The following is a 144,179-nucleotide window of genomic DNA, read 5'->3' as shown; positions in this document are numbered from 1 at the left end:
GCCCAGAGTGCTAACTAGTGGTAAACAATGGTGCCTTCCAACTCTGTGCAAGGATGCATTCCTTGTCAGCAGGTATTATGTTTTGGTGATGCCCTGAAAAACACACGGTTCTGCACATGTAGATATTTATAAGGCATATTAATCTGTGTACATGCATAGCATAATGCATGAAACATGAAATATTAAACATAAATGGAGTTTGGACTTAGATCTTCTGCTTAGTCTTCAAAAGTTGTGCTCTGGCAATTTGGACACATCCCTCGGTCATTCACGTATGTTACATAAGGGACTGCTCATAATTCCATGCACCTTCATTGAAAACTACAACGCGCTAACCACTGAAAAGCTCCTTGTGCAAGGGTACGGCAGTGAAGCGATTGACACTGTGCTTGCTTAATGCTTGTTTAATGTAACCACTCTGAGGCACACAAACCTCCCTTAGTTACCTTCATTTCATTATATTAATTTATTTTCATATACACCTTGCATGTTGTAATGTGGAAAGACAACTAAACAAATGATGTACAGTCCATGTTTATGTTTAGCATTACTGATTTAGCTACATTACTAAATGCAGATGGAATATACATACATAGCTACTGGCTGGCCAATCTCCAGTCCAATGTGGTCAACAAGAACAGCCTCCCATGCTACTACATCAGCCCATCGATGTTTAATTTGGACGCTGGCCTGATCCACCCCAAGCGTCTTCTGGTGATGCCAGCGCACTCACTCGGGCCGATCTTACTTGTCCTTGGCTGGATAACTCTGGATGACCCTACCCCCAGAGGCCAGCATCCTGGGCAGGTGATGGACTATCAGCCAGGTTGGTCCACCCATCTCCCCCTCCGAAAAATTCTTCCCCCTTCCTGACTTGTCCCTATACCTCCAAGACATACTAAAGTCCAAAATATCACCCCTTACAACTATAACTATCCCTAATAGATGAAACACCAAAAAGACAAACTCCTAATAATACAGTGAGAGATATCTGGACAAAACAATGCAAATGGACAAAACGGTATTACAAAGACTCAAGACAGGGAGAGATCACACACTGACAGGACCAAAACGTCACCTCATGTTCAGAAACCCTCAAAAACACCTCCAACACCCAGCACAAACTATTAGAGAGGAAGAGAAAGTGAAAGTAACTACAAACTTCCTAGTATGCAGCCTGCCACAACTATTGCGTCTTTTCCTGGGTGTATGCTGAGTGTTCTCAACAATTGTGTTGTTTTTAAGATCCGTGGCTACTAAAATGGCCATTGTGTGATGAACTCCCAACACATTAGCACTCCTGCATTTACTTCCACGCATTGGTGTTGATATGCGGCTTACGACTGTGCAACTGGTGCAATTCGCCATGAAACAGTAGGGCAATGCATGGGTTCTGACCCACAAAACTGGCCTAATATGGGGATCTAGAGGACTGTGAAATGCAAGAAATCACACCCTTGACACACTTCCATTTGCCCCGGATTTCTATCAGACAAGTTTAAAGTTGGCTTATGTGTGACATTTTGGTGGTCATAGGGAGCTGATGTGTGACAATATAACTTTCTAGGTGTGAAATATTGAGTGACACTTTATTGTGAGGGGAAGCAAGTCATTATTGTAATGCAATGAGAAATTTTCAAATGGAACTTCCTTTTGTGGTTAGTAGTAGGCTTGGGTGGACTTAGGTAGCTGTGGTGATGCAGGAAATATATCATATATGTGTTACTATACTCAATGTTGCATGGTACTTGGCAGAGTTGTGAACTGGGTTGTTACCACTTGACAGGTATGTGTGACAAAGCACAGTGTCCAGGTGGTGAATATGGGTGTTTGTAATTAATTCATGCCTTTGTCGCTTCATGGCATGTGGGCTGGCACATGGGCCATGGAGTTAGTTTGGGTTTAAAGAGTGCATGTGCATTCCTCTTCACTGAGCCAGGAGGACAGCAGGGAATATGACAGCACAACAAGGCAGAAATCAGGAACACCTGAATGTCCAGCGCAGTCATATGTTCATGTGAATATTCCTATTGGGGCATATGGCCCACGCTATTGTATTCCCTGTTCTGCCCAATCTCTTTATTCACTCAGGGCCATATTGATACTTTTTGACGCAAAGCTGCGCCGCCGCACTTTTGCGTAAAAAATGTTACCGCCGGCTAACGCCATTTCGATGCGCCGTGCCGGCGTCAAATTTATATTTTGACGCACGGCGGCGCAATCAACAGGTGGGAGTCATTTTTTTTTACGCACATCGCGGCGTCAAGTCGTAAAGGAAAACAACGTTAACGCGAAGTAAATGACTGTGGGTCGATTTACGACAGCGCAACCCGGAAAGCGCTGTTTTTTTTGGACGCAATAGCGTCAAAAATACCCGCGAACACTGCCCTTTCAGCAGAGGAGAGCCAAAATGGATCCCAGATGCCACTACAGACCCCAGGAAGATGACAGCAGACCAGGAACCAGCCAGGATGATCCATACAAGAACCAGGACATATATAGAAAAAAAAGAAAGTGTCGCTTCAGTGCAGAGGAGCAGGAAATTCTGGTTAAAGAGGTGACGGAACACCAGCACCAACTGTTTATCACCTCTAAGTTGCCAATCAGTAGGAGAGAGGCCATATGGCAACAAATTGTTGACAAGATCAACAGTGTGGCTGAAGTACGCAGAACAGTCACCGAGTGTAAGAAACGCTGGCATGACTGCAAACGTAGGACAAAGGAAAAAATGGCCAGGAACAGGAAGGCAGCACTGCAGACTGGAGGGGGGAGTCCAGCACACCAGGAGGCCCTGGACCGCATGGAGGAGATGGTCGCAGCCGTCATCCCTGAGGAGATCGTCACAGGGATTCAAGGACAGGACAGTGCAGACTACCACGAGACAATGCACATGCAGGGTAAGTCGCATGGGGAATTATAATGCGATAATGTTGACTGTAAGCAGGGGGGGAAATACCTACTACACATTGCATGTAAGTCAGCATATACATGGAGTGGCATGGGTAAAGGGGCACCGCAGGGGGGCATGCCCTGTACATATAGAAGCTGGGGCACAACATAACACAACACCAACAACAGTCCCATGTGGCATCCTGTCATGCCAACAATGGAGCTAAGGGAAAGCCTCGACAGGAGGGAAGGCCACTACGTCAAACTTACATCCTGGCACTCGTCAGCCAAAATATCTCCTACATTAACTAGGGCCCTATCAGCAATCCACTAGCCAAAACAACAACTGCAATGTAACTGCAACAACAGTTGACACTACCACCTCTGATCTCTGTGCAGCTATAGTAGCCAATGGCAGTAACCTCCCCATGGAACATACATACCTAAATTAGGGGGTGAGGATGACATCTGCAACAATCTCCTGAAACAAGACAAAGGACCCAGTACACTCATATGTCAATGCCCATGGTTGTCACATACATCAGCCAAAGTAAACAGCAATAGGAGCGACACAGCACTAAGGACACACCCATGCTGCATATGTCAGGGTCCTTCACGTGCCTGGCTAACCAGGCAACATCACAAATGTCATACTGCTCAGACAACAGCATTGAGGAGGGGACACATGCAACTGGTCACTGAAATACACCTGCACAGTCAGAGGACCAAATAGGACATTGATACGATAAACAGGGCAATCCAATTAAACACACATTACCCAACACCAGCAGGACACATTAACAATGTCTACATCCATATCACATCATAACATTGCCATGCATAGGATATGCCACATGTCAATTACAATTAAGTCAATGTGAACAATCAGGGATTGGGGCAGGTCCTGAGAGGCAAGTGTGCTGTCAGGGCAATCAGAACAACCACAGCCAGTGAAAGGTCTCACCATAAGAATAGATATACACGGAGGGTTGAGTAGGACAAAAAGATGGCTATTCCCTATTTGGTTCAAAGCAACACCTAGAGGCGATTAGGCAGACAAGTCTGATAACTCAATATCATACATGTGACACACAGGTGGGCCATAGGCCTATAACAATGCCCATATGAAGGACAGCAGATACCAATACCAAACAAGATCACAAAGTAAATTCATCAAAAGGCTGGCATGTTACGTCAAAATTGTCACAACACAGACACACTAATTGTACCCTGTTTCATTGCAGAGGTTCATGGATCTCCTGCCGATATGCCTGTCCCTGATTTCCCTGATGACATGGATGACAAGCCCATAAACATTCCCCAGGAGACCATCCAAAAGGTCCTTGAAACCCTCCAGACCCCACCTTCAGTCACAAGGAGGAGCACAGAACAAGCAGCCATCACAGATGAACCACCCACCACCCCAATTGCAAGACCTGCCAGCTCCTACACAGCTGAGGACTGTGACGACACTGGCACCAGCTTTGAAAGAACTGTAGTTGGAGTACAGCGGGAGCTGGCCAAGGAGGTGAGGGTGGGGATGCAAAATATGGCAGCCAGCCTTGAGGGGGTGCGCTCGTGCATGATGTCATCTGCAGATCAGGCAGCAGCTATGCAAGCCCTAACATCCATACTGCAAGGACTACAAGAAACTATAAAGGAATTCACCACTGCAGTAAGGGAGTTGCCACAACACCTCACACCCCAAACTTTCCACTGCATGCACGAATGCAATCATGACTCCCTCAGGGCCGACCTGTCTGCCTACCATCGTGATGTAGCTGCTATTCTCAAAAACCATCAGGCCCTCCTTGCTGCAGTACTGCCCTTAAGACCTTCACAGGGAGCAGCCACCGGGATGTGTGACTCCACGTCTTCTAACACTGAGGTGTGTGTTGCCCCTTCACAACCAACAACAACAAGGACAAAGCAGGCAACACACACATTAGAAGAAGAAGACATGGAACAGATCACATTCACACGGAAGAGTACCCGGAAGCACTAGTCCCTGCACGATGGCCTACTTTGACCAAGGTCCTACGTTTTGTCAATTGCCAGTCTCACTACAACTATACTCAATGACTGTTCTGCTAACCACTGTATGACTTGTCAGCATTGCCAGTGAATGTCTCTCTCCTACTAATTGGCAAATCCTGTACCTCCGCACTGTCTGTAACATCACCCCAGCATGTCAGGAGCATCATTCACACCCCTTCTGTAGGATCACCATGTAAGAATGCACTAGAACGGACTCAGCAAACATGGACAATGTACATTTTGCACTACAGCACCTATCAATAAATAGCACTTGCACACCTAATATGTCTCTGTGTAATTTGACACATCAACTGTGCAGTAGATAACTCAAAAGTGCCTGTGTGACAACCATGTAGCTTGTCAATACAACTGTCCTGACATCATGTAGTCTGATACATCTGTGCAGTGGCCAGGATTGCATCATAGCCTGACCATCCTGAGGAGAATAACTGATGAAGGGAGAAACCACACACAATCATGCTGTGTCAGACAGAATAATGCTCCATCATTAGCAATCAAAGTCAACTAATGGTGGCTGATAAATGTGGGCACCATGCAATACTAAAACATTAAATTATGCAGTCTAATCTAAGCAAACACAACTAAACACAGCATCAATCACCCTTTCTGAGTATACTTCCAAGAAGGGAAGTCATGCAGAATTGTTGCACACATGATCTATGTCAGTAATGAAGACAAGAAGACAAGAGTGTTAACAACACCTCATCTACAAAGATGTCCCTGAACATCACACTGCAGTCCGTCCTAATAAATTCCCCACAATACCAAGTCTGCAAGCACACTTTGTGATGTAGAAAACATACTCATCAACACAAATCCTTTGTGAGCCATGTAAACTCCAAATGGTGGTTCTATCAAATGGTGGATACTTACCAAGTTAGCACAGGGGAAGCTGCCACTTTAAACCTCTTTCTTCTTCTGTGTGTAGCATAGGACACAAATGTAATAGAACAACAATCACCTACACTGATGGCAAGGCCATGATCAAGTAGCAGTTAACACATAATGCAAAGGGTTAACTATATATTTATTCATAAGTATTCACACCAGAGGCAACTAAGGGAAAAGTCATACCTACACTAATCTAATCGGACTACTCCTAACCCACAACTGTCCCTAACTAACCTAAGCTAAACTTTCTCTACACATATAACGAATCGATCTAAACATCAACCCCCCACCCACCATTATGAGACAGGACAACACATACTAACCTACACACATACTATACTATCCTAAACAATCATATATTTTTTTGTATTTATGTAATCATTTTTTTTTTTTTTAATTAAATATTTTTTTTTTCTAAACATACAGGAATCCCAACATTGACAACACACTCAAAAATGAAAAATAGAAAGAATAAGGACCCCCCACCCTCCTCCCTAACACTAACTAAGCTAACAACCTATACTAACCTAACACTAATCTCCAAAACCCACCTATCATGATAAAAAGGAACGAGGAGAGAGGGGAGGGATAAATTAAAATAGACCATATAAGTCCTAGAGGTTGGCCCTCCGTAGGGTCCGCCTGATGGACCTGACCCGCTTCTTTATGTACGCCACATCCTGGCTCAGCTTGTCCACCTTCCGAATGAACTTGTCCATTTTGCGGTCTAGAGCCTGGAATGCCGCAGGGTCAATTGGAGGTGCTGCTGCTGTCTGTGTGCTGGCAGAGGTGCTCTGTGTGGGAGTTGATTGTAGCCCACTGGACTGTCCTGCAGCTATGATATTGCTGGGTCCAGGTCATGCTGCAGAGGCAGGGACAACTGTCCCCGCCGTTGCTGGGGCCACTTGGGGAGAACTGGTGGTTGTGGTGGCTGTAGCGGGCAACGTTGGCCCACCCTGTGGTGAGGCCCACCATGCTCCGGAGGCCCGATCCACCTGGTATTTTCAGGCCATCCAACGGAACCCCGACTGCACCTGCAGGATGTGCCGGTATCTCATGGCCCGCCTCTCAAAATCATGCCTCTGTGCGGCACTCATGTTTGCAGCTGTGAAGAGAAAGGGCAACTATTTACCATAGGAAATGCATTGGGTGGAATAGCACAATGGGTCAATTTGAAATTACTTTTACTGTAGTTGTAACTGCTCATATCACCACATAGATCATTGAAAGTCTCAGAGGAAGTACATGGGAAGCCTGCATACAAAGGGCATCTCACACCTAGCATATACATGTCTATACATGATGGGTGACATCAGCCTAAACTTCTCATCAAAATAATTAGTAATGCAGCTGACATTATGGCTGCACCTCCTCCGCCTATTGCCTTGACTACATATGTCAGTGCATGTGATAACAATCACAACCCTCAATATCTGCGATTTGTAATTGGATTTGCTAGTATAGAACTCATGTGCCATAACCGAGTGTGTACACTAGGTTCAAGACAAAGTTTCAAATGGTCACAAGTTTGTGTAACATACTGGTTGCTACAGTCCTAGGTACCCTATTCCCAAACACATGGCAGTCTTTGAGGGGGGGGTGGGAAGAACTTCCAACAATCCCATAATCAATGCCCACCCAGGAGTGTATAGAAAGGTCAACAAGTTGTTGCCTCCACACACACAACACCAGTGAAGGGCTAGCAACAAATCGGAGTCAGCTAAACCTTGTCCTATCCAAGGTCCACACATGTCAAAATGTACTGACTTAGGCCAACATCACATACTACCAGTGAGACATATTTTTCTACAGACACAGAGGAGCAAGAACACCCATGATCATGAGTAGAATGTACACCTAGGCCATTGCACTCTAGTCCCACACACTTCTAGTACAACTTGTGGAAGTACATGCCCCCGGAAGATCCAACCTACAGTGTACTCAGTCCATCGTTAACTAGGGAAGCAGCAGATTTCAGACAAGCCATTTGCAGAAGCTATCTGGGAGAATGTCAGTCTGAAATGCAGACTCAGTCCGAGACAAGTCCCAGAGCAACTCTTACATTAACCAGTGTATTCCACATGACTCACCCCATTCCCCATAGCGGGCCCTACTGGAATGGCCAACAGACCCAAAATCTGAGAAATGGATAAGCATAGGTAAACTCAAAATGAAGTGATAACTGAAAACCCACTAATGGAACAATACTAATGAATGGGCAGCGCATCAAACCTTGAATTCTGTTGAACACACAGTAGTCCATCATGCATCACCAGCAAACATTAAAAATAGCACACATGCAACACTCACTGTAGGTGTCGGGGTCCTCAAAATGAGCCACCTCTCCCACTGTGTACGGTGCAGGTCCACCTGTAAAGCATGGAAGGAAGAATATACTCAGAATCCCTGCACTGACAAACAATTGCAATTACAAAGACAATGTGAGAATATGACATGAGTAATGAAACCCTTTCACTCATGCTCATACTGCATGGAATTATTCATGAGCAACATTTACATTGGATGAGTCTCCTGCTACAGTTACACACCCTACTACACACATGCAGTGGCCTGAACAGTCATGTGGTGGCAAAGATGCACCTCCATTAGTATGCAACAACAATATAGGGGTGCATTCATCTCATCATGTGCATCCAAGAGAGACATCCAAAAGCTGGTTACTTGAGGACTGCATGACCTCTCAAACTCAAACAGCCTATGTGGTCAGTTTCCATACACACCAACCAGACACACATGTGACATATGTGTGGACAACATTGCTAACTTCAATTGACGTAAAGGCAGCACTCATTTATAGCATCATGTAGGGTTTACAAATGTCAGTCTAGCTATGGCGTCTATATATGTAGGTATGATGTTTCAACATCCATTTTTCACTGGCTATTGTGACCTGTAGAGTCCTAATTGCGTCATTAATGTGTCGCTTATCTGACACAAAGGCAGCACTACATTACATACTGCTACAGGCAACCGGTATGTGTAGAAAACATGAGCTACCTGACTGCTAGCATTTGTCTTCCTTCACATTGTGCATCAATTACCCAGTAGGTTTCCCTAGCATTACTCAGCTACTTATCTGGCAGATTGGGTAACAATCATCACATGTCGCCACACAGCTTTAAAATGTGCACATGTAATTGATCTGTACTCACCAACATGTCCATCAATCCTGATTCCCAGGTGGTCCAGCAGATCTTGCTTCCTGGATATCAGATCAGCCCAGCGGTGCTTCAGTTGATGGTCATTCCTTAGGCTACCATATACACGGACCAAGTGATGGCGCACCTTCCCCCACCGGACTTTACGGGCCTCCGTGTGATACCCCTGTACCACCCTACCCCCAGCCTCCAGCGTGAGTGGGAGGAAATGGCAAACAAGCCATATAAATCCCCCCAATTCCTCCTCACCCATCCTGGAAAGCCGTGGCCTACCAGACATGTCAGCACTGACAAAGGGGAAAAAGTTGTAGAAAAAGGAAAAGGGGGAAATGGGGAAAGGTAGAGTGGTGAAATACAAAGAAAACTTAAGAAGAAGAGCCCAACTAACCCCTATATTACAGTACCCACAACAGACTCCCACAGACAATAAATAAAACACTGGACTTGACAAAATAATACAACACAGACTCAGACAGTATTCAACAACAAGACAATGATGACAAAAGCACAATTGAGATGGTACACTGGACACAAAGCACTAATACACAGGACAACACTTTGCACACAGCCACACAGACTAAAATAATCTGAGACTGCAAAGTGAAAGTGAAAGTACACCCACTGTACAGATTCTGTAAACAGGATATCCTATTCCATCACATCCTGCATAAAATGGCCGCCATTTTTTTTCCGCTATGTGTCATTTTTTCACGCATACAGCTTGTGCGTCATATTTTTTTAAGCATAGGAGTGCAAATAATGCAGAGTCAAAAAAAAATTCTTCATTGGTCTATTATATTTGTTTGAGGCTTATTTTACAGTTCTAGAGTTGAAAATTAAGCCGCAGGAAAATATGATATCTAAATATGAAAAATATTTTTGACTCTGCATTATCTGCAATCCTGTGCGTCAAAAATTATGACGCACAAGCTGTATGCGTGGAAATATGACGGATTATGGAAAAAAATGGAGGCCATGTTATGCAGGATATTATATCTATTTTTGAAAATATTTTCTGACTCTGCATTATCTGCACTCCTGTGCGTTAAAAATTATGACGCACAAGCTGTATGCGTGGAAATATGACACATTATGACTAATATGTCTTTCATTTGTCAATTTGAGAAATGAATTTTGTCATGACCAAACGGTGCTAAGTGATACACATTTGGGGTTAGCTATGGCAAATGTCCCTTTTTGGATGTATAGAAGGTATTCACAGTGCAATAGTAATGATTGGTCAGAATGGATATTACTCATAATTGTACACATATGTGGGTAATTGCTGATGGCTATTTTCAAAATATGAATGGGATACCAGGATGTATTCCTTAGCAAAAATGTGTCCACATTTATCACGGTAATCAAAATTATATAAAGGCCAAATAGGTAGTGCAATTGTCGCCTACACTTTTTAAGAGGGTAACCATGTCCTAATTACGAGTTAATGTATCTTAAATGTGTTTTACTTTTGACATGTAGGGCACACATGCGCCTTATGCATGTGTGTGCTTCACATGTGCATAAATAATGTATATTTGGGGGGCAGTAGAGGTGGACTTAGGCCCCCAGCACCCTAGGGTTTGCTCTTCCAGACTTGCAAATTTATCCAAGGGTTTCCCAAATTCAGTGATGCTAAACCTTCAGCAGCAGGCTCATGGAAGCAAATAGGGTATGATTCACTGTTTGCCATTCTGTAATCCCATTTGCCCATTTTACATTTGCCCTATTGATTCTTTGGAGAAATCTGACATACCATTTTGCATTGATATATTTTGCAAAATCCCAACGTTCCTCATCTCATGATAGCAAATAGGTTGTTGATGCATGTGGCCCTTTATGCATTACCTGGTTTAGTGGCATGTTTCATTCTTCCTGCTAGGTTACAACTGGGACACTACTGTGATCGGCTGCTTGCAAATATTTTGTTGATTGAATGGTACATGTACATGTGTGTGGTCCAATATTGATCCAGTATCAACTGTCAGGGTGTATGTTGTCACTGTAACTTCCAGGTCTCCTCATGAGTTAGTGGCAGCCAATCTTGTTTCTATTGGGTATTGTTTGTAGCAAAATTTGAGAGAAGTCATTGAGGACATGGTCACCTACACATGGATGGTCCCACCCTGTCACTGAAAACGTGTAATGAGACTTTCAACTGGGCAACCTTGGTGTGCTGAGTGAGAGAATGTCTCAGGTGTCTGGATCCGGCATGTGTCATTGCAACATTTGTACTCCAGTTGGCCTCTGTGGATGGTAATGTATCAGGAAACATCATAGCCTCTGTGCAGAAGTAAATGGCTGGTATTCAATACACACAACTCATCTTTATCATTTGAACAATGTTACTCAGCGTTTGAACAGTCAGGGTCCTCATATGTGTTGACTTTTCATGGACATTATCTGAGGTTGCTGGTTTTGATGGAGGCCATTTACACCATCAAACACTATGGTCCTGGTCCACTGTCACACTTTGTAGTTTAGGCATTAATGAGGGCCAGACAACGGAAGGGCCAAGATTTGGCTATTCAAGGGCACTGTCACAAATCGGATGCAAATAACAGTCAGATGATGAACAAGAGGTTTTGGAGAGCACGTGTGGTCCATAGGTGGACCCCAGGTATCTGTAGAGTGACCCACGGACAGGTGCCAGTCAGGCTGACAGGATGCTGGGTCAATCAGGAGCAAGTTCTTTCAGTAATTACATGATCAAGTGTTCTGACTAGGACTGGTCAGAGGGAGCAGTAGACAGTTGAAATGTCACACTGTGTATGCCCTGTGTTGTTTTGAAGGTGACACATGAACCCTGATTAAGTTTTCTACGGCAACATTAGTGTCAAAGCTTAATGATGTCATAGCTGAAATTCAAACATGTATGCAGTAGGAGGCATCAGCAGGGAAGGGGCATGTACATTTGGGTGGTGTGCATGGAGGGGATCACTGGTGTGGCCTCCATCAGTGGCTCACTAGTCCTGTCAGATGGGATTTGCTGATAAATAGCCTACAGTACCTTTCACAGAAGAATCAATCTACAAGTGATACCAGGCCTTATAAACTCTAAGCCAGTGTATTATATGAGCTGAGTTCCATGCAGTGAGATGGTACTATGACAATGGTAGGCATAGGAAAGGGTGTGGCACACTGGATGACTCTTGTGAGCGTGTGTGTGTAGATGAGGGAATCTCATTGTACACAAATCGGCATTCCAGGGACCTCTTCAGAAAGGTGGGGTGTGAGCAGCTGCAACTGGTTGTAATGTATTTAGAAAAGGGCTGACATGTAGATGGGATGTGATGTGCTGGATACTTGTCATAGGTGTAGCACTTGTGCTGTGTATGTTCTGCTTATGTATAACTCTAGTGACAGATAGTCATTGCAATGATAGTAAGTAGTTGGAATTACTGTTGGCAAGAATCTAGTACTACATTCCTGTTCCTGAAGCATTAGCATGTGAACTGCCTGATGTATGAGGCCTGTTTTCCCCTAGTTGAGTGATGGTGTTTTAGTTGTGTGCCATCTGCTGCGATGATCCATGTTTACTACATATATGTGAGTCATACGTGTGGTCCTCAGCTATTGCCCTTCAAAGGTGAACTGTACAGGATGTCTGTCATTTACATTGTGTGTGTATTTGACCATTGTATGGTGGCCATTACATTTGTGGTGTATTTTTTTGTGTCATGATTGTTATATCATTATTGCTCAATGAGACGACATTCTTCTTCAGATATTTCAAGCTAAAGGTGGGCAGAAATGAATAGGTCAAACCATGATGTGGTGTTTGTTATCAGTGTTTATTTACAATAGTGCATTAAGTGGTGATGGTGATAATTATGAAAAGAAATTATTTACAATGTGTTGGCACCTACGCACTCCAGCAGCCGTGTTTGGTTGTTCCCCCTCCTGTTGCAGGCCAGCATCCTCCTCTTCTTCGTCTTCAGGCATGTATGGGTCTGGTTTGAGGAGGGGAATGTTCCTTTTTACACAAATATTGTGCAATATTGCACATGTGAGTATGATCCTACAGATCATCTCGGGGGAATATAGTAGGCTACCGCCAGTGATGTCAAGGTAGCGGAACCTTGACTTGAGGATCCCAAAGGTCCGCTCAACAATGCTGCGTGTCCTCTTATGGGCGTAGTTGTATGCCCGCTCTGCAGCAGTACTCGGGTTCCCAAATGGTGTCATTAGCCATGGCTGGATGCCATACCCCTGATCAGCTGAAAGAAAAACACAGAATGGGATCATGTAGATGTAGCTGGCACTATTGAAAAGACCTTTAATGGCAGTAGTTGTCTTGTGTTGTGTGTGACTCTTTTGTGTACTAATGTGACATCCTATACTTGTAGGCTATACCATCTGCATTGTGTTGTTTCCTTGGCTGAGCAAGTGTTTGTCTGCTAACCGTTTGTCAGCAGTATGTTTTGGGATTTTCAGTACAGTGTGCCCTCCCTAGCATTGTGACTTGTGATACAGGTGTCCGTGTGTCTTCAGTGAGGGTGAGATGATAGTTCCATGCACATTTAAATTTGGAAGTGTTGTTAACACGTTCATATCAAAGTACCCTGTACATCCCATACCTTGAAACTTATGCAATGTATTAATGTAAAGGTCATTGTGACACTTAAAATTTGCAAGGTGACATTTTGGCAACCACACTCATTAATGTCTTCACATTAGGCTGTACAGTACATTTCAATGTGTGACAGGTTCAATGGTGAGTTAAGAAACATGGCTAGTGATGTCAGGACCTCAGTGTGTTCCTGTCTAGATGTTGCTGTTGTGGTGTACGTGTTGTGTGTCCTAGAGGGTTGCTGTGCAGTGTGTATATAAGTAGGTTTCTGTACTTACCAACAAGTAGTCCATTGTCATACTGTCCATCCTGGAAGTGTTGGTTGATGGTGCTGTGACGGAAGATGAATGAGTCATGGACACTCCCAGGATATTTTGCCACGATGTTGGTGATCAATCCCTGGTGATCGACTATGGCCTGCACGTTGATTGAATGTGTGTGCTTCCTGTTGCGGTAGAGGTGTTCTGTTGCAGCAGGTGGCACAAGGCGTACGTGTGTGCAGTCGATTGCACCAAGGACGTGTGGGAAGCCACTGATTGCGTAGAACCCCTGTTTAGTTTCCTGCTGCTTCTGCAGTGTGTTAGGGAAGCAGATGTGGAGGGGTGTCAGGCGAATGATGGCATCCAGTACTTTTGGCAGAAATGCGGAGAATGATGGTTGTGATATTCCGCCAACCAGGACACCAGTTGTTTGAAATGGGCCACTTGCCAGCAGGTGAAGTACGGCAAGCAGCTTTGTTTCTGTTGGGATGGTGCGGGGTGTCACTAAAGTGGGGGCCAACTGCGGTTCAATGTTGCACAGCAGCTGCTGAATGGCCTGCCAGTTCAACCGGTACCCCTGAGGCCATGCAGGGTTGTTCTTGGGCGGAATATCCTCTCCTGCCTTCTGCGCTGCCTTTGGGGTCCCTGCTGGTGTTGTTGTAGCTGCTGTTGTTGCTGCTGGGCTCTGCATCTACGTGCACGCTGGATAAAAATCACCTCCATGTCTCCGTGTTGCTGCTCTGCTGCTCTGCTGTTTGTTCTGTGTGTTCTGATTAAATACAGGTGTGTTTGCCCATTTTAACGCCTGCCCTGACCCAGGCGTTACATTTTGACGCACATCTGGAACGCCTACCCTGCATATCATTAACGCAGGGCGGGTTGCCGCATCCAAGAAATAATGCACACGGCGGAATTTTGTCATCCGCGGGCTCGGGCGTCAGAGTTTAAATATGGGGCAACGTTTGCACTGATTGTGCGTCAAATATTTTGACGCACAATCGGCGCAAACGGAGTACAAATATGCCCCTCATTCTATCAGGAATCCTTCCATATGATGTGTTACAGATGCAACACTCACTTAGGAAAGCACAGAGACAGGCTGGTTGACTCATACTACTAGTGTATATGCCACCCAGCTGTCAGATTTACTGGATTTCTAACAACCATATAGTGTAATTCCAAAATTGTACATGTGATGGTCACTTAGCCATGTATTTGCGCACAAAGGTAGGCAAGGTCCACCATGTAATCTGGTGGTGAAAACACGTCTGCATTCAGGGCTATATGTAGGAATCAATATATGTGGCGCTTGCGTAATGCTTCATGGTAAATGTGCTAAGCAAATCTATTTGTACATTGTTTGAGACAACGAAGGCCAGCTTTTGTTGCCCTTATAAGTGTCATTAATCACAAGTGACACAATGTATTGCAAAACACTGCATTGCCTTACTCTGCACCAGAGAGAGGCTCCTTTGACCATTGAATGGGGGTACACATTTACATCCCTTGGTGTTAGATGCATTCCCAAACTTACCAAACCAGCTAAATCTGGAAATACACCAGTAAGAACTACCTTCACAGCAGTCAATTACTCAATTTTTAAATGTGTGTTGTATTGTGCAGCACAAATAGATGGTGGACTATAGCTCATATGACATTTTGTTTTGCAGGAAGACACACCTCCATGCACAAATACATTCCTGAGTGCCATAGAAGCATCCTTGGTACAAGTGTGCCTACTTTGGCCCTAGGCAGCCAAAACAGCACCGGCACAGGAAAGAAGTCATGAATGATTTGTATTCTATTAGATACACTACATTATTTGCCTTTTTATTCCACACATAGACAGGCAGTAAGTTGACTATCTGTACTGCACTGTGTGGCCATGCTCATTATATACCCCTCTATTTACAGTCACAGGAAATTAGGGTAATTATATTGTGATCCACATGTGTCAGATGAACACAAACAACATGACGTGCAGCATGCACACTCAGTCATCGCACACTATTTCGTTCTACACTCTTTTGGACTGCACTAGAGTGCCTGAAGGTGAACACACTCTACCAGCACACACACTTTCAGCATGTGCACACTGTTCCACACTGCAAACTTTGTGTTGTGTCTTGCACAGGCATTTGTTCTGCACATGGTGTTACCACACACATATTTTGTTCAACAAGATGTTGGGCAGGGATGAGTGTAACATACAGCAATAGACCTTTGGAATAGGCGAGTGAGCCAGTAGGCCTCACTGCAGTGAACGAAAGGCACATGGTCATGTTCACTATTAATGTTCAATGAACATCATGCTGCAAAACCCACATGATCTCTGTCTTATTCCTGTTAAAGGCAGTAGCAGTACATCTACTCTGAGAGCAGGTATTTGTGTGGCCCTCTGTATTCTTCAGGTGTTGTGATGTTTGCAAAAACATCTCCATTGCTAACTTCTCTGGGTAATTCCTTGCATTGCAACACCATTTGTTCATATGTTTGTGTTACAGGACTTTGAGTCTCATCATACTGCTGTAAAAAAGCCTGCGAGATGTGTATTTTGACAACTGTGTCCTGAAGTTGTACATATGACAATCTGAATAGAAATTGACTCACATGTTTAGTGTTAAGTATCCCCACATGTGCATGTACGTATTCTATGAAAACAAAATTTTAACTTTTACACATCATACTTGGCCTTTGTCTATGACATCTTTCACTTATGATCTGTGATGGTATGTGCTACAAAGTTTGTTCCTGCAAAGGGCGGCCATTCTGCATGCTACCACATTGGTGAGACAGACTTCACTAAGTGGTTTGTCTCACGTATGGAATCAGTCCTGATTTGTATTGCAACACTCACTGACTACCATATGAAACACATTTTGCTGCAGCATGACAAAGCAAGACTGGTAGCACTATGTTCAAAAGCGTGAGGACAGAAATATCCTATTTAGATGTGGATATGTGGAAAGCCTGGCCTGTCCCTTACATGCAGTTTACTACATCACATTGCATTGCTGTGTTGGTTGACTGGACATTTTAAGCCGTGGCCCATTGTTCCTCAGCAGATCTAAAAACATGACTGATACATATTTAGGCCTACTTTTAGTTGAGAAGATATTCTTGTTGACTGTGTCATGTTGACTGTGTCATGAGGACATCACAATGAATAAGTTCAAACATTTATTCTCATGCTGAACTTTTATGAACATTTCTAACATTTTGTTCATTAGAAAATTAATTCTGAAAAAAAAATTGACACATTGTTGATGTGTTGCCACTGACCAGCCATTGTGTGTTGGAGGTCTCCACCATTGTCATCCTCTTCCTCCTCTGGCTCCAAGTCCCATGGGACATTTGTTCTGATGCAAATGTTGTGCAGGATTGTACAAATCTGAATTATCTTGCACACCATGGTGGTGGGGGAGGGGAATATAGCAATCTTCCCCCGACATATCAAGGCACCTTAACCTGGACTTCAGAAAACTGAATGTCCTTTCCACCATGTTCCTTGTCCTGAGAAGCACCTGGTTGAACTGTTTTTTGGCCTCCATCTGGGGATGTGGGAAGGGGGTAATGACACATGGCTGCAGACCATATCCTTGGTCAGCTGAAAATAGAAAAAACTTTTATTGATTATGCTCATTGTTACCAAGACATACCTGTCCATGTAGAAGTGCCAAAGCGCCATTGGTGATTGTTTACGTGCTGGAAGGGACTCCTTCCCGCATATAAACAATCACACCCCTCAACACAGACATCCCCTCAACACAGACAGGCTTTATGGTGCAAGGATGCCTGCACTGGTGCTGGCAGCTAAATTTAGCACCAGTGCAAAGGGAAACGCAGAGGTGCGTGTATTTCCTTAAATATGGGGCATCCCTGTTTTTCTAAAGTGACGCAGTGCGGCGGTGCCAATTTTGGCGCAGTGTTCTTTAAATCTGGCCCTAAGTTGTCTATTTTGCCACATAATTATTATCTTGATTTGTTAACCAGTGCAGATGATGTGGTTCAGTCCATTCAGACAGAGTGAGATGAGACAATACTATGCACAGATTTTCGGTTGCCACTGCCATTAGAGGATTAGTGAGGGTACGGCATAATTGAAAATAATTGTCTACATGTTGCAGTAAGTTGTTCCCACTATGTACACTAGGGTCCAGATATTTGACAAAGCGGCACAGTGCAGCACAGCAAGTGACATTGCTGTGTTGCACTGCATCACTGGGAAAGGGCAGGAATGAACAGTATTTAAGCCATACGGCATATTCCTGTCCATTCACTCTGCAGTGGCACACAGTTGTCTAGCTAGCACCATGGTGCAAGTGTGCCTGCATTGCAGGCATGATTGTTTTAGCGTAGGAAAGTGCACCTTTCAGCACATAAACAATCCTTAGAAGCATATTCCTCTATCTATGTGTGCCATAGAATGCAGCACACATAGGAAGTGGAGGTGACTTGGAGAACTTACGTCATTTATCCATGTTACAGATCACCTGTGTGAAGGCATATTTATTTTATGGATTCCCAGATTTACTATGTCTGGTATACATGACATGCATCATCATGCACCTGCATGGATACACCCACACAATGCCCATAAAATACCTCCCTTACACACAGTAATGCAACACAGCATTTGGCGCTTTGTGCATTTCTTCAGATTTTGGATGCCATTCCATGCCACACAAAGTGGCTTGGCAGGTCCTCAAATATCTGACTTAGGAGTTTTGGCTCCACATGTATCACAATGCATGGTGCACATATGAGGCACACCACTCGTACATATGCACCTAGCTCCATCAACAAACACAGAGATGGCTATTCTGTCATACATTTCTACGTTTGTTCGTATGTTACATACTTCAGATTACTTACCAACTAGTAGGCCATTCCAATATCGGCCATTCTGGAGTCACTCTTTGATGAAACTGTACCGGAAGATGTAGGCATTATGCACACTTCCAGGATAATTGGCCAGCACATTGGTGAACATCCCTAGATGGTTGATGATAACCTGGACGTTGATAGAGTAGGTGTGCTTCTTGTTCCTATACATGTGTGATGTTTCTGCAGGGGGAACCAATTGCACATGTGTGCAATCCATGGCACCGAACACATGGGGAAATCCCGCAAGTGGCATGGAAGCCTTGCTTGCCCTCCAGCTGTTGTTGATGTGTTTTGGGGAAGAGGGGCTACTGGGGTGTGAGACAGATGATGGCATATAGGTCAGTGGGAAGGAAGGCAGAAAATTTTACCTGTGATATTCCTGCCACTCTTGCTGTTGTGACCAGGAAGGAACCAGAAGCAAGCATGTGGAACACAGCCATCAGTTTAACATGCAGAGGAATGTTATTAGGCCTGGCAGTTGGTGGCAGGAGACTTGACCCAATCTTGTGGAGCAATTCTAGGGTAGACTGTCTCCTGAGTCTATAGAATTGTATGACCTCATCCTCTCTGAAATCAATGATGAAGATGTGCTACCAGAACACACACTCCCTCATCCTTCTCTGCCTAAGTGGTGGTTTCCTTGCAACTCCGAGCAGCAGGATCACAACCTCCATGGTGTAGTTGAGCTTGCCAAAGTACTTTTATATGTTCAGTTTTTTATACTACAGCCACTGCATCATTTTTTATGCCTGGGTTACCGGTGCACAGTGTTTTTTTTAGCATTGTAGGCTTTGCACACCTCATCACAAGGATGTGTCATACATTGCCAAACCCATGACTATCACTGCCTTGGTTTTGCATGTGATTTTGTAGTGGAAAGCCTACCTTACATATTTTAATTTGTACATGGTGCAGCTGGTTTAAGCACAGTTTTTACCTGACGCAAGCCTTATAAAAAGATGCATTTGGGCTAGTACATCGTCTCATAGATATGAAGTAGTGCTTGCACTGGTGTTGCGTCAAAAGGTTTGGCGCAATGGTGGCGCAAGCCTCTAATAAATAAAACTTTACATTTCCTTCACTCACATAGTAAAGTCACAAACCCATTGAATTCCTTAAGTATATTTTCCTACATATGCTGTTTTTTACATTAAAACCTGCCTATAAAAATGGAAAGCTAAATATTATTTTCAAGCAAACTGAAGTGACATAGACCTTTGAATTGTTGTTGAATGTGTACATGCTATATTAGTCAATTAAAAATGTCCACTGCTATAAGATTTAAGGTGCGACTGGAACGCTTAATCACACTAGCTTTGCCATTCAAAACGCCTTGTGTGGGAGTGCATTTTGCACAACACGTTGCTGGTCCATAGTTATTCATTGAGATATTGCTTCCATTTATGAAATAATAATTGATGTAATGTGGCAATTAAATCACCGTTGACGCTTAGAATGAAATATTCTTCATTGGCAGTATTACATCATGGTAATTATTCTCACTGCACTCAATCATCCTTCAACAGTGCAATGCGCATTAGAGATGCTTAATAATGATTCATTCTGATTACATTTTCTGTTTTTCTCTGTTACGTTTTGCCCCCTCTATTCTTACTAGACTTGCCTGTTTCACCCGCCTCCATCAAAAAACTAAAAAAAAATGTTAGGCAGGTTTTAGCTCCTTCACAATGATTCACCACTAGTCCAGTCAATCAATAATTCTTTATTCGACTCAGAGGCCATAAAATACATGCACAGAGATAAAAACATATTACAATAAATTGCAATAAAAACAATTACATAGAATATAATCTATAAAAAAGCAATAACAATATTGTGTAATATAGTTAAGACACATTCAATATATAACATCAGATGAACAGGTAATAGTTCCTAAGAATGTATTATCCTCACAGCAGCCTGTGTAAATTTAATTATTTGTGACAGACAAGTTCTAAGCAGAAGAAATACAATTTTAATTCCGTAAAAAACGTATCTCATGGGCAAAACGAAAGATCTGCCACCCTCAATGCACCCTTCGGGTACCCAACTAAATAATGGATAACGTGAAACCTTAACTGTGTAAGATAAAACCAATGCTGCTCCCTCGGTACAGCTCCAGATAAGACTCCATCTCATCTGTCATAGAGCACAGTTGGCCGAAGTCTTTGAGATCTTAATTTGCTCTCTAGTGGCATTTCTTTGCTTAAAAAAGGCTTTTTATTATCTCTTCGTGGAAGATATGATACGACCAGGGTTGACAAAGAGTTCTGTTTTGCCTAGCTTGGCACTCTGATCCTTAATGTAGTGGAACAATGTATCTGTAAGACTATATCATTTTTAAAGAAGTCCGAGATTACATAGAGGTTAAAACTAGTTTCCAGTTTTGCTCCAAAAAGAAACACAAGGCAACAATGGTCATAACTGGATGTAGTCCTCTTAATAAGGAAGACCAAGCTCAGAGTGACATATAAATGTCGCACAACTAACAGGAGCCGCTAAGAGCCTTTTCAATAATCCTTTCTCAACGTTCTGTATGGAGAGCAAGTAAGACAATCCTTACCTACCCATACCGAAGCTTACCACAGAGCTGCATTTAGCTTTGTATACGGTAATCGTTTCTTCTAATGGCTTGGAACCAACCTACAGCCCACTTGAGTAGTGATTGATTAGTTCACTAAAATTGCAACGTTCATATCTATCAAGAGATGACACCAGTTACAATCAACATTAAAAGGGACTTTTGATAAGTAAAGATAGCCATGTATCCCATCTCTACTCTATGAATTTTGTGTGTTCTTTATTTTGTGCTCTTTGTTCACTACAATGATAAAAGACTTAAAACAATTTGGGCCATATTTATACTTTTTGACGCAAAACTGCGCTAACGCAGTTTTGCGTCAAAAAAATTAGCGCCGGCTAACGCCATTCTGAAGCACCATGCGGGCGCCGTATTTATTCAATGACGTTAGCCGCCGGCGCTGCCTGGTGTGTGTGAAAAAAACGACGTACACCAGGCAGCGCCGGCGTAGGGGGATATGGAGCTTGGGCGCCAAAAAATGGGGCAAGTCAGGCTGAGGCAAATTTTTCGCCTCAACCCGATTTGCGCCATTTTTTTCGACTCCCAACCCCCATAGAAATGACTCCTGTCTTAGCAAAGACAGGAGTCATGCCCCCTTGCCCAATGGCCATGCCCAGGGGACTTCTGTCCCCTGGGCATGGTCATTGGGCATAGTGGCATGTAGGGGGGCACAAATCAGGCCCCCCTATGCCACAAATTTTTTAAAAAAAAACACTTACCTGAACTTACCTTAATGTCCTTGGGATGGGTCCCTCCATCCTTAGGCGTCCTCCTGGGGTGGGCAAGGGTGACAGGGGGGGTACCTGGGGCATGGGAGGGCACCTCTGGGCTCCTTCCGAGCCCACAGGTCCCTTAACGCCTGCCCTGACCAGGCGCTAAAAAACGGCGCAAAAGCGGCCGTACGTCATTTTTTTTGACCCGCCCACTCCCGGGCGTGAATTTTGCCCGGGAGTGTAAATACGGCGCACATGCCTCAGAGTCAATTTTTTAGACGGGAACACCTACCTTGCATATCATTAACGCAAAGTAGGTGTCCACGCTGAAAAATGACGCACACTCCATGGACTTTGGCGCTAGACGCGTCTAACGCCAAAGTATAAATATGGAGTTAGTTTTGCGTCGGAATTGCGTAAAAAAAAACGACACAATTCCGGCGCAAACAGAGTATAAATATGCCCAGTTGTGGGTTACCAGCTCTGGACTCCACCAGTGAGTATGCTAAATAATTATTAATATATAAGTTGAACAGAAAAGCGGCTAGGATACACCCTTGCCTAAACCATCTTTTGATCTTAATCATGTCATGGCACTTTTTGTAGGGTCATACGTGATGCCTTTGTGTGTAACGATCTCAAAAAAGCACTAGCGACAGTCATCATGGCTCACAGCTTAGACTCGTTGACAAAGTCAAAGGCTGAGCTTTATAAAAGCCAGGTGTAGGGAGCCCTTCTTGACACTAGTGTATTTATAAATCAAAAAAATAATGTTTGACAAATAAAAATAAGTGCTAACACAAACAGAATTTAGTGGGGCTGAACTACCCTGCACTACTCAATACATTGATTCACAACGGGGCACATAAGTCAATATTTTGCCCATGAACATCCATTACGACCCCTGTTGGGTATACAGTATGGGCCAGATATATGGAAAGTGGTGCTGCACCGAGTGCAGCGCCACTTTCCTTGCGCCCCTTAGCACCACCCTACTGCCAAAATATTGGCGCTACGCCTGCAGAGTACATAGGGCCCCATTCTAAAGAATGGAAGCCCCTTTTAACGTCTGCACTTGAGCAGGCATTAAAAGTACTGTAAAATATGGTGCAAGGAAATCTCATAGATTTCCTTACGCCATTTTTACGACTCCCTTAACAGGGGACTGCTCCTTTTGCATACATTATGCCTGGCGCAGGCATAATGTAGCGCAAAGGGTTACAGAGTGGTGCAATGCATGCATTGTGCCACTCTGTAAATACGGCGTGGGGATTTCGGCCTCGTTGGGCCAATATAACGTCAAGTATAATTACATTAATAAGACAGGTGTCGCTAGGGCATTATAAATATGCCCCTAAGTGTCTTATTCCACGGGCTCTTTTCAATGGTTGTTACCACCTCAGCAGGTTCAAACATCAGAATAGGCTCTTTATCTTATTCCATTTCATTCTGACCTATAAATCATACTCAGTTCACTGGGGTTGATTCATAGATGCAAGTAAGATGAGCCACTCAAGCTTCAATGGATATTGATTTATCCACTACAGAGTTGCAGGCATTTTCAAAATAGGGTGAATTCACTTTTTTCCAGAATTAATAGCTGTCATTACAGTGACCTTTAATTACTCCCATGCTTCCTTTCTGAGACAGTCTTTCCTCTGGTGTTGTCCTCATGTATGTCTACAAAGTTAACTTTGCCAGCATACCTGGTTGTTCTCTTAAGCGCAGTCATCTGACTTTGGTGCAACTTGGACCAAGACCATCAAAGCATCTTTCTTACTACCAGTTTGTTGAGGGGGGACTCAAATAAATAAAATTATACGACTTATTGCAGCCGTGGTCTGTCAAATGACACTCAGTTGCATTGATAATATCCATATAATGCCAAATAAAATTATTATTTTAAAAATTGACCAGAAGGATTTTTTGCAGTCGTTTTGGTTCAATGCAAAACTTTTGAAAATGAGAAGAGTCACCTCAGAAGCACAAAATCTTTGCACAGAAAGAGACTGAAATCAAAATTAGCAGCTCTCCGCGGGTCCCCCTGCTCTAAAGGTAATAGCTGGGGTGGCATAGTAAATACACCCATCTATGAGGTGCATCTCAAGAGCCTTGATTCACCGCTATGCAGGGGTAGAGGAAGTAACTTTACAAAACACTTTGACCCTTATGACATCACGGGTTTAAATCCTCACACCTCCCTTATAACGTCTTAAATATCCTGTTTGTTTCTGAGGGGCCATGGGAAGGGTAAGAAGAGGAAACTGTATTGAGCCCCGTCGAGGTTAGTTCCGGCCACTGCCTCTGTGACTCATTAGGACAGAGGTGGAAATGGCAAATGCCAGTTATACCATGGGAAGGCACTGACTGCTAACCATGATTTGGGTTTTGTTATGTTTTTTAGTGATTGCTTTCTGTAAAACAAATCAAACTTAAGGATAACCAATGAAGAAATGTGCAGTTTTGAACAAGAGAATATAGAAATGTAGCAGCTTAAAAACGACACGTTGGGCTCAGCAATATTCATGGCGAGGTTGACGCCATACTTGAAACAACGACAAACGATTTGTAACCAGCACACATTACTGTACAAGTTGGCAACATAACTTTCAAACGCTTTGCCCTGAAAGTTTTGAGACTTTCTCAAGCTAAGGAAGATGGCCCTTATGTATGACGATTATCTGAAACAGTATTTTCTTGCCCAAGGCCTTCTTAAACCAGGGAATATGTTCAGTACAGTCACCCTTATGCCAAGAGCTATTTGTTAGGAATTAGGAATAAGAGGGCGGCATTCCACTATATTGGTGTGGGGTAGATTACGCTTTGCACATGCTAAAACACCTGTTACTGTTGCAGACTTTTGTTGTGGGCCTTATTTGTCAAATCATACTCAGGTTCTCGCCCAGTTTGCATTGCAGATGCAAACTCTTAGGGGAATATTTATAGTTTTTGGTGCAAAACTTCACTAACGCAGTTTTGCACCAAAAAGTTTTACACCGGCTTGCACCATTCCTGAGCGCCATCCGAACACCATGGTCCATATTTTGACTTTTATAGTGCCGCATTTGCGCATTTTTTGACGCAAAAGTGGCACAAACTTACAAAATACAATTATATTTTGTAAGTTTGCGCCGCTTTTGCAACAAAAAATTACGCAAACGCGGCACAAAAAAGTATAACTATGGGCCCATATTTATGGAATGGTACAAGCCCTTGCAAAGGGTGGGCTAGCGTAAAAAAATGACGTTAGCCAGGTGGGGTGGTGGTATGGGAGAAGGGGGTTTTGCACCAAAAAATGACGTAAGGCAGGTTAGGGTAAAAAAAATGACTCTAACCAGCCTAGCGTCATTTACTGATGCAAAAGCGAGCTTTGCACCATTATTTGACCCCTCCTCCCCCGTGCGTGATTTTAGAACAGGGGGATAAATATGGTGCTAAGACCATAGAGTCATTTTTTGCACGGGAAAGCCTACCTTGCATCTCATTGACGCAAGGTAGGTTTCCACTGTCCAAAAAATGATTTTAACTCCATAACTTTTGCGCTAGACAGGTCTGGCGCCAAAGTATAAATATGGAGTTAGTTTTGCACTGAATTTGCATAGAATAAATTACACAAATTCAGCACAAAACAAGTATAAATATGCCCCTTAGAGTGGAGCACTTGTGATCGGGCTGAGTGGGATTACCACTTCTCCTGCTTCGTAATCAGATTTTGAGAGTAAACTTTGCAAGCAAAAATAAGTATTTGGTTTTCAATATCTATTGTGGATAAGTAGTTGGTCAATGGCACCGATGCCCTGAGGTTCAATGCAATGCTCCATTTCTGTTGTCCAAGTTGAAGCGAGGGAAGCAGGTTTGAGTGCTTTATATCTGATTTCATGATCAGCCCGTTTACTTTATTACGTTAAAATTGTCTATAGAAGGGTTCTGCAAAGTAGTCCTGGAGAGCCAGGTCCACGGCAGATCTTTAGCATATCCACATTTAGAAAAAAGATGTTTCAGAAATCTACAGTTTTTTAAATGTGGATATGCTAAAAATCTGGCATGGACCTGGCTCTAGTAAAGAGGCTGTACTTTAGGTGTTGATAGTAACTTGCACTCCAGTTTCCTTTGAGGCCATTCCTGAATTGCTTCTTTTTGAGCACACATGTTTGTAAAGAAGATTGTTTTTCCAACCGGATTGAAGATCTGGGAGTTAATGTAGTTTCAGGGAATCCTAATGAGTACAACCTCAACAGTGCCTCGGTTCATTGCAGATAAGTTGGGAAAAGAGGCTGGGCCATGTCATGCTGCAGTTCACAGAATGAAGAAAAATGCAGAAACAACAGATGATGGTAGAAATGCAGAACAAATCAAACATTCACCCCCAGTCACAGATCTGGGTTTAACCCATCAGTTATTTTGCCTGCCATGCCATTCCAGTTTGGACCCAGCCTTCTGCAAATCACTCTTGACCCTGTTCCCCACGGGAACAGTCCAGCTCAAACTGCCAGGCCAGTTCCTCTCTGGACCAGACACAAGCATCCCGGGACCAGTTTCAGGGTATCACCCCTTCATCAGCCAGGCTAGCTTGAATCTGGTGGCATAGAAAGCACATGACCCACGTCTGGGCATACCCTTCCCACTTAGAGCGATAAATGCAAAAACAACAGATGATGGACGGAATGCAAAACAAATCAAACATTCACCCGAGTCACACAGATCTAGGATTAACCCATCAGTTTTTTTGCTTGCTATGCCATTCCAGTTTGGACCCAGTCATATGCAAATCAGTCTTGACCTTGTTCCTCATGGGAACAGTCCAGCCCAAACTTCCAGGCCAGGTCCTCTCTGGACCAGATTCAAGCATCCTCGGAGTGGTTTCTGGGTATCACCCTTCATCAGCCAGGCTAGCTTGAATCTGGTCCAAACTGGGGTGGCATGGTGAGCAAAAGAATTGAAGGATTAAACCCAGATCTGTGACTGGAGGTGAATGTTTGATTGGTTCCGCATTTTGTCCATCATTTGTGTTTGTTTACAGAATGCAGACAGATACAAAGTATAAAGCACACATGATGCGGAAAAAATACCAGATCTGCACCCTATATGCATACAAACATAGCAGGTGCCAACAGTTAAACCCCTGTAGAGTGAAAGCCATTTTATTGCCAGGTCCAGACAATAACTCTTCCTTGTTTGTTGTATTGCTAACAGTTACAGTGCTAGATTGAACCATAGCTGGCACACTAGTCTTTGACACTTTTGACATATTACACCCATCACTAAACATAGAGGCCCAGATTCACAAAGACTGCTGCAAAGTTATACTGAAAATGTTATGGCACCATCATGTCAAGCAAGGTTACATCTGTTGTTACGTTGTTTTCCTGTGTAGATATGTTTGTGAATAGTATAGTACTTGTCTTATGAACCACATATTGTACATACCTATTTTACCTTACATTGTTCACCAGCAATGTATAAGGAAAACATGGAATCCTTGTGCTGCATTGTACCATCATCATTTTTGCTCCCTTTCGGTACCTAAAATAGGTAGACCCCGCCCCTCCCGCTGCTCTCGTGCAGGTAGCAGACGTCATTGTTTCTCCTCTCACTAAAATTCTTAACAATTCGCTTTCCTTGGCTCTGTTCCCCTGTCATTTAAACATGCGATTGTTAAACCCCTCCTGAAAAAACCCAAACTTGACCCTACTTTATTAGAAAATTTTAGACCTATTGCTCTTCTCCCTATTTCCGCAAAAATCCTTGAGAAACATGTCAACACTGAACTCACCTGCTATCTTGAAAGCAATGAACTTTTTCATTCCACCCAAATGGGCTTCAGAGCCTTGCATAGCACGAGTCAGCCCTTCTTACAGTAACTGAGTCGGCTCGCCAGCTCTTAGATCGAGGGTCGCACGTAGCTATCATTCTGCTTGACCTAAGCGCAGCATTCGACACTGTTGACCATGATCTTCTCTGTTTGAGATTATCGGATATAGGAGTAGGAGGCTCTGCCCTTTCTTGGCTCTCCTCCTTCTTTAAAGATAGATCTTTTCAAGTTCTGGACCGTACCTTTTTTTCTGGTCTTTTCCCGCTGGCATGTGGAGTTCCCCAGGGCTCGTCCCTCAGCCCTACTCTTTTTAACGTTTATTTGTCACCTTTAGCTAGAGTAATTGCCCCTCACAATCTGTCTCTGGTAACCTATGCAGACGACACCCAGCTAGTGGTGTCTCTTTCCAGTTCCGGAGACTCTCCAGTGACTAATCTCTCTCCCCTGCATGAGTGATATTGCCAATTGGATGATTAAGTCCAAACTCAAGTTTAACGACGGGAAATCGGAAGTCCTGGTCCTTGGTAACGGTCCCCCCGCTCATCCTCTTCCCTCTCTCTCAGACGCCTTTAGGTCTCTTCCTCCCCCTAAATCCCAGGTTAAAACTCTAGGTGTGATACTTGACCCCCGGCTTACCATGGACTCCCAAGCCTGTTTTGGCCTCTTGCGTATGTTTAGAAAGATTCTTACCCTTCTCCCTCCTACAGCCAGAAGAATCCTCATCCAAAGCCCTAATTCTCTCCCGCTTGGATTACGGAAACTCTTTGTTCCTTAGTTCCCCTCTTTATGTTATAACGAAGCTGCAAAGAGTACAAAATGCAGCTGTCAGACTTCTTACCCACTCCTCAAAATACGCTTCCGCTAAACTGGCTATCTCCACCCTCCACTGGCTCCCCGTTAAAGAAAGGATTCAGTTTAAATCTCTCTGTATTGTTCATAGGGCCCTACATGGCAAAGGCCCCATCTCCCTGAGGAAACGTATTTTCCTGCACACTCCCTCCAGGAGCCTCCGCTCCTCCTCTCTTAGGTATGCACACGTCTCTCGCTTTAAGAGAGCCTGGGGTAACAACTCCTTCTCCAGTAAGGACTCTCACTTTTAGAACACCCTTCCTACGGAGCTCCGTTTTGAATCCTCTGAGCGCCTCATTAGGAAAAAGCTTAAAACATTTTTATTCTGTAACTAATATCGACTCGCTCTCCTACTTGTGTTTCGTTACTTTTAGCGCTGGGATGCCTCCGGGTCGCCATGCGCTCTATAAATTCTATAAACTAAACTAAACTAAACCAAAATATCATTCAAAACATTTCTGTTATGTATGTGTATATCACAATGCAGCACAAGTGCAGATATGAATTAACATGGGTTTTAAAAAATATATTGTCAGAATTAGCCCAGCCTCAGACAAGCTTTGGGGCAGATTTAAGAAGAGTGGCGGAGCACAGAGTGCAGCGCCACTTTCATTGCGCCCCTTAGCACCCCACTACTGCCATAATGCATGCGCTGTATTTAAAATATGGTGCACCATGGCGCAGGGTAAAAGGCAATAGCATCAGTATTTTTTACGCTATTGATGTACTGTTCAGGGTTAGTGCCAAAATGTTGGCACTAACCTTGAACAGTACATAAGGGCTCATTGTAACCAATGGTGTGCCCCCTTTTAACGGCTACTCTGAGCAGGCATTAAAAATGCCAAAAAAAATGGTGCAAATAAATCTTTTCGTTTTATTTGTGCCATTTTTTCAGCCCTTCTAATGGGGGAATGCCCCCCCTTGCATACATGATGCCTGGTGCATGCATTGCACCACTTTGTAAATCTGGTGCTGCAAATTTGGCCTCATTGGGCAGCATTAGACTAAAAAGAATGATGCTAATGTGGTGCAGGGAGGCGCTAGGCCCTCTTATATCACAGCCTTAGTTTTTTGCCTCTATTCCATGTCTAAAAGACTTTGTTGATATGGATGTCAATAAAGATGTGTGTCTACATGAATGTGTGTATTAACCCCCAGGGTGCCGAGGACGAGGTGGTCTCGAACTCGGCCCCCGTATTCCAAGGACAAGACCACCTCGCCCTGGTCCCGGCCCTCTGGGGAAACACTAGCGCTCCCCTCAATGGCCTCTTACCCCCCCTTCCATGGGCAGAGATGGAAAGGGAATTGCTTCCCCTTCTACCCCGCCCCCGTAACACCCCCAATGACATCTGATGACATCGGCGCGCAATCGCACACTGACCTCATCGGAGGTCGGGCAGATAGGAAGAGAAATGCAAAAGCGTTTCTCTTCCGATCATGTCCTGGGGGCTGGAGAGCCATCAAAGTAAAGGAAAGGCCTTTCCTTTCCATTGATGTCTCTATCAGCATTTCTGCAGACCAATCACAAAGCGATCGGACTGCAGAAATGTCCACTAGACACCAGGGATTTCATTTTTTTATGTAAACAATAAAGAGGAACGACCCCTTGGGCAAGGGTCACTCCCCTGTGGGGCATTTTTTAAGGGCTTTTCTGCCCCCTTCTGGAGGAAGATCGGCCTATTGTAATTAGGCCAATCTGCTCCCGGTGGGGGGGGGGGGGGGGGCAAAAACCTCTAGGCACCAGGGATCTTTTTTTTTGTTTGTTTAATTTCTTTAGATGTGGAGAGCGACCCCTTAGGCAAGGGTCGCTCCCCAGGGGGCACATTTATTTTAGGTCATTTCTACCCCCCTTTGGGGCAGATAGGCCTATTTTTATTAGGCCGATCTGCCCCCCAGGGCAGCAGAAACCACTAGGAACCAGAGGTTTTTATTTTTTTTAAATAATTACAGATGGGGAGTGACCCCTTAGGCAAGGGTTGCTCCCTTGGAGGGTACATTTATTTTAGGCCATTTCTTCCCCCCTTAGGGACAGATTGGCCAATTTCTATTAGGCCCATCTGTCCTGGGGGCAGAAACCTCTTACGCACCAGGAATTGGTGTGTGTGAGTGTTTTATTTGGGGGGCAGCCCCTTGAGCAAGGGTCGCTTCCCAAGGGGCCACATTACTGTTGGGCTTTCTGCCCCCTTGGGGACAGATCGGCCTATTTTTGGAAGGCCCATCTGCCCCCAAGGGAGGGGGGAGAAAGCCCAGGAGAGACCAGGGAAGAATTGTTTTTGAAAAAAAAGAGGGTGGGGGCATGGCCATAACCCCACCCCAAATAAATGGGGACAAAGTTGTTCTGCCCACTAGTGGCAGATGGGGCAATAACCACTGATGCACTCCCGGGGGGGGTGCTACCAACCAGTATGGGCATGGTTATGCCCCCAACCAACTGAAGGGGGTAACAGTCTTTTAGCTCTCCCCCCACGCACTAAAAATTCTTATCCCGTGGCAAGCAAGAGGACATTTTAATATTTTGGGTTTTGGTTTTACATTTGGGCCATGAGAGCTTGTCTAACTCTCAAAATCGTCCCACTTGGAATGGTGAAGACTGCACTTTTTGGACTTTGGGACGCTACCATGTAGAAAAATCTACACGACCTAGACACATCTGAAAACTAAACATCTGTGTGAGTCCAGGGTGGTGTGTTTCACATGCACTCTGCACCATTTTCTTATCCACAATGCCTTGCAAACCTCCAACTTTGCTGGAAATCACACATTTTCCCCACATTTTTGTGATGGAACCTTCCGGAATCTGCAGGAATCCACAAAATTCCTACCACCCAGCATTGTTGCATCTATACTGATAAAAATCCATCCCTACTTGTCAGCCTAAAAACGTTTTTTTTTCCCAAACTGCTCTTTTGTACCCGCTTTGGTTCCCCTCATTTTCAACATGTTTTTTGGCTCTTCACTGTCACAGGCACATGGCCCACCTACACAAGTGAGGTAGCATTTTTACCGGGAAACTGAGGGGAACGTTAAGTGGTAGGAAATTTGTGCTGATGCAATGATTCCCCACAGAAATGTGGGAAAATGTGATTTTTTTGCTAAATTTGAGGTTTGCTGAGGATTCTGGTTAAGAAAACACTGTGGGATCCGCGCAAGTCACACCTCCCTGGACTCCATCAGGTGTCTACTTTTCAGAAATGTTTGGGTTTGGAAGGTTTCCCTATATGGCTACTGAGCCCAGGACCAAAAACCCAGGTGCCCCCCCACAAAAACAGTTAGTTTTGTATTTGATCATTTCGATGTGTCCACATAGTGTTTTGGGGCATTTACTTTCATGGGCACTAGGCCTTCCCACACATGTGAGGTATCACTTTTATCTGGATACTTGGGGGAATGGTGGGGGGAATTAAATTTGTGGCTCCTCTCAGATTCCAGAACGTTCTATCACCGAAATGTGAGCAAAAAGTGTTTTTTGGCCAAATTTTGAGGTTTGCAAAGGATTCTGGATAACAGAACCTGTTGAGAGCCCCACAAGTCACCCCATCTTGGATTCCCCTAGGTGTCTAGTTTAAAAAAATCCACAGATTTGATAGGTTTCCCTATATGCTAGCTGAGCTAGACGCCAAAATCCACAGCTAGGCACTTTCCAAAAAACAGGTCTGTTTTTTTGGAAAAATGTGATGTGTTCATGTTGTGTTTTGGGACATTTTCTGTCACGGGCACTAGGCCTACCCACACAAGTGAGGTACCATTTTTATTGGGAGACTTTGGGAAATGCTTGGTAAAAGGGAATTTGTGGCTCCTCTTAGAGTCCAGAACTTTCTATCAACGACATGTGAGGAAAAAGTGTTTTTTGGCCAAATTTTGAGGTTCTGCAAAGGATTCTGGGTAACAGAACCTGGTGAGAGCCCCAAAAGTCACCCCATCTTGGATTCCCCTAGGTGTCTTGTTTTAAAAAATGCACAGGTTTGGTAGGTTTCCTTAGGTGCCAGTTTAGCTAGAGGCCAAGAACCACAGCTAGGCACTTTCCAAAAAACATGTCAGATTTCAATGTAAAAATGTGATGTGTTTTATCCTGGGCATTAGGACTACCCACGCAAGTGAGGTACCATTTTTATTGGGAGACTTGAGGGAACACAGAATAGAAGAATAAGGCCCTCATTACGACCCTGGCGGTTAATCCCGCTTACTACCGTGCTGATGGCTGCCAAGATACCGTTGCCGCTGCGGAAATCCGCTACAGGTATTACGACCCACATCTCGTAATTCGCCAAAATACAGACACCCACACAAGTCCGCCACACCGAAGGTCAGTGATAAACTGGTGATAGCAAAACCTACACTGTCACCCCAACAGGAATACGCCCACAGTATCACGACCCACGAATCAACACAGCGGTCTTTCAACCGCGGAAATCCATTGGCGGAACACACCGCCACGCTCAAAATACACACACATTTAGAAAACAACCCCACATTGGACAATTCAAACTACACATACCTGATGCACATACACACACCACACCCACACACTCACACCACTATAAAACACACACCCACATTACCCACAACCACTTCCAATGACATTTTTGGAAGAAGTAGAGAGAGAGAGAGTAGCAAACACAACAACAGCATCCACAGGCACACAACACCATCACCCATACAACATCCATGAACCTCAAAGAACACACTCCAACATAACACATCACACAGCACAACAAACATCACCTCACACATCACCCACACCACATTATGGCAACTCAAAGACACCCCAGGTTTTCTGAGGAGGAGCTCAGGGTCATGGTGGAGGAAATCATCCGGGTAGAGCCACAGCTATTCGGATCACAGGTGCAGCAGACGTCCATTGCAAGGAAGATGGAGCTACGGCGGAGAATTGTCGACAGAGTCAACACAGTGGGACAGCATCCAAGAACACGGGATGACATCAGGAAGAGGTGGAACGACCTACGGGGGAACCAAGTAGCCGTACTGAGGACTGGCTGTGGACCGTCCCCTCATCCCCCACAACTAACAACATGGGAGGAGCAAGTCTTGGCGATCATGCATCCTGAGGGCCTCGCAGGAGTAGCTGGAGGACTGGACTCTGGTAAGGTAAATCTTTACTACTATATCCCCCCACCCTACCTGCATGCCATCACAAACTCCTACCCATACCCTCACACCCATCACCCCAACACCTCACAGATACCCCACTCTCATCCCAATACCAAGCCCTGCATGTAACACTAATGCATGGACACCCATGACAGACCTGCATGGACACCCATCACCAAAGCATGTCCAGTAGAGAGACTCACCCAGGCCACAAAATCGCCACTCACACAAGGGCCAAGGCAATAATGCAAGCACAGGAGTAGAGGGAAAGTCACCCATTGCATAAGATGGCACACACAGATACAATAACTATGCATTTACCCCCCAACAGGACCCCTACTCAACATCACCGGACAGGAGGTGCCAGCCATATCCAGACCCCTCACAGAAGAGGCCCACAGTGACAACAGCAGCTCTTCACGCCTGGATCAAGATGACCAGCCTGGCCCATCAGGGACCTCTGGCCAGTTGGTTCCCCTGGCACAGTCACGAACCACCACTGCCCCTCCCCCTCAGGAAACAGGCCCATGCCACTGTCCCCAGGACACGTCAATCAGAGAGTGTTCTCCACTACAGGGACCCCAGGCAACCCCACAAACAAAGGATGAACAGGGACCTGGGGTCAGTGGCAGTGGGCACATGGTTCAGGGGTCAGAGGCACAGGACAACAGGGAAACTGGGAGGACTGCTGTGAGACAGGGTGAGGACAGGCCCAGGGAACCCACTCTCCATGAGGCACTATCCAACATCATGCGAGCATACCACCATTCCCAGGAGATCATGCGCACGGTACTGGCAAAGTTTCAGGAGACCCAGCGGCTGCAGAAGGAACAGTACCTGGGGATCAGGGAGGACTTGAAGTCCGTTAACATCACCCTGGTCACCATTGCAGGGGTGCTGGCAGACATGGCCAACACCATGAGGGAGACAGTGGCACACCAACGGGACCCTGACACTAGCCTAAACAATGAACAGCTCTCCACGTCTGCTGGTGCTAGTGGACAGGAGGTCCTGCCACAGGAACAACAGGCCAGCAGCACCCCACCCCCTGCAGAGGGAGAACCACCCCGCAAACAGTCCCTGCGATCCAGGCACAAGACAGAGAACATCGCCAAGACCCCCGCCAGGAAATAAGACTCTCCTGATTGTCACCCTTCTGTCCCACTATGTCACCTTGACCACCGTGAACTGCCATTACTCCACTTCCTATGTCCCCTTGGACAATGCACCTGTGATACAAAGAGACTGGACTCCTCTACCATGGACATTCCTCCACCATCACCCCAGCCCATTACACATACCCCACCACTGATTAGCACTTAAATAAACACCCTTGAATCACAAAGGAATCTGGAGTCAGTCTGTACTTTCACAAGTGTGTTATCACAACCTCTCTGACAAATATCAATGTCAATGTTCATTTGCACATACCAAAGTATGACCGTTGTTGGGCACCAGTAAACATAACAGGAGGCAGCATGTGATACCCAGATCTGTGAAAAGGAATGGCAAAGTAAACTGTCAGGGTCCATACACAGCGGTAAAAAGACAGAATCATGCAATGTCCTACAGTAGTCTGATATGAGAGGAGCAGTGCCAGTCTCTTACCTGTGTCTCACTGGAAGTATTGCATGATGATGTTGTTTCGGTTGTCAATATCTTTTTCTTCTGCCTCCTCTTCTTCACTGTCCACAGGCTCCACAGCTGCCACAAGACCAACATCAGGGCCATCCTCTTGCAGAAAAGGCACCTGGCGTCGCAAAGCCAGGTTGTGCAACATACAGCATGCCACGATGATCTGGCGCACCTTCTTCGGTGAGTAGTATAGGGAGCCACCTGTCAGATGGAGGCACCGGAACCTGGCCTTCAGGAGGCTGAAAGTCCGCTCTATTATCCTCTTAGTTCACCCATGTGCCTCTTTGTAGCGTTCCTCTGCCCTTGTCCTGGGATTCCTCACTGGGGTCAGTAGCCATGACTGGTTGAGGTAACCAGAGTCACCTGCAAATATCGAGGGGTATTTGTTAGACACACACCAACCCTTAGGGACTCTCCCATACCGAGACACCTATTCAAACTGTGTGGGGACCTTGGGCTCACCTATTAACCACACACAGTGCCTCTGGAGTTGGCCCATCACATGAGGGATGCTGCTGTTCCCCAAAATTTAAGCGTCAAGCACTGAGACAGGATACTTGGCATTCACATGGGAGATGTACTGGTCTGCCAAACACACCATCTGCACATTCATGGAATGGTAGCTTTTGCGGTTCCTGTACACCTGTTCATCCCTGCGGGGTGGGGCAAATGCCACATTTATACCATCAATGGCACCAAGGATGTTGGGGATATCTCCCAGGGCATGGAAGTCACCTTTCACTCTGGGCAAATCCTCCACCTGGGGGAAAATGATGTAGCTGCGCATGTGTTTCAGCAGGGCAGACAACACTCTGGACAACACGTTAGAGAACATTGGTTGTGACATCCCTGATGCCATGGCCACTGTTGTTTGAAAGGAACCACTTGTCAGGAAATGTAGCACTGACAGGACCTGCACTAGAGGGGGTATTCCTGTGGTATGGGGGATAGCTGACATCAGGTCTGGCTCCAACTGGGCACATAGATCATGGATTGTGGCACGATCAAGTCTGTAGGTGATAATGATGTGTCTGTCTTCCATTGTGAACAGGTTCACCAGGGGTCTGTACACCGGAGGATGATGCCATCTCATCATCTTCCCCAGCAGATGAGCCCTATGGAGGAGAAGGCTAAGCAGAGGGTCATATACCACATACGTTGCACAAGGGTGTTTTGCACTATTGTGATTTAATCAGTGTGTGGCGCTGTCTGTTCGTATTCCTGCCCAAAAGTGCTGTGACGCAGTTAGGTGCCCTGCTATGTGGCCCCCTGAAATGGCCGATGCCTGACCTGTAAGGAGGGACAAGGGGAAATGAGGTAACTGAGCTGGCGTTGTGCAGTGTCGCGGTAGGTGGACGAAGACCGCTGTGCAATTCGGCATTGGTTATCATTGGGCCCTATGGGTTCCAGCAGCCAATGACGATGTACGCCGGCGGTGACGGTACACACCACTGCGGACGTGACCTCCATTTTCTATCTGTTCACTCACTTGATACCTGACCTTTAACAGGAGAGGACCTACAGTGCAAGTGCTGCTGTGACCTGAGTCTGGAAGCGACAATGGCTACAGTGTCTGTGGAAAGGGCCCCTGCTTTCACCGCGGAGGAGTTGGACAACCTGGTGGATGGGGTCCTCCCCCAGTACACGCTACTCTACAGTCCTCCAGACAAACAGGTGAGTATACTGTGTGCATGGTGGATGGGACATCAATGTATGGAGTGGCGTCGATGGAAGATACATGGGGGGGCTGTGGCCAGCATATGAGGATGGTCAATGTATGTGTTTCAGGGCATGTTTGGGAAGTTGTGGCCAATGAGCAATAATAACCGGACGGGGGAGTAAAAGCCATTCTTACTCTACCTTTCTTCTATGTCAGCACCCACCAGAAGAAGGGTATTTGGCGTGCCATCGCCAAAGAAGTGCGGACCCTGGGGGTGTATCATAGACGGAGCACCCACTGCCGCAAGAGATGGAAAGACCTGTGCCGCCGGAGTAAGAAGACGGTGGAGGCCCAGCTGGGGATGGCCTCCCAACGTGGAAGGGGTGCCTGTCGCACCATGACCCCCCTGATGTACCGGATCCTGACTGTGGCATATCCAGAGTTGGATGGGCAATTGAGGGCATCACAGCAGCCACAAGGGGGTGAGTATAGTGTCATTCAGCTGACTCGGCACTCTTTACGAGGTGTCTGGGTGGGGGAAGTGGGGTGTGTGTTCCCCTAGGCCAGGGCGAACTTGGTAGGGTAGGTCCCTTGTTAGGCAGGCTCTGTGGCACTCCATCCCCAATAGTGGTAGTGGCCATCTACACCTAGTCAGGCTCCTGTGGGTTCCAGGTGTGCAGCAAATGGGCTTAGGCATAGTCCCCCATGTCCAGGTGATTTTCCTAAGAACTGTTAGTGCATGGCCTAGTGCATAGGGCTGCTCCCTGTGTGTTGTGTCCGCCAACAGTGGTGTTGTTGCTGGCATTGACCATGTGTCTCCTCTGTCTTTCCCCCCTTTTTGATTTGTCACCCTGTCCTTGTGTGCATTAGCATCATCTGGCGGAGGAGCAGTGGCACCGGAGCAGGAGGGAGCTGCAACCCACATGGCCCAGGAGGGTGAATGTACAGAGTCTGCAGGCGACAGTGGGACGGAGGGCGAGGGGAGCTCCACGATGGAGACAGGAGGGGACACCAGCGACAGCAACTCCTCCTCTGATGGGAGCTCCCTTGTGATGGCGGGCACCTCTGTGCCCACCGCAACAACAGGTACAACCGCCACCACCCCCCTACCATCACCACCCTCCCAGCAGCCCCTCTGCGTGTTTCCCATGCCTGCTCACCCAGGAGGGTGGGCATCTCCTTCGCCCCAGGCACCTCAGCCCCTGCCCCAGTCAGCCCTGCTGCCCCTCAGTGAGGAGGCTATTGACCTCTTGAGATCCCTCACTGTTGGGCAGTCAACCATTCTGAATGCCATCCAGAGTGTCGAGAGGCATTTGCAACAAACAAATGCATACCTGGAGGGCATTCATTCTGGTGTGGAGGCCCGAATAGAGAGCATTTCAGGCCCTGGCCTCAGCACTGATGGCAGCCATTGTCCCTGTGTCCAGCCTCCCCCCTCCAACCTCCACTACCCGGACCCAATCCCCTCTACCTCAGCCTATCCCAAGCACACTATCAAACCATCATGCACACAAATGATCACACAAAAGTGGCTCAGGCAAACATAAGCACCACACATCCCACAGGCACTCACACAAGCACCATACCCATGCAGACACACCAACATCCACTGCCTCCACTGTCTCCCCCTCCTCCACGTCGTCCAGCTCCCTCCCAGTCTCCTCTCCACTCACACCTGCATTCACTACATCCACAGCCACTACCTCCATTACCAGCATGCCCATCACCACACACTGCTCACGTGCAATCACCACCCCCACTACCATGCACACGTCCCCTGTGTCCTCTCCCAGTGTGTCTGTGAGCCCTCCTCCCAAATTACACAAACGCAGGCACACACCCACTCAACAGCCTTACACCTCACAACAGCCTCCAGTCCATACACCTTCACCCAAACTCAGCAGATGTAAACTTCCTACAACCACTACCTCTTCCTCCACTTCCAAACCCCCTCCATCTTCCCGTCCCAATGTGTCTAAAAAGGTTTTCCTAGCTTCCATTGACTTCTTCCCTACACCTCCTCCCCCAGTCCTTCCCCTAGCGCCAGGATGTCCAGATCTTAGCCCAGCACCTCATCCACAAAATCCTTGACCACTGTAGTCACTGCAAGTCCAGGAAAATCGAAGGCGGCACCCATCAGGGCTGCCAGTGTGCCACCTAGTGAGGCCAAGGACCACCCTATTCCGCCACCCACCAAGGTAAAGAAGGGGCCCGCATGCCGAAGGGAAAAGCCACACCAACCACCCAGCAAGGCCTCTTCCAGAACCAAAGAGGACAGTGCCAAGGTCCCAGCAGTGACTTCCAAGGTGGGGAAGGGACACAAGGGCAAAGGGAAGTCAGCTCAGCGCACGGAGCCTCCGGGTGAGGGACTGGTGTCAGCCCTTCTGCAAGACAGAACAGCATGCCACCGCCGCAATGCTCGCCACCTGCACTGCCACCTGCACATCTGCTGCCTCTACTACAGTCCCCAGCATCTTCCCCAGTGGGCACCCTTCTGAGACTGCAGAAGATGACCTGGTGTCTCCCTCCACAAGTGCAGACACCTGCACCACCAGCAACATCTCCGCCGCAGACACCGCCATCTGCCCCCACGACATGCACAGCCAGTGCCACTTCAGCGGACATCAGCAGCATCCCCAGTGGGCAGCCATCCGAGGCTGCAGGGGACTTCCTGGACCCTGCACACACTACATGAGGCACCAAAACCAGCACTGACACTACCAGAAGTTGGCAGGCTAAGTCACTGCAGAGTGGAGTGTGGCTCTGCCTCCATGGAGTATCATGCTACCTGTTTCCTGAAAATGTTGTGGCTCAGATACCCAGGTGAGAGAATGGGAACTGCCACACCCCAGGTGCAGCATCACTGGGCACAAAGCCCTCCCAGAACCAGTGGAGAACAGTATCCACTCACCCAGTCCTTCGCAGGATGAAGCACTCTGGGCACCATGCCCCCTCCAGAACCAGTGGAGAACAGTATCCACTACCCCAGTCCATGGCAAGATGTAGCACTCTGGGCACTAAGCCCCCTCGAGAACCAGTGGAGAACAGCATCCACTCACCCAGTCCTTGGCAGGATGAAGCACTCTGGGCACCATGCCCCCTCCAGAACCAGTGGAGAACAGCATCCGCTGAAGAGACTGTGGCTTTACACTCCCCAGGATAAAGCAGTGGGCAAACCACCTACTTGAGAGACTTGAGAGACTGTGGCTTTGCACTCCCCAGGATAAAGCAGTGGGCAAACCACCCACTTGAGAGACTTGAGAGACTGTGGCTTTGTACTCCCAAGGATAAAGCAGTGGGCAACCCACCCACTTGAGAGACTTGAGAGACTGTGGCCTTGCACTCTCCAGGATAAAGCAGTGGACAAACTACCCACTTGAGAGATATGAGAGACTGTGGCTTTGTACTCCCCAGGACCAAGCAGTGGGCATGGAGCCCCCTCGAGGAGCAGTGGCGTCATCCCATCATGCGGCTGAGGTGACCCCCTCCCTTTTCTCCTGAGGTGCCTGTGTTTTTTCGACCTGCGGTGTTCTCTCCGTTTTGAGGCAGGTGTCATGTGTGGGCTTCGCCCATCTTTTTGGGACCAATGGTCCACGGACATTTAATGGAACAGTATACGGACTTGTGTAATTGCTGTAAATATTTGTATATACTGATCATTTAAAGTTATCTTGGCCTATCTTAATTTTTGATGATTACACTTGTTACAATCATTTCATTTGGTCCTTGCGTTCTTCCAGGGGGTGACGGGGTGTATCTTTGATGTATTTGGATGTGTTTGTGTGTATGGTGTTGTGGGTGAGGGTGGGGGTGGGAGTGTTGCGTATTGTGTGTGTGTGTCACTCTCTTTTTCCTCCCCTCTCCCCTGTGTGCTAGGTGCAGTACTCACCGTGTTCGTCGCCACCGTCTTTGATGTTCCTGGTAGATGAGGAGGTAAACCAACATTGGTAACACCAGTAACTCGGGCTCCATGGTGTCCTGGTTCCTCGTTGGGTGTCGAGAGGTGAGTGGTTTCCTTTCCAAAGACTGTTTCCGCTGTGCTTTTGATGGCGTTGGCACGGAGCCGGAAAAGCTGACGGATTGGTGCCTTGTAATAGTGTGGGCGGTGCATTGTGTTCCGCCTGTCTGTTGGCGGTTACCGCCGCGGTGTTTGTTGCTACCACCATGGCGGTCGGAATGTTAAAGTGCCTGTCTGTGTTGGCGGTTTCCGCCATGGTCGTGATTTAATTTTTTTTACCGCTGGCCTGTTGGCGGTATTAATGCCGCTTTATCACTGACCGCCAGGGTTGTAATGAGGGCCTAAGTGTTAATGTCCCTTGTTTTTCTCTACATTTTTTCCTTCCAAATGGAATACAGTGTGTAAAAAGACATCTATTTGAGAAATGCTGTGTAATTCACATGCTAATATGGCACCCTGGAATTCAGAGATGTGCAAATAGCCATTGCTTCTTAACACCTTATCTTGTGCCCATTTGGAAATTCAAAGGTTTCCTTGATACCTATTTTTGACTCTTTATATTTCACCAAATGAATTGCTGTATACCTGGTATACAATTAAAACCCATTGCAAGGTGCAGCTCCTTTACTGGCATTGGGTACCTAGGGTTCTTGATGAACCTACAAGCCCAATATATCCCCACAACCTGAGGAGTCCAGCAGACGTAACAGTATATTACTTTAGAAAATCTGACATCACAGGAAAAAGTTACAGAGTAAAACATGGAGAAGTTTACCTCAATTTCAATATTTTTTTTATTTCAGCTGTTATTTTCTGTAGGAAACCCTTGTAGGATCTGCACAAATGACCCCTTGGTGAATTTAGAATTTTGTCTACTTTTCAGAAATGTTTAGCTTTCCGGGATCCGGCATTGGATTTACACCCATTTCTGTCACTAACTGGAAGGAGGCTAAAAGAACAAAAAAGTCAAAATGGGGTTTGCCCCAGTAAAAAGCCAAAACTGTGTTGAAAAATGTGGTTTTCTGATTCAAGTCTGCCTGTTCCTGGAAGCTGAAGACATGGTGATTTGAGCACTGCAAACCCTTTGTTGATTCCGGTTTCAGGACAAAAAACGCAAGCCTTCTTCTGCTACCCTTTTTTCCCATTTTTTTCAAAACACATTTTGGCTGTATTTTGGCTAATTTCTTGGTCTCCTCCAGGGGAACCCACAAACTCTGGGTACCTCTAGAATCCCTAGTGTGTTGAAAAAAAGGATGCAAATTTGGTGTGGGTAGCATATGTGGACAAAAAGTTATGAGGGCCTAAGCATAAACTGCCTCAAATAGGCAAAAAAAAAGCCTGGTACCTGAGGGGGAAAAGGCCTGGCAACGAAGGAGTTAAAGGAAAGATCCACACACCATCCATGGTATGCATCCCTGACAAAATGTGAGGCAAGGCAGTGCAGCTTTGTGTTTCAAAACAAATATGTTTTGATTTTTTGTAAAAAGGTCAAAAGTAATGTATGTTGGTCTTTGTGTTAAGAACCATAAGGTAAAGCCAGACAAAAGTTTTTCAAATGTATGCCTTGATATTATGTTTGTTTCCATTTTTTGCATGTTGAGATCTTCTTTTTTAATCTATTGTCATTTAAGCACTGTTTTAAGTAGCTGACCACAAGATAATTCAGCAGAGTGGCAGCATGCAGTGTAAAGAGAATCCTAGATCCCAGGCCCTTGAAGGATTCTGGCATTGCACTGTTGATGCAGATATTGATGGAGGGGCAGGGCTTCCATACATTGGTGATGTGGGCCTGTGCATATTTCAACTATCTATGTGTCAGAGACTCCCATGTGCATGGAGGGTGAGTTAGTGCAGATTTTGGGCTAACCGGCCATGTCTTTTATAACAGTTCCAAGTTATGCATGGTTACTTTATGAAACCACTACTTAAGATGCTCGCAGAGTGAACATTTATGGCGTGCACTTTGAAAGTCACAGATTTCACTTACAGTTTTACAAATTGTCGCTGTAGCCTCGAACAGGTGATATTTAGTTGTCACTTAGATAATTTTATCTGAAAGTCACCCTTCTCTTTTTTTCTAGCCAAACCAATACTGAAAGTGTACACCCTCTATATTTTCATGCCCACAGGCGATGCTGAGGAGTAAACGTCTCACTCCCATTTGAGCATCCCAACACACTACAGGCGTAAGAATACCCTGGCCAGTTTGTCGAAATTTGCAATTTAAGTGAAATTCGTACGTTCTCAGAAAAGCTTTTGTGCACGCCAAACTTGTTAAAAAAATAACTTTTTACATTTTAAATAAGGTGAATGTGTTGGTTAAAGTGTGAATTGTTTAACAATTAAATATATTTAAGTGATATAAGAATTACGTAGATGTCAAAAGGTACAGTGCCAACTTGGTAAAAAAGTTGTTTAGGGTTTGTATGTGCCAGCCACCATTTTGAAGATGTAATCTAAGTTATTAAGGAGCTGGCAGTGAGCAGGGTTGGACTAGCCTATAGAGCAGTTATGCAGTGCCCGATGGGTTGGTCTTGCATATCATTGTGTGGTACAGTTTTTGGTACAGTTTTTTTAGCAGTGTATGGGCCTCTAAATTGGCCAGGTGGACACTTTTTACTGTTGGTTTCTATAACATCACAAATTTGCCTGCATCAAACACAAATGCATGCAGTCTCCCTAACAGTGTCTTTGCAAGGCCAAAACTGGTCTGATTTGCAAATGTGGGCCACTTTATGGTTCGCTAATGGGGCTACTGGGGTCACACTCTGACTTTCATAGGTTTCAACCAAAAAGCAGAGCAAGGGTAGGTGAAATGTTTAGAGGTGGGTGTATTAATTCCATGTAGCGGAATCCACAAAGAATTACCGAAGAATTTTGCAAAATTACACTTGAATTACATGAGAAGAATAATTCTGTGATATTTCTTAGTTCACAAATTCTCCCTTTGCGTCCACAATGGACATGCGGATCCATTTTGCTATAAAACATAGCACTAAATGCAGCAGAATGTGCTGTAGGAGGTACGATTTTTACTCAATTCGACTACTGATCTTTGGCGCTATTTTCTTAGCACAAAACGCAGCCTCACTGCGAGAATGAGGGGGCCCGCGGGAAGCATAGAGCAACGCTCTAGTCTTCCCCGCGGGACGTTTCGGGGAAAGGAAGTGACGGCGGGACAGGGGATTGGGTGTAAGGTAAGTGGGGGTGGGTCTTAGGGGTGGGAATAAAAAGGGTTGGGGGTGGAGGGACCGGCCTCTTTCCGCGCGGACCCATCGTGCGGATAGTTTGGCCGGCCCCTGGGGTGCGTTTTCCTTGTAAAGGTAGTGTGGGGTTCTCGGCAGAGCGGGCGACGGGGCGCTCACCAAAACGGCAACCGGGGCTGGAGCACACGCTCTCCCCCGCGGGCTGGAATAAACAGGGGGCGGCAACGCGCTCCTCCGCGGGCGGCCGCTCCCCCTTTCCAGGCTGCACGTGTGGTTTGGCAGCCGGCCAGGCCGCTCCTGCGGCTCCGCGGCCGGGCAAAAGATCGGGTTGCTGTAGCAACCAGAACTAACAGACACAGCCGGGGACAGGAAGGAACCGACCGGGCACTTCTAATTGAGGAAAAATATATACATAAATATATATATATTTTTTAAATTATAGGGAACACAAGTTAGAAGGACTCACACAGGGCAGAGAGTTTTTCCCCGCACTCGGTAGGGGACCACCCCCCCCCCCCCCCAAAAAAAAAAAAAAAAAAAAAAATTTATATATATAGATATAAAAATAATAAAAATAAATCATTTAACAAAGAGCCCTTGTCTTCGTTTCCCACCGAGTACAGGAGGCCCGGGCACACAAAAAAAAAAAAAAGGGGAGGCCCGCCCCTGCGCCATGGCGGCCAGCCACGACGCGGAGGCGGTACGGGCCGCGCTTCGCGTACTTGGCGAAGCGGGTCGGGCTGACCTCCTCAGGCCTGGGGTTTTAGAACAGGCCTGGGTGGGTATGGTGCGGCCGACGCGTGCCGCGTCAAGCAGAGTGGCGGCGGCCGTAGCCGCATGCACATCCCCCGAGAGGCCCAAGAAACCCAAAAAAGCGGCGGTGGAAAGGGCGCCTGGCGTACCCTCCCCCACCAGCCAATCAGGTGACGGGGAAGGTCCAGTGGTCGAGCCAGGCCCATCAGACGAGGGCACGGCACCAGCGCGCCAGGTGGGGGGCATAGATCCGCAACAGGATCAGTTTTTAGAGACAGAAGCCCCCGTGCAGGACGAGTTAGTGCGTGAGCATCCCGCACCCCCCACTGACCCCATGCCCATGGACTTGTCTCTGCCTAAGGGCGGGGCTAACAACAACACCAAAAAGAAAGGCAAGGGGCCCAGACTCACGGGCGGGTTGGGCAAGGGCAGGGCCGGTAAGGGGCAGTCCCAAGAGACGCGAGGGCCGGCAGGGGGGTCAACGCCCCCCGGCCCCTGGCCTGGCAGGCTAGATATGGATGAGGCTTGGGACCTAGAGGCCAGGATTAAGGAACAACGCCGCATAGTGGCAGAAACGGAGGACAGGTGGGCCCAATTATGCTTGGAGCGGGACATGTCCGTGCCACACGGCCGGCAGCTAAAGAGACCAGCAGATAGCGTAGGCAGCACAGGAACCATGCCGCAAGACGCCGGGAAAGGTAGTTGGGTATGGGTCCCGAGCGACAGGGGCCAGGAAACGGGGATGGATAGCGGTCTAGGCAGCGCGGTGGGTACCAGTGGCGCATGCGGCCAGACTGGGCGCGGAAGGGCAATGCCAAGGCAAGAGGTTGGCAGAAAGAAGGCGATGCCAACGGGGCGCAACACGGCCCCTGCACGTTGGTCCGAAGCGCTAGAGGGGTCTTCGGCGGCCTTCTCTACTCCGCAGGATCGGGGACAATACAGAGGTGGCGGACGCCACGAGGGCCATGAGGATAACCCTGCTAAATATATGATGATGAGCGGGAACGTTAGTAAACAGATGGATGTGTGTGAGGATGATGTGCTGGAACTGGATTATGAGGAGGAGCTGGAGGAATGGGAAGAGGGGGAGATCAGGGAGACAGAGATACTCAGCTTAAGGGGGAGGGGAAGAGGACGCAGGAGCGGCGCAACCCCCCTCTCCGCTTCTATTTTTCAGGAACGGGACTACGGCAGTGGTCCACAAGAAAGGAGGCAAGAGCAAGCACGGGGCAGAGGGGCCCGGAAGGTTTCGCGGCCTGTGGCTACACAAGGAAGAGGTAAAGGGCAATGGTGGTCGGTCTGGGGGGATGGCGGGAAAGGGGATGATGCGCCAATTTACAAGTCTGTAGGAGTAGGTGATGGTTCGATACTTGACCCAGTACCAGCTAAGGATAAACAGGGAGGGGAAAAAAGTACAGAGACACAAGCCAGAGCCACGACCGAGGGCGAGGGTGGAGACAAGGCAACAGGGGAGAAGTCAGGCACAGAAGCGAAGGAAGGGGGTGAACACAAAAAGAGGCTACCCTATATGGGATTGGCTATGCCTTTGGGCTCACATGTGGCGGAGAAAACGAAAGCCAGAATATGGAGACACGAGTATGTGGACGTTTTTAAGTTATTACATAGGGACATACAAGCCAAGGAAGGGTCTAAGGAGGAGGAGTGGGAGCTGGCCCGTAGGCCGAGGGTCCCAATCAATATGGATAACTGGACATCGGCGTTTCTGATTTTTGCGAGTATTTATTGTGAGAAATACCCTGACAGAGCTATAGCGCTATTTAAATACATGGACATTATTAGGAAAGCGCAGATGCATTTTGGGGGTTTTGCCTGGCTGAGTTACGACGAAGAGTTCAGAGCCCGAGTGAGCATTAACCCAGATAAGCCATGGGGGGATGTCGACCCAGAATTATGGATGCAATGGATGGCGTCATCGCAATCCACGGCATCAACTCATACAGCAAGTGGTTTACAGGTGATCTATAAGCCATTTCAGGCACTTCCCGCTCCGGGGGGGGCGGGTGTGGGACAGAAAACAACACCTAGCACGACAGGAGCGTGCTGGAATTTCAACAAGGGTTTCTGCTCCAGACATCCTTGTAAATTTAAACACGACTGCTCCAAGTGCGGGGGCCGTCATCCGGTCACACAATGTTTTTCACTTTCCAGCCCCTCCGAGCAATGGAGGGCCTCAAAAGGCAGAGGGACCCAGGGCGCTCCTGCTCCAAAGGGGACCTACTCCAGTTAGGGTAGATTTTATCTTGCCATGGCTTCACAGATACCCGGATGAGGCAGCTGCGTTAAAGTTAGCTGTAGGTTTTCAAGAGGGGTTCAGGGTCAGCTACCAAGGCCCGCGGGAGAGGCGCTGGGCAGACAACTTGCGGTCTGCGAAGGAACTACCTCAAGTGGTTAGGAAGAAGCTGGACAAGGAGCTGTCATTAGGTAGAATTGCGGGCCCATTCTATGAGTGGCCAAGTCAGAATTTAATGATCTCCCCATTGGAAGTCGTGCCGAAGAAGGCCCCGGGTGAGTTCAGGTTGATTCATCACCTATCATGGCCGGAGGGCACATCGGTTAACGATTTCATTGCGGCAGAAGATACCAGAGTGGAGTATGCGTCGGTGGATGATGCTATTAAATTGGTCAGGGGGTGCGGCAATGGCGCAGAACTGGCAAAATGCGACATACAATCTGCCTTCCGGTTGCTACCAATACACCCTGGGGACTTTGATTTGCTGGGGATGCAGTTTGAAGGGGCCATCTATGTGGACAGGGTTCTGCCCATGGGTTGCGCAATTTCATGCGCTTTGTTCGAAGCATTTAGCACCTTCATGCAGTGGGTGTTTGTAAAAAGTAGTGGGCACTATGCGGTGACCCATTATTTGGATGATTTCCTGTTCGTAGGGAAAAAGAATTCAGGAGAGTGCCAGAGGGCCCTGACAATCTTTCAGGAGACGGCACAACAGATGGGAGTGCCTTTGGCACCCGAAAAAAACTGAAGGCCCCGCAGCGGTACTAATTTTTCTGGGTATTGAGTTGGACTCCAATACTATGACGGCCAGATTACCAGCACAGAAGGTAACGGAGATACTGGTTTTCTTGGGTCTTGTGAAAGAGGCACGAAAAATCGACTTGCGGACAGCCCAGAAGCTGTTGGGGTATCTCAATTTTGCTTGCAGGGTAGTTAGGGGGGGAAGGACTTTCTGTAGGCGGTTGGGTTTGTCCATGTCGGGTGCAGTTTTGCCACACCACAGAATAAGAGTGTTGACGGGACTTAGAGAAGATGTGAGAGTGTGGGAAGCATTTTTTAAACATTTCAATGGGGTATCTATGTGGTTCTGTGAAGAAGAGACAGTGTGGCAGGTGCAGATTTTTTCGGATGCGGCGGGAGCGCATGGCTTTGGGATTTTCTGGGACGGCCGGTGGTGCGCGGAGGCGTGGCCAACATTATGGTTAAAACAGGGAAGAAGTATTGCCTTTTTGGAATTTTTTCCCCTCCTGGTGGCCATGGCGGTATGGGGACAGGAATTGGCAAACAGGACAGTTTTATTCAGAATCGACAATATGGCGGTCGTCGAGCTGGTGAACAGACAGAAGGCGAGGGATGTGAGGGTGTTGCGCTTGTTGCGCCGTTTTATGTTGCAATGTTTATCTCTGAATGTGATATTTAAAGCTGTACATATTCCAGGAGTTTTCAACGAGATTGCGGATTCCCTGTCTCATTCACAGTGGCAGCGTTTTCGCAACCTGGCGCCAGGAGCAGAACAGAACAACACACCGGTCCCGGCAGACATTTGGGAATGGGGGGCATGATCACAGGGCTGGTGGAGATGTCCTTAGTGGAATCTACTCGGCGAAGTTACCGGCTGGCTTGGTTGGATTTTCAGTTTTTTGAACGGTTTATAGGAAGTTTTTGGGGACAGAGCAAAAGACAGCTAGAGCATCGGGCTTTGCGTTTTGTGCTGCATATGATTCAGAAAGGTCTGTCAGCAGCCACTATCGGGGGAAAATTGGCAGGGGTATCATTTTATGGGAAATTGTTTTTTGATCACGACCCGGCAAGAAACGATCTGCTGGGAAGGATGCTGAAAGGTTGGGGCAGGATTAGATCTGTAGAGGGTAGAGCGGCCAGGGAGCCCATTGATTTTGAGTTATTACTGGAGTTGTTACACGTACTGCCGGTATGTTGCGCAGACGATTACGAATTGGCACTTTTTCGACTATGCATGGTGTGGATGTTTTTTGGAGCTTTCCGAGTGTCAGAGTTGCTGGGGGTTGGCAGGGCGGTGGGGGTACGCTACAAGGATGTGTGCGCGCACGGTGGCCGTTTAGGGATTTGGCTTAGACGATCAAAAACCGATCAACTAGGCAGGGGTAAGTGGGTATGGTTAGAAAAAGGGGGCAACGTGTTGGCCTGCCCGGTTGCGGAATGGAGTAAGTGGCAATTTTCAGGCAGGTTGAACAAAGAAGCAGGGGTTTTCACACACAGGTCAGGCTCCAAGCTCACCAGTTTTCAGTTCCTGCGAGTATTAAGGATGGCTTTAGGACGTGTGGGCCGTCAGGCCATGGATTTTGGCACGCATTCATTCAGAATTGGGGCGGCCACGGCTGCAGCGCATTTGGGTTGGGACTGGGCAAAGATTAGGGCAATAGGCCGCTGGAGATCAAGGTGTTGTGAACGATACGTTAGACCCTGAGATGTGAGGAGGGATAGCTTCAAAGTTTTTGGTTGAGGGGGGGGGGTTCTTTGGATGTTCAAAAACACATGTTACAGTTATTTTTCTGTTGCAGGAGATGCGCTTGGTCCATCGCAGGGCAAGACGGTGACATGGCTGGTCGGCCATTCATTTGTACATTGGGCAGCGAAGTTCGCGGAGAAGCAGATATATGGTCGGGCCTAGGGACTATCCAGCAGACGGCACGAGGTGCTATGGTGGGGGAAGAGCGGAATGCGGTGGGGTAACCTGCTTCCTTTCATCACTACTAACTTATCGAACTGGGGATGTCCCGATTTGTTGATCATTCATTTGGGAGAGAATGATTTGGTAAAATTATCAGGACTCACGCTACTGCAGCACATGCAGAGGGACTTGGAGATTCTCAAGAAAAAACTGCATGGTACATGCTTGGTGTGGACAGAGTTTGTTCCACGTAGGGTGTGGAGAGGGGCAGTAAAGTACGGAGCCATGGAACGGGCTCGAAGGAAACTTAACAGAGCGATGAGAGTGTTCTGCTGGGCTCAGGGGATAAAGATACTAAAGCATGAAAATATTACGGAGCAGGAGGCAGCTTTATTCAGAGATGATGGGGTGCACTTGTCCACACTAGGGAATGCGTATTATTTGACAGATCTGAGACTGCTGGTTGAGGAGTTGTGGGGAGAGAATTTGTGGATTACAAACAAGAAATGAGTAGCGCGGGGTGCAGTAGCGTGTCTGGGGGGGGGTGGGGCAGCACAACGCCAAGTGGGTTGGTGCTGGTTGGCAGTAGATGGGGGAGGGTGGTGAGCCAGATGCGGGCTTGGCCACCCTTCCAGGGAATAAACAAGCAGGTGAAGGCTCTGAGTGGGGGTACGCACGAACCAAATGGGGCATGAAAGGAAAAGGGGAGTGCGTAGGGGAATGGAAACGAAATAAGGGTTTGAAGGGGAAGGATGAGCGAGGCAGATGTTAAAGGGAGGGCGTTAATAAAGTTACGGTTTACGTTATAAAAGTTAAGGTTATTTTGCTTATGCAACCCTGTCCTAATAAATGACCTTTTACACTAAAAATACAGCTGTCACTGAGTTATTTCCCGATGAGGGGGCCCGCGGGAAGCATAGAGCAACGCTCTAGTCTTCCCCGCGGGACGTTTCGGGGAAAGGAAGTGACGGCGGGACAGGGGATTGGGTGTAAGGTAAGTGGGGGTGGGTCTTAGGGGTGGGAATAAAAAGGGTTGGGGGTGGAGGGACCGGCCTCTTTCCGCGTGGACCCATCGTGCGGATAGTTTGGCCTCCCACCCACCCGGCAATTGGAAGAAGAGTTTTGAAGGATGGAAGTTAGAGGTAGGGCAAAAAAGGGGGGAGGTTTACTTATCAGTTAGGGCAGGTTGCAGCAGAGAGCGAGCAGTAGATGGGGGAGGGTGGTGAGCCAGATGCGGGCTTGGCCACCCTTCCAGGGAATAAACAAGCAGGTGAAGGCTCTGAGTGGGGGTACGCACGAACCAAATGGGGCATGAAAGGAAAAGGGGAGTGCGTAGGGGAATGGAAACGAAATAAGGGTTTGAAGGGGAAGGATGAGCGAGGCAGATGTTAAAGGGAGGGCGTTAATAAAGTTACGGTTTACGTTATAAAAGTTAAGGTTATTTTGCTTATGCAACCCTGTCCTAATAAATGACCTTTTACACTAAAAATACAGCTGTCACTGAGTTATTTCCCGATTCATTTTGTGGTAGAAACAGCGCTAAATGCAGCAAAACACAACACAAATTAATCAGAATTACACGAGAAGGAGTAATTAAGTAATTATCAGTGATTCCATCTCACAGAGTAACATGGAATTACCAAAATTACTTTGGCCACTCTGGCGTAATTGAAATTCTGCCCAGGTCTAAAATTGGTGCAATCAACAGAGGCATTGAGTTCTGACTCTTGATTTTTGCATGGAGACCTGTGATTCAATCAGTTCAGGGTGCTGAGTGTTCTAAAACCATTAACTGTACGGAACGACTTATTTCTGGAAATTCATTAGCGAGTCCAAGAAATGACATTTCCTTACCCACAAGGAAACTTCACAAACCCAACCAATAACATAAGCATATTTTCCAATTTACCATGTTTTGAATGCAATTAAAATTAGGAATTTGAAAAAAATGAATGTAAATACTATTAGTTTCAGAAAAGCAGGCGGGACTCCGATCTTTGCATTGCAAGTCTATACTTGTGCCTACACAGGTACTTTGGAAAGCACATTTCTTTCTTGCTGAATTTATACATTCTCTATGAGTCAACGAAAAAGCGAATGTTCACTGCTCTGAGATTAAAGGGGTAATTGAAATGCTCAATCACAATTGTTTTGCCACTTAAGACGCCTTGAGTGGGAGTGCATTTTGCATAAAAGGCTGCTGCTCAAGAGTTATTCAAAAATATATTCTATCTATTTATGAAATAATTGATATAACGCATCAATTAAATCACTCTTGTCGCTCAGGATTCAGTATTCTTCATTGGCAATATCACATCATATTCATTAGTCTCACTCTACTCAAACGGTCGCTGTTCAAGCCTGCATTAGAGGAATGCTCCTTAGAGATACTTCATTCTGTTTACATTTTCTGTCTTTCTCTGTTCAGCTTTGCCCCTTTCTTACTTGGCTTGTCTGCTCCCCAGCATCTCAAAAAAAAAAAAAAATGTTATGAGGGATTCAGCTCGTTGAGGATGGTTCACCACTATCCAGGAGTAGAGCAAGTGATCACACAACACCATTCGACGCTGAACGCATCACAGAGTTAAATCCTCACATTTCCCTTATGTTATCATATTCCCCCTAATTCTGTTTTTATTGACTGTTTTCTATAGAACAAACGGAACTTAACCATAACCAATGAAGAATAATAAACTACAGGAATACTTTAAGCACCTTGAAATGTATTGGTTTGATGAGCGAAAATGTAGGGATGTACCAGCTTAAGAAGGAGAGGGTGGGCTCACCAGTGTTTCAGGTGGAGGTTGATGCTATACAACAGTGGTTCCCAAACTTTTTTGACCTGCGGCTCCCTTCACCTATATTGGCCATTGCCCATGGCTCCCCATTATGTCACTTTTTTTTCGGGTAGGCGATGTAAGCCCAGCCTCGGGAGTACTTCAATTTTTCTACCTGCAAATAATTAGGATGAAGGCGATGACGGTATCATCATATTGGTAACAAAATAAAAATATAAGTTGTTTACTTTAAGATTTGTTTTTAATTCAGTTAAGTCAGAAACCTTACAACATTAAGGGCCAAACATGTTTCCATGAATTAGCAACCTTTTTTGAACATCCCAAAAATTTAGTCACATCTCCCCTCTGTGTCACACTTCCATGCACATATTTTCTTCTCTGCTTGCAACGTCATTACTTTGCCTTGACCACACACACCTCACACCTCACCTTTGGAGAACACATTCTGCCTTCAATCTGGACACTTTCTCCTCTAACACTACTTAACAGTACTTGATCATTCATCAGTGCTTAATTTGTGCTTGTTTCCGGTGCACAGCACCAGCACTTATTTTTGAGGGCCGGCACTCAGGCCCTCATTAAAACATTGGCGGTAAAAGCTGCTTACCGGCGTGCAGAAGACCGCCAATACACCGCCTCAGCCGTGGAAAACCGCCACAGCTATTATGACCCACATCTCGGAATCCGCCGAAATTCAGACACCCACACAAGTCCGCCACAACAAAGGTCAGTGATAAACTGGCAAAAACAAATCCTCCACCGTCACGTCAACAGAAACACGCCCATGCTATTCCGACCCACGAATCCACGCGGCGGTCTTTCAACCGCGGTATTCCATTGGCGGTACACACCGCTGCACTCAAAATACACACACATCTCCAAAACACCGCCACATTGGACATTTCGAAATACACACACCTGATACACATACACACACCACTCCCACACACCCAACACAATATAAAACACACACCCACAAACCCCTACGACCAAAAAATAGAGACGAAGGTGACAGAGAGAGCACAGCAATAGACAACCCCACCACACAGAGGCACACAACACCATCACCCACACAACATCCACGCACAAAACACCACACACCACTACACATCACCACACTCATCACCACATACACCACCCCACACATCACCTACACCACCCCATGGCACGCCAAAGACACCCCAGGTTTTCGGAGGAGGAGTTCAGGGTCATGGTGGAGGAAATCGTATGGGTAGAGCCACAGCTATTTGGCTCACAGGTGCAGCACACCTCTTGAACCGGGTCTGGTTGCTTAGTGGACTAATGCGTTCACTGCAGGGGCCTGTGTTTGACCTCATGGTCACAGGTTCAAATCCCGGCAGGTTCACTCAGCCTTTCATCCGAAATTCTGAGGTCGATAAAATGAGTACCATTGAGTTGGGTAACAATAAACATCTGTTATTCAGCGCCAAGATACCTGCGGGTGAACGTGCGCTTTACAAATACACATGTTATGTTATAGCCAGGAAGATGGAGCTATGGCGAAGAATAGTCGACAAGGTCAACGCAGTGGGACAGCACCCAAGAAATTGGGACGACATCAGGAAGAGGTGGAACGACCTACGGGGGAAGGTGCGTTCCGTGGTCTCCAGGCACAACATCGCGGTACAGCGGACTGGCGGCGGACCCCACCTCCTCCCCCACAACTAACAACATGGGAGGAGCAAGTCTTGACCATTATGCATCCAGAGGGCCTCGGAGGAGTCGGTGGTGGAATGGACACTGGTAAGTCAAATCTTAACTATCATATCCCCCACCCTACCTGAATGCTATCACACACCCCCACCCTCACCCCCTCCCCTATCACTCAAACTCCTCACTAATGTACTAATAACACAAACCACCCATCCCAACACCAAGCCCTGCATGCAACAGCAAAGCATGGACACCCATCACTAAAGCATGCCCACTGCACATACCCATAACACCCCCTAACCATCATCACACAAGCCCACACACAGGAATGCTAGCACTGGGGTACACGCTCACCCACCCATTGCACACCATCAAATCAAATCATTAACATATATAAAGCGCACTACTCACCCGTGCGGGTCTCAAGGCGCTAGGGGAAAAAAGGGGGGGGTTATCGCTGTTCGAACAGCCAGGTCTTTAGGAGTCTCCGGAAAGTGGAGTGGTCCTGGTTGGTCCTGAGGCTGGTGGGGAGGGAGTTCCAGGTCTTGGCCGCCAGGAAGGAGAAAGATCTCCCACCCGCCATGGAGCGGCGGATGCGAGGGACAGCAGCGAGTGCGAGGCCAGAGGAGCGGAGGAGGCGGGTGGGGATGTAGAAGCTGAGGCGTCTGTTGAGGTATTCCGGTCCCTTGTCGTAGAGGGCTTTGTGTGCGTGGGTGAGAAGTCGGAAGGTGATCCTTTTGCTGACAGGGAGCCAATGCAGGTGTCTCAGGTGTGCGGAGATGTGGCTGCTGCGGGGTATGTCGAGGATGAGGCGGGCCGAGGCGTTTTGAATGCGTTGTAGGCGATTTTGGAGTTTGGCTGTGGTCCCGGCGTAGAGGGTGTTGCCGTAGTCCAGGCGGCTCGTGACGAGGGCGTGGGTCACAGTTTTTCTGGTGTCGGCGGGGATCCAGCGGAAGATCTTGCGGAGCATGCGGAGGGTGAGGAAGCAGGCGGAGGACACGGCGTTGACTTGCTTGGTCATGGTGAGAAGATGGTCCAAGATGAAGCCGAGGTTGTGGGCGTGGTCTGTGGGGGTCGGTGCGGTGCCGAGGGCCGTGGGCCACCAGGAGTCGTCCCAGGCAGACGGGGTGTTGCCGAGGATGAGGACTTCTGTTTTTTCAGAGTTCAGCTTTAGGCGGCTAAGCCTCATCCAATCTGCGACGTCCTTCATACCCTCTTGTAGGTTGGTCTTGGCGCTGGCGGGGTCCTTGGTGAGGGAGAGTATAAGTTGGGTGTCGTCGGCGTAGGAGGTAATGATGATGTCGTGCTTGCGTACGATGTTGGCGAGGGGGCTCATGTAGACATTGAAGAGTGTCGGGCTGAGTGATGAGCCTTGGGGTACGCCGCAGATCATCTCGGTGGGTTCTGAGCGAAACGGAGGGAGGTAAACTCTTTGGGAACGGTTTCAGAGGAAGGAGGCGATCCAGTCCAGGGCTTGGCCTTGGATCCCGGTGGAGCGGAGGCGGGTGATTAGGGTGCGGTGACAGACGGTGTCAAAGGCAGGCGAGAGGTCGAGCAGAATGAGGGCGACTGTTTCACCGTTGTCCATCAGGGTTCTGATGTCGTCAGTGACTGAGATGAGGGCGGTTTCAGTGCTGTGGTTGGTTCAGAATCCGGTTTGTGAGGGGTCGAGCAGGTTGTTGTCTTCCAGGAAGGTGGTCAGCTGTTTGTTGACAGTCTTCTCTATTACTTTGGCTGGGAAAGGCAGAAGAGAGATGGGGCGGAAGTTTTTTAGGTCGCTCGGGTCAGCCGTAGGTTTCTTTAGTAGGGCGTTGACTTCGGCGTGTTTCCAGCATTCGGGGAAGGTAGCAGAAGAAAAAGAAGAGTTGATGACGGTCTGGAGGTGCGGGGCGATGATGTCGTCGGCTTTGTTAAAGATGAAGTGCGGGCAGGGGTCCAAAGGGGCGCCGGAGTGGATAGAGTTCATGATGGATTTGGTTTCTTCCGTGTTGATGTGGGACCAGTTGTTGAGGGTGATGGCCGTGGATGCCGGTTCGGTGGTGTATGGATGGGTCTGGTGTCCGAAGCTGTCGTGGAGGTCGCTAGTCTTGCGATGGAAGAAAGTGGCGAGGGATTCGCACAGATCCTGTGAGGGCGTGACAGCGTTGGCGTTGGCGCTGGGGTTGGAGAACTCCTTGACGATGATGAAGACTTCTCTGCTGTTGTGTCTGTTTTTGTCCAGTCTGTCGGTGAAAAAGTTCCTTTTGGCAGCGCGGATCAGGCGGTGGTGTTCGCGGGTAGCGTTCTTGAGGGCGGTCATGTTGTCAGCGGTGCGGTCCTTGCGCCAGGCTTTCTCAAGGGCGCGACAAGTTTTCTTTGATTCTTTGAGGGTGTCAGAGAACCAGAGAGGTTTTTTGGTGTTGGTTTGTCGATGCGTGCGTTTGAGGGGAGCAAGGATGTCTGCGCAGTTGGAGATCCAGTTTGTGAGGTTGAGGGCTGCGTCGTTGGGGTCGGTGGTGAGGGTGGGTTGGTTGGCGGCGAGTGCGGAGAAGAGTTGCTCTTCGGGGATCTTGTTCCACTGTCGACGAGGGATGGGTTGGGTGCGGAGGTGGCGGGTCTCGCGTCTGAATGTGAAGTGGACGCAGCTGTGGTCGGTCCAGTGTAGGGCGGAGGCGTGGCTGAAGAAGACGTGTTTGCTGGCAGAGAAGATGGGGTCAAGCGTGTGTCCGGCGATGTGGGTGGCGGTGTTCACCAGTTGTTTGAGGCTGAGGTTGTCGAGGTTGTCGAGCAGGGTGGTGGTGTTCTGGTCGTTGTTTTGTTCCAGATGGAAGTTGAGGTCACCTAGGAGGATGTAGTCCGGCGAGGCGAGGGCATGCGGGGAGATGAAGTCAGCGATGGCGTCGCTGAAATGGGCGCGTGGCCCGGGAGGACGGTAGACGAGGGATCCTCTGAGGGTGGTCCTCGGATCGGTGCGAATCTGAAAATGCAGGTGTTCAGCGGCGAGAGGGGTGTCTTCGGTGGAGGTGGTGACGCTGATGGAGTCTTTGAAGACGATGGCGATACCTCCTCCTACCTGGTTGGTGCGGTCTTTTCTGGAGATCTTGTAGCCTTCGGGGATGGCAGTGGCGATGTCAGGGGCCGAGGAGGCGTTCATCCAGGTCTCCGTGATGAAGGCGACGTCCGGAGCTATGGAGTCCAGGAGGTCCCAGAGTTCAATGGCGTGTTTGTGGATGGAGCGAGCGTTGACTAGGATGCACTTGAGATGGTTGATGGCGCGTGGGCTTGTGGTCGTGGTTGTTGCGTGGTGGAAGGTGCGTTTGCAGGAGTTGCAGGCGAAGGGTCCATGGGTGCGTGTGGGGTGAGCTTGGAAGCAGGTGTTGGAGCGTCCTGGGTTGAGGGCGTGGAGGGTGGTGGGGTCGTAGCGGGTCAGCGGGTCTTGGGAGAGCTGGGGACCAGGGGTCGTGGTGCTGGGCGCGGGCCAGGCGCGGGCCAGGCGCGGGCCAGGCGCGGACGGGTGCAGACGGGCTTGCCTCTGGCGCGCCCGCTGCGCAGTCGCGCATCGGCCGCCATATGAGGTAGGAGGGGGGGGAGGGGTCAGGTGGGGGCGAATGGGAGCTGGGGGGCGGGGGCGTGCAGGAGGTCGCGGCGGGAAAGCGCGAGGGAGGGGGACAGGTAGAGTGAGAAGAGCTGGGGGAGGGGGGTTTAAGGGTGGAGGGGGGTGAGTGTTAGGAGGTTTAGGAGATAAGGGAGAAAGATAGGAGTAGGGTTGAGAAGATAGGGGAGGGGGGGTTGTAGAGGTGGGTGAGGGTGAGAGGTAGAGTGAGAGGATAGGAAGATAGGTAATAGAGGGGGTGAGGGAGGGGGGAGAGATAGAGAAATAGATAGAGAAAATAGATAGGGAAATCGATAGATAAGGAAATAGATAGAGAGATAGGAAGATAGGAGGAGGTGGAGAGTGAGGGAGTTAGATAGTGGGATAGAGAGATAGAGAGATAGGTAGATAGGAGGAGTGAGGGAGGTAGATAGTGAACGGGTTAGATAGGAGAGATAGAGAGGGGGATGCGAGTGGGGGAGGGGGATGAGGCAGGAGCAGGAGGGCAGGCGCGGGGAGAAGAGGACGGAGGAGGCAGGAGAGCCGAAGACAAGAAGAACAGAAGACAAGAAGAACAGAAGAACAGAAGACCGGAAGGAGAGAAGAAAGGAAGATCAGAAGACCGGAAGGAGAGAAGAAAGGAAGACCGGAAGAACACAGAAGAACACAGAAGAACACAGAAGAACACAGAAGAACACAGAAGAAGATACAGAAAAACGAAGAACAGAGGGCAGAAGACCACAGAAGAAGATGAGGAAGAAGAGAAGAAGAGTGAAGACGGGGGAAAGAAGAGTACAGAAGAAGATTACAGACGAGGAGCGAGGAGGAGGAACAGAAGAACAGAGAAGAAGAAAAGAAGCAGGAGCAGGAGAGAGGGTGAGTAGCGCGGGGCAGAGCGAGGGGCTGGGAGGGGGGTACTTACTGTGAGGTGTGTCTCAGGAACTCAGGAACCTGGAGGAGCTGTAGCGGCAGGGGGATCGACCTACCCTTGGGTCAAGGGTCGCTACCACTGTCGCGCAGCGGCCGCCATATGAGGTAGGAGGGGGGGGAGGGGTCAGGTGGGGTCGAATGGGAGCTGGGGGGCGGGGGCGTGCAGGAGGTAGCGGCGGGAAAGCGCGAGGGAGGGGGGGACAGGTAGAGTGAGAAGAGCTGGGGAGGGGGGTTTAAGGGTGGAGGGGGGTGGGTGTTAGGAGGTTTAGGAGATAAGGGAGAAAGATAGGAGTAGGGTTGAGAAGATAGGGGAGGGGGGGTTGTAGAGGTGGGTGAGGGTGAGAGGTAGAGTGAGAGGATAGGAAGATAGGTAATAGAGGGGGTGAGGGAGGGGGGAGAGATAGAGAAATAATTAGAGAAAATAGATAGGGAAATCGATAGATAGGGAAATAGATAGAGAGATAGGAAGATAGGAGGAGGTGGAGAGTGAAGGAGTTAGATAGTGGGATAGAGAGATAGAGAGATAGGTAGATAGTAGGAGTGAGGGAGGTAGATAGTGAACGGGTTAGATAGGAGAGATAGAGAGGGGGATGCGAGTGGGGGAGGGGGATGAGGCAGGAGCAGGAGGGCAGGCGCGGGGAGAAGAGGATGGAGGAGGCAGAAGAGCCGAAGACAAGAAGAACAGAAGACAAGAAGAACAGAAGAACAGAAGAACAGAAGAACAGAAGACCGGAAGGAGAGAGGAAAGGAAGATCAGAAGACCGGAAGGAGAGAAGAAAGGAAGACCGGAAGAACACAGAAGAACATAGAAGAACACAGAAGAACACAGAAGAACTCAGAAGAAGATACAGAAAAACGAAGAACAGAGGGCAGAAGACCACAGAAGAAGATGAGGAAGAAGAGAAGAAGAGTGAAGACGGGGGAAAGAAGAGTACAGAAGAAGATTACAGACGAGGAGCGAGGAGGAAGAACAGAAGAACAGAGAAGAAGAAAAGAAGCAGGAGCAGGAGAGAGGGTGAGTAGCGCAGGGCAGAGCGAGGGGCTGGGAGGGGGGGTACTTACTGTGAGGTGGGTCTCAGGAACTCAGGAACCTGGAGGAGCTGTAGCGGCAGGGGGAGCGACCTACCCTTGGGTCAAGGGTTGCTACCACTGTCGCGCAGCGGCCGCCATATGAGGTAGGAGGGGGGGAGGGGTCAGGGGGGGGCCAATGGGAGCTGGGGGGCGGGGGCGTGCAGGAGGTCGCGGCGAGAAAGCGCGAGGGAGGGGGGGGACAGGTAGAGTGAGAAGAGCTGGGGGAGGGGGGTTTAAGGGTGGAGGGGGGTGAGTGTTAGGAGGTTTAGGAGATAAGGGAGAAAGATAGGAGTAGGGTTGAGAAGATAGGGGAGGGGGGGTTGTAGAGGTGGGTGAGGGTGAGAGGTAGAGTGAGAGGATAGGAAGATAGGTAATAGAGGGGGTGAGGGAGGGGGGAGAGATAGAGAAATAGATAGAGAAAATAGATAGGGAAATCGATAGATAGGGAAATAGATAGAGAGATAGGAAGATAGGAGGAGGTGGAGAGTGAGGGAGTTAGATAGTGGGATAGAGAGATAGAGAGATAGGTAGATAGGAGGAGTGAGGGAGGTAGATAGTGAACGGGTTAGATAGGAGAGATAGAGAGGGGGATGCGAGTGGGGGAGGGGGATGAGGCAGGAGCAGGAGGGCAGGCGCGGGGAGAAGAGGACGGAGGAGGCAGAAGAGCCGAAGACAAGAAGAACAGAAGACAAGAAGAACAGAAGAACAGAAGAACAGAAGAACAGAAGACCGGAAGGAGAGAAGAAAGGAAGATCAGAAGACCGGAAGGAGAGAAGAAAGGAAGATCAGAAGACCGGAAGGAGAGAAGAAAGGAAGACCGGAAGAACACAGAAGAACATAGAAGAACACAGAAGAACACAGAAGAACACAGAAGAAGATACAGAAAAACGAAGAACAGAGGGCAGAAGACCACAGAAGAAGATGAGGAAGAAGAGAAGAAGAGTGAAGACGGGGGAAAGAAGAGTACAGAAGAAGAATACAGACGAGGAGCGAGGAGGAAGAACAGAAGAACAGAGAAGAAGAAAAGAAGCAGGAGCAGGAGAGAGGGTGAGTAGCGCGGGGCAGAGCGAGGGGCTGGGAGGGGGGGGTACTTACTGTGAGGTGGGTCTCAGGAACTCAGGAACTCAGGAACCTGGAGGAGCTATAGCGGCAGGGGGAGCGACCTACCCTTGGGTCAAGGGTCGCTACCACTGTCGCGCAGCGGCCGCCATATGAGGTAGGAGGGGGGGGAGGGGTCAGGTGGGGGCGAATGGGAGCTGGGGGGCGGGGGTGTGCAGGAGGTCGCGGCGGGAAAGCGCAAGGGAGGGGGGGACAGGTAGAGTGAGAAGAGCTGGGGGAGGGGGGTTTAAGGGTAGAGGGGGGTGAGTGTTAGGAGGTTTAGGAGATAAGGGAGAAAGATAGGAGTAGGGTTGAGAAGATAGGGGAGGGGGGGTTGTAGAGGTGGGTGAGGGTGAGAGGTAGAGTGAGAGGATAGGAAGATAGGTAATAGAGGGGGTGAGGGAGGGGGGAGAGATAGAGAAATAGATAGAGAAAATAGATAGGGAAATTGATAGATAGGGAAATAGATAGGAAGATAGGAGGAGGTGGAGAGTGAAGGAGTTAGATAGTGGGATAGAGAGATAGAGAGATAGGTAGATAGGAGGAGTGAGGGAGGTAGATAGTGAACGGGTTAGATAGGAGAGATAGAGAGGGGGATGTGAGTGGGGGAGGGGGATGAGGCAGGAGCAGGAGGGCAGGCGCGGGGAGAAGAGGACGGAGGAGTCAGAAGAGCCGAAGACAAGAAGAACAGAAGACAAGAAGAACAGAAGAACAGAAGAACAGAAGAACAGAAGACCGGAAGGAGAGAAGAAAGGAAGATCAGAAGACCGGAAGGAGAGAAGAAAGGAAGACCGGAAGAACACAGAAGAACATAGAAGAACACAGAAGAACACAGAAGAACACAGAAGAAGATACAGAAAAACGAAGAACAGAGGGCAGAAGACCACGGAAGAAGATGAGGAAGAAGAGAAGAAGAGTGAAGACGGGGGAAAGAAGAGTACAGAAGAAGATTACAGACGAGGAGCGAGGAGGAAGAACAGAAGAACAGAGAAGAAGAAAAGAAGCAGGAGCAGGAGAGAGGGTGAGTAGCGCAGGGCAGAGCGAGGGGCTGGGAGGGGGGGGTACTTACTGTGAGGTGGGTCTCAGGAACTCAGGAACCTGGAGGAGCTGTAGCGGCAGGAGGAGCGACCTACCCTTGATCAAGGGTTGCTACCACTGTCGCGCAGCGGCCGCCATATGAGGTAGGAGGGGGGGAGGGGTCAGGGGGGGGCCAATGGGAGCTGGGGGCGGGGGCGTGCAGGAGGTCGCGGCGGGAAAGGGCGAGGGAGGGGGGGGACAGGTAGAGTGAGAAGAGCTGGGGGAGGGGGGTTTAAGGGTGGAGGGGGGAGAGTGTTAGGAGGTTTAGGAGATAAGGGAGAAAGATAGGAGTAGGGTTGAGAAGATAGGGGAGGGGGGGTTGTAGAGGTGGGTGAGGGTGAGAGGTAGAGTGAGAGGATAGGAAGATAGGTAATAGAGGGGGTGAGGGAGGGGGGAGAGATAGAGAAATAGATAGAGAAAATAGATAGGGAAATCGATAGATAGGGAAATAGATAGAGAGATAGGAAGATAGGAGGAGGTGGAGAGTGAGGGAGTTAGATAGTGGGATAGAGAGATAGAGAGATAGGTAGATAGGAGGAGTGAGGGAGGTAGATAGTGAACGGGTTAGATAGGAGAGATAGAGAGGGGGATGCGAGTGGGGGAGGGGGATGAGGCAGGAGCAGGAGGGCAGGCGCGGGGAGAAGAGGACGGAGGAGGCAGAAGAGCCGAAGACAAGAAGAACAGAAGACAAGAAGAACAGAAGAACAGAAGAACAGAAGAACAGAAGACCGGAAGGAGAGAAGAAAGGAAGATCAGAAGACCGGAAGGAGAGAAGAAAGGAAGATCAGAAGACCGGAAGGAGAGAAGAAAGGAAGACCGGAAGAACACAGAAGAACATAGAAGAACACAGAAGAACACAGAAGAACACAGAAGAAGATACAGAAAAACGAAGAACAGATGGCAGAAGACCACAGAAGAAGATGAGGAAGAAGAGAAGAAGAGTGAAGACGGGGGAAAGAAGAGTACAGAAGAAGATTACAGACGAGGAGCGAGGAGGAAGAACAGAAGAACAGAGAAGAAGAAAAGAAGCAGGAGCAGGAGAGAGGGTGAGTAGCGCGGGGCAGAGCGAGGGGCTGGGGGGGGGTACTTACTGTGAGGTGGGTCTCAGGAACTCAGGAACTCAGGAACCTGGAGGAGCTGTAGCGGCAGGGGGAGCGACCTACCCTTGGGTCAAGGGTCGATACCACTGTCGCGCAGCGGCCGCCATATGAGGTAGGAGGGGGGGAGGGGTCAGGTGGGGGCGAATGGGAGATTGGGGGTGGGGGAGTGCAGGAGGACGCGGCGGGAAAGCGCGAGGGAGGGGGGGACAGGTAGAGTGAGAAGAGCTGAGGGAGGGGGGTTTAAGGGTGGAGGGGGGTGAGTGTTAGGAGGTTTAGGAGATAAGGGAGAAAGATAGGAGTAGGGTTGAGAAGATAGGGGAGGGGGGGTTGTAGAGGTGGGTGAGGGTGAGAGGTAGAGTGAGAGGATAGGAAGATAGGTAATAGAGGGGGTGAGGGAGGGGGGGAGAGATAGAGAAATAGATAGAGAAAATAGATAGGGAAATCGATAGATAGGGAAATAGATAGAGAGATAGGAAGATAGGAGGAGGTGGAGAGTGAGGGAGTTAGATAGTGGGATAGAGAGATAGAGAGATAGGTAGATAGGAGGAGTGAGGGAGGTGGATAGTGAACGGGTTAGATAGGAGAGATAGAGAGGGGGATGCGAGTGGGGGAGGGGGATGAGGCAGGAGCAGGAGGGCAGGCGCGGGGAGAAGAGGACGGAGGAGGCAGAAGAGCAGAAGACAAGAAGAACAGAAGACAAGAAGAACAGAAGAACAGAAGAACAGAAGAACAGAAGACCGGAAGGAGAGAAGAAAGGAAGATCAGAAGACCGGAAGGAGAGAAGAAAGGAAGACCGGAAGAACACAGAAGAACATAGAAGAACACAGAAGAACACAGAAGAACACAGAAGAAGATACAGAAAAACGAAGAACAGAGGGCAGAAGACCACAGAAGAAGATGAGGAAGAAGAGAAGAAGAGTGAAGACGGGGGAAAGAAGAGTACAGAAGAAGATTACAGACGAGGAGCGAGGAGGAAGAACAGAAGAACAGAGAAGAAGAAAAGAAGCAGGAGAGAGGGTGAGTAGCGCGGGGCAGAGCGAGGGGCTGGGAGGGGGGGGTACTTACTGTGAGGTGGGTCTCAGGAACTCAGGAACTCAGGAACCTGGAGGAGCTGTAGCGGCAGGGGGAGCGACCTACCCTTGGGTCACTCCATGACACACACACATGCAATAATCATGCTTTTATACCCCTGCAGGACCACTACCTAACGTCACCAGACAGGAGGGTCCAGACATCTCTACCCCACCCACAGAAGAGGCTCACAGTGATGACAGCAGCTCTGGCCAACTGGATCCAGATGACCAGCCCGGACCATCCTGGGCCTCGGGACAGTCGGTTCCCCTCGCACAGGCACAGCCCAACACTGACCTTCCACCCTCTGGTAACACCAGCACAGCACCCACCCAGCGGGCCCATACCTCCGTACCCAGGACACGTCAATCAGCTGTGTGTCTACTACTACAGGGAACTCAGGTTAACACACCACCCCAACAACAACAGGGACCTGGGGGCAGTGGTAGTGGGCACACGGTCCAGGAGACGGAGGCACAGGAACACAGGGGAACTGGGAGGGCTGCTGTGCGACAGGGGGTGGACAGGCCTAGGGAGCCAACTCTCCACGAGGCCCTCTCCTCCATCATGGGAGCATACCATCACTCCCAGGAGACGATGGCGACGGTACTGGACAAGTTTCCGGAGACCCAGCGCATGCAGGACGAACTGTATTTGGGGTTCAGGGAGGAGCTCAGAACCATCAGCTCTGCGCTGGGCACCATCGTAGGGGTGCTGAAGGACATACAGAAGACCATGAGGGACACCGTGGCACTCCAAGGGGCCCCTGACACTAGCCTGGATGATGAACTGCCCACCACCTCCGCCGGCGCTAGTGGACAGGACGCCCCGCCACAGGACTACCACACCAGCACCCCACCCCCTGCAGATGGACAACCACCCGCAAGTGGTCCCTGAGATCCAGGAACAGGACAGAGCAAGATGGCAAGACCCCCACCAGGAAATGAGACCACTCTGATTGTCATCCCACTGTCCCACTTTGTTACCCTGTCCAGATTGGAACTGTTCCAGCTCCACTTCCTATGCCCATATTGGCAGTGCACCTGTGAGACTAATAGACTGGACTCTGCCATGGACATTCCTCCACCATCACCCATCACCATTTTCCCACCCCCTCCAATAATTAGCACGTAAATAAACATCCTTGAACCACAAAACAATCTGGAGTCAGTCTGTGATTATGAAAATGTGTATTAACAATGACAATGGCCAAATCCGTTCGAAAATGTAATGTCAACATACCTATGTCACACATCACAAGTCCATGAAGGATGCAAGCAGATGACACACGTTGGTAACCACACCTGTGAAACCGTAATGGAAATGTACCACTCAGTTAGCAAATAATGCTTCAAATTGACAGACAGGATAGAGGTAGAAGTGTGAAAGTAAATGTAATAGTAAAAAAATTGTTCTCACCTGTGTGTCACTGGAAATATTGCTATATGACAGAGTCCCTGTTATCAATGTCTTCTTCCTCTGCTTCCTCCTCATCACTGTCCACAGGCTCCACAGCTGGCACAATACCGTCACCTGGACCATCCTCCTGCAGAAAAGGCACCTGGCATTGCAAAGCAAGATTGTGAAGCATAGAGCAGGCGATGATGATCTGGCACACCTTACTTGGTGAGTAGAATAGGGAACCACCTGTCATATGGAGGCACCTGAATCTGGCCTTCAGGAGGCCGAAGGTGCGTTCGATCACCCTCCTAGTCCGCCCATGGGCCTCATTGTAGCGTTCCTCTGCCCTGGTCCTGGGATTCCTCACTGGGGTCAATAGCCTTGACAGTTTGGGGTAACCAGAGTCCCCTAATAGCCACACACGGTGCCTCTGGAGTTGACCCATCACATAAGGGATGCTGCTATTCCGCAGGATGTAGGCGTCATGCACTGAGCCACAGAACATGGCATTTACCTGCGAGATGTATTGGTCTGCCAAACATACCATCTGTACATTCATCGAATAATAACTCTTCCGGTTCCTGTACACCTGTTCACTCCTGTGGGGGGGACCAAAGCCACATGGGTCCCATCAATGGCACCTATGATGCTGGGGATGTGTCCAAGGGCATAGAAGTCACCTTTCACTGTAGCCAAATCCTCCACCTGAGGGAAAACGATGTAGCTCCTCACGTGTTTCAGCAGGGCAGACAACACTCTGGACAATACGTTAGAAAACATAGGCTAGGACATCCCTGATGCCATGGCCACTGTTGTCTGAAATGACCCACTTGCTAGGAAATGGATTACTGACAGCACCTGCACTTGAGGGGGGATTCCTGTGGGATGGCGGATTGGTGACATCAGATCTGGCTCCAACTGGGTAAACAGTTCCTGGATTGTGGCACAGTCAAACCTGTAGGTGATGATTAAATGTCGCTTCTCCATTGTCAACAGGTCCACCAGAGGTCGGTACACCGGAGGATTCCGCCATCTCCTCACATGTCCCAGCTGACGGTGCCTAGGAAGGAAAACAGCGACCACAGAGTCAACCAATTCTGAGGTATGTACCCGCAGCTACACAGAACACGACACAAAATAAAAAATCTTCCTGTATGTGTGTTGAGTCCAGGCCTAGGTATGTGTGACGCAGTTGTAAATGAAGCCATGTGGGTCCCTGAAATGGCGGATGCCTGACCTCTAAATTGGGACAATGGGATGTGAGGTAACTGCGCTGGCGTTGTACACCATCGCGGTAGGCGGTCGAAGACCGCGGCTCAATGCTGCATTGGTTAACATTGGACCCTATGGGTCCCAGGAGCCAATGACGAAGTGCGCCGGCGGTGATGATATGCACCGCCGCGGACGTCACCGCAACGGACGTCACCGCCGCGGATGTGACCGCCATTTTCTATCTGTTCAATCACTCGATACCTGATCTTCGACAGGAGAGGACCTACACTGCAAGTGCTGCTGTGACCTCGGTCTGGAAGAGACAATGGCACATGCGTCTGGGGAAAGGGCCCCTGCCTTCACTGCACAGGAGTTGGAGAAGCTGGTGGACGGGGTCCACCCCCAGTACACGCTACTCTACGGTCCTCCAGACCAACAAGTGAGTACATAGGGTGCAAGTTGTATGGGCTATGCCTGAGTGGAGAGGGCTGGATGTAAGTAGGAAGGGGGCAGAGATATGCGAGCATGAAGGACTGTGAATGCATGTGCCACATGGCAAGGGTAGGGATGTGGGCCACTCACTTCGACGGTGCAGTTGGTAATGACTTCTCTTCTTCCCCTGTACATTTCATATAGGTCAGCGCCCACCAGAAGAAGGATATTTGGCATGCCATCGCCAAGGAAGTCCGGACCCTGGGTGTCCACCAGAGACAGAGCACCCACTGCCGTAAAAGATGGGAGGGCATTCGCTGCTGGAGCAAGAAGACAGCGGAGGCTCAGCTGGGGATGGCCTCCCAACGTGGGAGGGGTGCCCGTCGCACCATGACCCCCCTGATGTTCCGGATCCTGGTGGTGGCCTACCCTGAGTTGGAAGGGCGCATGAGGGCATCACAGCAGACACAAGGGGGTGAGTACAATCACAATTTCATGACTTTGCGCGCAGTGGAGGGGCCTGGGTGGGGGAGGAGGGCTGTGGGTTTCCCCAGGCCAGGGCGAGTTCCGTAGGCTAGGCACTCCACCCCACCTCTGTAGAGTGCCAAAAACAGGTATACATGCCCCTGTGTCATCTATGTGGGCAGATGACACTCATAGGCAAGTAGGCCATATCCCAGGCCAAGAGCACGGCGTAGTGCAGGGGGCTGCTGTGTCTGTATTGTCCGCCAACGGTAGTGGTAAGCCATGCACTCAACCTGTTTTTCTTCTGTTTCCCCACCCCTTTTTGTGCTCTCCCTGTTCTTTTGTGCATCAGCATCATCAGGCGGAGGTACAGGGGCACCGGAGCACGAGGGGGCTGCGTCCCACATGGCCATGGAGGGCCACACCACGGACTCCGAATACACCAGTGGGACGGAGGGTGAGGGGAGCACCACGGCGGTCAGCGGATCACCCAGCACCACACCCCGCTCACCTGCACTCACCACCCCCATTACCATTTACACGTCCCCTGTGTCCTCTCCCAGTGTGTCTGTGATGCCCCCTCCCAATGTACACAAACGCGGGCACACACACACCCAACATCCATCCACCTCACAACAGCCTCCAGAACATGCACCTGCACCCAAATCACCAAAAGTTACACCTCCTACAACCACCTACTCTTCCTCCACTCCCAGACCCCCTCCAGCTACCCGTCCCAGTGTTCGTCAGAAAATTTTCCTGAGCAACCTTGACCTCTGTCCCATCACCCCCCCTCCAATTCATAGGTCCCGTAGTAGCACCTCAGCCAAAAAGATTCCGGTACCAGTGGTGCCTGTTCGAGGTATGTGGAGTGCACCGGGCACCAGGGCAGCCAGTGTGACACGGAGCCAAAGCACTGCCAGTCCACCCCCTGTGAAACACCAGAAGTTGGACAGTGCCCGACGGGAGAGGGGGAAGACACTTGCCGGCAAAGCTGCCCACAAGGGTCCCGGGGGGGAGTGTCGAGTCAGCTGTGACTCCTCCCAAGGTGGTGAAGGAGCAGAAGAAGTCTCCAAAGTCTGGGAAGAGCAGCACGGCGGAGAAGGCCGCCATCCTCCCCACTGCCGAAGACGACACCGCCAGCCCCATCGTCACTGGTCAGGAGACCACCGCCAGAGTCAGTGCCCAGGAGGGCAGCACTATCGTCACTGGTCAGGAGACCACCGCCAGAGTCAGTGCCCAGGAGGGCAGCACTATCGTCACTGGTCAGGAGACCACCGCCGGAGTCAGTGCCCAGGAGGGCCCCAGCAGCCACAGCCCCGCTGGGCAATGAGTGACCACCATGGCACACACCGCAGCACAGGTCAGAGAGAGCAAAGGCAAGCACCGCTGAACAGGGCAAGCACCGCTGAGCAGGGCAAAGACCGCCATGGCAAGAACCGCTGAACAGGTCAGAGACCGCCATGGCAAGCACCGCTGAACAGGGCAAAGACCGCCATGGCATGTACCGCTGAACAGGTCAGAGACCGCCATGGCAAGCACCGCTGAAGAGGGCAAAGACCGCCATGGCAAGCACCGCTGAACAGGTCAGAGACAGCAAAGGCAAACACCGCTGAACAGGGCAAGCACCGCCAACTCAAGCACCGCTAGCCCATGAGCAGCAGGGGCAGTGACGCAACAGGGACCGTCACGGGGTGAGTGATGCACTCTGGGCACCAGTCCCCCTCCAGAACCAGTGGAGACCTGCATCCACTCCGTCTGTCCTGCACAGGATGAAGCACTCTGGGCACCAGTCCTCCTCCAGAACCAGTGGAGACCTGCATCCACTCCGTCTGTCCTGCACAGGATGAAGCACTCTGGGCACCAGTCCCCCTCCAGAACCAGTGGAGACCTGCATCCACTCCATCTGTCTTGCACAGGATGAAGCACTCTGGGCACCAGTACCCCTCCAGAACCAATGGAGACCTGCATCCACTCCATCTGTCCTGCACAGGATGAAGCACTCTGGGCACCAGTCCCCCTCCAGAACCAGTGGAGACCTGCATCCACTCCATCTGTCCGGCACAGGATGAAGCACTCTGGGCACCAGTCCCCCTCCAGAACCAGTGGAGACTGTTATCCACTTGTGAGACTGTGGCTTTGCACTCCCCAGGATACTGCAGTGGGCAAACCACCCACTGTAGAGACTTGTAAGATTGTGGCTTTGCACTCCCCAGGATGGTACAGTGGGCAAACCACCCACTGTAGAGACTTGTGAGACTGTGGCTTTGCACTCCCCAGGATGGTACAGTGGGCAAACCACCCACTGTAGAGACTTGTGAGACTGTGGCTTTGCACTCCCCAGGATACAGAAGTGGGCAACCCACCCACTGTAGAGACTTGTGAGACTGTGGCTTTGCACTCCCCAGGATACAGCAGTGGTCAAACCACCCACTGTAGAGACTTGAGAGACTGTGGCTTTGCACTCCCCAGGATACATCAATGGGCATGGAGCCCCGTCGTGGATCTGACGTGGTGCAGTCATCCAGCTGAGGTGCCCCCCCTTCCCTTCCCCCTGAGGTGCCTGTTGTATTTCTATCTGATGCCCCTGCAGTGTTCTCTCCGTTCCAGGACAGGTATCGTGTGTGGGCCTCGCCCATGCATTTGGGGCCCAGTGGTCCACGGACATTGAAATGTGCATACCTGTACTACTAATCGTGATGTATATATTTGGAATGTGTATATATTGATGTATATATGAGCTAACTGTTTTTTGATGCATTACAATGGTTGAACTCATTTCCTTTTGTCTTAGCATTCTTCCGGGGGGGTTGGGGGTTGTTACTGTGATGTTCGAAAATGCATTGGTGTGTGTGTTGTAGTGGGTGAGGGTCGGGTTGGGGGTGGGGGTGTTCCATGTGTGTGTCCATGACTTTTGCCTCCCCCCTCCCCTATGTCGTAGGTGCAGTACTCACCGTTGTCTTCGGCGACGCTGTTGCTGATGTTCGTAGAGGAGCAGTAAGACAAGCGCAGGGAGTATTTGGAGTTCCGGCTCCATGGTGCCCTCCTTCCTCGTGGAGTTTGTTCAGGTGAGCGTTTTCAAAATTGAAAAAGCTGTTTCCGCCGTGTTTTTATCCACGGTGAATCCACCCCGGAAAAGGTGGCGGATTGGCCTGTTGTAATAGTGTGGGCGGTACTTTGTCTTCTGCCTGTCTGTTGGCGGTGACCGTCGCGCTGCTTGTCTGTACCGCCGTGGCGGTCGGAGTGTTAATGTGGCTGTCTATGTTGGCGGTTTCCGCCACGGTCATAATTCCCTTTTTTTTTTTCGCCAGCCTGTTTGCGGTGTAACCGCCGCTTTAACACCGTCCGCCAGGGTTGTAATGACCCCCTTATTTTTTTGCCTCAAGCATTTACTGTGAGCAAAAGACACATATGGGAAAGACTGAGGAAGAGAAAAAACAAAATAGTGTCACAATAGGAGAAAACAGAAAGCTGCAAGAGTGAGCTGAAGGGGCAGGGAGTGGCTTTAAAATCATTGAAGAGGCTTGAGATGGCTTAAGGATTACACTGCCTCATTATTCCGTTTTCCCACATTTAATTGCAGCAGCCACATGTTTAAGAGGAGGGCTTTGGGCATCGGCACATTTTTATTTACAAATTAAGCACTGTCGTTCACACTCCCACTCTGCAGTTTCTAAATTATTTCAAAGCCTTCAGGTTTTGATAACTGTGCTTTCCAAGTTCCACTCGGTCTGTACCTCCTGTAGCCATTTTTCTGGCCTCCCAACGAAAATTGCCTTTCCTTGGCAGTAAGATTCAGTAAGTAATCTGATTTGGGCATGCAAGTGAGGGAGGACTGTGGGCCTATAATTTATTTTAGACAATTTAAATAGCATTTTTTAAACACAAATGGGGAAAAAAGGAAAGGTGTGCTTTATAATGAGAAAAGGGACTCATGACCAACCAAATTGGCCGACACTAAAATAATTCATTTCTGTTTTCTGTAGTTCAACAAAATAAATACAGAGGCATGGAAACAGATCATGTGCTCCAGTAGTTATACTTAAAATCAGTAAAAATAGCCCCATTACATACAATTTCATACTACTGTCTCTTTTTTGGGCGCAAACAATTCAGTAATAAAAATGTAAATATGTAACTGTGATTGTATTTAGCGGCATGCTACAAAAATTAAGAATTTTCTTTAACATCAATGGTGCATCATAAATCTCCCCTGCAAGGCCGTGGAGTGCACGCAACTTGACCCTAACTTCTCCTAGCAAATTAACTCGTTTTTTTTCAAATATTTTCCTGTTTTTCGGACGGGGGCTCCCAGGGGAATGGTTTTGTGAAGCAGCAAAGGCCGTGCGCGAGGGAGCAGATAGAAACGGGATAATTGTGAATAATACTGTTGTTTATAAGACTCTGTGAACACTGTTATCAAAGCTGCCTAGATGCAGCATGTTTCCAAAATGCACGCGGCGCCCCTGGCAACTTCTAACGGCGCACCGGGGTGCCGCGGCGCACAGTTTGGGAACCACTGCTATACAAAAAACAGTTACAAATAATTTGATTTGATGCCAATGCTTATTACAGTGAAAGATGGCACCATTATATCTCGAAAGCTTCGCCTTGACTTGATAGAGTTTGGAGACTTTGCTAATCTAACGATGATGACCCTTGTTTCAGAAGAAGATCCTTGACACAATTTTCTAGTTTAAGACATTAATAAACCAAGGCCTATTTTCAGTATTGTATTACGCCAAGATGTATGTGTTGGAAGGTAGGTGTGAGAGCGCTGGGGCACCAGGAGATTTTTCTCCCAAGTTCGGCTTCATAAACCACCAGAGCTCAAATGAGATACCATCATTAATTTCACCTATGTAGGTCGACTGAATCTTTGGACTTGGCGAAGAGTGTATTAGTCAAAATCATTCAATCACAAATCAATGACATTATACCATAAACAATACTAAACACAATGAATATTTATCACTAAATCAGACTTCTAACCAAATAAAGTTTCAAAGCTTTCTTACAACCCAAGATCAATGTCACATCAATGGTACGCAAAACTAAATTATAAACATACATTAAACCGTAGGCTAACCGAAACATCTGAAAAGATTTAGCCTACTAAGCATCAATCTGGTTAGACACTCCAAAAGCATAATAAAGATTAGCAACAGCACAATATTCACTTTTTTTTAGAATTCAAAGCAGATGACATCAGTAAATCATCAAAATACAGTAACAATTCAGTTTCAGATTTCAGGGCCGGGCCATTCCTGTCATTAACACAAATTTAGAGTTGCATGTGTAGGAACACATGTGAACAAAACAAAAATAGAAAAGGGAAAGAAATAATTTGGAAAACATCTAAATTAGGGTAACTCACTATACAAATATGCTGGTGTAAGTGTCTAACTGAAAAAGATACAAGTAACCAAATTTAGTTATACCTCTCCTCATGGGACAGCATACAAGAGTAGTTCGTCAGGCAGGATGGTCACCTTCTTCCAGCGCCATTTGACAGACGCATTAGGACAGTGCAGACCATGAGCTGCACATACAACAAATCAGCAGTTCAGAATTATTTGGGCTTATTAGTACTGAACCACATGACACAATTGGTCAATTAGACTAAGATGAGCAAAACTCATCTGGGGACTTAAAATACAGAGTGTGGCTCAAACAGGGTTCTGGAAAGCTTTGAAACAGGAGAAAAACTAAGTGAAGACTGACTCCAAATTCAAAGTTTATCACTAATTGAAACATGCACAATCCATTCATTGATCCCTCAGGTGGGCACACTCTGGGCGACACTTTCAGCATCCAATCGCTGCTGAAAGCAGCATCAAGTTTGCAATTGTTCTGAATCTTCTCAGCCAAAGTGATTTGTCATTGGACGATTTCACACATTTCCGACAAAATTTTACATTCTCTAATTACAAGTTTCCTGTCTTGTTCGACAGCTAGAAGAAATATTGCTACATTGTTATTCTAAAACATGTTTCTTTGCCATCAATACAATAGGACATTTAACATCATAGTAAGATCCTAGGGAACATAAATCAGGTCAGAGGGAACAGAATAAACAAGTGATTTTCCAACACTGCCGCAAAATGAATCTTTCAGGCCTAGTCAAGCTAAGAAAGCCTTAATACACAATAATACATCAGTAAAACCTATTGCACACTTTGCAATTCAAAACAAATATGCAAAGCAAATTATTTATTAGCAAACATTATTTTTGACGTTAGAACAAATTTAAACATGCATTTATTTTTTTGAACACATGTAACTCACTTTAATAAAATTCAATTAATTCAATATAATTTAATTCACATACAGTTAATACTTTCACTAACACTCTTATTATTAATTCACATTAATACTTCATTTAATGTAAATGCAAACTCTCATGTTAAACATGCTGCACAATACGAATGGTGGCCACATGGTTCACCATATTATAAACGTGCACATTTTGCAATTCATGTTATTATCTCCACTAGGACTTTAAATGCAGATTAATTTGTCACCATATGCTAACTTGTATGCCACAAATATATTAATACATTTTGATCTTTCTCATAGGAATCAGAAGGTTGCATTACATCCTATTGGCTATGGGCAGATTATGCTTGTCACAAGCTAAAACTCCTGTTACTGTTGCAGACTTCTTTTGTGTGTCTTGTTTGATAAATCATACCTTGCTTTGCACCAGGGTTTCAGTGGAGAACTGCGCTCTTTGAGTGGACTACTTGTGATCGAGCTGAGCTGTAATACCACTCCTCCACCTTATGATATGTCTCAGTGTAAATAGGGCAATGAAAATGTTTAATTGCCTTTTCAATGTCTTTTGTGAATAATAAGTTGGTCAATTTCAGCACTGCCTCGAGGATCTAGGCAATTCTCTATGTCTGTTGCCAAGCTCGCTATTTTGAGTGCTTTAGGTTGATTTGATGGACAGCCTGTTTGCTCCTTTGTCTTAAAATTGTGCAGAGTAAAGAGAAGGTGTGTTAGGTGTTGATAGTAATTTATATTTTACTTATCTTGGAGGTCATTGATGTATTACTTATTTTTTGGCACATTCATGTTCGTAAAGCAGACTCAACCACCACATTGCAGGTCAGGGTGTTAATGTCATCTCAGGGATTCCTAGCCAGTTCAGCCGCAACAGTGTCAAGCTGCTGAATTGACACATGATGATATGAAGACAGACACAAAGCATAAAACATACACAATATAGAAACAGGAATGCCAGATCTGCACCATTACAATGTTTTTCACATGCACACAAACACAGCAGGTGGTGTCAGGTAAAGTTCCTGCAAAGTGAATGCCATTTCATGGGTAGACCCGGAACATTACTTTTTATTGGGTGTTGCATACATATCATTAAAGGTGCTTGATCCATACATGGTTGCTACACTAAACATGAACTCTTTAAACATATTACACCCATCCAAAGAACAGACAATTCAGCAGAATTACCTAATGCTTGAAGTCTACTTTATGTAGCAAACAACACTATAAAGAGGACAATGGCCCATATGTACTAATGCATGTTCCCATCGACACAGAATAGGAAAAACTCTTTGATACATCATGCCCAAAATATTTTATTTATTTCTTTTCTCGTTGATACTGATTGCCAAATGGTATATCCAACTGAAAACTGTACTGCAGATCCTTTAGCACCCTCTAACGTATTCTATAGGTTCTGTATCACCTCCAAGTTGTCACTTAATTACAAGAGAAATTTCTGTATTACTGTGAGCATTGGTAGGGTGTACCTAAAATGTAATATAAATTCTATATAATGGGGATACTCCAAAAATGGCTATGTTTTTCTGTGACTGTAATATGTTCAAGAAACGTAGAGGTAATTTTGATTATAGCACGTGGACTTCTAGCCCACTCAGTCAGGTGAGGCCCTGACCTTTTAACCCTTTGGGAAGGACACCACTCCATGTACAGCGGTTCCATCCTGCTTACCAGAGATCACTAATGTAGGTGAATCTGCCCATGCAAGGCATGCACTTTAATTACTAGTAAATTCCTAGTTAGTTGCTGTTATAAAGAAGCCCACTCACCTTTCTCTTTTGGTTTTCTACAAAGCAAAAGACAATTGTTCTTGATATGGGTCAGGGACATTTAAATATTTTCCATTCTAGGATCAACTATTATTTTATTGTAATTCCAGGAATGGAAAAATAATAGTAGTTGGTCCTAAACAGGGTAGGGTGCCCACCATTGTGATCTGGCATTTCAAGGGTGAACAAACTGGTGGGTCAAGTGTCCACTACCACAGACAGCTGAGACTCCACAAACGTAAACCCAGCAGTTCACCCACATCTAAATGGTGTTGAAGAACAGAGAATTTGGCCAGGTTGGGGCCCTGCAAATTTAAGGGGGTGATTCCATTCTGCCAAGCATACTGTTGAAGGCAAAGTTCCACAGCTAAGGTACACACATTGACAGACACAAAGAAACTGAATGCAGTAAATGTATTACACATAGAGAGTGCCCACATTAAACAAACTAGTTAAGCACATAGATCGCCTATTTACTTACTTACTTACTTACTGCCTGTTATACCAACTGGCATGTAAGGCAGCAATGCTGGACCTCCACTTCTGTCTATCCTGAGCAAGATTCTGTACAGTGCACAATCTGTGTTTCAGGGTCTTCATTTCTGTTGCCACAGTTTACTCCCACTTGTGCTTGTGCATACCTCTCTTTCATTTGCTTTCTGGGGTCAGAGGAGCACTGTTCTTGTAAAGGAGTCTTCTTATCTTCTGATGGTGTGTCCGATCCATCTCCATCCTTTTCTCATAATGATGGTGTCCATGCTTCTCTTGCTCGCATCTGGTGAGCAGTTCCTGACTGGAGATGGTATGTGGCCAAAAAATGCGCAAGATGTTTTCTGAGTTGCTGGGGTGGTACCCTGACCACTTGGTGATGTCAATTCTTGCTTTCTGCAAGTGTTCAAATCCATACAAGAGTGTGGACAGAACGCAGATCTGTTATATCCTCAGTTTGGTATTGGTGCTGTACTAAGATGTCCTCCACACATTGTACAACATTCTGAAGGCATTCCTGGCATTGTTCAGTTAGCTCTTGGTGTCTCTGGCTGCCCCTGCCCCTCCATAATGTCTGATAGTACTACCTAGGTAGGTGAACTCTTCAGTCATGGCTAGGTTCTCTTCACCCACCTTGTTTGATGAAGGGTTTGAGATTTCCTATTTAGTCACAAGATTTACTCTGGATTTCCTGCAACTCTTACTGTTTGTTATAAGTCATTGTTTTTTTGATCAATGTTCTTTTTTTGCCCAGTACATTTTGATATACCAAATTACAAAATAAACATTTGCATATTGTTTTCATATCTGTCAAGTGTCCCTTGGTCATGTTGGACACCATTCTCCAGGACTGAGTGTTAAACCAACATTGCTTTACATTCAGAGACATAAAGTGGTGCTTTTGTCCATTATAAGTATGGGTCTACCTTCTAAGTAAAGAAGGATTATAGATAAAAAGCAGGTTTGAATCAAAGTATCATGCAAGACATTGTGGCAATCGGCTGGTATTCATACACTCCCTGTTGAGAAAGCTGCCAATGCCAATCCTGAGAATTAGTCTTTGAGTTAATCCATCTTTATATCATTAAAGTACTTCCAAGTAAGGCATTGATGGTTTCCTGTTCCAGCCTTCAACTTGGATGGCATCCTGCAGAATGGGAGGGTGACACAAAAAACTGTGCCCTGTGATTGATATAAGATGAAGATTCTCAATCAATAGTTCTTATCCCTTTCCTTTACATTTTCTCCTTGTTTAAAAATACATATGCCTAACAACTTCACATTCGTTTTCCCAAAATGGTGTTGGGGGTTGGTCAGCCCAACATTTTTTTTCTTTCCCCCTTCATGTGAAAATTTTGCGGACCAGACCATTTTTTTGTTTCTGTCTCCATTTATTCACCAACATCAGTGCCACAAGCAGTAACCAACTAGGTCATCAGTAAAGAGCACCAGGACCAGACAGGTGAGGGCAACTAAGATTCTATCAGGCATACCAGACTCATACCTTTTCACAGGAGTGAAATGGACACAGCATAATTCACAACTTCCCTACTTCCCTGTGAACCAAGCAGACCATAAAGGAGGTCAAGCTGGCCCCATCGGGACAAAGGGATGAAGCTTGATTGAGGAAAACACCAGATTCCATCAGTGACATTGTGGTTGTCTTATCAGCCTCTACAACATGAGAACCAAACTTTAGAGCTCAAAACACTTACTATGTCCTTTCTTAAAAAAAAAAATAATAATAATGTAGCCATTTCATGCATTAACTAATGTCCCTTTCTCCTAATTAAGTAGATGGCTCCTAGTAGACTGGACTTCACTAATGGGATTATTACGAGTTTGGCGGTCACAAGACCACCAGACTCGCGGTGGCAGTCGTACCGCTGAGGCTGTGGCAGTACGACCGCCACAATATGAAGTTGGCAGACAGACCCGCCAACCTACCTCTGTCCTCACTGGGATCCAAGATCCCAACGGGCTGATGGTGGTCCTGGTTGTAATCAGCCAGAGCAGTGCTGAACTCAGCGCAACCCTGATGATTACAACCTTGTTCTCCGCCAGCCTTTTCATGGTGGTTTCACCACCATGTAAAGGCTGGCGGAGAACAGGGGCCACAGGGGGGCCCCTGCACTGCCCATGCCCGTGGCATGGTCAGTGCAGGAGTCCCCCTGGCCAGCGCCCTTTAAAAGCGCAATGTCTGTTGTGCAGCCAGTGCACATTTTAAGAGTGCTGGTGCACCCTGCCTGTGGCAGCATTGCTGCAGGCATCAATTATGAGCCAGGAACAATGCTGCAGCACATTTCTCACTGGTCTGACCGGCGGAAACCTTGGTTTCCCCCAGTCAGCCCAGTGGGAAAGTTGTATGTTTGGCAGACGGATGTTTTGGTTTTCTGTGGACATGGCATAGTGGGGTGAGTGCTACAGTAAGGTACAGGCCAGGAGGAGAATGTACAGATTTTTCTTAAAGTTTGCAGCATGTGGTTCGCCAAGGCTGTGTCCTGGCACTCATTTTCTTTCTACTATACAATAATGGATTAAATGCCAGCTTGCTAGCCTAGGGAAGGACCTGCCCAAGATCAACTCCACTTCACTACTGCCTCTGCTTTATACAGGTAATGCTGTTCTGATGTCTCTTACCCCAGTGACCCAAGGGCCTTAATACACAGCTTTTTCACCTTCTCCAAACTAAGGCCCATATTTATAATAGGTTTGCGCTGAATTAGCGGCATTTTTTTACCGCTAATTGAGCAGCAAACCCAACTTCATATTTATACTTTGCCGCTAAACATGTCTAGCACCAAAGCTATGGAGTTAACGTCATTTTCTGGACGTGAACACCTACCTTGCATCAAAGAGATGCAAGGTAGGCATTTACGTCCAGAAAAGGACGGTGTGGCCTTTGTGCCATATTTATCACCCTGTGCTAAAATCCAGCACAGGGGGATGGGGGCCTTAAATAATGGTGCTAAGCTTCCTTAGCGCCATTATTTAACGCCTGGGCATGGGCAGGCATAAGCGGACCTGTAGGCATATTTCCATGGCTAGAGACCATGGAAAGTGCCCACAGGTGCCCTTGCCTGCCCCAGGGACACCCACACCCACCCACACCAGGAGGACAACTAAGGATGGGGGACCAATCCCAGGTAAGTCCTGGTAAGTATTTTTATTTTTTTATTTAACCCCCCTCGGGGGCCCTGACTTGGGGTCCCCTGCACGGCACTGCCCCCAATTGCTATGCCCAGGGGACATTTGTCCCCTGGGCATAGCCATTGGGGTGGTGGGCATGGCCCCTGTCCTTACTAAGACAGGAGCCATGTCCATGGGGGTTGTGCTCCAGAAAATGGCGCTACACTGCTCAGAGGCAATTTTTTTGCTTCTGAACAATGTAGCGCCATAATTCGGTGCACAGCCCCCGGTTTGCCCTACGCCTCCCCCGCCCTGTTAGCGTCCTTTCTAAGGACGCTGACAGGGCATTAGCACCAGCTAGCGCCATTCCAGAATTATGGCACTCGGCTGGCGTCTTGGAATGGCGCTACCCGGCGCTATACTTTTTCACTCAATCCTGCGCTAATGCAGTTTTGCATGAAAAAGTATAAATCTGCCCCTAAATATATAATATGTATCTCAATAGCGGTTAAATCAGGCTTTTTCTGGATCAAAGGTCAATGTATTGAGCAGGTCACCAGTTTTCCCTATCTGGGAATTATGTTTGATTCTAAATGTTTGTGGCTATCTTGTATAATGAACCGCTGTTTGAGTTTTAGCCCCTCCACTGGAGCTCTGGTTGATTTCACCAATAGAGTAGAGAATAAGCCAATCAATCCTCTCATAGAGGTCGATATGCAGAATTGTTCACCTGACTATTGGGATGCTACCAAGGTACAGACAGAGGAAAATAGATTTTGCCGTCATCAGCTCGACCTCCCCCATCAACACAGCACTTTTTCTTTTATGGGGAATTGGACTTGAACTATGCATCCTATTCAAATAAGGTTGCACCATTAGTGCTTGGGAGTTTCTGTTTGTGTCAGGGAGACCAGATCCTCGGGGTTCGCGCACGTTCCCAACATGTCCACCACAAGACAGCTCCAAAACTCTGATAGAAATATCACAGAGCCGAAGAGAGGCCAAGTGGGGAAAAGGGGATTAGGTAGGGAACAGCTGGGAAGGAGACCTGCAGGAAGCAAAAGGTTAAACAACACAATATCAAGATATAATCACATTGAGTTTCATAAAAAAACTCTCTGTTGAATCTAGAGTTCAATGATACTCAGAACATGAAATAACACTCTGTTGAATCTAGGGTTCGATGATGCTCGGAACATGAAATAACACTCTGTTGAATCTAGGGTTCAATGATGCTCAGAACATGAAATAACACTCTGTTGAATCTAGGGTTCAATGATACTCGGAACATGAAATAACACTTAGACTGAAGGAACATGAAAGGCCTAGAACTAGACTCTAACTAGGCCTCAAGAAATCTAGGCACCTGGAAAAAAACAAAAATGGGTTAATTCAATGTTTCATATGAGCTTTACATGAAATATCACATACAGTCTAGAAATACAAGAACCTTCTAGAATACCGTTTCAGAACAAACATTGCATCTTTACATGAGGACAAAAAGCAATCTGAAACATTCCCTGGAAAACGATAGGAATTGTACTAGAGACTTAATATGCACAAAGAATGTAACATCTAGAATTTAGCATCTTGGCAGAAAATCAAAAAGGCCCTGGATAAATGTGTGCACTTCACGAAACACTACACATCAAAGTTTTGATTGCCATGAAATGATCTTGCACACTGTTAGCGATCTGAACACCAAGTTTTACATGCGGGAAATGAATCGTGCACACTGCCGATTCTATCAAGAATATGCAAATGCCATGAAATGATCGCGCTCTCTGTTAGCGATCTGAACATCAAGGTTTAAATGCGGGAAATGAATCGTGCACACTGCCGATTCCAACAAGTATATGCAAAATGCCATGAAATGATCACGCACTCTGTCAGCGATCTGAACACCAAGGTTTAAATGTGGGAAATGAATCATGCATGCTGCCGATTCAAACAAGAATATGCAAATGCCATGAAATGATCGCGCGCCGATCTGAACACCAAGATTTGCATCAGAGCAATGATTTGAGTACTCTGAAAGTTTCACGAGTAGGCCCCAAAACTCAAGAGTCTTCCAGAAAGGGGTCGGGCCCAGCCCGACCTCCGTCTTACTACCCTGCTCAAGGATCACCAAGAGAATGTGGGGCAGGCCTGGAACATCAAGGTAGGCCTCCGGAACAGGAGCTCAGGGAAATGCTGCTGCTCTGTACCAGGACCTCTGAATAGTGAGCACGTGGAGCTGGGCTGGCTCCCTTACATAGAGCCTGGCCCAGCCCACAGACCACACCCAGTCATGCTGCAGGGAAAGCTTCTAGAAGGTCCTAGAAAGGGACCACACCCTGATACACTCTGTAAGCCTGCAGCTACCGTGTAAATTAACATTATTTGCAAACATCATTAATAGTGGTTTCAAGGTAAAACTCTGCAATGCAAAAGGTTAACAAACTGCATATAAACACAATGCATGAATTATGCTCTTGCATAAAGACTGGGTTTTTGCATTGTAGTCGCCTGTAGTGCGCGCACAGTCCTGATGTTGACAGTTTGAGCTAATAAACATACAACTCTTAACCAAGAGATTATTTTAGACTGTGTGAACTGTGAGAAGAGCATTCATATTCCCTGGCTAAATTATATGTAATCTTGTACTAAAGCCATGGGATGGAATGAACTGTTCATATCACCCAGTTCGTTGTCCAAAATGGATATTCACAGTCAAAAGTTAAAAGTTAAAAAGCTCTTTACAAGCCATTGGATGGTATGTAAAGAGCAAGAGGAAATGAGGAAATCTTCATTGTACAAACACCCCCGCTCTTGAACCATGTTTGACTTGGGTCTTAAGTCCTTTGAAAAGAGCTCTCTTTGCCAAATTGTGCCTGAGAACCATTAGATCTCTGCCCTGCTTTTCTGTGGGCCAAAATAAAAACCATTCATTTTAGTTTGTCTGTGTGATAAGATCTGTATGCAAACGCTAGATAACTTAATTTTATTTTTTTGTAAGTATTATGAATTTCAAACTAAAAAGATTTTAAAACCATTTCTTAAGGTTTTTAATTTTTGCAAATATAAACCTGCTTTGTACTTTCTGAGTATGCTCTCAACCTCTCTGATTTGTTTTTATGTTGGGAATTTTTTGAAGTCAGCTGTCTACAAATGAAATTTATTTACTATTAGAAATTTTACGGTTCTGATTTTCAAATGAATTTTCATTTTTTCAATTGTTAGTAACATTGATAAATGTACAGGTTTCATGATTGTTTTAAAAAAATTGAATAAAGCATTTTACCGACTGACTGATTAAGCCACAAAGCACCGTCAGTATGATTAACACCACAACAATGTTGTGATACTGATCATCCATTGTTGTGTGGTTTCTAAAGAGCAAGAGCAGCAAGGAATAATGAATAAAACAGAGAAACTCATAATCATTATGATGTTTTATCGTTAATACACAGTTCAATCTAGTAATAATAACTAGGCCTGGTAAATTTGCAATTTCAATAATTTTGAATTATTTCAATAATTTTGCATTAGTCTGGTTACGTACTGTTCCCAATAATATGCCATTATGCCACATTGCATTGTTACATTCAGTTTGCAATAAAAAAGTACCATGAATGTGATTTTCATTGTGAAAAATTACAGCAAATGCATGAGAACAATAGTAAAGAAAGAGTGCAAGCAGCTTTTGTGGGGATTTTGTTTTTTTGCACTTTTAGCACAGAATGCATCCTTCTGTCTTATGATAGATTTCACAAGAAACTACGCAGTATGCACATTTTGTATAGTTTTGATTCATTTTGCCAATATTTCACATAATAATGCAAAAGTAAATTACTCAAATTTACCCCTAATAATATCCCTGGAAATATACTCACATACAAGAGATCAGAGAGGTCGGAAAGAAGTAATCTTGAATTCACTATGGTCACTAATGAATATATAATTTTGACTGTTCATCCCTTTTGTAGATGATTGCAGTCTAGTTTCTAATTAGGGGAGTCATGCTTTTACCCTTGATCTTTGAATCAACGAGAAGATGTGGGGAAATATAAAAATTGAGCTCGCTGGCATTCCCCTCCAATGAAGACACTAGTTAAGGGGCATAATGAACCACCATAATAGCAGCTTCAACGAGGCAAGGGTCACTGGGAATATGTGTGCTACGGGAACCCTTTGAATAATTGTAAATTGTTATTTATGGCTCGTTTGTCTTTTATTGAAAACATTGGCACAGAAACGGAAGATCAACAATTTAATAGCAAGTGAATAGTATGATGGAGCCATGGTTTGGAATAACAAAAGGGCTAAGACAGCAAATAAAGAAGGGAGGCAGGGTAGACTGGAGATAAACAATTATGATGAATATTGAGAAGGGTAAAAGATGGATGGATGGTGTTAGAGAGCAAACAATATTAATGAAATATGAGTGAACAATCATAAAAATAACATGTACTAAAAGAGTTTAATTAGAGAAAGGTATGTTAGAAAAATAAAACATGCATGTTTAAAAATGTGGCTGACATGGTGTCAGGCACTTTACGTTCTATGTGGAATAATAAATGACTGTGAAAATGTATTTTGATGAATTATAATTACATGTACTGACAAAATATTATTAATATTAATGAGCAAAACTAATGATGTGAAATTATTACTAAAATTGTTTTATTCTTCATGTATTAGCATTAGTAAAAAGGCCTACATTTTAGTATTTTTCCAGCAGCACAGTTTTGAAATGTTATGCTGACTTTACTGATATGCTTTTGCAAACATTGTTTATTAGATATCTTATTGAAAGCTCATAGTGAAAATCCACTGCTTTCTCTGTTCTGACTTCCTCGTATAAATATTGCAAGTTTTGTTAGCTAAATTTCATGTTTGTGCTGTTTTCTACAATGGTATTATTCTGTGGAAACTGCTGACCAGAGAGGAGCGTAAACATGAGCCTATCTTGAAGACGGAATGAAGAAAGATACAAATGGAAAAAGAATGAAATTCAATTGGCTGTTCAATATCACACCTCATAGTCTTGTCCAATAGAAGCCTAGCCAGTAATTTTTAGAACCTTAATTTAGCAGAGTTTTAGGTGATGTAAGTCAGATTCTTTTTAGTTTCATTCCGGTTCAGTTCTTTTCAGCTCTTGCCAGTTTCAATTCTGTGCAGCTCCTCTGTCCAGCTAATTATGATTTGAACAGTTCAGATACCTTGGGTCCAACATTACTGAACTGTTGCCTTTACATGTTCCTGATGCTGACTGTTGAAGAACTGCTGTTCCTGTGCTTTGCTGATGAAGACTCTGCTGGCTTCTGTTTCATTTAGGAGAGGTTTAACCAATGTGCATTTGTTTTCCTTTGCAGGTTTCTCCCTTGAGAAATCCAACTGCATATTTTTGTTAGCGCCCTAGTTAGATGTTATTTTATTAATTTTTCATTTTTGCATGTGACAAAGCCCACCCCCACAAATGCTTTCGGAATCAGAATTTGGAAGTTAGGATGTCTGACCCAACAGTGAATGTTTATTAATTGATTGTGATTTATTTAACTGCACAACTAATGAAATACGTTACTGTTTCTTAAATAATTCTATTGTTATTCTGTATAATTCTTTTGGAGTGTTTAATGGTAATTGCTCTTATTCAGCTAAGTTTTTTCAGACACTTTGGACAGCCTGTATTATTTATGTATTGTTATCATTTGGTTTTGTGCATCATTAACGTGTCTTTAGCTTTGTCGATATAAGGGCAATAAATGTTTAAAATTTTCTAAATAGGTGTGGTGATTCATGACCATATAAGTCATGGTGCATATAAATTACTGACTCCTTATTGAATATTGTTGTTCTTTATAGGTATTGGGTCTCATTGTTTGATTTGATGGTGTTATTACTTCCTGTCTGAGTCAAAAAATTTGAGTCGACTTCTGAGGGTAGTAGCTGTCACTGCCCTATTATGTATCACCTTAGCATAAATTTAGGAGGCCACACCTCCACAGAATTTGGTAGCAGAGGGTGGTTTAATCTCAATAGGCGAGAGATCATTCTGATTTTTGGAGATTTGGTTTCGCGAATGCTTGTTTAGAAGTGGTTTTGTCTCAATAGGAGAGAGAGAGATCATCTTGGTTTTTGGTTATTGGGTTTTTTACCAATGCTTGTTTAGATGAGAGTTGGTATGTTCCAAGTGTTTTCTGTATTGTTTGAGTTTTAAGTAGGGTTTGTGCTTGCAATGCTTAGGCAAATCGCAGGAGAATTGTGATGTATGAGAGAAGTAGGAAGTTTGCATACTCCAAAGGGTGAGAGTAGGGAAGCCATCAAACTTCAAGTGAATGTGGCACTTTTTGCTCAACAATTGCCCACATGGTTGTTGTTGTAATTAATCGTGCAGGGTCTAAGACTCCGGAGTATTGTACAACTGTATGAGACACTTGTTTGGTTGTTCTTGTTTACTTGTAAGCAGTATTGCTGTAGTTGTAGTCCTAGTGTGCATGTCAAGGGACTGCTACTTTGACAGTACTAGGTGATTTCTGAGTGCACAAGGAGGATCTGGTATTAGTCAAGGGTGAAATTTGCAGGTTGAATTTTACTTGCGCATGAGAGAAAGCCACAGCCAGATGAGTAGCTATTTGTGCGAAAGGCCACAGTTGACATTTTTGTACAGCTTCCAAAGTGATTGAGCCCTGTAGTAGGCAGACAAGTTGTTTTTTGTAGATTTATTTTTTTAGTGCTCGCATTATTTTGCAGTTCGTTTTTGCGTGAATCGAGTTTGATGTTCGAGCCAGAAGGCTTTGTCAGTCACTGTATGAGTGAGTGTGACATCACTACCTCTGCGCTGAGATTGTTCGGTTGGTGAAAAGAGCCATACATGGATTGGTGGACGACTGTGAATAGCTATTGTTCGAGAGTAGCAAGTGGAAAAGATTTTGCGATCGAACTACTTCCTGTTTTGTATTGAAAAAATTTCAAAGTATTAAAAAGTGCGATAAGAGGAGATGCTTTCATTCTAGTTAGATTAGGAGGAAGTGCTCCGCCAAAAGGTACACCTCCATTCATAGTAATTGAAGAGAAAGGTCCATCAGCGTGCACTTGGTTAAAACAGTGGGTGCAAAATAACAGAGAAGGAAGGGAGCTTAATTTTCCCTACTTATGGAAGTTTTAAAATGAGAATTTTAGAGAATCTGAGAAGAGTACTTTATGAATTGAAGCCACAACCGAGACCAGCACAATTTGAACTATTTGGGAGTTAGTAGCCAAACAACAACAGAAATTACATTGTGAGAGACAAATGCGAAAAGCTGAGAAAACATTGTTAGAAGCCAAATGGGATAATGAGTAGAAGTTTGGAGAACCAAAACCTTACAATGTATTGGAATGTTTGTCTGCAATTTCGCAAGAGAAAGGGGATACTGTGAAACCAAAGACAAAGAAAAAGAATTCTGAAATGACTGAGTCACGGTCAGAAGAAGCTAAAAGATTACTGACTTATGATAGTGACTCAGATGATGGTGAATTTATAACACAATTATTGAGAAATCGTCCTCTTCCATATGTAGCAGAAGAAGCAAATCAAGGTGCTAGTAGTGCTAGTCCAAGTGCACCTCCAGTTGTAGAAACACAGATTCAATACAGGTTGCAACTTATGTTCCTACAATTACAGTACCCGAGACTCCTGTGATTCAAACTGTAGCTCAGCCTGGAAGATATTTTACAGTTCCTGTTGTTAGTTCTACACAGAGTATTACAGTACCAGTGGCACAACAGATTATTCAGAAATCAATGATGGTTCAGGTGGAGTCTACACCTAATTCAGTAACTCCTCTGCAAGTTGATAGTTAAGCTCAGACAATGCCAAGGTATACTCTAGTATCAATATCGCAATCGAGTTCCTCAGTATTTACAGGTCAGAGTTCTAGAATAATTTACTTGAGAAATCAGAATATTTCATCAAGTCCAGAAGTATTAATTTGACCAATTGTTCCATTGTATGCTCAGGGAAATAATGAGAACAATATGCAAATTCTGAATTTAGGTAATGCTACAATGTTTTCACCTTATCACTCAAATGAAGGAATGGAGAAACTCAATGCTACTGCAGGAGTTTTGTCACTTATAGACGTATCTTGTCCTGGGATCTCACAAACATTAGTGTTTCCAAATTCAGTTCTAGTGTCACCTGAAAGAATGATGGGTCCACCATGAAATACTCTACAATGTGTGCCTAATGTGAATAATAATGTTTCTTTACATGGCTTGACAGCTCAGAAATAACAGAATGGTTGGAGAAAGTGAGTGGTGCATCAGCAATGAAAACAGTTGCTGAAGGGGAAAGAACACTGAATCTGGCAAGATTAAAATTAGAATTTTATTAAATGATTGAGGGAACACCTGAATTAAATAGAATTGACCCATAATGAAGATGAGTTACGTTTCATGTGTAAAGATGTCACAAACAGAGCAGGATTGGCATATCATAAATTATCAGCACTTGCAGAAACATTTGAAGAGGATATTGAGAAATCTAATTCATTAAAGATGAGTTACAGGTTAGAATTCGATTCAAAAGACATTGAAAACGTGAGATCACCTGCAATGAAAATTCACATTAGAGAATTATTCCAAAGTATTTAAACATGGGAAGCGTTACATAAATGGGAAGGCAGATGAGTAAAGAAAATAGAGCAGAAGAAAAGAGAGTCTGCAACGTCCAACTCTACTGACACTTAGCAGACTGATAATCGAGTAAAAATATTACAAATGAGAGAAATTCCTGGAGGGACTTATGTTCATGTCCCTTGGAGCAGGAGTTATAGTTTGTCATTCACAAATGATTACCCAAGATTGAAAGAGAAGCTGGTGGAATGGTCTCAACAGACAGACAGGTTTGTGAAACTTGCAAAGTGTTTGTGGGAGGATTTAAATACTCTCTTAGAAATAGTGGTCCAAGATGATTTATGGATTGAATGCAAAAGGAGTGTTGACTGGCTGACAAATGAGGCTGCACGAGATTCAGTTACAGGTGCACCGTCTCCTGAAGTAATGAAAAGCTATTACAAAGTGATTACATTTTTAAAAACGAGAATTTCCCCAAAAGATATTGATTGGCAGAGAATTCATAGGACAGCTCAAGAAGCAAAGGAGTCAAGACATCCATATTATAAAAGGTTGTCACAGACATTCAAGCATTTTAGTAGTACAGAGACAATTGAACCCAAAGACATAAATAATTTTGTGTTTAGGTTTGAGCAGGGGTTGAGACCTGAAATTAGTAACATGCTTAAGACTCATTTGATTTGCTGGGAAGCAAAACTGGTTAATGAAGTATTGAAGTTTGCTAAATATCGTAGTGACGAAATTGACATGAAGCAGAAAAGATTGAAAGAAAAGGCAATGGTGATGCAGATTAGAGCAGCACAATCAGGAATTCAGGGAATTCAACAACAGCAGGGAAATATGCAAGTGATTCTGGGACAAGGACAGGTGAGAGGAAGAGAACGTGAGGGTGTTGGATACGGAAATCATGTTGATTTGAATACTAATGTTAATCCAAGTGATATGCAGGCAATAAAGTAATTGTTACCTTTTCACACGTGCGGAGGTCTTGGACATTAGAAGTGGGAATGTCCTTTGATGGTGCAAGAAGGTGTTGTGTAAATGAATGAACATAATATTTTTCCAAATTTGAGAGGACTGAGAAATTGAATTCCTAATGTAAATGTTCAGAATAGGAATAATCAAATGCAGATTCCACGAATGCAAATTCCCCAACAACAGGTGCCACATTTTTAGGTACCACAACAGCAAAGGCAACAGCATATGCAAATTATGCTACTAAAGCAGCATCAAATGCAAATACCTCAAGCTCCAATGGAACAGCAGCAGGTAGTAGTTCCTCAGCAGAGGATGGGTCAAAGGTTAAGCCAAAATAGTCAGCCACTGATAACACAATACCCACTACACAGTGAGGGTGAATTGAGTGATCAAATCGTGAGTGAGAGTTCGGATGAAGCTAAATATGTGCAAGCAGCTTTATTAGAGGTGGATCAAAGTGGTCCTTATGTAAATAGAACAGTTATAGGTCATGAAGTTTCTTTCTTGATTGAGACAGGAGCTACACACTTTACTGTCAGAACTGCAGAAGTTCCCACTGTGCCACTCTCTGGGAGAACAGTACAGGTTGTGGGGGTAGTTAATCAACATCTGACAAATCCAATTACTGAGCCGATTACTGTTAAAATTGGTACTTATGAAGGCATGCACAAATTTGTAGTCTGTGACTCAAGTCCAGTATGTCTACTGGGAAGAGATTTATTGTGCAAATTAAAATGTTCAATTACTTTCACAAATGATGAAAATGCTATTCAAAAAAATAGTGATGATGAAAAGTCATGCATACCAGTTGGATGTAATCTAATTAATGAAACGTTTCCATTGATTACTCTTTTTCCTGCATTCACAGTTCAGAACCTGACAAATGGCCTACAAGATACAGTTATTCTAAAAGTGTGAGATCTTTCTGGAAAAGATATTGATCAAATTAAAGGCGTGGAAGCAGTCAAAGTCACAGTTAAACCTAATTAAGTTTTCCCAAAACTCCCCAATATCACATGGCACCAGATGTACTTGAAGGATTTGCTCCTGTATTTGCAGATTTTGTTGAGCAAGAAGTTTTGAAAGAAATGTTGAGCACCTCATGTAATTCACCTAATATGGGTTTGGGAAAATCTTGTGGGAAATTTCGCATAATTCAGGATATGAGGAAAATAATGACATAGTGGTCAAATGTTGTCCAGTGGTTCCAAATCCAGCAGTGATTTTGTACCAAATTCCATGTGACACAGAATGGTTCACTGTAGTGGACTTGTCACAAACATTTTTTTCAGTGCATCTACATGAGAATAGCCGGTTTCTCTTTTGTCTCAAATTCTGCAATCGTGTGTATTTCTGGTATAGAATTCCACGAGAATTTTCAGAATCCAAATCAATATTTAATCAAGTGTTGAAGAAGAATCTAGGAGCATTGGAAATGCCTTTCCAATCTACATTGGTTCAGTACATTGATGACTTGATGGTTGCTTCAAAGAGCAAGAAGCATGCAGGCAAGATATTATTGCTTTATTGAATCATCTGGTTGAAAATTTACATAAAATGTCACCAGCAAAATTACAGTATTGTCAAAAAGAGGTGAAGTACTTGGGACATCAAATAGAGAAAGGTGCAAAGAAAGTGCACAGAGAAAAGGTTACTGCTATATTGCAAATTAACCCTCTTGTTACTTAAAGAGATGTCAGAATGTTTTTGGGAATGGTGAGTTACTGTTGCCAATGGGTTCCCAATTTTTCTGTTATATCCAAACGTTTGCAAAGACACACCCACAAAGACATTACTGATCCAGTTCAGTTTGATGAAGCTTGTATAAAAGCTTTTACTGAGTTGAGAGAGAGTTTGTGTAGAGCACCAACTCTGGGAATGCCTGACTGCACAAAAGTATTTTCACTGTTTTGTCACAAATGTGATTGTTGTGCTCTTTCTGACCTAACACAGGTACATGCTGGAGTAAATCATCCTGTACCTTATTTTTCAGCTACATTGAATCCGTTTGCTGCTGCTTTACCAGGCTGCCTGAAACAGGTAGCTGCGGTTGGTACTGGTCTTGACCAGAGTGAGAGCATTGCAATGGGACATCCTTTAACTGTTCTGGTCCCTCACTCAGTTGAGGTATTGCTTACCAGAACCAAACCTCAATATCTGACTAATGCTTTGTTAACTCGCTATGAGTAACTGATTTTGGGAGTCCCGAATGTTACCCTGAGAAGGTGCTGGGTACTTAATCCTGCTACTTTGCTACCTGTAGACACTGTTGAATCAGAAAATGTAAATAAAGTGGAACATGGCTGCCTAGGTGTTACTTAACTCTGCACCAAACCCAGACCTGATATTCAGGATACTCCGATAGAGAAACATGACCAAATAAATGTTGTTTATGGTTCATGTTTAAGAGACAATGTGGGAACATTGAGATCTGGTTATGCTGTGTGCACTATCTCTGGTGTACGCAAAGCTTCATGGCTTCAAGGAGTCTTTTCTGCACAAGTGCCTGAATTGGTTGCTCTTACTAGAGCATGCTGTATGTCATCACAGCTGTAAATTATGATTTTTATAGCAGGCCAAAATGGATTTGGTGTGGTACACAACTTTGGGCAGTTGTGGTTCCAGAGAGATTTTATGACCGCTTCTGGTTCCCCTATATGAAACGGGAATACAATTCATGAATTTTTAGAAGCTTTTCAATTACCTGCGAAAGTCACAGTTGTGAAATGTACTGCACATCAAAAAGCACATTATTTTATCTCTATGGGTAATGCATATGCTGACCAGATTGCCAGATATTGTGCACTTAATTGTGCCACTTCCAATGAAGAGTGGAAAATGTAACAAATACTGATGAGACAAGTCAAAACTTTCTGTTGACAGTGGTTGACACTTGGGAAGAGATTACAAGATTGCAAGATGAGGTTCAAGAAGATAAAAAAGAAAGGGGGTAAAATGTGGTTGTAATCAAAGAGAAATTGATCAAATTTGGGCTTCAAATGAAGGGCAGGTAGCCTTTCCAAGCTGCCTAGTGACACAAATGGCTAGATACTGTATTGGTCAAACTCACATTGGTAGAGATGCAATGATTTAAACATTTAAGCAATCTCGGTTCAATCCAAAATTTAGACAGGTTGCAGAAGCAATTTGTCACAGATGCATGACATGCCAGCAAATGAATGTGGGAAAGATAACTGTTGTCAATTTGAGTCACATTGGAAGCTCAGGTGGTCCATGTAACAGGATGCAGATGGATTTCATTGAGATGCCTGTGTGAGGTGGTTTGTGGTATATGTTGGTGTTTGTCTATATATTTAGTCATTGGATTGAAGCCTACCCTACACACAGAAATGATAGCCTCACAGTAGAAAAGCTGTTACTTAGGAAGTTGATCCCAAGATCCAGTTTCCAGACTCTTTAGAATCAGATAGAGGAAGTCACTTCAATAATGAGGTGATGAAAATGCTATGTTCAGCCTTAAACATTGAGCAGAATCTGCACTGTAGTTACCGTCCTGAAGCTTCTAGATTAGTACAGCAAATGAATGGAAACTTGAAAGCTCGATGGCAAAAATGTCTGAATCTACAAATCTGAAATGGCCTGATGCTTTACCTCTGGTTCTTATGAGCATGCTTAGTACAGCGGACAGAAAGACTGGTCCCTTACCACATGAAATATTAATGGGCAGAGCCATGAGAATGCCAACTGTTGTTGCAAACACACTTGTAAGCATAACAGATGACTTTGTGCTGGATTACTTCAAGGGTCTAGCTGATGTAGATCACTCTTAGTCTCACCAGGTGGAAGCTACAGCTGTGCCACCATCCCAAGACCAGTGTCATAGATTAGGTGGTGATCAAGAAGCACATGCTGAAGACTTGCTTAGAGCCTAGGTGGGAGGGACCGTTCCAGGACATATAAGTGAACATGACTGCTGTGAAGTGTACTGGAATTCCAAACTGGATTCATGCAAGCCCCACTCATAAAGTGCCATATATTTTGGATGATGAAGATCCAGTGCTCCTGAGAACACCAGCAGAAACTGTACAGTCTCAAGAAGAGCAATTGACAAACACATAACAAGAGAATGCAGAAGTAAAGATTCAGATACTCCTCTGAAAGCTGAAATTTAAGAAAATCGTGATAATCCTTTACCAGCAGAAGTGGAAGAGAATGTAGCAAGAGAGTCAAGTTTGAGCTGTAGGACTCTCCAAGAAACAGATGATTGGGAAAAAGAGATAAAGCAAATCTCATTTCCTGAAATAGCCGAAAGTGGAGTTGAATTGAATCAAAGTCATTCAGATTTGTAAAATCAGACTCCTGAAGTGGCTGATGGTGCAGATGAAGCAAGTTAAAGTCAAAGAAGAATTTCTCAAATTCCTGCTAAACCAAGAGGAATTGTAATTCCAGTTGTGCCATCCCTGTCTAAAAAAAACTGTGAAAGGAGATAAGTGGCCTTCCTTGCATGCAACTGAAAATGTTTCTGATGTGTTGTCAAGCATAAATGAAGAAGCAGAAACAACAGAAGGAACAGATCTGAGTGAAGAAGAAATAGGTACAAGTCGAAAATCAAAAAGAAAGAAAATTTCAAGTCGAAGATACCAAGATCCTGAATGTGTGTACCTTGCAGTTGATGAGAAGGAACACAAGTTTACGTCCTTTTGTTTTGATCGTGAGAATCCAGTTCAACATTTTGGAACTTGAAATCATAATTGAGCTGAATTTCTTGAAAATGCATTGCCAAATGACCAAGAAAGACATTATACACTGGAAATAATAAATAGTGATCAGCAAATTATGATCGTTCTTTTCTTCCAGTTTTTGATTCTTTACAGGCACGAATAGTAATCGAGTATGTGTGTGTTGGATTGGCAGTTGTCTGTGTATTGATAAGTTTGTTATTGATAAAAAGCACGAGAGTTTTTGATAAAGCTGAAACTACTTATACACCTTCTCCAGTACAAGAAACTGCCACACTTTCTGAGTTAGTCAAGTTTTATAAAGATGAAAGTCACTTACACTTGGACATTTCACAAGGTGATCTTTCTTCTAATGTTTACTATCGTTTTTTGTGTGAATATATTGAGACTATGGATGTGAGAGGATGTTATGTGTGTATACAATTTTCTTCCTCAGTGCAAGAAGGGATTACATATCATAGCTTACCACTAATTTATGAGATTGGTTGTAGTATTTTATGAACAAGACTTTATGATCAAGAATACACACAGTATTTTTTTTTAATTTTGACCTGGTCTTCTCTTTTGTTCAAGTTAATCAACAATTGAGTAGCATTGCTAAAGCTAGAAACATAGACATTGTAGGATTGTAGGAAGTTTCTTTGAACCTACACTGACATTTGGTATAGCCTACGCTCATAAGAATAACCTGACATGTATACTTTCACCAATTGAGAACAGTTTCCTGAATCAGGCTGATGATAGAAGAAAGGCAATGAAGGAGAAAATAGAGAAGGATTTAGAAAAACACAATTATAAGAATGATCATGCACATGGTGTAACTAACATACAAGGAAGGCTTGCTTTACATTACCAACATGTAGGGAAGCTTTGTATAAACAGGCCTCAATACACAACCGATACTAAGTTTGTGGGAACAAGTGAATGCGGACATGCATTTCTATTTAGAAATATTTGGGACTTAATGGAAAATGGACAAGATCCTGCGCTTCCTGGTGCATATTATACTTTCTGAAAAAATGCCTATTGTCGTCTCCCTAGGGGATGGTATGGGACTCGTTATCTGGGAGTGGTTTTCCCTAAAATGTACCAGATTGACAACATAAATGAAACTCATGAAAACTTGAGGCCAAGATTAAACAGAGCAAGTTATTCAGAAATAATCGGAGATATATTTGGAGCAACTATTCCTTCTGTAGGAGTTGGTCTGAATGATTTGAATATTAGAAAACTGTCAATCATTGTGGACAAAATGTTAACATATTTTTCTGGAGCAATACTTCTCATGGATACAGAAATGGTTGTTTTAAATTCAGTGGTTCTCCAGAACCATCTTGCGTTAGACATCCTTTTAGCAAAAGAAGGCAGGGTCTGTTGGATGCTTAAGGTGTAACATTGTTGCACTTTTATCCCAGACAACAGTAAAGAAATCAGAAGTTACATAAAAAAATTGACAAGTTTGAGTGCTGACTTAAAGGATCTGAAACAACCAAGTGTATGGGAAAATATCAGCAATATTTTCACTAAAATGGGAAATTGGTTGGGAAATCTTGGTCAAATTTTTGTGGGAACAATATTGAAAACATTATTAATAATGGTTGTGTGTCTCATTTGTATAATCGGATTTTACCAACTTTATAGATTTATACAATTACAAAGTATGAAAAATAAACAGAGGAGGAATTAAATAGAAATGGAAAATATAAGAAGCAGATACTTTCATGATCTGAGAAGGTTTGAAGAAAGGCAAAAACCTAACTGTAGATATACTAAACAAACTAAGGCCCTGATTTTTCTTTTTGCACCAGCTTACACCATTTCTGAGCACGAGCAGGGCACCATATTTATGGAATGGTGCAAGCCAGTGCAAAGGGTAGGCTAGCATAAAAATAAATGCCATTAGCCGGAAGGGGCTGGAGGTATGGTCGGAGGGGGTTTTGCACCAAAAAATGACATATGGGAACAGGAAGAACTACCTCTCCATTAATGTTCAGCTGGTGTGTTTGGCAGACCAGTACATCTCACAGGTTACAGCCAAGTTTCCTGGATCTGTCTATGACTCCTTCATTTTGATGAACAGCAATGTCCCACACATGATGGGACAGCTACACACAGAGAGGGCATGGTTCTTTGGTATGTATGCATTTGAAGGTGGTTCACTGTTATTGCATCTGTCATCATTATCTTACCACTTGCTGCACCTGTCACATAACTGGTCCTACATTTATTCTCACAGATGACTCTGGATATCCTAACCCTCCCTGGCAGTTGACACCAGTGAGGTACCCTGCCACTGACGGGGAAGTCTGTTTCAATGAGGCCCATGGGAGGACGATGTGTCTAATTAAAAGGACATTTGGCCTGCTGAAAGCCAGATTCAAGTACCTGGACCTATCTGGAAGTGCCCTCCTCTACTCACCCTAAAAGGTATGCAAGATAGTAGTAGCCTGCTGCATGATCCACAATCGAGCCCTGAGACGCCATATACCATTGCTGGCTGATGAGGGTGAGGCAGCTGAAACAGTAGCTGGTAATGCTGACATGGCAAGTGAAGAGGAGGCAGAGGAGGAAGGTGCTTCTGACTTTAGGTCTGAGCTCATCAATCAGTACTTCCAGTGGTGTACAGGTAAGATGATTGTGGGTTGTCAAGTGTTGTATATCCACATGATTTGCTGACAAATTTCCTCCTGAGTTGATTCATCAGTGGTAGTGTGATTTGGTCCTATCATTATGATTGTGGTGGGGGAGGAGACTGTTGTATGTCATGTGCACAGTGAACATTTCTCTTATCTAACAAGTGTACCCACTGAAGTTTCCTTGAATCAAATCTCAAATGTACAGACCAGTAATGAGCAATGTGTGCTGCATTCTCCTGTACTCATGTCATTCCACCTACTGACTGTGGTAAGAAAACATGTGCTCCGCTACCTATGGCTTGAGGCTTTTATAGTCACTAGCCATTGCAGTATAATTTGAGAATTGAGAGTTGTAAAGGACAGATGGCAGCTACAGTGCTTAATGATGATTATTCTGTGACAGGTTTTGTATAGGTTATCACTGAGGGACCCTGGTTATGGGGTAATCTACACTGGGGACGACCTCTATGTGTTGCATATGTGCTTTCTGTGCCTCCATGCCTTACATCCTGATGGTACTCTCTGTCATTGTCTTTTTGCAGGTTTGCATGCTGACTATACTCTTGTGTGGGTCAGGATTTTGGACTGTCTGACATGTGTCCTGAAACATATCTGTTGTACTTTTTCCCCTGCTGAGGTTGCCTCCCTCTTCTGTTGATTACACTGCCTGTTTGATGTAGGTGTGCAGAGCCATCTCACATTTAGCAATCACAACTTTTGTAGATGTTGTAATGAAGACACATATACACTAGCTGTGTTCTATTGGTGTTTACTGTGTATATATTGATAGTGTAACAAGCATATATGGTCCATTGTCCAAGAGGTGATGAGTGGGGTCATGGTAGATGGAATCATCAGAGTATGTGGTACAGGTGTTGGTTGCACAGGTCTAGTGTCCTACTGCCTATGGGGAGATGGAGTTATGTCATTGAACAGTCAATAGAGTGTTTCAGTGGCACACAATGGAGACAAATCAGGGGAGGGTCGCTTCCTGGCAGTGGGTGTGGTCTTTGCATCTGCTCCATCCGGATGTATGGACGGTCATCAATGTTTGTGGGGGGGGGTTCTTCAGCTACAGAGGGATGGGTGTCTGAGAGCTGTGGTTCCCCTGACAGGGCCTCCATTCTGCTGGCTACCGCTGATGTGGATGGGTCTGATGTTATGTTGCTAGCGGATGGGGCCTGAAGGTGGGTCGAGGGACCATGCAAGATGGTGTTGATGTCCCTCAGCACCCCTACAAAGGAGGCCATGGTGGCACTGAGGGCCTGCCATTGCTGTATGACCTCCTGGTGGTATTCCCTCTGCAGCCTTTGGTTTCCCCCATCATGGTTATGATCTGGCCCATTCTGTCCTGGAATTGTTGGTATGCTCCCAGGACTTGGGAGATGTTAGCCTGGTCAGTAGAAGCCCTTGGGGGTCCCATCCTCTGGCCCACAGCTTCCTTCCCACGCCCCCTGCCTCCATGTGCCTGTGCCCGGCACGGTTTGCCCATTCCCAGTGTTCGGAGGACCTTCATTGTCTGGTGTGTGAGGGGTCGACACAGGTCCCTGTATTATGGGGCACACAATAGTTTGATCTGTCCTTGGAACACAGGTTTGGGGATGAAGGGTAGGCTATGATGTTGAGGCCACAGGGTTTGGGGGGATTGATGTGGGCAAGGTGAGGCAGGGAGTGGTGGACTGACCAGATGTCCAAGATGGGCCAGGTAGGTCGTCAGTGTCCAGACATCCAGGCGTGTTGTCCTTACTGGGGCCTTCATCCTGTAGTGGGCTGGCAGTCTCTGTTATCCTCTCCTTGGTGGCACTGGCAGAGGTATCTGTGAATGGAGTGAGAGAGGGAGTTACTTATTGAGGATGTGTTTGGTTAACTCTTTGTCATATGCATACACTGGCTTGACATGATTCCCGGCAATGACAGTGACAGATGCTGCACAGCATACCGTTGGTGTTAGGTAGTGGTCTGTGACATGTGTACCATACTTCATTTAGGTTAGTGTCATTCAGGTTTAGTATATCTGGCTATGTGGATGGGTACTTGTACAGACTGATAGTTCACATGACAGTTCTGCACTGTTAGCTAGTGACTATTCAGGCTTGGTAGTTGTGAGTGGTAGAAGGCTGAACATGGCAGCATGGTATCCCAGTGGGTGGTGGTATAGGAGTATGCAAGGTTAATTCTCCTGTCTGTGCATGCTGTGCATGGAGTCTGGCAACTGACATGCCATACCATGGTGGCAGACTTTCTGGGTTGTGGATCCTGATTAGTGGTCAATTGTATTAGTCACACTGTTGCAGATGTGCTTAGCCTTGTTTGGCATTGTATTGTTCCATTGCATTGCTGTCATTGCCATGTTGGGATCCTCAGTTGTAACATCTAGTTGGTATAGGTAGTCAATTAGGCATACATGCAAGGGATGGGATGTGATGTGCACATTCGAGGTATTCAGGTTGATGGGATTGTGCATTGTGGGAGTAGTAGTGTTAGTATTAGCCCATGATAGGTGTGCCTTTGCCAAGGGCTGTGTGGGCAGTTGGGCTGGGTGGAGGTGTGGCATGCAGGAGAGGGGCATTAGGTGGTTAGTTGGGATGTGTAGTGAGACATGCAGTACATTGGGGAGTATTTGTGTGGTGAGGATGCATGCAGTACACAGCAATTGTGTGACATGGATGTTGTGTGCACTTACCAGAGTTCAGTCCACCAGGTATTCCAGCCAGGCCCACTGGATGAAGGATGTTCTAGACCTTCTCCTTCCAAGATGTGAACTGTGGGGGAGGAGGTGGGAGCCCACCACCAGTCTTGTGCACGGCAATCTGGTGTTGTGATGCCATGGAATGCATCTTCCCCCGTAGGTCGTTCCATCTCTTCCTGATATCCTCCCTTGTGCATGGATGTTTCCTACTGAGTTGACCCTGTCGACTATTCTCTGCCACAACTCCATTTTCCTGGCAATCAAGGTTTGCTGGACTTGTGCTCCAAACAGTTGTGGTTCTACCCTAACAATGTCATCCTCCATGATCCTCAACTCCTCATCTGTGAACTATAGGTGCTTTTGTGGGGACATTGTAGTGGTTGTGCTGTGGGTGGGAGGGGGTTGCTGTGTGTGTAAGGGTGCAGTGTAAGGTGATTGATGGGGTGTGGGTGATGGATGCTTGTGGTGTGTGGGTGTGGTCGTTATGTGTGTTTGGGTTGGTAGTGTAGTTGTGTTGTGTGGGAAGTGTATCTGTGCCTATGGTGTAACTGTGCGACATAAGTGTATTCCAGGTCAGCTGTTCTGCCCACATGACATTGAGGAGCAACCTTGTTGATGCAAAGGGCAAGCTACTGTCTGACCCACATAAACAATGCATGCTTAATCTTACAAGTAACAAAGATATGCTCTGGGACAACTCAGGTCCTTCTCAAGGTCCCCACATACTTACTGATGCACAGGCCAAAATGGTGCTCCCCTATGCACAATTAGGTAGGGTCAGGGACCCAAATCCAATTCATGACAATGAAACAAGGAGCATCATCAATTAATTAATCACCTACAATTGCACATTGTTAGAAATGGGGTCTCTAGTTGGCACAGGTATACACCTTTGTCCAAAAAAAGGATTACAGTCTCAGTCAGGGTAAGTCACACACAATCCAAATTATCCTGTGCCCACCCCCTGGTGGCTTGGCACTGAGCAGTCATGCTTAACTTAGAAGGCAATGTGTAAAGTATTTGTTCAATAAATCATGCAATAACACAGTGAGAAAACCATAGAAAGACACCAAATAGGTTTAGAAACATATAAGATATTTATCTGATTAAATGCAGGTCAAAACAATCAAGATTTGATAAGTACACATTGAAATATCACTTTTTAAAAGATAAAAAGAGTCTTTAGTTCTAAAAAGCAACAATGGTCTCTTGCAAGCCTAAAGTACCTGGTTTGTGTCAAAATTACATGCACAAAGACTGCAGAAGCATGGAAAATGAAGGGTGTGCGTCGGATTTCTGAGTGCACATAGACGATGCATCAATTCCTTTCCAAGCGACAAGGGCTTTGCATTGAACTCCGCGCGCAAGGCTTGAATCCTCTCTGCGATGCGAGGTCTTTTGACGCCCAGGGACGACACGTGGAAATCCTGGGCATGCTGGACAAAGTCACAGGTGCTGCGGCGATACAGTGGGCTGTGCGTCGAAGTTCCAGTCACAACACTGGCGACAGTCTTCACTCTGGAAGCCGGGCTGCATTGTTTCGGTTCGGCGACGCGCTGATTTTCTCACTGCTGGGCAGGCTGTGCGGCGATTCCGGACGGCTTTTCGACGATTTTCACTGCACAAGGAGTTTCTTTGAAGAGATTAAGTCTTTTTGGCCCTGAGACTTCGGGAAAAAGGAGGCAAGGTGAAACCAAGCCATTGGAGAGCACTTCTCAGCAGAGCCAGAGGCCAGCAAGGCAGCAGGGCAACAGCAAGGCAGCAGTCCTTTAGAGCAAAAAGTCCAGGTGAGTCCTTTGGGCAGCCAGGCAGCGTCTCTTGGCAGGTTGCATGTTCTGGTGCATAATGTGTCCCCAAGAAGTGTCTAGTTTGGCAGGGCAGGGACCCAAGTTTATATACCCAAATGTGCCTTTGAAGTGGGGAAGACTTCAAAGAGTGGCTTACAAGTGCACAAGATCCCCTTTCAGTACAATCTTGTCTGCCAGGGTCCCAGTAGGGGGTTTGGCAGTCCATTGGGTGAGAGCAGGCCACTGTCCTTTGAAATGTAAGTGTCAGGCCCTCGCCCTTCCTGCCCAGGAAGCCCCTTTCAGTATGCAGATGTGTGCAGGTGTGTCTGAGCATCCTGTGTTTGTGGTTGTCTGGATGAAATGCACAAGGGAGCTGTCAACCAGCCCAGCACAGACGTGGATTGGAGACATGCTGTAAAGCAAAGGATTTTAAGTGCAGAGAAATGCTCACTTTTTAACAGTGGCATTTCCAAAATAGTAAAATTAAATCCAACCTCACCATTCAGCAGGATTATGTATTACCATTCTGGCCATGCTAAATATGACCTGGTTACCCTTTTCTAATCAGAATCTATCACTCAAACAGTTTATGAGGGTAGCCCTAATGTTAGCCTATGAAGGAAGCAGGCCTAACAGCAGTGAAAAACTAATTTTGGAGTTTTCCACTACCAGGACATATAAAACACATAGATATGTGTCCTGCCTTTTACCTACACAACACCCTGCCCTCTGTGTTATCTAGGGCCTACCTTAAATTAAATATGCCAATTGGGTATGAGCCAATGTCACCATGTCCTAAAACCAGCACAACCAGTGTAAAAAAAGTGGAGGGAGGCAGGCAAAAAGTTAGGGGTGACCACTCTAAGGCTGTCAAGTCTAACACATATGTTGGTTCTTGATACACACTTTGGTCTCTTGAGAGGCGAAGAGAGGACTTCTAGGCACCGTGTCTATGACTGTGGATTTCTTGGTCTGACGCAAGATTCTTTTGGGTGAAGCAAGAAATAGCCAGCTGATGTGAAGGGGTAAATTCTGTTAAATAATTTTGTCAAGAGCAGGTGCTCTTGACCATGAATGGACTTGTGTACTAAAAACTGTGATCTAAATATATTCTGTTGAAGCAGCATGAGGTAGTACTGGAGACCATCCTTTTTTAACACTTTTGTTTTATTGGCATTTCAAATATTACATATATCATTTAATTTTGCATTTGTACATGACAATACCTTGTTGGGCATATAATAGACTGTGGGGTAAAGAAATATGGTGGTCTTAACACAGTTTGCTACTATTGAGTCATCAATTACCCCATATGCGCAGACCGTTATAGGGAACATACGTTTTTATGTCATATTGTGGTAAGTGTCCGTACTCCTCTAAACAAGTTAAGCTAACCAACTATAAACTTGCCCTTGGTGTATTCATATTCAGCCCCAGGGACCTATGTGCGCATTCTCTGATATGGATCAAGAATAACCTGCATCGGGTGACTGTTCCTGGGGGCCTTCTGAGGGTGTAGAAATAATTTTCTCTAAGTGCTAGGCTTGCATGTCTGATTCATGCAGTATCACCTAGGCTACCATTATCTTCGGTGGATTCTCTTGCCACCTTCCCATCCCACGTCATCGACGCCTGTGTCTGATCCATTGTCTGTGTCTCCTAGGTGTCAACCAATTCCGTCCACAAGGGGGGGCGATTCGTCTTCGCAAATCCCACACTTCCTCTCCATGTGGTGCCCTATCCTCCGTTTCTCACCCAACGTGTCACATCAGCTACTCATGTCACCAGGATGGGTCCCCCCATCATTGCCCAGGCCAGTGGTTCCCAAACTGTGTGCTGCGGTACCACGGTGCGCCGTTAGAAGTTGCCAGGGGTGCCGCGTGCATTTTGGAAACATGCTGCATCTAGGCAGCTTTGATAATAGTGTTTACAGAGTCTTATAAACGACATCATTATTCACAATGATCCCGTTTCTATCTGCTCCCCCGCGCACAGCCTTTGCTGCTTCACAAAACCATTTCCCTGGGAGCCCCCGTCCGAAAAACAGGAAAATATTTGGAAAGAACCAAGTTAATTCGCTAGGATAAGTCAGGGTCAAGTTGCGTGCACTCCACGGCCTTGCAGGGGAGATTTATTATGCACCATTTATGTTAACCCCTTCGCTGCCGGGCCTTTTCCCCCTCCTGTGTCGAGCCTTTTTTTGGCTATTTAGGCAGTTCGCGCTTAGGCCCTCATAACTTTTTGTTCACATAAGCTACCCATGCCAAATTTGCGTCCTTTTTTTCCAACATCCTAGGGATTCTAGAGGTACCCAGACTTTGTGGGTTCCCCAGAAGGAGGCCAAGAAATTAGCCAAAATACAGTGAAAATTTTGTGTTTTTCAAAAAAATGGGAAAAAGGGGCTGCAGAAGAAGGCTTGTGTTTTTTTCCCTGAAAACCCAATTTTTCAACACAACTTTGGCATTTTACTGGGACATACCCCATTTTTACGATTTTTTGTGCTTTCAGCCTCCTTCCAGTCAGTGACAGAAATGGGCATGAAACCAATGCTGGATCCCAGACACCTAAACATTTCTGAAAAGTAGACAAAATTCTGAATTCAGCAAGGGGTAATTTGTGTAGATCCTACAAGGGTTTCCTACAGAAAATAACAACTGGAAAAAAATAAAATGAAATTGAGGTGAAAAAAACTGCAATTATTTTCTACGCTATACTCTGTAACTTTTTCCTGCAATGTCAGATTTTTCAAAGCAATATACCGTTACGTCTGCTGGACTCTTCTGGTTGCAGGGATATGTAGGACTTGTAGGTTCATCAAGAACTCTAGGTACCCAGAGCCAATAAATAAGATGCACCCTGCAGTGGGTTTTCATTCTATTCCAGGTATACAGCAATTCATTTGCTGAAATATAAAGAGTAAAAAATAGCTATCAAGAAAACCTTTGTATTTCCAAAATGGGCACAAGATAAGGTGTTGAAAAGCAGTGGTTATTTGCACATCTCTGAATTCCGGGGTGCCCATACTAGCATGTGCACATGGTCAAACAACACCAACAAGGAGCAAGTGGGCATGGGGAACAAAGAAAGAACACATGCAAGCCTATGGCAAAGGAACACTGCCTGCATGCACAAAATTGCTGCCACCCACAAGCTCAAACAACAACAACAAGGAGCAAGGAGAACAAAGAACATGTGCAAGCCTATGGCAAAGACACACTGGCTGGATGCACAAAATGGCTGCCAGCCACATGGTCAAACAACAACTGTGAACAATGCGACATGAGAACAAAAAGCACATGCAAGTCTATGGACGCAGACTACACAAAATGGACACTGGCCACACAGTATGGAGAACAAAGACACATCACAAACACACCCACACACACACACTGGCCATAAGGATGTATGTGGTAATACTGATGAAAACACTAACATTAATTCAGCAATGCAAAACAAAAAAATTAACTGAGCTTTAAATATTTCACGACAACAGTAAACACATCCACCTATGCCATCAAATATACAATACAACATATACACTTTTTATGAAAAAATGAAATGCAAACAATAGCTAACATTTTTAATTTAATACAATGCCATCCCTGCCGTAAATTAGGTTTAAAAAACACAGACCACTGAAATATTTATTTGATGTACTGAGGACTACTAGAAAGGGGCCTACTGGATAGTTGGCCCTTTGGAAATCTAGGCCACGTAGTAAAATAATAGTGCAAATGTTACAAACATTTAAAAAAGGACAGGTACTGAGCTGTGCAACAATTTTCCTTTACAATAGATTCAAAATCAATGAAATACAAAATAAATAACTAGGCCCATACTTTAACTTCAGGCCACCCATCACTATACATTCTTTAAATCAAATTAAAGTATAAAGAAATACTGGTGCATGGCCAAGCAAACAAGCAACACCCTTATTCAATAGTTTTGGAACGTACTTGTGTGATTTCACAAAAAATGTCCTTTAATTCAAAGGTATAGAGGAGACAAAGATAGTGATTCTTCCACCTTGAAATCCAAGTAAAAAGTGACAAAGAGGTAGACAAAGCACTAGGAAGAGCCTGCTGGACAGGAACAGTAAGTAGACTCTGGGCACTTCCTTCCTGTTTGAAAAAAAAGAAAAAAGGCTTCTCAATCTAAAAAACAACTTGAAAGATCCATTGGAGAGGAAAATCCACTCAAATACCACTTTTTGACTAAACTTAGGTGTATCTTGAGTAGAAAATCTACTCCAGGTGCATCTGTGCTCGCGAGCGGGACTGTTTTGGCTGCCGTTGCGGATGGAAGAAGTGTGGGTAAACGCAAAGTCTTGCGCACAGCTAGAAACAGCGTGAGCAGATGCAAAAATTCGCACACACTCGCTAGTGGCCCTAGAGTACTGTGCCACTTGCGAGAGAGCATCAATACCCAACCTCGTGCACACGAATGAACTCCGCTTTGTGCGGGATTACAGAATTTGGGAACTATGCGCTACTCCGCATAGCGCAAAGTGCCCAAATTATGCAAACTCCACCAGCAGAGAAGAGTTCTATGCCCAGGCCTACTCCTTTTTCTTAATTTCTATGAACATATCTTCATTGTATACCAGTATCCGGCTTGTTGGTGGATTACGGGTAATGCAGGATTTCTTATAGCCATAGAAACCGCCATAGAGGGCTATACCAACCATTGAAGGCCCATTCCAGCAATAAAGGCCCAAGCCAAAGGTGAGGGCCTTTAACAAGGGAGCAGGACTTTAATGCCGGTATAGCCCAGCTACAAACGGCTATAAGGATATTAGAACATTCTGTCACTAGAGGGACGAATGTTCTATTAAATAAAATAAAGGCGTTATGGAGCCCAAGGGGATTGAAATCCCCTCAAGCACTGTCAGGCATTTGTTCACAGCAACAGGTATGAACAAAAATATTTTAATGTTTGAGCTCCGGGCTTCTACCAGCCATTACATGCTCAGCGTCCTCTATTGTTATCAATCACGCTCCCAACATTCCAATGTTCTAATTGATGCTAGACCCCTTGCACTCTTTAAACATACAGACATGTTGATGAATATGGCCAAGAGGTGCATAGCGAATAACTATTTCTTATTTCAAAATGAGGTGTAGAGGTAGCTAAGGAGAGCTGCAATTGGCACCTGATTCACCCCCAGCTATGCAAATCTGCATCTGGGCTGGTGGGAGAAGCTGGTCCTGCAGATCGAACATCAAGATGTGTGGAACGAGAACATAGCTCTATGGACTTGTTTCATAGATGGTTTGTTTGTGATCTGGAGGGGGCAGAACATAGTGCTAGAGAGTTTGTTACCAAAATTACCCACAATAATTTAAACCTAACATTCACTAACACTATTAGTGAAACAGGAGTGATAATTCTGGATCTCAAGGTGTATATAAAAATTCATCGCCTGGAAATCAAAATCTATCGCAAACCCACAGAAAGCTACGCTGTTCTGCACGATAGCAGTTTCCACCCCTCTCATTTAAAGATGAGCATACCTTATGGGATGGCACTACGGGCAGGCAGGGATTGTAGTGAGGACCATAGATTTGGCACGAATGCCAATAAGCTAGCAGAGAGATTTACAGAGAGAGGCTACTCCGGAGAAGTTGTTGAGAACTCGATAGAGAAAATCAAACATATGAAAAGAGAAGCAGTCTTGTTCAAGAATTGCAACCCAAAAACACAAAGCAAACATGAACACAGATTTATCACTCATTTCAGTACAGAGCATGACACCATCAGAAGAGTACTTAACAAGCAAAGGCATCTAGTGTGGACTGGTCCTGTCATGGGCCTCACTCTCCAACTAGGTTAAGATGACCTTTCAAGTGTGTCAGATCAATGAGAGATGAACTAGTGAGCAGTAATCACTTAAAGATCATTAAGCACAACTGGCTGATGAGCAGCTGAGGGTTCTGGAAAAGCTGCAAGTGTAGGGCTTGTGAATAAGAGATCAGTAGGACACACTGCAGCACCACCTTGGATAGAACACCAAAGGATCTATGTGGGACTAACACATGGAAAACTAAGTATACTGTGTATCAATTGGAGTGCCGCTGTGGGCTACAATACTTGGGCAGCACCAAACATCAAGTATATAAGCACATACTGCAACATGTTAGGGTCATAAAACACCAAGGTAAAACCTACTCGGTGGCCAAGCACTTTGCGGAGACACATGGCAGTAGACATAGAGAACTTCAAGATTTTGTAAGTGGAGATAGGGAAAAAGCCTCAGGTGGTAGGAATCCACATATATTTTGAGATTACACAGCAATACACCGATGGCCTGAATGTGGACGAGGAGATGTATACAAATCTATAAACCTGCCATATGTTTATGGTCTGCAGCCACTTTGTCACTGCATTATACCGTACACACAATCTTCATATACTTCCTCCAGATGGATGACTGTCTTTTTTGTTTGGGCAGCCACCACTGTTTGTACAGAGGGCACGAAATTTGAGTAAGTCCAACACAGACAGTAGGATAGATGCACACTAAACATTACTTGATATTAGTTAGATTGAAGAATATTGGTTTTTAAGTTGAGGAACAATGGTGGAGCTCTCTGTTAGTAAGGCTGCTGTGCATTCTAGTATTCATATTTGTAGTTCAGCAATGTAAGATTTTAACGGATAGAGGGAACCCACTTTGGTAGTATTCTGGTTGCTACTTTGCATATGTGGCTATGGCATTATATTAATTTTGTGTATGAAGCTCAGCATAATAGCTGGGCCTAGTATGCTAGTTTCTATAGGAGTGTATATCCACTTGGGCTGAATTGTGTGCAGGTAGTGACACATAAATCATGACATACTGAACATTATGTTGCATTTGTCAAGTATTTTTATCTTGGTTATTATGCTGAGTTGCCCTTTGAGTACGTAAATAACAACTTCAGCATAAATGCTACAGTTGAAATCTTTGAGTGTTGGCATCCTTACCTCCATAGAACGATTGAGGAGAGTGGTATTATAGTTAGGACCATGTTTTCATAGGAAAAGCATTTTTTTACTTGAATTTATCTTTTGCGTCCTTTGTCGAATCTTCACAAAATTTCCCCCCCCCCAAAAAAAGTGTACGGATGAATCTTGTTATGCATGCAAAGTTTAGGGGTGCTCTGTCAAGTGGGGGCTGAGAAAAAGGGGGGGCAAAAAAGTGCCTTTGTCTTGTTGGCTCTCATTGTACCAATGAGGCTGCTGGATTTGGGCTTTGGCATCACCTGAATTGTGAGGAGCTGATTCCAATAACACACAATGTGACAACTGTCGGCCTAATCCGTTTTGGGCCAGTTAACAGCGCCTCATCTCTGCCCAAGAGCAGGGATGCTTTGTGGCAACTGGGCACATGATATTAAGAATTCTCAGGGAAATTATGGTGGATCAGATATCATCCTTTTCTCTCAGTTACATTCATCTCACACATGCAAAGACAAACAGAGACAGGAAATGGTTCAATAAGACTTACTGAATCAGCTGTGATTTAGATAAGATAACACCTAATGCAATAATTAGGATGATGAAACATACTAGAAGCAAAATGGTGACATTAAAATGAAAGACTAGAAAAGTCCCAACATACTGTCACTATGCAAAATATATGATTCCTACCTACGCCACTAATGTTCTATATTACAGCACAGCAGGATAAGCCCTAATCTGCCCTTTAGGATCCCCCGGGAAGACATTATCCCCATACCTGAGTATGGTAGTAAGGGAGAAGCTTGTTGTCTATAGAGAAACCATCTCCATGTATGCCAGTCTCAGCAAGCAGCTGTAACGAAGTCAGACAGCATGTGGCCATGGTCATCTGGCTGGAACCTCCCTTTAACATGCATGGGACTGGGAAATGTTTTTATCATAAAACAGCGGGTGTTCTGAGAAAAGTGTCCCCACGTAAAAATATGTATGTTTCTGTGAAATGTTAGAGACACAGTGTATCACTTGTGCTGCCATCCTATCTCATTGCAGCCTTGAAGAAAGCACAGAGTGAAAGAATGAAGTGCTAAGAAATGTAAATGCTTTCCTAGGCGAATGGCAGCAAGATAAAGGAAAATAAAACATCACCACAAATGTGGCCAATTCTAAAAGAATAAAATAAAACATGACTAGGCTAAAGGGCATAGGCAGCAAACCTTGTTTCTAAAATAATGTGCCCACAGACATCACTTAAATGGCTCCACAACACCTTTCCTATGTTAATTCCCAAAGTAGTTTTGAACATGACTACAGCCCGAACTGCTGGACAAAATTACACCAAATTTGACAGAAACCTAGATTTTGTTCCTGCAGATGGTGCTTTTTGTTATTTGGTGTAAATTTGTTCACTAGTTTTTGAGATAGTAAAAGGAAAAGAAATTTGTATATCTAGGGCTGCGGATCCTTCTAGATGAATTCACGATTATCATAGTGAATTCACAAATGTGTGTGCCAAGAGGAATGCTGTGACTGGCTGGCCGCAACCTGAGCAGAAAGTTGCAATCACCATTTTAGGTAATGGGACATGGTCACTGGCGCTGAAAATTAAAATCAAAAGTGCTATAAGGGATCCGGCAGAAATAGCCTGACCCCATGGGTGAAGGGTGGAAAATAGGGGTCTTTGAGAGACCCCTGACGTGTATGTGTCAAAAAACAGTTTTTTCCATGCGTGATGTCAGAAAACTGGACTAATTACATAAGTCCCCTCACTATTTGCCCCCATTTGTAGCTGATACTGGTGTTTTCTGGTTCTGACTGTGCCGTGGGCACTGCTAACTAGTCCTAGGGCCAGTGCTCAGTGTAAAATGGCATATGAACACTAGGCATAACTATTATTGGCTCTGACAACCTACCTTTGAGTCCCTAGTAGATGGTAGGGCATGTAGGTTTAGGGACCCAAGTTTATTTAGGGCACCCCTGGGTGCCCTGTTGTGGTCTCTGGTGTCATTGTGGAAGCAGGCTTGACTTGCTGGCTACTTTTACATTAAAGTTAACCCCAATTTCAACTTTGGAATTAAAAGTACTTTCAAAGTCCCAAACTACCTTATTTATACATATAAGTCACCCCTAAGGTCTACCATAGGTTCACTAAGGGTGGGGTGAAGTGTAAATATCAACAGGGACCTTATAAAATATGTTTTAGGAGCTCTGGTGAGTGAAAAACAGCCACATTTGTTTTCCCCCTTGTAGTGCATTAGCTCCATAGGCTAACTTTGGGAGGCTTTATTTAAAATTAATAAAGTCTCATTTCCACTAGAAAAGAGCTAAATCAGTCAAATTTTGTATCAGATGAAAACTTAGAATAAATCAACTACTTGCCAAGGTTGGATTTATTATAACTAGTACAGTGAAAGAGTTTTAGAACTCTTTTCTGAAAGTTGTCAAAATCAGCCCAGTTGTGCCCTTTCTTGATTGGTCAGTCTCTAGCAGATTGAGCCAGGCTGCCTTAATGGGGTGTGAAGTGGCCTCGGCTGAAACAAAGAAAGCATCTGGTGGGAGCTGAACTGCTCTAGCAGATGGCAGAGCAGGATGGGGGGAAATTGCCCAAACTGATTTTCAAAGGATAGAAAGCCACCTGGACAGAAACTAGACACCCCTCCTCCCATGTCCTGCTTCCCCACCCAAATAGGAGACCCAATAATTAGATTAGGAAAGGGGCTGGAATTGGTGTCTTGGGGAAACTTAGCCACACCAGTGGGTGCACTCTGCCCGAAGTAACCATAAAGGAGAGATTTTCTCCATGTTTGAGTTTTAAAGAATGTTGCTTTCTGGGATTGATTTTTGCCACACTTTAGAGGAAGTACTCATCCTAGAGGGAGGGTGGCACCCTGTATCCCATTGGTCAGGGCTGTCTCCCTGCTTACCAACCAAGGAGCAAGGATAAATATGGCAGAGCTGCCCCACAATTCAGATCCCTGCTAGAAGACAATACTGAAGATGAAGGACTGACCTTTTGAACCCTGGGTACACTTGCCAAGTCGAATTGTCAGTTTTACACTCACAGACACTGCAGGTCTGAGCTATGGTTACAAAGCTACTTATGTGGGTGGCACACCCAGTGCTGCAGGCCCACTAGTAGCATTTTATTTACAGGCCCTGGGCACCTCTAGTGCACTTTCATAGGGCCTTACTGGTAAATCAGCTATGCCAATCATGGATAAGCCAATATACACATATAATTTATACCCAGAACACTCACACTTGAGCACTGGTCAGCAGTGGTAAAGAGTCCAGAGCAAACAAAACAGCAGAAAAAGAGTCCAGCACACAGCAGCAAACTGAGAAGTAGAGGCAAAAGGTTGGGTGAGACCATGTCAATGATGCCAATTCTAATAGGGCCCTATTAAAAAACTAGCACAGGAGCCGGGGCTTGTTTTTCATTAATTTCCTGCAGGTCCATGGATCTGCTGTGACTTGCGATTACAATTAAAAAAATATATTTTTAGCTCGGGGTCCCTCTTTGACCCCAGCACCAGAGCTAAGGGGCCAGGGTGACTCTGTTTTTTTTCCACTTTTTTCTGGGACTCGGCTGAAGATGAGTCCCAAAATGGCTGCCAACACTTCCTTGGTGAGTGTTGGCAGCCAATCAGATCTCAGCCTGCAATCAGGAGTGTTCGCAGAGCCTTCACGTCTCTATATATACACATTTGGATTTTCTTTAATTTCTCCAAAACTACTCAACAGATTTACACCAAATTAGAAAAATGACACTTTCTGGACCAGGCACTAGTTTTCTGCTAAATTTGGTGTAATTCCGTCCAGTGGTTTTTGCGCTATCGCTGTTCAAAATCCCTATGGAAAAATGAATGGGGACAAAGCATTTTGGGACCACCCCTTTTTCTCTGCCTCTTCGATTGACGGATCACCCCAAATCTTTCCAGACAGCAGCTTATGTGAGCGCAATTTATTTTGGGAAAGTCTCATGAAGATTTGTCAACTGGCGCCAATGATATAGGCAAGTAAAAGACGGCTTTTTCTATAGATCCTAACTATAACTACCTAGTGGCAAAAGCCACTAGGTAATACATTTATATATATATTTATATATATATTAGTATGCTGAAGGCCACTAGGTAATACATATATCTATATATTTATATATATATTAATATGCTAGTAGGTAGTTATAGTTAGGACCTAGTTTCCATAGGAAAAGTGTTGTTTGTTTTGCTAATAACTTTAGTGCTGTTTGATGAATCTTCATGAACTAATACAGCAGTCGTTTCAGCTGCTGTTTTGAAAGTTTAGGGGTGATCTGTCAAGCAGGGACCGGGAAAAAGGGGGCGTCCCACAAACACATTTTCCCCATTCATTTTTCTCTAGGGTTTTTAAACATGCCTACAGCAAGAACCGCTGGATGTAATTTCACCGAATATGGCAGGAAGCTAGATCTTAGTGCTCAGATTGTGATTTTTATTAATTCGTGTAAATCCATTCAGTAGTTTCAGAGCTATCAAAGGTTAAAAAATATAGATATCTAGGGAAGCGGATCCTCTGTGGATCCAAGAGTCCTAGTGTTAATATCTGATTTGCTGCCAACACTTCAACCAAGAAGTATTAGCAACCATTTTGGGACTTTGCTTCAATCAAGTAAAAAAAAAAAAATCACCAAAAACAAGAAAAGGGGGCAGAGTAGGAATACCCTAACACTCTAGCCTTGGTCCTGGGGTCCCCTCCAGGCAAAAAATATATATTTTTTTAAAAATGCTTGCAAAATCTGCAGGTGGATGTGAAAAATTTGCCAAATCTTCCTGCACTTCTTATTCATTTTGTCAGAGTGTCCAGGAGTCAGGGGGATGTGCAATATAATAAATAAGGAGGAGGGTGCATGGGGCCTCACTCCTACGGCTTTTAAAAGCCCGGGGACCACCTGCTCCCTGGGGCTAAATATAATAAATATACTGGGGAGCTGCTTAGACCCTTCAAACCAGGAAGTGCTGACAGACATTTTGGGACTCGGCTTCAGCTGTGCCCCAATAAAAAACTGAAAAAACAAAGAAAAGAAGCCAGGGTAGAGACGCCCTGGTCCCTTAGCTCTGGTGGTCGGGTCCTAGAGGGACCTTCTCAGAGCTAAAAAGCATTTTTTTAAAACTTTTGCCGCGATTCACGGTAGACCCGTGAATCTGGGGAAAATAAAAAAAAACAAGCGCGGGCTCCCGTGCTTCTTTTCTAAAGGGTCCCGGGGGCACTGATTTATATGTGGGGGGGCCCGCTCGGACCCTCCACAGTTCCGGGGATCACACCTCCATGTGGCAAATTTATAAACAAATAGGGGGTCAGTATTGGATGCCCTGCAGGCCCAGGCACCACCGCCTCCCCAGGGCATTGATTACATTGTATGTGGGGGGGCTGCGTGGCCCATCAACAACCCCGGGGACTGCCACCTCCTTAGGGAATTGGTTACATCATGTGCATGGAGCTGCATAGCCCCCCCGCAGCCCTGAGGACCACCAGCTCCCCCGGGGCTATGTATGTTGGAGGGTGGCCATGAGACCCTCCCAAGGTGCTAATAATGGCCACCCCCCAGTGCCAGCTCCTGCTATGGCCGGGGCTTCCCACCCCCAGAAAACAGGTGTTTGGTGTGGGTTGGTGGCAGCTTTGACAGCTGCCACCAAGGCACTGCAAACACTCTGTTCCGATGAATGGATAGCTGTCAAACAGCTCTACCTTCATCTTGGTGGAGTTTCCTCTGCCTACTCACAGAGATGCAGACAGGCAGAAAAAAGAACGTGCTCTCACAGAGAGGGAGCTGCCTTAGCAGCTCCCTCTCATTGACAGCAATGCTGGCTCCCACCAGAGGTGGGGAGACAGCTGGGACTGTGGGGGCCTTCTAGCTCCCCCCTAGGTCCCCAACATTGAGACTGGGTGCCTTACGAGGCTCTGGGGCCCTGAAGAGAGGTCCGCCAAATCCCCCCAAAAAAGGCCGTGCCCCGGTGATGGGGTCCCCGGGGCCGAGATTAGCCTCGGGAAGGGGACCGCACAGCCCCACTCCACCCCAAAAAATAATAATAACTAAACTGTGCTTCGTGGGATGGGGTCCCTGGGGCTTAGATCTGCCTGTGGGCCCTGTTCCCCCCCCAAAAAGTATAGGCTGGGCCTGGGGATGGAGGTTACTCTGCCCTCTCCACCACAAAAACAATTATATTTAGGCTGCCATTTGGGGGAGGGGGCTCCCGGGGCCAAGTTCGGCCTGGGAGGCCACATGGCCCCCTCCCCTAAAAAAAAACAAATATTTAAGATTGGCCCTGGGAGATGGGATCCCTGGGGATGGGATCAGCCTGGGGAAGGGGCCGCACCACCCTCACCTCTACTCAAATAAATTAAATATTTAGGCTGAGCCTCGGGTATGGGTCCCCAGGGCTGAAAACGGGCGTGGGGACTGCATGCCCCCCCCCCAAAATCCACAGAGCTGAGATCTGCTCGGGAGGGGGGTTGTACGGTCCCCCTTTCCCCAAAAAATGTATGTTTAGGCTGGGCCCCTAGGGATGGGGTTCCCGGGGTTGAAATTGGCCTGGGGAGGGCTGCACTACCCTCTCCCCCAAATAAGTTAAATATTTAGGCCGGGCCCGCCGGATGGGGTCCCAGATGGAGAAATCAGGCAGGGGGGCCTCATGGCCCCTAAACAATATTAAATATTTAGGCTGGGCCCCAGAAAATGGGGTCCCTGGGGTTGAGATCGGCCTGGGGAGGGAGGGCATGTGGGGTTGGGTTGTTATGTGGGTTGGCCACTGGGACTGTCCCCAGCCCAGGCCCTGGGGACAACCCCTGCTGCGCACAGCCGAAGGCCATGCCCAGTGCAGGGTTGGGTGGTTATAGGGGTTGGCCAACCACCGCCGTGCACGCACAGGAACGTGAGTTATAGTTAACTTTGGGCACCAATTATACTTACTTGAAAGAACTATAACTGCTGAATTTCTATGTTTTTTTATGAGTAAATTCAGAACTATAATGTCACTGTAACCTTTGTTTTTTCAGTGAATTTATATATATTTATATATATATACATATATTATAGTTAGGTTCAGATTTCCATAGCAGCGCAGGCTGAGAAACCTGCATATACTCTTGTTTGGCGGGAACAAACACCAAGTCCACTGCTAGTGGACGGGAGCTTCATAAATGCTAGCTCCCACTGGGAGTGGACTTCATATCCGTTTCCCTGTCCTCAATGATGTGGGCAGGGAAACAGATCTAAATATGGCTACTGCCTGGAGGGAGAAGCATTAGGAGCTGCTCCCTGTGGGTGGCAGCAATGCTGGCTTCCGCTGTATGTAGGGTGCCAGCTGGGGCCATGGGGGCCTTGGGACTTCCCCTGTGACCCCTAAGAATAGTATGGTGTGTGCCTTGGGTTGGCACTAGGACACCCAATTTTACCAGTGATGGCCCCAGCAGATGAGGCCCCCTGGGCTGAATGCTGAAATCTGCCCGGAGAAGAGGCCCACATGCTAGGCCCTTGGGGATGGTGTCCCTGGGACTGAAATCTGCACAGGGATTGGGGATGTGTGCCCCCCTAAAATCAATGTCAGCCAGAGGAATGGGGTCCCTTGAGCCAAAAGGCAGGCTGAGAGGGTCCACATATCCCCTCCCCTTAATTATAATAAGTAGCCCTGGGGGATGGAGTCCGCAGGGTTGATCAAGGTGCGGGGAGGGGTGCATAAGGCCCACCTCCCTTTCACAACAAAAAGGTCTCCGGGGTTGAGGCTCCCGGGCTAAAATTGGCCCGGGGGGCTGCGTGGCCCTCACCCCTAAAAAAAGATGCCAAGCCTGGGTATGGGGGTCCCTGGGCTGAGGAAAGGCAGTAAGCCCAATCCCCTTACTTTTAATGTGTGGCCCTGGATGTGGGGTCCCAAGGGCCTATCAAGGCTAGGGGAGGGGGCTACTCTTCCCCCTCCCCTTTAATACAAAAGAGATTGGGGGAGATGGGTCCCCAGGGCTTAATAATGCTTGAGGAACATCCCGTCATCCTGTTTAAGTGCCATAGCGCCAAGAAACCCAATCAGGGGTGATTTATTTGCACTTTATAAATGTAAAAAACATACCATAAAAGTCCTTTTTCATAAAATAAAAGAACATTACATATGTTAATGGGGGTTGGCTGCCTTTAGAGGGGTTGGCCACAGGGCTTGGCCACAGGACAGGCCTTGTTGTCAACTGCCTATTGTGTATGGCCAAAGGCCATGCTCATTATGGGGTTGGCTGCATGTGGGGGGTTGGCTGCAGGCCCTGCAGCCAACCCTGCCACCTTGTATGGCCAAACGCCGTGTGCAGCGGAGCACTGGATTTGCATACGGTGATAAAATATTACCGCACATTTGAAGAACCCTTGAAATTCACTGAAAAAACAAAGGTTAAAGTGACATTTTAGTTAGTTGTGATGAAAGAATTTGGCTTTGTTGAAAAAAGAAAACCTTAGGAATTTACTAAAAAAACAAAGGTTAAAGTAATGTTATAGTTAGGTGAATTTGTCAGTGACAACATCAATGTCTTTAACCAAACAAAAACACAGAAATTCACCACTTACAGTTAGCAGCATTGTGCCCCCACCACGCGCTGTTTATGTCCTCACAAATGACATCACTCATGACATGTTTTATGACATCATTTATGACATCACTAATGACATCTTACATTTTTGATTCTATCAAGATAACTTCAGGTGTGCCACACTTTTGTAATAAATACAGAATGTTAGAGATCTAGCTGTTCATTAGAACACTATGGGGAGGCAGAGGTTAAGGGCACAGTCTCAGACAAGAGAGCATAGGGAAGAAGGGGGTAGAGTCAGCATGTTGACAATGCTGGGCAGGCGGGAGAGGCAGTGGCACCACAATGGACCATGGGCAGGGACTGCAAACCAAACTATGCAGGACAGGCAAAAGAGGCTGTGGCAACAAAATGAACCATGGAGGGCAGAAAGGAGAGGCAGTGGCAGTACAAACATACATGTCAACGGACCTGATTCATGCAGGAGACTCCTGAATGTTTTCAAGCCCACAGGCCAGGACCTGTTGCTAACTCGCTGATGTGTACGGCTGACGACTGTGTGCAGCTTGGTGTTGACTGCCTAGGGAGTCTGTCACTGGGCACGGTCACAGGCCAGCCAAACCCCATACTGCATGGCCAAAGGGAGGTAGGGGGATTGGCTTTACATATGGTAATACAAATTACTTTACATTAACAACCCTAAAAAATCACTGAAAATAACAAAGGTTAAAGTAACATTATAGTTAAGTGTGATAAAAAGTTCTATTTTTGTTTAAAAAAGCCTTTGAAGATACCAAAAACAAACCTAAGGTTGAATTAACTTTATTGTTAGGTAAAACAATCAGTGACATAATTAACGTTTTGCACGCACAAATTCAAAGGAATTCACCAGATATCGTTAGCAGAGCTCACTATAATTTGCGTCCCTGCCATGCACTGTTTATCGCCTCACATATTACATCACTCATGATATGTTCTATGACATCATTGGTGACATCACTAATGACATCTCAAATTACATCCTTGAAGCTTTTTCTGCACACATTGCTCTTTCAACTGGTATACCATTAGAGCTATGAATGTATGTACAAAATAGTTCAGAAGAATATGAGGCATCATTATTGCCATCACAGAAACAATTCCCTTAGGTGTAGAACACATGGGTTATGTGCCACATTGGCCCTATACCATACAATTCACAGGTAGCTTAGTTCACATTAACAATCAACCACAGATATTCAGGAAACACTCATTGCATACGGTGCTCAATCACCTGCTCAGAGAAAGCCAAGTTCCTAAAAATACTGGATGTCTGTCCCAAAAGGAATGCCCTATTATGGACAGCTTTTATCTATATCAAATCGTTCATAGTCACTGAACCTACATTGAGAAATGAAACTGATATAAGTAGAGAAGTGAGTAATGTATACATTATTTACTCCATGGAGAGAGTTTACCCTGTACCAGACTGTTTGCAGACAGAGAAACTCTTATGAGAAATACAATACAGAGTATTAAAACGTATCTTCAAAGAACAGTGTACAATCTGTGCAACACTTGACGAAAAATACACTATTCACTTCAAATAAGCAATGCCTGAAAGTGATTAAGATTATGCTACCTGCAGACTTCATTCTGTGGTGAAAACCTAACAGAGAGCCCATATTCTGAAGCAAAAAAACAAGCACATGTACATAGCTTTATACTGGGTGGACACAAAATATCTATGTTAAGTAGAAATTGTCAGGCTGGGACATTTCTGTCTAATAACTGAAGGCCGCTTGCAATAGTACATAGAATCTTTGTCCTTCTTGAAACTTTTTTTGCATTACCAAAAACAATTGTGTGGAACATAATGAACACAAATCATCTGTCACCTACACACAGACTTACCCTCCAATGCAAACATTAATTATCTGTTCAATACCTCTACACACCTATGATGCATTAGAAGCACATGTGTTTTGTAAACACTTCCACCCAATAGCTGAACACAAGCTGTAACAATTAGGTAGAAAAGTAATTTGGAACTTACCCACTACTATATAAAATATAAAACAAACTAGCACACTCATTGGATGATATCACTGATGTCATCAATGATATCACTTGAGAGGTAATTAGTAATATCAGAAAGTTTAACCTTTGTTTTTTTGAGTGAATATATAATACTATTTTAGGGAAAATGGTCAGGGATTGAAGATTAATTTAATTTAACAAAAACAATTACATTTCAAAATATTTATAAACACTATACATTTAAAACTAACTAGACAATACATTAAATAATGTAAAAATAAGCAAAACATTGCAAAACAGACATGCACAGAAGATAAATAATGTGACTATTTATTCCTAAAAGCCCCTTCAAACGTCAAACAATCCTTCAGAATATCCATGTTTAACACAAGATCATCATTAGATGAGATTGAAATCTATCTAAGTGGCGTAGTAAAATCAGAAATGTTTTTAAAGAATATATTTTTATTTGGTCAGTCATGATCATCATAAATTGGATAACATATATTAGTCTCATAGCAATAACAAACTACGTATCAATAATAATAAGGGATAAGGTGGTGGCAGCATATAAAATAAAACCAACCAACTCAAATGTGCGTCCTCCTATATAACATCAACATTATTCTTGTCCAAGCCGACCAGGTAAATTTTCACTTAAGTTAAGTGGGCAGCTAAGTACTTTCACAAAAAGAACAAGAATCCCTCTTACTCCCAGTTGAGAACAGACCAGGTTTTCTTAAATTTCTTTACTGCCTTAGGGCCTCTGACCTTAGCAATAGCTGATTCACATTTGTATAACCGACACAATAACGATTGACACCAAAGTGCTGAAACTATCAGTATGCATAATCTTATACCTCTAAATAATCTCCCTAACAGTCAGCTCAAGATCACAGTCTGAGCCATATGCAACTAATGACACCTGCCCAAAATCCATGCAGCACAGGACAGTTGACAAACATGTGCAATATCAGTTGCATAGCACCCACACTTCGGGCATTGAATCTCGGTGGAATTGTGATTGATTGACCGTTTGGAGATCTGTTTAGGTGTATAGTACAACAAAGAGATAGTCTTAAGCTGTTGTAGTTGGAGACTCACTGACTGACCAGATTTTTCGACAATCTCTAGTGCACCCTGAATTTCATCTGGAGAGATATGTTGCAAGCACCCACGTGGCAGCAAGCAGCATAATATCACCTTTACTGTTTATGCTACATCTCTGATACAGTTCGCTAGTCTTGACATTCCCAGGTGCTTCATATATATATATAGGCCAAAATGTCCGAGCCCTTTAGATCAATTGTCTCCTCACAACCACGCAGAAACTAATCTTGTTACTGTAAGTAATTATGGAAATACCAACGAGGAAGCTCATGTAACACCTGCAGGTTGGCAGATGTGTGAAATCCATCACAATCCTACAACAGTCCACTGGGCAGCACCCCCATCCGTGACCAGGCTGTACACATCCCATCATGGAATATCTTTGGAAATACGTGATTTCCCTATATTAGAACATATGCATGTAAGGTGGCCAGCGTGTACTTAGCACAATTCTCATGCCATATATGGGTGATGTCACTATTGACTTTAAATCTCACTCGTTTAAAAGTAGTTGGCATTGTTAATCCTATGTAGCAGACACCTAGCATCAGACCCAAAAGCAAGTTTTTACCCTAATGTAGACGGACCCGGCTCCTGACTAGTGAACAAGTTCCATATCCAGTTTGGAAAGGCAGCCCAAAAGTATAGCTTAAAGTCAGGTAGCCGGAGCCCCCAAATAAAGCTCCCTACAGCACCCTCCGACTGCTTAAAAAAATATTCCATACCGTGAAGTGTTACAGCACGAAGCAGACTTTTTGGGAGGATATTCATTTTGATAATATTGCATTGAACTATTTTACTGACATGGAGTTGGTTCCAAAAACGTAAAGTATCAGTGACCGTATGGAGTAGTGTATCATAATTCACTTTGAGGATATTATCGACCTGACTGCTTATTCTGACTCCCAGATAAGTGATGGTTGTGACTACCCCAGGAATTGCATCTTCTGGATTGAAATTGAGCAGTAACTGTGTTTTAGCCAGATTCAATTTATAGCTGTTGAATGCACCAAACCTGTTAACCTTGTGAGTTATATGTCTGATGGTAGCCCGTGGAACTACTGTGAAAATAGCAATGTCATCAGCATAGACAGCAATTTTAAGCTCACAGCTATTAGATCTTATCCCTTCAGTATCCCCTCATTAGCGAGGAAGTATAAGGCAAAGCTCCACATAGAGAGAGAAAAAAAGAGTGGAAAGTAGGCATCCATGAGCATGCCACTAATTACCTCAAATGTTGGGCAACAGCTACCTCCATAAACTAATTTGGCCCTGGGACCTTGGTATAGTGATTGCATCCACCTAAACTATCAGCCCTTATACACCAGGGCCCCCATTGTGCTCCATAAACATTCCCACACCACTCGGTCAAAAGCCTTCTTGGCGTCTAGTAATTTTATGCCCATCTTTATCCCTTCCTTCTCTGCAACATCGAATACCACCACGCCAAATTATTATGACTTGCAGTACCTCTTTCCTGGACAACCATGTTGTTGTGATGAAACCAAGTGCAACATTAACAGAGCAGGCCGGGTGGATGGTACCTTCTCAAATATCTTTGCATCTGAATTTTTAAGAGAAATGGGGCGATAGGACCCCATTTCCTCCGGCGACTTATCCTTCTTCAGAAAGACAGCAAGATTACTGCTGTTCCATCTAGAAGGTACCTCTCCCACTGACAACAAAATGTGCAATCAGCTTCATGAATTCTGGTACCACAATGTCCCTAAATACTTCATAAAATTCAAGCGTAACATTGTCTTCTCTGGCAGCCTTTCCGGAAGGTACGGCTTTAATAGCATCTTCTATTTCAATCACAGATATATCTTTCTGTCAAGCCAGAACCTGGGTGTGGTCTGAATGGGGCAATCTACAGCCCTGCAAATATTCTACCAGATCAGGGTGGCTACATGAGTGCCGGAATGAATAGAAAGCCTGAGAGTAAAATGTAAACTGCTCTTCAATAGCCTGAGGATAAGTGTGAAACTTTCCATCTGGCCCTTTAATACTATGAATGGTGCCCCTGGATTTTTTTATCTGCAATTTGAAGAGCCAGCACTCACCCAACAAATTCACCATACTCATTCTGGACTGCTTTATTTTTTTGATAGCTAGGGGCAAGCTTTTCCCTAAGTCCTCGATCTAAGAGAGAACGCCTCTTGACTAGCCTGCAGTATACTAGGATTTCCAACTGCTATTGCCCAGGCATGCAACTGCTCTAATTTCTGCACCGTCTGACGTAGCTGATTAGCCCCCTTATGCAATGCTTTATTCTCGGTAAGAATAAACTGGAGGGTGACCCCACATATATATGTTTTCACAGCATCCCAAACTACATGAGGTGGGGCCGTTCCAGCAGTTGTACTCCCTTAGTAGCTTGCCCACGTAGCTTCGATAGTCCAAAATTGCAAGAGTTTGGTGGGGTAACTTTAAGCGCGAACCCTCCCTTTTTCCAGCTGCCACTCAGAGTGTAAGAGGGGCCAGATTGTAATCGGAAGTGATCTTGGGACATACTTCCATCTCAGCATCTTGAACTAATTGTGCCCCTGCAAAAATCATGCCTATCCTGGAGTAATGTTTATGAGAGGAAGACTACAAAGTATACTCTGGGCTTGCAGGGATTAGGACCCTCCACATGTCTTTCAGACTGTGTAAATGGACAATTTCCACAATAGATGCCCTTGTTTTAACCATCCATCTGGTGATCAATGGAGTCTATTCCTTAGTCCATTGCACAGTTAAAGTAACCCATCAAAGTAAGGTCCCCCGCCAATCTAACAATTCAGAGCAGAGCAAATCAAACATCCGTCGATCATCAGAGTTTGGGCCTGTACACTGCGCAGCCACAATCTTTTGGCCAAAAAACTGAGCAATTACCCACCTCCCCCTAGCATCCGCTGACTTTGCTAGTATCTTGGTCTTTCTGTACCTGGCTACCATTATGGCTACCCTTAGAATGGAAACCGATTGTCTAGTACAGATAATAATGTTGTAACCCAATTGTTTCAGCAGTGAGTGATCTTTGTAAGCTACATGTGTCTCAGTTAAACATAGTAATTGAGGGTGGAACAGCATGACCTCTTCCCATACTAACTGGTGCTTGATTGCCCGGTTCAGCCCAGCCACTTTTCAACACCAAATTCTTAGCCCATCCATTAGCCTATGTCGCAAAGGCACAGCGAGACTGCCATCATGCCCCCATCAAAGTACTTATATACGACAGACCTAAGTATGATAATTCTGACCCTTTTTGCCCCTGTAAACTCCCCCTGCCCCAGCACTAGCCTCCCTTCATTGGCCAACTTTCAGCTTGAGCAACCCTCCAACTCCCCCAGATCCCCCTCCACCTGTCTCCAAGGAAAGAAACCATCCCACCCATGTGCTGCCTGCTAGTGAGACAGCGCTGTTAGGTCTTGATTTTGGGGCTGCTGCCCCACCACCCGCTCTCTGCCCCCCTTGTCAGGAATCCTCAAGGTGCCTCCTGCATTATCTGTCAGCATCCCCAGGGATTAGGGTTAAATCATATCTCTGTTCTTGGTTAAACCTTCATGTTTCTAAGTAAACATAATGTGCTGTGTTACACAATTGCTTTTATCAATGCTTGTTTTACCAATACTTGTTTGCTAATGTGAGCAGGTGTAGACATGTGATTCTAATTGGGTGTGGTGTAGACATGTGCTTTTAATTGGGTGTGGTGACTCATCCACATGTGGAAACTCAACTGCTTTCCTGATTGGCTATAAATAGCAGAGTGAAGCATGCCTCCCTGCTTGGCTTTATTTTGCTTCCTGATCTCAGCATCTGATTTGGCAGTCCAGCGTCTGGTGTCATCCTCATATTCAGGACTTTTGAGGCAATTGTTTTTTTCGTTCCTGTACCAGCTGACACCAGGCATTTCTCCAGCACTCTGAAAAAGACTGCAGCTAAGTGACTAGTATTCTCCAGGGAGTTTGTTCTTTGAGCGCTGCTCTTTCCTGGAACAGCTGGTGTATTTCAGACCTCATATTATGGCAGAGTGCTTATCTTGAAGAAACAAATGCATTTCTGAGCATTCCACATTATTATTGTAGTTACTTGCCCAAATGTGCTTCAGGAAATCTGCTTGAGCTCAAGTACTACAAAAAGTGACAGTGCAATTTTAAAAGAGCATTTACGAGACTTTTCTTTCTTTAATAGCATAACTCTTGGATTTAAATTGTGTCATTCATGCCTGTGTTCCAGGTTTGAGGAATTTGCTTTTGAATGGTTCTTCACACACACAGTGAATCCAAACCAAACCAAACAGTGCCACCCTATCTGTTTAAACCCAGAGTGGACATTTGTATTTCTTGGATTGTTTTTGTTCCTTTTAGGTTAACCCTATGCATGCAGGAAAGTTATATGTGATATAATTAATGTCCTTGTTTGTCTTTCTTGTGCATGATAAGTGCAACCACAGTTCTAATTGTAGTGTGCAACAGTAAATCTCTGTGAAGCAAGTCCTAGTGTGGCAGTACTTATTGTTATGGTACTTGTAAGGAAATGGCTCCCTGTTGCAGTTACCCCCCACTTTTTGCCTGATACTGATGCTGACTTGACTGAGAAGTGTGCTGGGACCCTGCTAACCAGGCCCCAGTACCAGTGTTATTTCACCTAAAATGTACCATTGTCTCCACAATTTTCACACCCCTGTTACACAGATAAGTCCCTTGTAAAAGGTACCAGTGGTACCAAGGGCCCTGTGACCAGGAAAGGTCCCTAAGGGCTGCAGCATATGTTGTGCCACCCTAAGGGACCCCTCACCTAACACATGCACACTGCCATTGCAGATTGTGTGTGTTGGTGGGGAGAAAAAGGCAAAGTCGACATGGCATCCCCCTCAGGATGCCATGCACACAAAATGCTGCCTGTGGCATAGGTAAGTCACCCCTCTAGCAGGCCTTACAGTCCTAAGGCAGGGTGCACTATACCCAAGGTGAGGGCATAGCTGCATGAGCAAAATGCCCCTACAGTGTCTAAGTCTATTCTTAGACATTGTAAGTACAGTGTGGCCATATTAAGTATATGGTCTGGGAGTTTGTCTCCACAGCTCCATAATGGCTACACTGAATACTGTGAAGTTTGGTATCAGACTTCTCAGAATAATAAACCCACACTGATGCCAGTGTTGGATTTATTAAAAAATGCACACAGAGGGCATCTTAGAGATGCCCCCTGTACTTTACCCAATCCTTCAGTGCAGGACTGACTGGTCTGAGGCAGCCTGCTGCTGAAAGAAGAGTTTCTGACCCCGTGGGGTGAGAGCCATTGTGCTCTCTGAGGCCAGAAACAAAGCCTGCACTGGGTGGAGATGCTTAACACCTCCCCCCTGCAGGAACTGTAACACCTAGCAGTGAGCCTCAAAGGCTCAAGCTTCGTGTTACAATGCCCCAGGGCACTCCAGCTAGTGGAGATGCCCGCTCCCTGGACACAGCCCCAACGTTTGGCGGCAAGTCCAGGGGAGATAATGAGAAAAACAAGGAGGAGTCACCCACCAGTCAGGACAGCCCCTAAGGTGCCCTGAGCTGAGGTGACACCTGCCTTTAGAAATCTTCCATCTTGGTTTTGGAGGATTCCCCCAATAGGATTAGGGATGTGCCCCCCTCAGGGAGGAGGTCCAAAGAGGGTGTAGCCACCCTCCAGGACAGTAGCCATTGGCTACTGCCCTCCTGACCTATACACACACCTAAATCCTGTATTTAGGGGCGACCCAGAACCCAGGAAGGTGTTTTGTGTGCCTACTTGTGTCCCCCCCAGTGCTCTACAAAACCCCCCTGGTCTGCCCCCTCAGGACGCAGGTACTTACCTGCTGGCATACTGGACCGGATCACCCCTGTTCTCCATAGGCGCCTATGTGTTTTGGGCACCTCTTTGACCTTTGCACCTGACCGGCCCTGAGCTGCTGGTGTGGTAACTTTGGGGTTGCCTTGAACCCCCAACAGTGGGCTGTCTATGCCCCAGGACTGAGACTTGTCAGTGTTTTACTTACCTTCAAATCTAACCCTAACTTACCTCCCCCAGGAAATGTTGATTTTTGCACTGTGTATACTTTGAAAATAGCTTATTGCCATTTTTACAAAGACTGTGCATGATATTGTTTTCATTCAAAGTTCCTAAAGTATCTAAGTGAAGTACCTTGCATTTAATGTGTTTACTGCAAATCTTGAACCTGTGGTTCTTAAAATAAACTCAGAAAATATTATTTTCTATATAAAAACCTATTGGCCTGGAATAAGTCTTTGAGTGTGTGTTCCTCATTTATTGCCTGTGTGTGTACAACAAATTCTTAACACTACCCTCTGATAAGCCTACTGCTCGACCACACTACCACAAAATAGAGCATTAGCTTTTTCTCTTTTTGCCACTATCGTACCTCTAAGGGGAACCCTTGGACTCTGTGCACACTATTTCTTACTTTGAAATGGTATATACAGAGCCAACTTCCTACAGTACTTAGTTTGGGTTTTTCGTAATGCAGTGTTCGTAATTGTGCCAACAGTTATTATCATACAAGAAAAGTGCTGTAGCATCGTGGTGTTCTTCTACCGCTCCCGTGCCCATATCAGAAAGAGAGATTCACTTTCAAGGAAGTTGAGTGCACTAACTCTACTATCACTCTGTCAACAACGACCTGCCCCCCTGAAGATACAGGGTGCCTGGCTGGACCGGCAAGATGTGGCAGTGTTTTGTCTCTTTCTCTTCCACTCCTCCTTTCCTTTTGGGACACCTACCGGGGTTTCTGTGTCCACCAGGAAGTGCTGAGAGGTGTTCCAGGAGGTCAGGGTATACCATCACCCCTACAGACATCCTCCTTTTCAGGTGAGTTGCCCGTCTCAACACCCCTACAATAGCCAAACTAGGAAGTTTATGTGAAAGTCAGTGAGATTAAGTGCAAAAGCTTTTTGTGAGGCAAAAACAAAGTCTGATAAATATTGAGAGGCTCCATAGTAAGATTACAAAAGTTTGATCTCAATAACAGAGTCATCGAGTCAACAGTGAGCGGAGCCACAGGGCGAGCTTTAAGGGAAATGACATGCCTTGGAAGGAAATTACCCACATATATCAGAAATGGTTGAGGGTACTTTAGATTCATATTGATGTGATTCAGGACCATTGGTAGGCGATGTGCTTGCCCTATTTGGGAATCCATATCCCAATCGGCTAAGTCCAGGAATACCTTTTGGAACAGCCTTACTATAAACAGCTTTGGGTCATCCCCTTCTCTTCCCTCAGGCACCCTAAACACCCTCAAACTATTTTGAAGCTGTCAGGTTTCCATATCTTTAACTTGGTTTGAATCAGTTCCAGTCGCCTCTCCTGATATCTCGCAGATGTAACGGTGGCAGCTCTCACTTATTTGGCTCCAGCCACCCGCTGCTGGAGCTCAGCATTTTCAGTTGCAAATACTGTTACCTTCACAGCCACCTCTTCTAATCATTGCTATGCGTCATCAAAATGCAAAAATGACGCAAATGCGGCGCAAAAAAAGTATAAATGTGGGCCTATAAGACTTAACATTGTAATTGAAGGGTAAGTATATAATTATTGTTTTAAAACCTTGAGCATAATATCATACAGAATACTAATTTGTAGCACATGGTAGATTAGGTAGCATATGTGTGAGTGGTTACTAACTACCCAATTTCCAGTACACAAAAGCCCAAGCCAAACTTCCTGCAACTCCTTCTTTTACTAACACCATGGATAAAGGACATAGTCACAGTTACCTAATTTTGGATGGAACATAAATGCAGATTCAGCAACTTCTTTTGCAAAAACAAAAACAGGATGCAGCACAGAGGCAGATGGCTTTGGAACAGGTGCATAATAGAAGAAGACACAGACTTCACCGTTCATACCTAAACCCATTAAACATTCCCAGAATATGTATTTTGAACCTGTATTCACTGTGCATGGCCAGCATGCAGCATCTAATTAGTAGTATTGATGATGCTTTAAATCTAAATATTTGGATTTTCAGTGCCATCACCGCCAATCAATTGTTACCAATAGTTAATCTACTTGCAAGTGGCTCTTTTCAGGCTCAGTTAAAACATTGCATGGCATGGCACAGCCTACTTTCAGCAAAGTTCTCAGGCAGGTACTCACTGCAATAGTGAGATTATCCTCTCAGTATATTGTGTTGCCAACTGAAGATCATGCAGTTACTGCAATCAAACACATTGCTCTATAGCAGGATTCTCTAATGTCATTGGTGTATTGGATGGCACACTGTGGCACTAATGGCACAATGTCCCACAGACTGCATCCATAGAAACCGGAAAATGCATCACACAATCAGCATGCTAGTCATTTGTTATGCTCACTTAGGGGCAAATTTATACTCTGTTTGCGCCGGAATTGCATCGTTTTTTTTTACGCAAATCCGACGCAAAGCTAACTCCATATTTATACTTTGGCGTTAGACCCGTCTAGCGCCAAAGATCATGGAGTTTGCTTCATTTTTTTGCGTGGACACCTACCTTGCGTTAATGATATGCAAGGTAGGCGTTCCTGTCTAAAAAATGACTCCAAGGCATGTGCGCCTTATTTAAACTCCCGTGCAAAAATGATGCACGGGAGTGGGTGGGTCAAAAAAAATGACGTCCAGCCGCTTTTGCGTCATTTTTTAACGCCTGGTCAGGGCAGGCGTTAAGGGACCTGTGGGCTCGGAAGGAGCCCAGAAGTGCCCTTCCATGCCCCCAGGGACACCCCCTGCCACCCTTGCCCACCCCAGGAGGACGCCCAAGGATGGAGGGACCCATCCCAGGGAACTTAAGGTAAGTTCAGGTAAGTATATATATTTTTTATTTTGTGGCATAGGGTGGCATGATTTGTGCCCCCCTACATGCCACTATGCCCAATGATCATGCCCAGGGGACATAAGTCCCCTGGGCATGGCCATTGGGCAAGAGGGCATGACTCCTGTCTGTGCTAAGACAGGAGTCATTTCAATGGGGGTTGGGAGTCAAAAAAAATGGCGGAAATCGGGTTGAGACCAATATTTTGCCTCAGACCTGACTTGCCCCATTTTTTGACGCCCAAGCTCCATTTTCCCCTACGCCGGCGCTGCCTGGTGTGGGTCATTTTTTTTTACGCACACCAGTCAGCTGCGCCGGCTAACGTCATTCCATAAATAAGGTGCCCGCATGGCGCTTTGGAATGGCGTTAGCCGGCGTTAAAGTTTTTGACACACAACTGCGTTGGCGCAGTTGTGCGTCAAAAAGTATAAATATGGCCCTTAATTACTACACATTATACAACATGGTTTCCTGTCTCAACAAATAATTTAACAATTTAATGAACAGTAGAATGCCATATGCAAAATAAAAATGTATTTATACCTTTCATCAAAGTGTAACAACATAGATGAGAACATGATGTTTATAAGTCACAAATAGGACATTGTAGGACTTGTAGTTAGTTAACCTTCATTTCTACAGACCTCAGGCATTTGTATTTAGCTATGATGGCATACATGTTCTTTATTTGCACGTGACTTTGGCTATCTATTAAGAACTTGACTGATGACACCCTTAGCTGATCCTTTAACAAGAGCAGAATGGGCATGCAACTAAGCCCACATCCGAACTCGGAATAATACAGAACGTACATTTGGATTATTGAAGGCACATTTTCGATATCTACATTGGGCAGGCGGATGTCAGTCATATTGTAAAATACTTTGTGAGATATTAATGGCTTGTTGCCTTTTGCATGGTATTGTAATTTCAAGACACGTACCCATGGCAGAGGAAGGTGAGAATTGTAATGGTAACATCAGTGTAAGTGAAGGCCAATCATAGGATGGTCAAGGACAACAACAATTGGATGTGAATACTGTTGGAATAAGAGATGGAATGGTAAATAACTATTTTTAGTTTCTTGTTCATATATCTTAACACTGACACAGATGTAAATATTGCTGTTTTGGTTTATTTGAATGTTTACAGTCAGTTTTGTTAATCTGTTTCAGATACTCATCTGTTTTATTCCTGGATGTTTTTAAACTTTTAAAAGCTATTTGACAAAATATAAATAATTATGGATGTCTTAAGCCCAAATATTAGCTGTACTTGAAGATACATTTCTAAAAAATGTATTTTAGAATCTTTTGAATAACAAACATAAATAGTCAAAAATAAGTCTTCTATGTATCGTATATTAGGTGGTTCATTTGGTAGTAGGTGGGTGATAGTATTCTGGGCGTTGCATAGTATGCACAGAACTTCTGCTTAGGCGAATTGGGTACCCTTGCTTTAATGCCTGTGTGGGCGATGGTGTTGATTGCAGTGGAGATGCTGTTCTACTACAATGTTCAATGTCGTGGAGGACCAGATGTGATGTAGGCAATATTGAATTTTAAATCCATTCCAAAATGTGTATGTGAGCATTTATTACAAGAGTTTGTATTGTGTCCATCTGCATGGTGATGTAGAATAGCACCTTTGACCCTTTGTTATTTTTTGTGTACCATTCCTGATTGCAGATACTAAGGGGCATATTTAAGAGCCCCCAGCACCATTCCAATGCAACATTAACGTCATTTTTTTTACGCTAATGTGGCGTTAGAAGGCCAAAAATGCCAGGCTATATTTACAAAGTGGAGCAATGCATGTTGCAATAGGAGGGTTGTAAAAATGGCGCAAAGAATCTAAGAGATTTCTTTGTGTCATTTTTTTCCAACACTTTTAATGCCTGCTGAGAGCAGGCGTTAAAAGGAGGCTTCCATTGGTTACAATGTGCCTCTGGGTGCTTTGTAGGATCAGCATCAAAACGTTTGATGCTAATGCTGCAAACCACCGTACTAGCATAAAAAACTCTGACACTAGTCCCCTACCTACCTCCATGGTTCACCGTATTTTAAATATGACGCACACATGATGGTGTTAGGGGGGTGCTATGGGGTACAAGAAAATTGGCGCTGCACTTTGTGCAGCACCAATTGTCTTGAAATATGCTTCTAAGACCATTATAGTACACCGATTTTCTCTGTCAGCATCCATTGGATAACTGTGTACAAGCTGTGCTACTCTTTGTTAAGTTCGATGCTTAAGGGCAGAGAAATCCTGTTTTGCAGTAGCAAAAGCAAGTCCTGTAATGAATCCCTTATTTCTGTTAAGCACCTAGTGAGGCAGCACTACTTGTAGGATTTGCAAATAAAGTATGATGTCCTGCCTGTAATGATTCTAGTCGGGTCACAATACTTTCTAATTCCTGAGCGATATTATATGTTGCTTGGCTAGAGGGTTGATCTTGACTTGGCTCTTCAAATATTCATATGCAGTATCAGGAATACATATTTCTGATTCGGCTGAGTGTTCTATATGTGTAATTTGTTCAGACTCATCTGAGTCATTTGACATATTTTACTATCACATTCGACTTAGTTTGTTTCATGTTGACAGGAGGTCTGACATGTTGACAATACTATGACAATGGTGTTGTTACAGCTGCTACTGTTGTCACTGTTGAATGTAACACACGTAGTCATATAACACACATGTAATCATTTCAGTACATGTTGTTTTAGAGCATCAGTGCCTAGGAAAGGAGATAGTTGTTGGAATTGCATACCTTCTGCAGTGAATATAAGCACACACGAAGCTTCAGTTGTGGTAGTGGTTAATGAGTGTTAGGAAGTTGATTCTTTCTTCTGTTATTCTCTTAGATCTGTTCCTCTTCTTGGACGACAATGTGCAGGCACTGTTGTGCTAGAAGAAACAACATACTGTAATTTTCATGAGCATCAGCATGCGCACCTGAGATGATGTCTTAGTGTATTAGGTACTTAGTAAGAAAATAGCAATCTATATTAATTTAGCTGCGACAAATACATTGTTATATGGGTTACAGTTTTGACACGTGGCTTGTAAGTTAATACATTTCATTAATTTATACAGTATGAAAAGTAACCCTGAAAATACAAACTTAAAACCAATTTCCCTAGAAAGAAACTAATTAAAATGTTGACATTTGTGTTATTTATTAAGTAAATGTACATAGTACAAAACATTACGGTTCTCAAAAAACGGTAGAGGTGCTATTATGTAAAAAGCAGAAAAACAAAGCCAGCTTTGTTAAAGGTCTTCTATAACCGCTAAAAACAATATATAATCCAATTAAATATCACAACAATGACCATTATATACATACAATAGTACTCCAATTGGGTCCTAACTAATATTGTTGAAAAATGCCATTGCAATCAAACAATATGCAATAATACTAAAATGAAAAGGGTAAACAGCCTATTTTACCTCCTAACACAGGTAGATATTTCACACATGATACATATAGCATACGCTCAGTGTGTCTTGCTTTACATTTCTTATAAGTGGCACAGATTAAACATTACACTTACCAGGATATGTTTCTCCACCTGCTTCAACCTCTTTGGGCAAGCCATTCAAGGTAGTAAGTATACTGACTGTTTATGCCTTCTCCCTTGGTTCAAGGTGCTGCGTTGGAGTTAACCTCCATCTGTGGCCAAAGATTTTCTCTGATGTTTCTATAATGTTCCAAAAAGTGTACTAAACATTTTCTTGCACTCATCGACTGATCTAGCAGTAGAGGAGACAGAATTAGCTTTATCATTCGTGGCTAAGCACGTAATTTATCACTAATATTTGCAATTAAATGCCCCATTAAGTTTTCTTCGTCTTTTACCACTTATTCAGATAAATGTTTAAGGGGCAGATTTAAGAAAAGTGGTGCTGTACCTAGTGCAGCACCACTTTCCTTGCACCCCTTAGAGCCCCTCTCCTCCCACCATGTGTGTGTCGTATTTAAAATATGGCACACCATGGCACAGGGTAGGGGGCAATAGCATAATTTATTGTACGCTTTTGATGTTCTCTGGAAGAGTAGTGCCAAAATGTTGGCGCTACTCTTGCAGAATAGTGAAGAGCCCATTTTAAATAATGGTATGCCCCCTTTTAATGCTTGCTCTGAGCAGGCGTTAAAAGTGCAGAAATAAAATGACGAAAGGAAATATCTTAGATTTCCTTGCAACATTTTTTCGGCCCCCCGTAACAGGGGAATGCCCCCCTTGCATACATTATGCCTGGCGCAGGCATAATGTGGCACAAAGGTTTACAAAGTGACGCAATGCATGCACGCCCACAGCAACATCCCCTTCCATGCAAAGGGCTGCGTGTGAAGGGGCCGTATCTACAAGGTGGTGTTAAGCCACAAAAAGTGGCTTAATGCCTCCTTTTAATAACAGAGCAGGGCATTGCGCCACCGGGGTGTCACAAAAAGTGATGCTCCAGTGGCACTAGGGGCTCTTAAATATGTCCCTTGGTATTCATTGTTAACTCTGCATTCAGTAGCACTACATTAAGGGGCAGATTTAAGGAAAGTGGCACTGCACCTAGTGCAGCGCCACTTTCCTTGCGCCCCTTAGCGCCCCCCACTGTCACCATGTGTGCACCGTATTTAAAGTACGGTGCACCATGGCACAGGGTAAGAGGCAATAGCATCATTTTGTTTGATGCTATTGATGTTCGCTGCAGGAGTAGTGTAAAAAATGTGGCACTACTCCTGCAGAGTACTTAGGGGCCCATTAAAAATAATGGTATGCCCCCTTTTAATGCCTGCTCTGAGCAGGCGTTAAAAGTGCAAGGAAATCTCTTAGATTTCCTTGTGCCATTTTTTCAGCCCTCCTATCGGGGGAACGCCCCCCTTGCCTACATTATGCCTGACACAGGCATAATGTGGTGTAAGGGTTTACAAAGTGGCACAAAGCATGCATTGCTCCACTTTGTAAACATGGCGTGGGATAAATGCCACTTAAGCGCTGCCTTAGCGTAAAAAAAGGATGCTATGGCAGCGCTAAGCTGGAGTTAGGGGCTCTTAAATCTGCCCCCAAGTCTTCTAAATGGTTGTATGTTAAAATATCAGCTGAAACAATATTGTTCTTCAAAAATATTGTAGGAAATATATCGACAATACAAATATTGTGAAAGTAAACATATATAAGTATAGATTTACTATTCTTACCTTCACATCTACATATGTTCAAAGTACACATATGTGGAGCATGGATGACAATTCATCGAAATGCCTGGGGTAGCAGAAGTGACATCACATGCCATTTGACCTCCACTTTCACTCACAGACACATACACATGGATTCCACTTACATACACTATGTCAGTCAGTCAGTCAACATTCTTTATTTGGCAAATTACCATAAAAGCACAGAATTCATTACACATAATATTATTTTATGACATAATTCTTAAAATATAAAACAGCAATAATAAAATACCTCATCTATATTGGTTACAAACTTACTTCAAATTCATGAATTCCATATTCACATAAAATGCAGAAAACCACAGCGTAGTTCTCATACACTCTGTCTCACATAAACACACTCTCACTCGCAAGCACACACACAACATACGTTTAAAAGCAGTTTTTACTCACCTCACCTGCCACAGTAGGGCATATTCCAGCTAATTATATTCCATTTCAATTACACTAACAGTGAATAATATATTAATATTCACTGTTAGAGTAATAAAAAATTGACAGAAAAGAAAGACAGGAGAGCCCCAACTGACGTCTAAAAGGACGAGCTGCCACTGTGTTCTTGGCACTGAATTTGCCACCTCTGAGGCCACGGGTCGCAAAGGCAGTGCTAGGGGTAGCAAAGGGCAAGCCTGGGGTGGCAGCTGCGACCCCTGGCAACCCCTAAATGATGTCCATATGGAGAATAAAGAAGATTACATCTATATTACTTATCTGTACTTGCCTTCAAGATAGTTAGATGTCGAAATTCGTATTATGATAATTTTTGTAGTATGGTGTTAAAATACTCTTATAGTATACCTCTCTCAGAGAATAGTATTCTATTAGAGCACCTCAAACTACCGTTCGATCTTCAGGGCATGAAAACATGTACATTTGGCACTATTTTTTTTCTAATTTAAAAACATTCAGGGGCACGACTACTAACATTTCACGCATCCCGGTGCACCAAGGAAACTTGCTGCACTGTGTGATAGGGAGAGAGCAGAAATGTTCCATATTTGCAAAGATATGGAGCATTTCTGCACACTCCTTGCCACTGGTGTTCTGTGTGCTGACTAGTGCCAGTGCGGACACCCCTGCTTCATAGTACAAGAGTGTCTGTGTTATGGGTAGGATTGTTTTTGTGCAGAAACAGGCACTGTTCTGCACAAAAACAATCTTTAGAGGCATATTCCTCTTTTTATGCATGTTGCAGAATACAGCACCCATGGAACAGGGATGTCACAAAGAAAAAGAAAAATATTTCTCCTTGTTACACGCCTTTCGGTTAGGCCCCCCATTTTGGTGCAAACACGCATCTATGTCTTTGTAAATCTGGGTTTGCATCAAAATACATGAGTGAATGCATGAAAATGCCCATGCTCCACCCATGTAACGCCTACCCGATGCAAAGTAACTCATGGCAGGAGTATGCACTATCTTGCATAACTTTGTATTTACTCACCACACAAAGCCACTCATTGTGGCTTTGTGTGGCTTAGTATATGCCGAGAATGATTTTCCGTCAGGGTTGCACCACAAAAGAGACTCAACTCTCACACAAATTCATAGTACATAGCGGCTTCAGTGTTTAATTAGCTTGGTATAAACAAATACCAGGGAGAAGACAGTTGATTTTCAGTAAGCAACTCAAGTAGCTGATGATCTTACTAAAGAAACATGGGGGCTTATTTCTGGGGAATCGACATAGGGCAGCACCGCAAGTCTTCTTGCTGTGCTGCCCTACACCAATGTGAAAGGGCAGGAATGCCCCATATTTATGCAATACGGTGCATTCCTATCCTTTCCCCCTCCTCTGGTGCACAATTGGCTGCCTAGCACCAACGCAGGTATGCTTGCACCATGGTGCAAGAATGTCTGTGTTGCATGCAGGATTGATTTTGTGCAGGAAGGGGCAGGTGTTTTCACCTGAACAGGTGTTTTCCTCTATGTGTGCTGCAGAATGCAGCAAACATCGCAAGAGTGAAAAACGAAGAGAAATATAAATATTTCTCCTTATTACGTCTCCCCTGATAAGCAGATGAAAATTAAAAGAGGTACAGATGATAGGGGATTCTTTTAGTCCACTTCATATGGGCATGGGTTAACACGAAGCAGGCGGCAGAAGGCATTTTCAGATTCTATGACATTATGCAAGACTATGGTCAATTTCAGTTGACAGCAGCTACTAGGAAGTGCATGGAGCCGGTGAACCATAGTGGGTTTGCTATATGGTTACAAAAACATTGATAATCATAATATCATCTTTCTTAAACTTCTATTGAAACAACAAAAAGACCTGCTGCAAAAATATTGTCATTCAAAAAAATGGAAATCATTTTCAATACATATCAAAATAATGATTACACACTAGAACTAAGGTAGAACAGCAAATGATATTGTTAGCAAACATCAAGAAGCCTAGTATCATAATGGATATTATAAAATACTTAAAAACATAAATACACTAAATCACAATATAACAAGTGCATTGCTCAAAACGACATAGCAATCCAACCTACAAAAAAATAACAATTACATGTGTGTGTTTCTTTTATAACAATACCTGAAAACACCTATCTAGAACTACAACCAGTCAAGTTCGAAGGCAAAACGATTAACAAATATGAAAATAGGAATACTTCAAAAAGAGTATAATTACATAACATAAGAAAAACACAGATCGCTGCACAACTAGCCTACAGCAAAGGAGACTGACAATGCTGGAGTGGAAGCCCTTCAGCACCTATTCCATCAATCTACCTGAGGAAACAAACTGCATCCTGAAAATGAGTACGCTTATCAGCTAACTTTAACTAAAACAGGTTAACATAAAGCATCACCTATTTACAAAATCAAAAACAATTATATTAAAACTAATGAAAAGCATATTTTATGTCTGGCATTAGCCAAAGCTTTGTGTTCTTAATAAAACTAAATAATGATATACTTACAGGGGCTTTCAGTTAGAAACTTTATCTACAATTTTGTTGTTGAGTTGTTAATATTTTTATTCCACTCATTACAGAACGCAGCTTGGGGCAGTGGGTCTTCCCAATTCAGTTAGTGGGTAAGTTCACTCGGAGCAATTCAGGTCTTTCACAAGGAGCACATTTGCACACAAAGTAGTTTCTTTCAGTGTAAAGGACTGCAATGGCAATGTGTACTTTTTGAAACGCAAAACATTGTTTCCTTTTTTCCATTTTTTTAAATATTGGCAGGGGGTTGGAAGCTCCCATAGCAATGTTTTATAAAAACCAGAGCAAAACAAAATAAGTATTGATCAAGACGAAAAGGCTTGCAGCCAACACAGACCGATTGGCTTGGTCACTTCTTGTTTTGCATATTCTCAATACAGAACTGAACATTTGAAACCAGAAAAATGGACCTAAAGGGAAGAGAAAAACCATGAAGTTCTGCACAAACCAAGAGGAAGTCTACAAGGAATACAATGATTGTAAGTATGAAACATTAATCACTAAAAATTATTTTGTCTTGACATTTAAACCTTATTTAATAATAAAATAAAAACACTACATTTTACTTTCTCATTTTTATATCATTCACAGATTCCAAAATGTCCAGTACCACCACGTACAACAAAAGAAATCCATGCTAAGCCATAAGGGTTACACATACACTAAAGAGAGCATTACCAAAGAAAATAATGAAAACACTCTAAATTCTACTTTAATGGCTATTATGGTTCAACAAATATCATTGATGACACTGCTGCAAACGTAAAAGAACATAATCACCTTCCAAGTAAAACTAATGCACAAGTTTGTATCATAGTGCAAGACTTAAAAGAAGCTAGCACTAACTTTTCATCCCCAACAGGAACATGTCTAAAACATTAGGTCCAGCTGAACAAACAGCCAGGTCACAAAAAGTTGTCACAAATGGGGCATTGTGACCTGTCTCTTATTTGGTGACAAGACTTATGTCCTAATAAGTCACATTGCAAAATTTCCAGTCGCAGGGAGTTCAAGAACAAAGAACAAGGAATAATCATTAAGCAGGTTGCTATTTGGGACCCCGATGATTGAATCGAACTCTAACATTGGCCTACAAGAAACAGCAGGCCACTATCCCCATAGTTACATTCCCATCTGGTGCTTGTTATAAAGTGGATTATTAGTAAGGGCAGGTAGGTACCTACACTTAGCAATAGGCCACAAACCTCCACTAGGTCCAGATAAAGTCTAAATAAAACTCTCCTTGCACAGCAATTGGTAGCTTGGCTGACAAACAGTTAGGCTTAACTTAGGAGACAGGTGTGTAAAACATTTAGGGCCTGATTCTAACTTTGGAGGACGGTGTTAAACCGTCCCAAAAGTGGCGGATATACCACCTACCGTATTACGAGTTCCATAGGATATAATGGACTCGTAATACGGTCGGTGGTATATCCGCCACTTTTGGGACGGTTTAACACCGTCCTCCAAAGTTAGAATCAGGCCCTTAATATTAACAAAACAGTGAATAAGTAAAACATAACACACAATAAAAATCCAACACCAATTTATAAAAATAGGAAATATTTTTATCTTTAAAATGACACGAAAAAAACAAACATCCAGTGTAGGGAACCGGAGATATGAGTTTTTAAATATAACATGAAAAAAATGCTTTCTAGTGCCTTAAAACGCAAAAGCGTAAACTGGGGACATCTTGTCACACTCGACCGGGGAAAAGTCAAAAGTTGAGGCTGATCATGATGGAGCCCTGCTTAGATACACTGAGTGGGAGGCCTTGGTCAAAGTTTGACCTTCATACTTAGAACTTTTTCTCATACTTTTTCTTTCATCATCGGGTGAGGCTCCTCTTCAGGCCAGTATCAGATGTGACGACAGGGGCTTTCTTCAGCGCGGGGTCCCAGTCAACTCCTGGAAGTCTTGCCCATGGGGAAAAGCTGGAGAGCTGCAGCAGGACGAACCTGAATTTCGGGTCAGGTCACTGTTTGACGTCGCCATCTTGACTCTCGTCGACAGGTCGGTCACCTTAAGGAGCTTTTTTCCAAAGTTGTTCCAAACTTTTGGATCTTCTTCCAGAAGTACTTTTTGGGTCCTAAAGTCTCCACAAACTTGATCCAAGGCTCCGGAAGCTCTGAGTTGCTCCTTGGATGTTGGAACTACAGTTCCTAGAATGCACCTGGTCAGAATCCTCAAATGGCCCCTGGATGTGTGTCAGCTGGGCTATTCTTGCAGGACTTAATGCAGGGGACTCTGATCAGCTCCTTTGTGCCTGTTGCACACAGGGAGTCCACTCCTGGAGTTGCAGAAGCAAAGAAAAGTCCTTATCTTGTTGAAACCCTAAGAATGCAGCTAGTGCAGTCCTTCTGCAGTATATTTTTCCAGCCAGGATTTGAATTGTGGAGCATCTCTGCCATATTTATCCTTACACCTGGTGGTTGGGAAGCAGAGGGTGCTTCTGTCCGATAGTGTACAGGCCACCACCCTCTTGGGTGACCATTTTGTGGGACGTGTGGCAAAAATCAATCCCAGGGATTGATCTGGCTGAGTCTAGCCACTGGTGTGGCTAATTTCTCTTAACACACCCCTTCTATACCCTCTCCTAAACTAATCAGTGGGGCTCCCAGCTGTCTGAGAATTTAGGAAATGGGGGAGGTCCAGTTTCTGCACCAAGTGGCTTTCCCTCCTTTGAAGACCAGTTTGGCTACTCTTCCCCCATCCTGCTCTTCCATCTGTTGTAACAGTTCTCTGTCCCCCAGATGCTTCATTTTTGTCAGCCCAGGTCACTCACACCTGATTAAGGTAGCCTGCTCAGGCTGCCAGAGGCTGACCACTCAGGAAAGGGCCCCACAGGGTGGAATTTGGTAACTTTCAGAAAGAGTTCTAAAACTCTTTCCCTGTGCTAGTTATATTGAATTCAACACTGCCAAATTGTTAGATTTAGTATAACATTTAATTTGGTACCAAACATCCTATATTTAGCAGGGGATATTTATCTCTATTGAAAATAAGACTTTATTATTTTTAAACAAACTCTTCATTGTTAGCCTATAGGACCCTTTGACTGAAATGAGGAAACTAATTTGGCTGTTTTTTCATCACCAGGGCTTCTAAAATAATTTTTTGAGGTCCCTGCTTATATTTACACTGCAACCAACCCTGGAGGCACATAGGGCAAACCTTAATGGTGACATATATGTAAAAAAAGATAGTTTAGGACTGTGAAAGTACTTTTAATTCCAAAGTCGCATTTGGGGTTAACTTTAACTTAAACACAGCCAGCAATGCAGGCCTGCCTTTAACATGACACTGGACACTACAGCAGTGTACCTATGGGTACACTATCTATACTGGGGTACGTAAACCTGCATGCCCTAACACATATCATGGGAGGTGCTTACAGGTAGGTTGTCAGAGCCAATTATAATTAGGTCTCATTTGCATATCCTTTTTATACAGAGCACTGGCCCTGGTACTGGCCAGCAGTGCCCAGGGGACAGTCAGAGTCTGTAGGCACCAGTATCAGCCCAAAAGTTTGTGGGTGACCAGGGCAAAAAGGATGACTTTCTCACAGTGCTGCTGTAAAAACAAAATCCCATTTGGGAAAACCTCACTTGGAGCAAGGAGTGTTCTCTTGGACAGAGGTCACCCGACATCATTCACAAGGGGAACACCTTCCTCTTTGCGGATCAGTTACCATCGTCTTTGAGGTATCAGTAACTAATCAATGGCTTGCAACTGCAATTGGGTTCACAAACCATTGATTCTCTCCATACAGAGGAGGGACACTCCTTTTATGCCCCATGCTAGTTGTGATTTGGCATGAGTCACTAAAATCATTTTGTGAGTCAGGAAGGATTTTCTGACTCTCAAAATTGTTTTAATATACGCCTATAAGCTTCTTTGTGTTTCCAAACCTTGTGATTTTGCAAATTGCAATGCCTGTGATTGCAAAATGCCTTTATACATCTGGCCCTCTATTCTTAACTTTCCGGAGGAAATAATGGGGCAGTTGTCCCCAATGCCAAAAATAGAGATATAAATTACTGGAAGCAGAAAAAAACGATATGGCAAGCCACTAGAGCCACAAGAAGATTTGAGGAGCTAGACCTACCACCTAAAAATAACACACAAATGAGAAGTTAATTTGTCATGATAATGAGAACAATCAATAAAGAGTAATTTTTCCTGCACAGCAAACAAACATAATAACCCTGGCACAATGCACAGAATTTTTAAATCTGGTCCGATACTCTCTCTCTCTCTCTCTCTCTCTCTCTCTCTGTATATATATATATTGACGTGGGTATAATTATTAATGTTTATATTAAGTATATTGGATTTTAACTTGATAATATATACAGATATTTTATCCCAATGTCACAATGAATAATTTATAATTTAATAATTTTACAACTTTAGAATTTTGTAATAAGCTTTTATCTGGTGGACAGTAACATCAAGATTAATCCTTTTGACTAAATGTTGATATAAAGAATTTTACGTGAGATTTTTAACGAACTTTGGGACCAACAAGTTGCTAATTTCTATGTATTGTAATTGAATGTGCACTTTAAAGATGGCCGCTACAATATGTGCCTTTGTTGAATGAAGTAGGCCTTGTCTGTTGTTTATGTCTATGATTTACTTGGGTTATTTATGTGGAGCACTTTAGTAATGTTGTATCCATGAGTAAGGCTGTTGCCGAAACACGTTGGATTTTTGTGCTGAAATAAACTGAATTTTCACAATGGAGGTGTCCTGGTTCTCCTGGTATTGAAGGGAGTGTTGAACGTTATATTAGGGCCTCTCGGAGCCCACCTGGGACCGCTGTGTTGTGCACCTGCATTCCGGAACTTGTGTACGAAATATATATATATATATATATGTATATATATAGATATATATAGATATATATATATATATATATATATATATAGAGAGAGAGAGAGTGCACAGAATTTTTAAATCTGGTCTGATACTCTCTCTCTCTATATATAGATATATATCTATATATCTATATATATATATATATATATATATATATATAGAGAGAGAGAGAGAGAGAGTATCGGACCAGATTTAAAAATTCTGTGCACCCTCTCTCTCTCTCTATATATATATATATATATATATATATATAGAGAGAGAGAGAGAGAGAGAGGGTGCACAGAATTTTTAAATCTGGTCCGATACTCTCTCTCTCTCTCTCTCTCTATATATATATATATATATATATATAGATATATATCTATATATCTATATATATACATATATATATATATATATATATATATATATATATATATATAGAGAGAGAGAGAGAGTATCGGACCAGATTTAAAAATTCTGTGCATTGTGCCAGGGTTATTATGTTTGTTTGCTGTGCAGGAAAAATTACTCTTTATATATATATATCCATATACCAAAGTGCAATGTGTACAACACCACACAATCCCAGGAAGTCAAAAATAATAGCGCATTAGCAGGATGGCATAATCCCTTCCAAGAACCACTTGAAAGGAACTACCCTATGTCCATTCACGGAAATCTTCAAACAGTAATCTAACTATCAAGAACTAAGCTAAAGACAGATCCTAGCTCAACAATTACAGACTCGAGTATCCTCAAAGACTCTCTAAATAGGTGTCATGCTAGATGCCAAAGTCCTACTTTTCCCAAACGTCAAAGAAGTACATTACCTAGAGTCTACTTTACCATATACCTATTAAATCACCATACTATGCAAACTAACAAAATAATCCATGCAAAATTCCTATATAAATAGGTACTTTAAAAGTGCTAAAATAAAAATGTCTTTTGTAGAAAAAAAATATTTAAATGGAACCCAAAATTAAAAACCAGAATGATGTAAAATAAATAAATATATTTAATGATTTTAAAATATTAAGATCCAAAATACTTCTAATAGTTTGGAGTGATTACAGGGGGACCTATCTGTGTTTGTGGAAATGTGTATGGCTTTTGTTTGACCCACGTGGGTACAGATGGATGTAGTGATCTGTATGCTACTTCTACTGAGACCTTCTGCCTTCTACCTGCACATGTGATCCCTAAAATAACAGGTCTAAGCTACGAGCTGACTAGCCCTTCATGTTTTTGTCTCACTTTGAAACGAGACTAAAACTTTGTGGGTAGGCAAATTAAACCTTACTAATGCCTCACCATGGTAGCATGGATTTACTCACTAGGATTTTTGCACATTTAGGCCCATATTTAAAAGAAAATGAGGGAGCGTGACGCTGTGCCAAAATTGGCAGCGCCGTGCTCTGTCATTTTCATAAAGCAGGGATGCACCGGATTTAATTGAATATGGTGCACCCTTGTGTTGTCCCATGTGATGGTGCTAAATTAAGCTGCCTGCGCCAACACAGGCATCCTTGCACCATCGTGCAAGGATGTCTGCGTTGAGGAGTTTGTTTATGTGTGGGAATGTGTCCCTTACTGCACATAAACAATCACTAGTGGTGATTTGGCACTTCACTGTGTGCTGCAGAATGTAGCACATAGAAGTGTCAAAGCGTCATTTTGAAATGACTTTTTTATGTGCGGAAAGGGACACCTTCCCCCACATAAACAATCTTGTTTGGCATTTTGCTCTTTCTATGTGTGCTGCAGAATTCAGCACACATAGAAAAAGCAAAAAATGAGGTGGAATAAAAGTATTCCTCCACGTTGCGCCTTGCTAATGCCACCCCTGGGATGGCGTTAGATTTTAGCGATGCCTCAGGTTTACGACATCCCATAAATCTGAGGCAGCGCCAAAATGCAATGGGTGTTTCTGTGGCACAGCAACACCCATTGCACGCCCCTTCCATGCAAAGGCCTGCGTGTGAAGGGGATGTATCTACAAGATGGCCTTGTAAATAGGGTGCAGGGCATAGTGCCACTGGAGCGTCACTAAAAGTGATGCTCCGGTGGAGCTAGGGTCTATTAAATATGCCCCTTACTGTGCTTGGCAGGGGGCTCTTCAGAACCTCCTCGTTGTGGCATTATGATCCTGACTGGCAGTGTGATTACCAAAAATCCAGAAAGCTCGGGGTTGTCTGAGGACATTAAGAAAGTTATTACATTTAAACACTGAAGGAGAAATCTTGGAGCACACCTTCTTAGAATAGCTTAAAAATATTTTCAGAAAGCTTTAGCCAAATGAAGCACAATGCTGGCAAGTAGGCCATGGGTATCACCAACGTGCATCCATTTAATGCTATAAACTCTAACACAATGGATCAAATGTAGATAGTAATGAAAATCAGTTATGGATTATTGTAATCCTTTGGGTGAAAACAATTTTCTCTGGTTTTCCAATTCAGAAGGAACAATCTCAAAGGTATCAAAGGGAAGTAAAAAATGGGCCATGGAAGATATGTATGCATGCACATTCATTTGAAGTCAAACACTACTTCTAGACCTGACTGTTACACTTCATTCAATTTCCAGAGCCTTCCCTTTGTGTGCTACGAAAAGAATCAAGTCGGAATGCACAGGTCTTACTTAGTTGAGCATTCTGGAAGGTAGTACTGCGTCTGTTGCCTTCCTTGTTGCCAAGGACAAACTGCGTTTTCAATATGAATTACTTCACTTTCTTGTTGCAGAAATACAATCGTCAAAGAGGCAATCCTTCATG

The sequence above is a fragment of the Pleurodeles waltl genome, chromosome 10 (assembly GCF_031143425.1).
Source record: "Pleurodeles waltl isolate 20211129_DDA chromosome 10, aPleWal1.hap1.20221129, whole genome shotgun sequence".
Taxonomy (NCBI): Eukaryota; Metazoa; Chordata; class Amphibia; order Caudata; family Salamandridae; genus Pleurodeles; species Pleurodeles waltl.
Note: the sequence above shows the minus strand (reverse complement) of the source record.